Genomic DNA, 121,896 nt, shown 5'->3' with positions numbered 1-121,896 from the left:
CAAAATCTGGAATTGTGTTGCACAGGATAGCTTGGCTATCTTAAGACCCTGCAGTAAGAGGCTGTCTTTAAATTGAGTGAATGTACGGCAGAGGGCAGCCAAGAGAGTGAGGAACTGTGTTTTTGCTCATTGTCTCTGCCCCTGACCTGAGGCTAGCACTAAGGTTTTCATTGTGTGAATGAAGAAATCCCTTTTTATCTTAAACTACTTTTGGTTGCATTTGCTTTCACTTGAAGAAGAGTCAGAGGTGAGATAGTCACCAATGTTTTATGTATTTGATAGAAAGGCTAATATATGTGTTGCATTTTCTCCAGATAAATGTAATCTTTGCTTTTAAAAATTCTGTTAAATATATTTTTTATCGGCCGGGCGCGGTGGCTCAAGCCTGTAATCCCAGCACTTTGGGAGGCCGAGGCGGGTGGATCACGAGGTCAACAGATCGAGACCATCTTGGTCAACATGGTGAAACCCCGTCTCTACTAAAATTACAAAAAAATTAGCTGGGCACGGTGGTGCGTGCCTGTAATCCCAGCTGCTCGGGAGGCTGAGGCAGGAGAATTGCCTGAACCCAGGAGGCGGAGATTGCGGTGAGCCGAGATCGCGCCATTGCACTCCAGCCTGGGTAACAAGAGCGAAACACTGTCTCAAAAAAAAAAAAAAAAAAAATATATATTTTTAATCTATGCTATGTGGTTCTTAAAAATTTATTGTTTTGTTATATTTACTCTACACTGTATTTTTTTAAAAACAGGAACACATCTTTTTGTCCTGTTGGCTTATGTTATATTTACTCAACATTGTATTTTTTTAAAACAATTAGGAACACATCTTTTTGTCCTGTTGACCTATTTTCACCTCCATTGCTCCTCTGTTCCTGATATCCATCTTCCAGCTTCCTTTGAATTTTCCTGGTATCTTTGCTTCCCCTTATTTGACCTTCTCTATTTTATTTACCCCCATATCTCTGAGGTCTAGCATAATGCAGGAGGGGTGCTTACTAAGTATTTTTGGGATAATTACACAGGCTTTGTTTTGAAAGACAAACCAAGAGATAGAATAATTAGATATCATTTTCTTCAGTAGATTTTTGGTTGTTTTTTTTTGTTGTTGTTGTTACCTTTTTTTTTTCTCTTTTCTTCATAGAACTTTACATTTCTGCTTTTCTGTTTCGTCTCATTATTTGGAAGTCGTGAATGCTACATTTTTGGTCTTAATTTAAATTTTTTAAAGGATCATATTTTACTTCTTTGTTTCTCACAATACCATTATCTGACTGTAAGCTGACAGATTTATCGACTGGTTCTTATGGTATTGAGAAACTACTGGGAAAATTTTACAGTCTAATAACACTTAACCTGAGCCAGAATTTTTTTTTTTTTTTTTTTAGCATTGTAGTATTTCACGTATTTCTTAAGCAATTATTATTAATTTGGTTATATTTTTTGACATTTAAAACTGAGGGGTTAATCTGTTTGGATCTGCCAAACTTAACCTGCCTTGCTTGATTTTGGTTGCCTGCTCTTTGTTACTTTTTGTGTGTGTGTCACCCATAAAGCCACCAGCTATGCTGCTGAACACTGGAACTTAGCCTTCACTAGCTTCCTTGTAGAAAGCACCTTTACTGTATATGTCACCATCATAACAACTGCTTAAGTTGTTTTTCAGGAACTTGGAGCAGCTCTTGTCCAACTCAAAGCAGTTGAGACCACTGACCGTTTAACTGGGCCTATGCAAATATCTGAGAGGTAGCCTTTTGATGTCAGAGGGTCAAAACCTCTACCCTCAGATTGTGCTAACACTATCGTTTTCAAAACATGTGTCCTATGAACTGCCATGAACCCCAACTATGCTTGCGCAGATCACCAATTACTTCATTTTTGTTGCCAGTCACCTTTCCCAAGCCTTAGGCCATGCCATTTCTCTAACCTATAGACACCCTAAGCCTTATCTTTGGTAACGCAGATTTGAGAGCTGTTCTCCTGCCTCCTTGAGGGGCCGCCCTGTGAATAAATCTTTTCCCTTTTGCACAACCTATCAAGACAATGATTGGTTTACTGTGTGGACAGATCAAATATGGTGGGTAGCACATTCTTTGCTGGACTTTAGGATAGTGTGATGCTTAACTAGTAAGTATCTGTATAGATTTGAGTGCCTCTAAAAAGTTAAAATTTAGTTCTAAAACTAATTCCAGTTAAGAGATTAATAAGATTATTTTTTTAAGTAAGGTGAAAAATTAGATTCAAACATTGGGTCTCAGATGGAGGAAGGAAGTCTTTATTTTGGCCCACAGAGGTAGAGGTATAAGAAGATTTTAATGAAATCTCAAATATCTGTTTTTGTTAGTATTGTCTCTTTGGTTTGTAATGTCTCCAAGGCATCAAAAGATTTTTACTGTTTGGCAATACAGATCTACGCTTTTGCATTTTCCTCTTCCCTCATCTAAGCCTGGAAATCCTTTATCTTTATTACAGCCAGTTTTATACAGATACGGTATTTAGAGGGATTGTCACGTGTAATCTATACCTGGAGCAAATTCTAGGACACTTGTGTCAGTGATTGAAGATTTTTAAGAATACAAAGAAAGAAATGAATATAAAAACAAAGCATTGCACATGATCACAATTTTGTGCATAGTGTGCCCTGTATGCTTTGCCTGAGTGTTCTTCTAATTGGAAATCATATTAGTTTTCTGCAAAGCCCAGAGTATGGCCTCAGGGTGACCAGTGCATTGCGTCCATTATGATATACTTCAGTTATTCCAGCCCGTCTATGAATCTGTTGGTTGCAGGAAATAACTAAATTCTTCCAGACTTCGGTACCAGAGTTCAATGAGAAGTGATAATACCAGCAGACTGTTCTTACTTTCCTTCTCTCTCTTTGCCTGGGGCTTAGGAGCTGTCAGCCTGAATAGTAGTTGTATTCCTGGGGTGCCTAAGAAGGATGATAATGGACCTCTTACAGATAATTCAAAAAATAAAAGAGATGTGATTTTATTTGTTCCCAGAGGTAGTAAAATGATTGATAGTCATTCTAAGTATATTGCAATTCCTGGAATTATTTTGTTTATCATTTATTTTGAAGAAATTTGAAAATATTTTACTAGATAACAAGTAAATACTTGCTCTCATCAAAAAATTAAATAATATAAAATAAATGGAGCTCTATGTCCTTATTTTCCTTCCCTCACAGTTTAGCAGAAACTTTGAGGAACCTCTTTTTCACTTAGTGGCTGTGTGATCTTGAACAAGTTACTCAGTCTCTGTGCTTCGTTTTCTAAATCCGCAAAATAGTGATAAAAATAGCCACTTCCCTATGGGGCCTTTGTAAGGATTGAAGGAGAGAATTCATATAAAGTACTGAGAACTGCCCTGGCTAATCATAAACTCCTAAGTGCCAATTTTTATCATTATCAATGTTCTTGTCATTTACTTATCTTACATTTTTCATAAATGGGATCATCTATATAAAATATTGTTATTTATTTGTGTTTCACGATAATTTTTTTCTAAAGATATTTTTATTTCTAAAGGTATTTGCTTTTATTTCTAAAGATATTAGTTTCTTTGTAACAGTTGGGTAGTAGTCCACAGTGTGTGTACATCGTGTGATCCAAAGTATACTTTTATTTGTAGAGACTTTGATGGCTTCCAGGTTTCTGATGTTACAATTAATGCTGCAGTTATCATCTTTGTATATATATTCTTTATTTATTTATATATTTTTTAAGACGAGGTTTCACCATGTTGGTCAGGCTGGTCTTGAACTCCCGACCTCAGGTGATCCACCTGCCTTGGCCTCCAAAGTGCTTGGATTACAGGCGTGAGCCACCACGCCCGGCCTTGTACATATATTCCCACGTACTTACTTGTGCGAATACTTCATATTTCTAGATGTAGAACTGCCAGGTCAAAGGATATAAGCATTTTCAATTTTCATAGGTATTGCTAAATTTCCTTCCCCAAAGGTTATATCTACTTGTACTCAGCCAACCAGCTATGAATAACAATTCCTTTTCTTTTGCTTCATCATTGTTTAAATTTTCCTTTTCCTCAACATCACTGATCATTAGAGAAATGCAAACCAAAACCACAATGAGGTACCATCTCACACCAATCAGAATGGCAGTTATTAAAAAGTGAAGAAGCAACCGATGCTGGCGAGGCCATAGAGAAATAGGAATGCTTTTACACTGTTGGTGGGAATGTAACGTTCAACCATTGTGGAAGAGAGTATGGCAATTCCTCAAAGATCTAGGAACAGAAATATCATTTGACCCAGCGATCCTATTACTGCATATATACCCAAAGGAATATAAACCATTCTATTATAAAGATACATGCATGTGTATGTTTATTGCAGCACTGTTCACAATAGCAACGGCACGGAACTAACCCAAATGCCCATCAATGATAGACTGGATAAAGAAAATGTGGTACATATACACGATGAAATACTATACAGCCATAAAAAGGAATGAGATCATGTCCTTTGCAAGGACATAGATAGAGCTGGAAGTCATTATCCTCAGCAAACTAACACAGGAACAGAAAACCGAATACTCCATGTTCTCACTTGTAAGTGGGAGCTGAACAATGAGAGCACATGGACACAGGGAGGGGAACAATACATACTGGGGCCTGTTGTGGGGGGCATAAGGATAAATAGTTAATGCATGTGGGGCTTCATGCCTAGGTGATGGGTTGATGGGTGCAGCAAACTGCCACTGTACGTGTTTACCTATGTGACAAAGCTGCATGTCCTGCATATGTATCCCAGAACTTAAAATACAATAAAATTTTTAAAATCCCAATTGCAACCATTTGCAATAATAATCAAATGTCCTTTTCCTTTTTCCCTAGGGAAATTTCTCAGTCTTTCACTTTTTTTCTAACATCCCTAACAATTTTTTTTTTTTTTTTTTTGAGATGGAGTTTTGCTGTTGTTACCCAGACTGGAGAGCAATGGCACGATCTCGGCTCCCCGCAACCTCTGCCTCCTTGGTTCAAGCAATTCTCCTGCCTCAGCCTCCTGAGTAGCTGGGACTACAGGCACGCGCCACCATGCCCAGCTAATTTTTGTATTTTTTAGTAGAGACGGGGTTTCACCTTGTTGACCAGGATGGATCTCTTGACCTTGTGATCCACTTGCCTTGGCCTCCCAAAGTGCTGGGATTATAGGCATGAGCCACCACGCCCAGCCTAACAATTTTTAAGCAATGAATGAAATGTAAGTCAAATCTATTTTTTAAACTAGAGTGGAACTATTATATTACTGTCATTCGGAAATTTTCCTAAATAAAATATGGACAATTGCTTTCACAACTTTGCAGGAGGTGGGGGAGGTGGCTGATGTTTGGTTTTTTACTGTTGTCTTGTTTGTGTCTTGAGAAGCTTGTGGTTATAAGCAGAAACATAGAATATATAACTTGGGTATGAAATATTGGAATTAAAATCAAAATTGTCTTAAGTTTTATTATTAGAAGCATAACCTATTAAGAGATGTTGGTCTCTTCAGTTCGGCAAGAAGCTTCATGCAGAAGTAGAACACAAGACAAGTGGACTACAACCGAGGCCTGGGTGAGCCAGCTGCCTTTTGTTCACCCAGGATTTACTGAGTTAATGTTCCATTATCTCACAGGGATGATCTCTACCAGCTTGGCCTCCTTCTTGGACCATAGTCTTGGTGGACGAGACTTATGCACAGAACGCCAGTGATATCGCTGATGCGGAGGGTAGGAGAGTTAAGCTCAACACATGTGGCTCAAACTATAGTCACATATATAAAACAATTAAAAATAAAAAACTGGTGAGTTCCAAGACAAGATGATGGAATAAACCTAAATTAAGAAAACAACTCTCTTAACACTCAATAATAAAGCAAATGTAAATTCATTACAAATAGAATATTCACCAATATTCACCATTACAATTAGAAATCTCACTAAGCAGGGGAGAGAGAGAGAAAGATGGTCAATTTAAAGTCATGAATGTGCCAAAATGATAATCAAATAAAGGAATAAAAGACCCTTGTTTTTTTTTTTTTTTTTTTTTTTGAGACGGAGTTTTGCTCTCGTTACCCAGGCTGGAGTGCAATGGCGCGATCTCGGCTCACCGCAAACTCCGCCTCCTGGGTTCAAGCAATTCTCCTGCCTCAGCCTCCCGAGTAGCTGGGACTACAGGCGCGCACCACCATGCCCAGCTAATTTTTGTATTTTTAGTAGAGACGGGGTCTCACCATGTTGACCAGGATGGTCTCGATCTCTTGACCTTGTGATCCACTTGCCTCGACCTCCCAAAGTGCTGGGATTATAGGTGTGAGCCACTGTACCCGGCCAAAGGGCCAAAGATCCTTGTTTTGAGTTGCAGTGCAGGGTATCTCCTAATCCCATCTTCATCCTTTGAACAATGGTTGGAGCCATTTTATTTAAAATCGAGTATTTCAATTTTAGATGCTGTTGATTGAGTCCCTGCAATGAAAGATGTGGTCAGTAGCATTCTCACAGGCTCGCCAATCTCCTGGTCTTCCTCTTTCTATTTTGTTACATCACTGATTTTATCCATCTAACTGTATACATAGAAAGACTCTGACATGCTGCCTTTTAAACAGTATATATTTTTTTCTAAAATAATACACTCAAGAAGATCCTATTTCTTGGGGATATTTTGAGGCTTTGTGGACAGTGTGGTTCACTTTCCCGTGATGCAAGTTTAATACGTCTAAGGATCTTTCTCCAACTCCTAATGCAAGGATTTTGACTTAAATGATTTCTTATGCTCCCTGACTTCAGATAAAGATCTTAAACAATTCCTGAAGGAGTTCTTTGCATTAGAATGCTATAAAGCTTAGGCGAGGATGACAGCACCCTTATTATAGATTGAACTATACACACCGTTTATTGGAAGAGTTAATTAGAGCATACATTTTCAACAGACTACAAATAACGTAAAATACAGTTCTGGTATGAACTCTCAACACATTGTCCCCAGGGAGTCAGTAAATTTCTGATCCAGATGTGGCTGAGAGCAATGTTTTTGTTCTGGCCCAGATTAAGTCCTGTCCTTCTGCAGTCCTTTTAATTTAACATTATTTCTGGAATGCCTTTTTTTGCCCTAAAATTCATTTTTCTATTGTCATTGAAATGGTCACTTCTGGCATTTCAAAAGAAACAAGTAAACGAAAACCGACTTAGCTTCTCTGCTGTCAGTAGTCCAAGATTTATCCTCATGAAGCCCAGTCTTCACAAACTGTTTCTTGTTTCTAGGTATCCCAGTTTTTAGCCAGGAACTTGAATGATTTCTGCAAACCCTAGGGTTTGCTCTCCGCACACATCAAGGTAAACGCTAGGTACCTATTTAACATAGATAGGCATCCTCTACCTGGGCCGTGTCTCTGCTCTGATCTGCATGCTCTTTAATTCCTATTTTCTCTCCCTCTGAGCTGGGTTCTGATGGCAGCAGGGATTTTATGTGGCTATAAAACCACTCTGTCTTTTGTGAGAAGACAACAGATTCTGCGTAGAGTTCAGTGTGAAAAGCGATGCTCTGTGTGGAAGTTACTTATTTTATGATACCACCCGTGCCTCTCTCTTCCAAGCATTTCCCTGGGTTTATTTAGCACATCATGGTTTCGCTTTGCCTTTTTCTGTGAACCTTTCCCCATCAGCACTCTCAACGTCTGCCTGAATGCTTACAGAACCTGAAACAAAGACAGTTTGGGGTTGATCACGTCGCCTTAGGCCAAAGATATTTTACAATGCTATTCTGTAGGGAATTTTTGGCCACAGTTTCAGATCATTATTTATAATCCCCAAATGATGGCCCCATCACTTTCTAATCTTACCGGATATACTGGACACTCAGATGCTAAATTCAGGTCAGAGTCTGTGTGGGAGAAGAAAAGGAAACTCAGATTTATTGAATTCTCATGTGCCAAGGCAGACTTATTTCTTTCATTTAATTTTCTTAACAAACAAGCAGGTATTATTCTCATTCTTCTAGTAAAGAAACTGAGGCCAGAAGAATTCACATAACTTGTTTAAGGTCACCATCCAATAATTGATGGAATTGTCCAAGTCTGTCTGATTCCAAAGCCTATACGTTTCACACTAAACTCAATGCATTTACCAGCACTGTAAATGTGAAAGAGGCCGGGGGCCAATTGTTAAAAGTACTTCTAAGTGTTTATAACATTCTTTATTTCAGACAGTCCAAGATTGCTTTATAAGGCTGATACCCCTGCTACGTAGGTAGGGTGAGTTAAGACAAGTCAGAGTCTGAGCACCACAAGGAAATTCTTACCAAGATCCCAGAGGTATCCAAGAATCCACGTGGTGCTTATTAGGAAGGTTTTGCAAATGAATCGCTTTGAGGATTGTAGTGGAGGAAGTCAGTCTGGGAGACCCTCCTGCTCCATATGGGCTGCATTTCACTCAATGGGGTCTTTGTTGCAGCACAGCTCTGGAAGGAGGTCAGGCGGTGGTCAGCAGAGGAAACCACCGCTGAGAAGGCTGGGCCCTGAGCTGTCATTCCCCTACTTTGCTTTGGACAAGGTACAAGAAATCCTTTATGGGCTGGTGCAATGAAAACTGATGGAAGCCAGCTTTGTTCTATTTTTGTAATATATTTCTGGTTGAGTTAATTCTATGGAAAAAACTAGTCAGTGGGGTTGTGTGTTTATATAGGCCCTTCGTACTCCTGCTCTGTGCCAAGTTCCACGAGTCTGCAAGGAAGTGAAGCCAGACATGCTCAGCGTCCTGGGTCCTCACCCCAATGACCTCTTAATCTTTCCAAGTTTACCCAGCTCTCTCACAGCAGCATTTGCATGGAAATTGATCTCTCAGCTCCTGGCTTTTGGCAGGAGGATACTTCCTTCATATGGAAAAGTGTTTAATACCAATTTAATGGTCTGTCTAGCCACCGTACGCCCTTAGCCCACCCTCCCCCCTCGGTGCCCACTGGCACAGAGCATGGAAATCTAACTTTTAATCACCCTTTTAAAAACACCCTGAAACTTTCTTTTCAGTGTGTCCACTGCTTTTCTAATGAGGGTTCGCACCAACTTCCTTTTCATCCTGCAAAGGGTAACTGCTACTATAAATTAAAATCATGTCCTCAGTAATCCATATTATTTTTTAGCATCTCCTATTCTCATTAAATGTAATTGCAGACAGGGAGGAGGGAGGAGGTGGCTTTTTTTTTTTTTTTTTAATACACTGGAACCAAAGCAAGTGGAAATAATTTTGTTGGTGCCTCTGATAAAATGCCTCCTATTTGAGTTTAAATAATAAAATAAATAAAGGCCAACATGAGGAAAAACAGTATCGTAGTGAACATTTTCTGAACTTGAAGAATCAAATAGACACTACATTAAACAGTTGAGCAAGTCATGGTATTATTTTGTCAGAGTCTCCTTAAAAACACAGGTATACATAGTAGAAAATGATTAAGAATGATAAGAATGGGCCAGACACGGTTGCTCATGCCTGTAATCCCAGCACTTTGGGAGCCTGAGGTGGGCGGATCACGAGGTCAAAAGATTGAGACCATCCTGGCCAACATGGTGAAATCCGTCTCTACTAAAAAAAAAAAAAAAAATTAACTGGACGTGGTGGTGTGCACCTGTAGTCCCAGCTACTCGGGAGGCTGAGGCAGGAGAATTGCTTAAAACCGGGAGGTGGATCGCAGTGAGCCGAGATCGTGCCACTGCACTGTGGCCTGGCACCTGGCGACAGAGCGAAACTTTGTCTCAAAGAAAAAAAAAAAAAAAAAAAGAATGACAAGAATGAGGGAAGAGTCTTACCACAAATAAAATGTCAGTCATAATGTGGCTTATCCATTTTATGATTTGTCGCTGGCCAATTTTTGCTTTTGTTGAGTTGTTTTGTCTTTATTTTTCAGTATCATTATTGTTTAAACTGTTCAATTTTTAAATTCATTTAATTGTAGTCAAAATAGCTATGTTCTAGCCCGGACTGCCAAAAATCCACTAGAAAACTCTAGAAGAACCACTTACTATTTCTGGTTCTCCAAGGATTCTTTTATTCTCTAAGTCATTTGTGATTCTATTATCCCCAATATCCCCCCATTAAATTAAATGTCCTGAAAAGAACCACCTTATCCCTGATAAACTGAACTATTCATTCTTGCTTACCAGTTGAAGTCTTAGTTTTACATTTTCATGTACTGCGCAATACCATTTAAACAGCAATAAAAGAAGAGAAAAAAATTAAGAAAATTTCCCCTAAGCACTTATCATAATACCATCACCCTTTTGCACATCGGATAATTTCTTCACCATATTTTCACATATGTGCACATAAATTTTACATATAGTTTCAACAAACTTTATTTTTGCCTTTTACTTAGTATTCTCATCTAAACATTTTCTGCATTGTGGGAAAATGCATTCATTCAACATTATCTCTTATGCACACTTCTAAAACAGCCAACTTGCATGAAAAATCATAACAACCATCCTAAAGGCTACATATCCGTATAATATACCACTAAGAAACATCATTTATTGAAGCATATGCTTTATTTATTTATTATTATTTTTGAGACAGGGTTTCACTCTCTCACCGAGGCTGGAGTGCAGTGGTGCAGTCATGGCTCACTGTAGCCTCCACCTCCAGGGCTCAAGAAATCCCCTTGCCTAAGCCTCCTGAGTAGCTGGGACTACAGGCACACACCAACACGCCTGGCTAATTTTTTTATTTTTTTGTGGAGACCAGCTAGTTCCCCAGACTGGTCTCGAACTTGTGAGCTCAAGCAATCATCCTGCTGTGGCTTCCCAACGTGCTGAGATTAAAGGTGAGAGCCCTTGCGCCTGGCCAACATGTGCTTTTATTAGATGTTTAGGTTTTCAGTTTTCTGTATCATATATCAAGCAGTAATGCAGGTCTTCTAGCACCGAGCTCTTTTCTCATATTGACAGCTTCCCACTCGCACATTTTCCTTGGGATAAATGTTGATGAGTATCATTACTCTCTCTGAGGTATCTCTAGTTATAGCAGTACTTTCATCTGGTGAGAATTCCAGCTTACCTGTTTAGTAGTCTTCGACAGAACCTCTTGTGATGATCAAATGTGATTGAATATGAAAGTGTACAATCTAATAACTAGGATGTAGTAGACCCTGACTATAAATTTTGCTTTATTACAAAATTACATTTCAAAACTCACAGAAATTTGTACTGCTACTGGCAATATGTAAGAGTATGAAATGCCACCAAAATCTCACAATTGTTTTTATGTGTTTTGAAAATTGACAAGGCATCAATGGATGCTTTGTGATTTTTTTTGTATTTTTAATTGAAATATAATTAATACACAAAAATGCAAAAACCATAAGTTTACAGCCTGATGAATTTTATAAATCAACACACCCGTGAAATGATAGAATATCATCATATTGGCAGCGTCCCAGCAGTCTCTTTGTGCCCTTTGCTATCATTATCTCATACCTAAGGATCAACAATATTCTAACTTCTAGAACTACATACTAATTTTGTCAGTTTTTGAAATTTTTATGAATGACATCATACAGTATATATTTTTCCTGGATTCAATCTGATTATGTTTATAAAAACCCTGTGGCCTATAGCATCATTTATTGAAGCAGATGCTTTATTTATTTGTTTAATTTATTTATTTGTATTTGCATTTTGACATGGTCTCACTCTATCACCCAGGCTGGAGTGAAGTGGTCCAATCATGGCTCACATGATTGATTCCAGAGTATACATATATCACATCTTATTTATCCATTAGACTATCAATAAACATTAAGTCATTTTCAGTTTTTGGCTCTTACATGTAATGCTGCTCTGAACGTTTTCATACATGTCTTTGGATTTATACAGAACATAAATTTATGATGGGTGTATTCCTACGAGGGGAACTTCTGGGTCACACAGAAAGCAATTGTTCAGCCTTCATAGCTATTGCCAAACAGTTTTCCAATGGTTGCAATTTACATTCCCACCAGATGTATGAGAATTCTAGTTGTTCCACATCATCACCAACACTAAGGAGTTTCTGCCTTTTTCATTACAGACATTCTGGTGTTGTAGCCATTCTGACAAAGGTGCTGCGGTATCTCAGAGTGATTTTCATTTTAATTTCCCTGATGTCTAATAATAAGTATTTTGTTTTGTTTTGTTTTGTTTTGAAATGAAGTTTCGCTCTTGTTACCCAGGCTGGAGTGCAATGGCGCGATCTTGGCTCACCACAACCTCCACGTCCTGGGTTCAGGCAATTCTCCTGCCTCAGCCTCCTGAACAGCTGGGATTACAGGAATGCGCCACCATGCCCAGCTAATTTTTTGTATTTTTAGTAGAGATGGGGTTTCGCCATGTTACCCAGGATGGTCTCGATCTTTTGACCTCATGATCCACCCGCCTTGGCCTCCCAAAGTGCTGGGATTACAGGCGTGAGCCACCGTGCCCAGCTAATAATAAGTATTTTTTCCTGTGCTTATTGGCCATTGCAATATCTTCCTGTGTGAAGTGTCGGTTCAAGACTTTTACCCACATTTTTCTGTCTTTTTGTATTATTTTCCTTTTCTTTTTAATTTGTGCATGTCCATCACATTCTGGATGCAGGTCCTTTTCAAATATATGTACTACAAATGTCTTGTAGCAATCAAACTTGTCCTTTTACTTTCTTGATGTTTTATAATAAACAGAACTTCTTAATTTTGATGTAGTTTAATTTATCATTATTTTTCCTTCACAGATAGCTTTTTTGTGCCCTATTCAAGATATTCAAGAAATCTTTGCCTTTCAATGCCATCTGATTAAAATAACTATTGGTCTTTTTAGAATTCATCTGGATTTAATTATTGTGAAAAAAGCAGGGTCAAGTTCCAGTGCTTTTTCACATGGATGCCTGATCAAATAGGCACTCTTTACTGAGCACCAACTAAATAGTATTGTGTCACCTTTGTCATAAAGCAAGTGATCATAGATGTATTTTATCTGTTTCTGCACTTTCTAGTCTAGTTTGCTGGTCTGTTAATTATGTTTGTCTCAACTTTACACACTTACACACTACTGCTTGTAACTGTAATGAGTAAGTCCTCATAAATAGTAGTTAATATTTTCTAATTTTGCTGCTCTTTTTAAAGATTACTTTAATGATTCACAGTCATTTGCAATTCTATATACATTTTAATAATCCATTTGTAATTTCTACACAAAATTATTCCACTTCTAACATGGTGGGCATAGAGGCAAACTGGCTTCACTCCCCCAACAGAAAACACAAAACAAATATACAGCACTAGGATTATCACCAGCAATATCCCAGAACTCAAATATGAAGATCAGGCAGTTCCCGGGGATAAAGAGAAATGAAAAACTCTGAACAGATGGTAAGAGAATTAGACTTCAATATCTGCATTGCTGCTCCCCACAATTTGCCTACACCGAGCACATGGAAAATATACTCCATTTTCATGGTTTCCACCCTGAAAAAAGTGACATTTAGGTAGACTATCAGCATCCCCACTATCTTGGGTTCCCTAACAGAAGACCTGTCACTGCCTCAACCCACAGGAAGCGGTATCTGAAGGGAGAAATATCCCTAAGGACAGCCACAGACAAAGTGGGAAGGTAGTACTAACATCTCCAGGCCTGGAAACTGCTCTGTAACTTGGCCAACAGAGCTGTCATTTCAGAATAAGCTGTTCAGCAGCTCCAGGCTACAGGAGGTGTGTCCCACAGTTCCCTTGTGCATGAAGCCCTGGCCAGCTTTTCCATACTGCTGAGATATGCTCTTTGAAACCTCCCTCATTTGAGACAGGTAGTGTCATAAATTTTTACTAGAGCAGAGGCAAACCTGGGCATAAGTTACTATTTGGTGCCAAAAAGGAGGCGGTGATCTAGGAGGAATAAGGAAAAAAGAAATTTAACAGGTAAATTACAAAGAATAAGCAAATATGTTAAATAAAAAACAAAACAAGCTAGAAAGAGAAGACTGGAAATAAAAAACTATGCTTCAATGTGTAGACATAGATATACAACCACAAGAAAGAACAGCAAACAGAACCACGCCCTCCCTAAATGGACAAAATAAGGAACCCATGACTGACAATGGCAATGTATGAGAATTCTCTGGCCAAGAATTCAAAATACCAGTTTTAAGGAAACTCATTAATCTCTGGGATAATGCAGAAAAGCAATTCAGAAATGTAACAAAAAGTAACAAGAGATTGAAATAGTTTTTAAAGATTAGACAGAAATCATGCAACTCACAAATTCATTTGCTGAACTAAAACAGTTATTACAGGCTCTTAACTGAATGAATCAAGCAGAGAAAATAATTTGGGAGAAAGTAAGAGAAAAGAACAATGGTCTCTGCCTCATAATCCAGAGAATTCTTCTGGATCTTATCCAAGACCACCAAGGTGGTGCCTCTGTGTGTCTGCAAAAACCACACTGATACTGGGCTTGGGGCCCACATCCCTTTGAATACCTAGAAAGTCTTCCCAAGAAGGACAGGCGCAAAGAAGCCCAGACTGTGGAAACTACGATAAATACATAACCCTTCAATGCCTAGACACTGAAGAACATCCACAAGCATCAACATCATCCAGGAAAACATTAGCTCACCAAATGAAATAATAAGGCATCTGCAACCAATCCTGGAGAAGCAAAGATACAGGACCTTTCAGCAGAGAATGCAAAATTGCTATTTTGAGGAAAGTCAAAGAAATTCAAGATAACATAGAGGAGGAATTCTGAATTCTATCAGAAAAATTCAGCAAACAGATTGAAATAATTTAAAAGAATCAAAAAGAAATTCTGGAACTGAACACTGCAGTTGGCATACTTCAGAATGCATCATTCTTAAGAATGCAGTATTCTTTAAATAGAATCGAGCAGATGAAAGAATTAGTGAGGTTGAAGACAGGCTAGCTGAAAACACACAATCAGAAGAGACAGAAGAAAAAAGAATAAAACACAATGATGCATGTGTACAGGATCTAAAAAATGCCTCAAAAGGACAAATCTAAGAGTTTTTGACCTTATGGAGAAGGTAGAGAAAGAGATGGGGGTAGAAAGTGTATTCAAAAGGATAACAGAGAATTTCCCAAACCTAGAGAGAAAGAGATCAAGATTGAAGTACAAGAAGGGTATAGAACACCAAGCAGACTTAAGCCAACGAAGACTACCACAAGGTATTTAATAACGAACTCCCAAAAGTCAAGGATAAAGAAAGGATTCTAAAGGTAACAAGAGAAAAGATACAAATAACAAACAATGGAGCCCCAATACATCTGGCAACAGAACATGGCAAGGATGCCCAGTTTCACCACTGTTATTCAACTGAGTACTGGAGGTCCTAGCTAGAGCAATCAGAAAAGAGAAAGATCAGAAAAGGCATCCAAATTAGAAGGCAAAAAGTCAAATTATTCATGTTTGCAGATGATGTGAACTATGAACTTAAATTTGGAAAAACCTAAAAACTCCATTAAAACACTATTAGAACTGACAAATTCAGCAAAGTTGCAGCACAAAAAACAAACATACAGGAATCAGTAGCCTTTCCATATGTCAAACTGAACAACCTGAAGAAGAAATTTAAAAAGTAATCCCATTTACAATAGCCACAAATAAAATTAAACACCTAAGAATTAACCCAAAAAAGTGAAAGTTCTCTACAATGAAAAACTATAAATCACAGATGAAAGAAATTGAAGAGGAAACAAAAAATGGAAAGACATTCCATGTTCATGGATTGGAATAATCAGTATTGGTAAAAAGTCCATATTACCCAAAGCAATCTACAGATTCAATACAATCCTTATTAAAATATTAATGGCATTCTTCACTGAAACAGAAAAAACAATCCTTAAATTTATATGGAATCACAAAAAGACCCAGGATAGCCAAAGCTATCCTGAGCAAAAGGAATAAAACTGGAGAAATCACACTACCTGACTTCACATTATACTACAGCGCTATAGTACCAAAACAGCATGCTACTGGCATAAAAACAGACACACTGAATAGTATATAGAACCCAGAGATAAATCCATACATCTATAGTGAACTCATTTTTGACAAAGATGTTAAGAACATACATTGGAGAAATGACTGTCTCTTCAATAAATGGTTTTGGGAAAACTGGATATCCATATACCAAAAAATGAAACTAGGCCCCTATCTCTTGCCACATACAAAAATCAAATCAAAATGGATTAAGCACTTAAATCTAAGACCTCAAACTATAAAACTGCCACAAAAAAACATTGGGGAAAATCTTCAGGACATTAGTCTGGGCGAAAGTTTCTTAAGTAATACCCCACAACCACAGGCAACTGAAACAAAAATGGACAAATGGAATCACAGCAAGATAAAAAGCTTCCACACCACAAAGGAAACAAGAAAGTGAAGAGACAACCACAGAATGAGAGAAAATATTTGCAAACTACCCATCTGACAATGAATTAATAACCAGAATATATAAGGAGCTCAAACAACTCTATAGGAAATAAATCTTAACCTGATTTAAGAAATGGGAAAAATATTTTATTAGACATTTCTTTAAATAAGACATACAAATGCTAAACAGGCATATGAAAAGATGCTCAACATCACTGATCATTAGAGAACAGTGAAATATCACTTTACCCCAGTTAAAATGACTTATATTCAAAAGACAGGCAATTACAAATGCTGGTGAGGATGTGGAAAAAAGGGAACCCCATATGCTGTTGGTGGAAATATAAATTAGTACAACCACTATGGAGGACAGTTCGAAGTTTCCTCAGAAAACTAAAAATAGAGCTACCAAATCATCCAGCAATTCCACCATTGGTGTATAACCCCTAAAAGGGAAATCTGTATAATTAAAGAGACACCTGCATTCTCGTGTTTTTTGCAGCAGTGTTCATAAATGCCAAGATCTGGAAGCAACCGAAGTGTCCATCAACAAGCAAATGGATAAAGAAAACGTGGTACATATGCGCAATGGAGTTCTATTCAGCCATGAAAAAGAATAAGACTGTAATTTGCAACAACATGGATGGAACTGGAGGTCATTATGCTAGAGGAAATAAGCCAGGGACAGAATGAAAAACATTGCCTGTTCTTATATATTTGTGGGATCTAAAAATCAAAGCAATGGAAGTCATGGAAATAAAGATTTAAGATAGTTGTCAGAGGTTGGGAAGAGTAGTAGAGATGTTATGGGGAGGTGGACCTGGTAATGTGGCCAAAAAAATTCTTAGACGGAATGAATAAGACCTGCCATTTGATAGCACAACAGGGAGACTATAATAGATACTAATTTAATTGTACATTTTTAATAGCTAAAGAGTATAATTGGATTGTTTGCAGTACAAAGGATAAATGCTTGAGAGGCTGGACAGTCAATTTTTTGTGATGTGATTATTAAACATTGCATGCCTGACCGAAATATCTCGTGTACCCCATAATTATATACACCTACTATGTGCCCCATAATTATATACACCTACTATGTACCCCATAATTATATACACCTACTATGTACCCCATAATTATATACACCTACTATGTGCCCCATAATTATATACACCTACTATGTGCCCACAAAAATTAAACAAAAACAAAAACTTTTCAAAACTTGAGAAAGATAAATACACAGGCACAGAAAGGTTAGAGAAGACCAAACAGATTTGACCCTAGTAAGACTACACCAGGGCATATAAAAATCAAAGCTAAAAGGTCAAGGACAAAGAGAGGATCCTAAAGGTGGCAAGAGAAAAGAAGCAAATAACATATAAAGATGATCCAAGTCGTCTGGCAACCAACTATTCTGTGTCAACTGCATAGGCCAGAAGGGAGTGGGACAACATCTTTAAAGTGCTGAAAAAACAGAAAAAATTGTCATCCAATAATATTGTATCCACCAAAGCTCTTCTTCAAAGACAAAGAAGAGACAGTCTTTCCCAGACAAACAAAAGCTGAGAGAATTCACCACTGCTAGACTAATGTTACAAGAAATGCTGAAGGGAGTTTTTCAATCTGAAAGAAAAAACATTAACATGAAAATGTAAAAAACTGAAATTATGAGACCCACTGGTAAAATTGTGTACACAGACAAACCCTGAATACTTTAATACTGTAATCATCATACATAATCTGCTCACAACTCTAGTATGACAAATCTATCAAAATCAATAATACCTATAGCAACCTGTTAAGGTATAGGCAGTGTAAATACATGTAAGTTGAGACAACAAAATGTCAAATGTAGGAGGAGGTAAAGTGTAGAGTTGCTTTTATTTTTTATTTCCATTTTCTTTGTGATCTAAGATAAGTTCTCATCTCTTTATAATTACTTGTTATATCTATAAGAATTTTTATAAGCTTCATGCTAACCACAATGTAAAAACCTATTACAAATACAGTAAAAATAAAAAGCAATGAATTAAAACAGTCTCAGAGAAAAATTACTTAACCACAAAGGAAGATCATTGAAAAGGAATAAAGGAACAGGATTTTAAAAACAACCTGAAAATACACAACACAATGATGGTACTAAGTCCTTGCTTATAACACGGAATGTAAATAGGCTCAATTCTACAACTAAAAGACATGGTGCCTGAATGAATAAAGAAACAAGGCCCAACTATATGCTACCTGACACAAACTCAGTTCACCTATAAAGATACATGCAGACTGAAAGTAAAGGTATGGAAAAAGATATTCCATGAATAGAGCAGAAGTACATGTACTTATACCAGAAAAAAATGGACTACAGGTTAAAGAATGTAGAAGAAACAAAGAAGGTCACTATGTAATGATAAAAGGGTCAATTCAGCAACAGTACATAAAAATTGCCACTGTACACTCAATAACAGAACCCTGAAGAATATAAAGCAAACCTCGATGGATTAAAGGGACAGATAGACTGCAATAGAATAATAAAAGAGGACTCCAAGGCCCCACCTTCAGTAATTGAGAGATCAGACAGAAAATCAACAACAACAGAAAAATCTGAGTTAAATATAAAACACTAATGAAAAATTTGAAGAGGACACACGCATACAAAAGAAAGATATTTTGTGCTCATGGATTAGAAGAATTAACATTGTTAAAATGTCAATACGGCCCAAAGCATTGTACAGATTCAATGCAACCCTATCAAAATACCAATGACATCCTTTCTATAAATAGAAAAAGCAATCTGGAAATGTATATGGAGCCACAAAATACCCTAAATATCCAAAGCATCTTGAGCAGAAAGAAGAAAGTTGGAGGCATGAGAGCATCACACTAGCTGATTTCAAAATATACTACAAAGCTGCCAAATAGCATGATATTGGCATAAAAAATCAGACACTTTGACCAATCAAACAAGACAGATAACCAAGATAGAAATCCATAAATTTACAACTAACAAATGTTCCAAGGACATACAATGGGGATATGACAGTCTCTTCAATAAATGGTGCTGGGAAAACAATAATTCATATGCAGAAGAATGACACGAGACTCCTATCTCTCACCATATACAAAAACCAAATCAAAATGAATTAAAGCCTTCAATCTAAGACGTGAAACTATACAACTAAAACAGAAGAAAAAATTAGGGAAACTTTCTGGGACATTGGTTTGAGTAAAGATTTTTGTGTGTGTAAGAACTCAAAAGCACAGGAACAAAACTAGACAAATGGAGTTACGTCAAGCTAAATAGCTTCTGCATAGCAAATGGAGACAATCTACAAAAGGAAGAGACAACCTGCAGAATGGGAGGAAATACTTGTGCACTATTCATCTGATATTAACAAGCAGAACATGTAAGGAACTCAACTCAATTGCAAACGAAAAGGACCAAGTAAGCTGATTAAGCATGGGCAAAAAGTCTTAATAGAAGACCTATCAACAGGTATATGAAAAAATTCCCAGCATCACTATCAGAAATACAAATCAAAAGCACAATGATATATCATATCTCCCAGTTAAAATGACTTAAAATGACTGTTATCGGAAAGGCGGGGAATAACATATACTGGCAAGGATGTGCAGACAGGCAAATGCTTATACACTGTTGGTGGGAATGTGAATTAGCGTAGCAACTATGGAAAATGGTTTTTCAGGAAAACAGTTTCTCAAAAACTAAAAATATAACTATCATATAATCCAGCAATTCCACTGCTCGGTATACATCCAAAAGAAGGGAAATTAGTGTATCAAAGAAATCTGCACTCCCATGTTTACTGCACTATTCACAGTAGTCAAAACATGGAATCAACCTAAGTTCTCATCAGTGAATGAATGAAGAAAACGTGGTATGTACATACAATAGAATAGTATCCAGCCATTAAAAATCATGAAATCTTGTCATATGCAACAAGAAGGATGAACCTGGAGGTCATTATATTAAGTGAAATAAGCCAAGCACGGAAAGACAAATATCACATTTCCATTCACGTGGAACTAAAAAAGTAGATCTCATGAAGATAGAGAGTAGACTACTGATTCCCAGAGGCTGGTAAAGATGTGGGGGTGGGGAAATGAAGAATGAAGTGAGAGTGATTTATGGGTCCAAATATATAGTCGGATAAAAGAAATAGGACCTTGTGTTTGATAGATCAGGAAAGTGATTATCGTTAACAATAATCCATTGTATATTTCCAAATAGCTGGAACAGAATAATTCAAATGTTCCTAGCATAAAGGAAAGATAAATATTTAAGGGAATTGCTGTAGTTTGGAGATTTGTCCCTGCAAATATCATGTTGCAATTTGGTCCCCACTGTTGGAGATAAGACCCAACGGGAGGTGTTTGGCTTGTGGGGACAGATCTCTCGGGAAAAGCTTGGTGCCATTCTCGTAGAGTTCTCACGCTGTGAGTTTCCTGTGAAAGCAAGTTGTTTAAAAGAGCCTGGAATCTCTTCCCTCCCTCTCTGGCATCCTCTCTTACCATATGATTCTGGACAAGCCAGCTCTCCTTTACTTTCTGTCATAAGTTGAAACAGTCTGGGCCCTCACCAGAAGCTAATTTGATACCAGCACCAGCCTTCTTTTTTTTTTGAGACGGAGTTTCGCTCTTGTTACCCAGGCTGGAGTGCAATGGCCGGACCTTGGCTCACCAGTTTTATACAAGGCGTTCCTAGACTACGTGTTCTGATTGGATGAGAGCAAATCAGGATAACCAATCAGAGCATGAAAATAAGGACCAATTAGAGTAGACCTTGTAGTTTTTCACACATCCAATCAGAACATGTAGTACAGGAATGCCTTATACGAAGCATCCCAAAGGGGAGTCCCGCCATTTTAGGTTCTTCTGGGTCAGCTGGCCTACCAGCTGTGGCCGGGTTTAGAGGAGAAGACGGAGTACCCACCCACACTGGAAGCTGGAGTCTGAGCATCTTGCCTCGCTTCGGTGTTGCGGTTGGTGGCAGTGAGGAAGACTACAGCGCAGCCAGAAAGGTAAAATGATAGTGGGATAGGTTCGCCATCGCGGCCCTCACGGCCTGCGTCATGGAGGGCGGGTTGGGGGCACCATGCCCTGGGCAGTAGGTGCTATTCAGGGTGTCACTGCCCGTATTCAGGGTTTGGTTGGGTGTGTTACCTGGGGTGCCACTGCCCATGGAGGGGAGAGGATTGGGGACCCTATCTGGGGGTGCACTGACCTTGGATGGTGGTGGGTTGGGGCAGTATGGTTGGTGGCGAGAAGGGAGACTATAGCCCAGCAAGGAAGGGGAAAAGGGGGCCGGATAGGTTCACCATCCCCGGCGCAGTTCCTGCAGCATGCGGGGTTGGGTTGGTGGTGCCCGCCCTGCTGTGGGCAGTGGACACTGTCCGTGTGGACCTCACGGCCTGTGTTTCCGGCTGGTTTGGTGTGCTATCTGGGAGCATCGCTGCCCATGGAGGGGAGTAGGTTGGGGCCACTATCCGGGGTGCACTGCTCGTTGCTGGGGGTGGGTTGTGGCGCTATCCCAAGCTGTACAGCCAGCGGCAGTGGGGCGTTTTGGGAGCATTGTCTGGGGATGCACTGCCCGGGGTTGAACTGCCCGCATTGTGGGGCAAGTTGGGGGAGCTATAGGATGCTGCAATTCCTTTGTCAGGAATAGGTTGGGGTCGCTGTGGGGTGTTACATTGTCCATGGTGGGTGGGGAGTGTGATATCCAGGGCATCACTGCCTCCATCTGGGAACTGGTTGGGGCACTAGCCATGGCTGCTGCCTTCAGCAGGGGGTGGGTTGGGGACACTATCGGGCTGGAATCCCAGTGGCGGGGGATGAGTTATGGTCACTATAGGGTGCTATACTCCTGGTGGCGGGGAGGGGGTTTTGAAGGTGGTGTCAGGGGCTACACTGAGGCAGAGGTGGGGAGTGTTTCTTGGGAGCACTACTGGAGGCCAGACTGCATGAGGAGAGGAAGTGGGGGTTGGCTGGGGGCGCTGTTGGGGGCAGGATAGATTGCTCATGGCGAGGGAGCATGTTGGGTGCTACCAGGGGTCTGTGTTGCCTGGCAGGGAGCAGGTGGGTGTGCTATCCGAGGCATATTGGCTGTGGCAGGGGCAGGTTGGGTCCGCTATTGGGAGCTACCCTGCTCGTGGTGGGGGATGGATTGGGTGGACTATCAGTGGCTACGTTTCCAGAGGTGGGTAGCAAGTTTGGAGTGCTATCCCTGGCTGCAGTTCCTGAGGCCGGAAGTGGGTTGGAGGAGCTATGGGGGCCTGCACTGCACCCAGTAGTGAGGGGATTGGGGTGCTATCTGGGGTTGCATTGCCCACGATGGGGGTCGGTTTGGGTGGCATATCGGGGTGTCACTGACCATCATAAGATTCTGGTTGGGGATGCGTATGTGGAGAACTGCCCATGGAAGGGAGTAAATTGGGGGCGTTATCCTGGGGTGTGCTGCACAGAGTGGGGTCGGTGGGGGGGTGGATTGCAGGCACCATCGGGTGCTGCAGTGTCTGAGGCAGGGGCAGGTGGAGCCACCATTGGGTGTTACACTTCCTGCTGTGGGGTGCAGCGTGTTGGCCCTATCCCAGAGCTACACTGCCAGTGGCACGTCTGTCGGGAGCTGCACTGCTGGTGGCTGGCTGGCAGCGGAGGTGTCAGTGACTGCAGTGGTCTTTGAGAGAAGAGCAGTTCTCCCCTCCCTGGACTCTGGACTCTATAGGGCCATCTCTTCCTGCTCTAGCAAGGTGGGCACATAATGTTTCCTCGGGAATCCTGAGCATGGTGGGGTGCCGGGACCCGGTGGTTCCTAAGCCCATGACTTCTCATTCTGTGTGGTGGGGACCACCTGGGACCCCCAGGGCACAGTAGCAAACACCATGGGATGACAGGGCTCTGTGGGTATAGGTGTCAGGAAGGGGAATGAGCACTTTGATGGGGAGAGCTGGCTGGGACTGACTTTCTGCTGCTCCTGCTTCCTGAGCTCAGCCCAGGTGGGCCCAGCAATTCCTGTGGAATGAGAAGTCCAGGTACCGTGGTGTCTTCACTACCTCATCCCAGGCCCTTCTCATTCCTTCACTGCCCTTTCCCCCGGCCCTCACTAGCCCCACCCTCCTGCGGTGCCCATTGAATTCTTTTCTTTACTAGGAAAGAATCAGAACCTTTCCTAGGCCTGAGCCCTGCAACTCCAAATGACCCCGTGGACTGTGGGAGAGAGAGAAGACACTGTGCCTCAGTTTCCTCACCTGTAAAAGGAGACATCACCTTCCTTCAGGGTTGTCTAAATGTTAGGTTTGTAAACAATATCTGGCACATCAGAGGCACTTAGTGACAACTGGGTGTCATGATCGTCACTGGTGCTGATTCTGTGCTCACCTTTCTCATGGAGAGGGACTTAACCATGTCCTGTTTCCTCCTGCTGGCAGGGGCCAGTGGGTGTGGGATGAGATCCTGGAGCTCCTTATTCCTCTACAGCTTCCACACCAGCAAGGGGATCAGACCTATGCTGATGATGCCATCGGTCCTGCAGTAGAGGAAAGGGTGCTGAGGGAGGGCCGGCCACACACTTATGCATGCTTGTTTGTCTTCAGGTCTCATGGAGGGTTTTCAGAGCAGGTGGTGGCTTTGACAAGAGGACTCACAAGTGTCCCTTGGCTCCCCAGCCAGAGACCTGAGCAGCCAGCAGGAGGCTTCCAGTGACAGTCATGTCAGAGGCTGAGAAGCGAGAGGCAGGGGAGCTGGAAAGGACCAGCTTTTGGTCACCAGTGCCTCAGGAGTCATCTACCATAGCAGGTGTACAGTGGTCTGAGAGACAGTGGCCACCCCTGGGAAATTCAGGAACTCATTTTTGTGGGGCCCCAGGCACATGAGGACATTCTCCATTTGTCCCTACACTACCCCAGGGTGTGGGAGCTAGCCAAGCCTCATTCCCACCCAAAGTATTTCAAAGCCACTGGGCACCCCAGACTGGTCTGGCCAGCCGTGGGGAAGGGCTTGGAGTCAGCTCTGAGGTAGACCTAACGTGTAGGCTAGTGTCTTACACACCAAAAAGAGCTGTGTCACTAAAGGTAATGGGAAGCCATAGGCTGTGGCCAAGGGGTTTTGAAGGGACCTGGGGTCCCATGGGAAAGGGAAGCGCCACATGGCACAGCTCAGGTGCAGGTACTGGGAGAGGCACAGTGAGGCAAGTCTCCTTCATAAACAGGCCCCACCTTGTTCCTCCCAGCTGGAGCTGCAAGCCTGGATGGAATGAGGCCAGCCCAGCCTGCAGAGCCTGTGGGGCAGTAAAGGGCGAGATATTCCAGGAAATGTGGGAGTCCTGCAGGGGAGATAAGCCAGAGGGGTGAGGAGGAAGCTTATCCCCTATAGAGGCCTGGGTAGACACTGGCTTTAATTAAGGAGTTGATATTTTGCCCACCATGGATTTGATTTGAATTATTTTTATTTTCAATATCATATTAAAATAGTATTTATCTTGATTCCTGAGATTTCTGGCTCCCCTTAAATTAGGCACCAAGGTCAGTGCCTCACCTGCCTCTCCCTAGCGCTCCAGGTAGGACAGAAACTAAGGCAGGGACAGAAAGTCCCCAACGGGTGTTGGCTACTGTCCCTGCGGGGTTCCCAGGTCTTCTCCCTCTTTCTCTCCTTTTTCCTTCTCGCACTTATGTGTCACTGTTAAGCCCCCTGGGTCACTAAACCTTAGCCAGTTCCTCCAGGGAGCCCAAGCCCTCATAGAGTGCAGGTGCCTCTGAGGGAAAGGCCCGGGGAAGCATCTGTGGGGCACCATGGTGCAGCCCACCTCTCTGTGTGACCCCAGCCCTCACTCTCTGTGTGTGGCAGGAGGTCCCTGGATGAAGCATCGAACATCTGCGACAACTTGTGACCATCTGGGACCCAACAGCCCATGTATCACTGGTGCACTTTATATCCCACAGGTGGTAATCATTTTAGACACAGAATAGGCAGATTCTGCTGTGATCCCCATTGTGCAGATGACAATAGAGGCCAGGGAAAGGAGGCAGCCTGCCCAAGGTCACTCAGCTTATATTGCAGAATTGGCAGAGTTGATGAATGCCTTGGACAAATTGCACCAACTGCTACAAATCAAGACAACTAGATTGAGACATAATTGGCCAGACATAAAGGGAAGGTCATGCACCTCACCCCAAATGTCAACTGCACCGGGGACAAGGTAATTACAGTTTTGGCTTAGCAGCGCTAGTGGCTGAAAAAGCCATGGGGCTTTACTTAGTAGTCCAACTCCAGTATTTCCCTGTCCCTGACCCTGGAGCTGATGGAACTGACATGTGCACCTCTTGGTCCTCAGTTTCTTGTTCTGCAAACTGAATAGTCTTGAAAACTGAGGGGCCCTCCAAATTGAGGGCCTTTGCAGCCTGATGCCCACCTTTGCAGTGGTTGTGGTGAAGGCTCCTGCAGGAGAGGCTGACCTGTGCCACACCAGCAGCCCTGCCATGAAGGTGGGGAGACAGCACCCTTGGGTGCCATGATGGGACTGGGGTCTCAGTGTCCCGCAGGGACTTTCAGGCAAGGAGTACCCATCAGGGTCAGTATCTGTGCTGGGGCTGAGGTCGTGGAGGAACCAGACTTGCCCCAACTGAAGTCCACACGGAAAGGAAGCTGGGCAAGGTAACAGCCATATGGCAGGTGACACCTGAAGGACACCTGAGCAGAGGCCTCGCAGGCACAGAGGTTGAAACTCCCAGTTGTCAGCAGGGATGGGATGAGGGCATCCTGGGGCCAAGTTGTTCTGAGAAGAGGTTGAACAGGCACAAGGCCCAGACCCAGAGGACAGACTGAAGGCCCAGATTCTGGAGCTGTTTGCAGGGAATCAATAAGATTAGACGTGGATGGGTGAGCAGGGGTGGGAATCCAGAATGAGGAATACCCCAGGGAGGGTGTCGTGGTGACCCAGGCAGAGTTTGACAGATAGGGGCACAGATTTGGGAGGAGGGGGCCAACTGGAGAGGGAGGAGCAAAGATGAGCCCCGGGTTTACTGTGACCGAATCCATTTGTACTGCATTTTCAACAAAATGGCCAAGGGAAAGGGTGGTCTGCAAGGCATCCTGAGAAGGCAGCAAGGACTTGGTTTGGTCTTTTCCAAGGTCACCCACTCACCGACTTGCTCATAAAGGTCAACTGGAGGCCAGGCTCAGGGACACAGGGAAGGTGGACTGAACCAAGGGGAGCTGTCCAGTTGTGGGGACAGACTTATGGCCCATTTTAGGAGCAATAAAAGGAGAGCCCTGCTCCCTTTGTAGGGGGGATGGCCACACTGATTTCACAGATCCAGGGACAGTGACTGTGATGGGTACCCAACAAAGGCAGCATCACCAGCAGATGTCACATGGAATAGGTACAAGTTTATTTTTATTTATTTTTTTTATGGAGTTTCGCTCTTTATTGCCCAGATTGGAGTGCAGTGGTGCGATCTCGGCTCACAGCAACCTCCGCCTCCTGGGTTCAAGTGATTCTCCTGCCTCAGCCTCCCCGGTAGCTGGGACTACAGACACATGCCACCACGCCTGGCTAATTTTTATATTTTTAGTAGAGATGGGGTTCCGCTTACCTGGATGTGAGGCATGGAGTCAAAGGATGTTGTTTAGGAAATGCCCATAAGCAGAAATCTGGGATTGATATGGGGTTCACTTCTTGTCCTTTTCTGCCAAGGTCATATTCCTCCATTGGTTGTTACCCAGTGCCTACAAAGAGTCACTTAATATATTTTGTTTATTGTTTATGACAGAAGGTTAAATCCAATGCTAGCTAATTTCTAATGGCCAGAGACTTTGGACTTCTTGTTATGTGAAAAGAAGTAAACTCTTTTATTCAGCTGCTGAAGTCAGGTTTATGTTTTGTTGATGTTGTTTTTGAGACAGTCTTACTCTGTTGTCCAGGCTGGAGTGCAGTGGCACAATCCTGGCTCACTGCAATTTCTACCTTCCAGGTTCAGATGATTCTCCTGCCTCTGTCTCCAGAGTAGTTGGGATTACAGGTGTCTGCCATCACGCCTGGCTAATTGTATTTTTGCAGAGACAGGGTTTCACAAAGTTGGCCAGGCTGGTCTCAAACTCCTGACCTCAGGTGATCTGCCTGCCTTGGCCTACCGAAGTGCTAATATTACAGGCATGAGCCACTGTGCAGGGCCAGGTTTATGTTTAATTCAAGCTGCCTGTAGAAATTTGCATAAGTAATGAGGAGCTCCTACTAGGAATCTACAAGGCAGTGAAGGAGGGGGCCTAATTCAGTATGACCGATGTCCTTCTAAAGGAGAGAAAAGGCCAGGCACGGGAGCTCACACCTGTAACCCAGCACTTTAGGAGCCCAAAGTGGGTGCATCAGAAGGTCAGGAAATCGAGACCATAATGGACAACAGGGTGAAACCCTGTCTCTACCAAAAATACACAAGAATTATCTGGGCGTGGTGGCATGCACCTGTAGTCCCAGCTACTGAGGAGGCTGAGGCAGGACAATTGCTCGAACCTGGGAGGCAGAGGTTTCAGTGAGCTGAGATTGCACCACTGCACTCCAGCCTGGGTGATAGAGCAAGACCCTGTCTTAAAATAAAAATAAGCAAAACCAACAGATATTTATTCATTGTATACCTGCGCCAGACATAATTAGTATGAATACCGAAAGGCTCTTTGTCCCTAAAGAGTTTTCAGTCTGGTAACGTAGACAGGCAAAAAGAGAATGATAAAACCAAACAGAGGGAGATATATGTTCTCAGGGAGCTGAATTTGGACTATGTAAACTAGGGGGAAGCTCCGGGGAGGATTTGGCTTGAAACTCAGTGGAAATATTATAGCAAATAAAATTAGGGATTGCTAGGTTCAGTGGTTTGTGCCTGTAGTCCCAGCTACTCAAGAGGCTTCACAATGTTGGCCAGGTTGGTCTTAAACTCCTGACCTCAGGTGATCCATCCATCTCAGCCTCCTGTGCTTGGATTACAGGTGTGAGCCACTGTGCCTGGCCTCTCTGTGGTTATTTTCTTACTCTTGTTAGATCCAAATAGTTATTGTGAGGGTAACATTAAGACACTGTTTGGGAAATTCTTTGAGCATTGGATAACTGTATGGAAGTGCTGTATCTGTGGGAACCAGCCTGTTTTGTCCCTATTATATGCCAGATACACATTATTTGAGGGAGTAAAAGTCTGTCCAAAGCTAATTCCCAGAGACTGAGGGCTGCTCTGTACCTGGAAGCAGTGGGGTAGTAGAGTGCGCAGGGTATGGGGACAAAGGTACCTGAGCACCGGTCCACTCAGCTGCTCTGGAGCTTGGTGTTCCCATGTGAAACCATTAGTCATTCTAAGCTTCATTACAAAATAGAACTTCCTGTGTTGTGTCAATGGAGTAGCAATACCATCCTGATGGGGCTGTGAGGACCCAGTGTGAGAACAAACAGTGCATGAGTGTTTTTCTACTCGAAGTTGAATTGTTTTTCTACTGGAAGTTGAAGTCCCCCCCGTGTGACTGCATTATTCATCCTGGGCTGCCTGAGCTTTCCAGTCCTGAGAAAAGTGTGTGGAGGGGAGGGTGGTTGTTATTGGAAGTCACCCTGGGCGCTGAACTCAGTAGAAAACCCTGGTTAATAATGCCAGGTCCATTAGCATCTCTGGTTTTCTGAGTCTGGTAGCTTTCCTTTGCTCAACAAATGTAGTGATACACAAATATTTGACTGATTTTGTAACTAAATTCTCCTCTCCAGTCTTACAAGTATTAGTTTTTGTCTTCAATTTGACCATAGAAAAAAAATGAAATGTTTCCTCTCTCCTCCCCTTTCCTATCCTGTAGGAAGGGGAGCCATGAAAACAAACTCTTTTCCATAGGCAGGGTCTGGCCTTCTAACTCTATGGTCTTTACCTTACAAATTCAAGTCTAAAGTCATTTCATCTCTTCTGGAACCTGTAACCATGAGCTAGCTCTACCTGTCTTTCAGAACAAGGAGGTAAACAAAGCCCGTGAAGTTACTGGAGAAGAGCTGAAGAGACATTCATGTCAAAGTGGGAATTTTAAAGTAATCACAGCTCCTCGGCTAAACTTTTGGGTAAAACCAAAACAAAAACAACTTTTTTACAGCTCTGGCAGTAACATTTCATACCTTTTGCAGTCATTTTAAGCATGTCCCTCAATTTTTCCTTCTGTTTTCAAATTACAATTGGAAGAAATAAAGCTGCTTCTGTCAAGGTGACTTCAAACCATCTATTAAGAACACCCTATAATCTCTTCCATGGCAAACTATTTTAAATTTAAGAAGTCTCCAAATATTTGAGTCTGACTTATCCCAATTATTAGCTTCCTTATTGAATAGGAGAAAAGAAATGATTTGGCCTTTAAGCGGCTCCTTCACTGAGGTACCATAGTATCTGGATAGGTAAGGCTAGAGAATGGGATAGAGATTCCAAAACTGGAGTATCTGAATTTTCATCGGGGAAAGAAAGAGACTAGACCAAAAATGCCTCAAGCAAGAAGGCTCAACAACAAAGACAAGAGGCAGGACTAGCCTTTGTCCGAGGGAGCTGGAAGCTGAGGATGTCTCTTGGGTGAGGGGATGGGAAGTAGGTGGGGGACATGGTGGCCAGAGAGCAAATGGCACCCCTGGCTTCTTTACCTTTGCGCCGCTTTGACTTGATGGGCTGCACATGCTGGACCTGCGCCACTCTGGCATGTAACACGGCAGGCTCTGCAGTGGTGGATGCTGGTGCTGCAGCTGCCGCAGACTGAGTCTCACATTCACAAGACGGCGCCACTCCCTGCTGGCACGAGGTACAAGACCCAGGGTCTAGGCAGTTCCCCATGAGTGACCTACAAGGGGACTTTCAAAAAAAAGCAACAAACAAAATCAGAAAAAAGAACAATGAGAACACATGGACACAGGGAGGGGAGCACTACACACTGGGGTCTGTTGTGGGGAAATAGGGAGGGAGAGTGGGTAGGGGGGTGGGGAGTTGGGGAGAGATAGCATGGGGGAAAATGCCAGATATTGGTGATGGGGAGGAAGGCAGCAAATCACATTGCCACATGTGTACCTATGCAACAATCTTGAATGTTCTTCACATGTACCCCCAAACCTAAAATGCAATTAAAAAAAAGAAAAAAACAAAACAAAGCAACAGACACACAGACAAAAGAAAATAAAGACAAAGCAACATACAAAATAAATAAAAAAAAAAAGAAAAAGAAAAAGAAAAAGCAAAGCAACAGAGCAAGCGCCAAGGGCAAAAACACTTCTATGAGAGTAGTTGGAGCTCCTCCTCCTCCCACTACCAGCTTCCGACTGAAGGCTGCTGGCCCTGGCTGATGTCACAAAGCCTCCTATGTCACCTGGTTACCAGGAAACAACAAAGTCAGGCCAGTGGCTCACAGTGCCACTTCCCACAACCCCATCTAATGGCTCAAGATGCCCATCCCTGCTACTGGCCACCTGCGGCCACCCTGCCCCTCTTGGTGACTGCATTATTCATCCTGAGCTGCCTGAGATATTCCATTTTTCACTACAGGCCTCAAAAAACTCAGAAATGTCTCTTCATAGATTCTATATAGAGAGCGTGTCTAACTTGTGAATAAAAACAAAGCTTTCATTTTGCGTGATAAATCCACAAACACAAAGCATTTTCACAGAATCCTTTGGGGCCCACCTCTCACCTTTAGCTTCCTGTTCTTAGTTATTTGGGCTTCTGTCTTGTATGCTCTGTCAGGTTCTAGGTCTTGTAAGGGTGACTTCCATGTCTCCATTCATTTATATGGGCCCAGGACGGTTGGCTCTTGGGAGGGTCTTCATGGTGACTGAGGCCATGGATCCTTTACACTGTTCCTTGAAACCACTTGACACAAAATACTCATCCTGAAATGATGCTTTGAAAGTGATGTTTTCAGTCAATTAGTGGTCCACTGTATTATTATGGATCCCTAGTACCCAATACATGGCATATAAGAAATGAATGAAAAATGAGTGAATGCACTCAAGTGTGCCTACAAGGCGAGAGAAAAGTGGTCCTACTTACTAGGTGTGCTACAAAGGCATCTGGGACCATTGGCTTTGCTATTTGATAGTAGGCCTGGGGCTTTGAAGGCTGGTATTTCCTCATTCTAAACCTCAAATTCCAATAAATTACCACCCAGTGGACAAAGGTCCATGCGCCAGAGCTCTTGGTGTGAACAACATACCTTTTTTGGGTGTGATTAATGGATAGGGACTATACAAAACTAAAAACAATGTTTGTGTGCTGACTACCCTCAAGCCATGGTGATAAAACACTCTGTATACATGATCTTATTCAATGCTTGTTACAAATCCATGAAGTGGATTTTTAGACAAACTTTCCACTCTAGAGCTTTTTGGAACAAGAGGCTAGTGTGGTGAGCTTTCACCTACTCAGCAGCAGATTCAGATATTTGTTACCTGATGGCCAATCTCATTACATGTATACTCCTACATGCTTCTCCTCTTCCTCTCATGATTTTATAGCAAATCTCACACATCATGTAATTTCCTCCCCGACTTTCTTGGTATGTGTCTGTAAAAGATACAATTCTTGTTTGTTTTTTCAAGACAAGGTCTCTGTCAACCAGGCTGGAGTTCAGTGGCATGATCTTGGTTCACTGTGGCCTCTCCTGCCTCAGCTTCTCAGTAGCTGGGATTACAGGCATGTGCCACAATGCCCAGCTAATTTTCTATTTTTAGTGGAGATGGGATTTCACCATGTTGGTCTAGCTGGTCTCGAACTCCTGACCTCAGGTGATCCATCTAACTTAGCCTCCCAAAGTGCTGGGATTACAGGCATCAGCCACTGTGCCCAGCCATCAAAGCCCTTTAGAACAACTGGCAAATTTGTTTTTTTCTCTTAAGAACTATTTAAAAGAGTATCTTATTTACTATCAATTAACATTTTTGGTTCCTTGAACAGTATTATGGCATAGCCATCAGAGTTAAAAAGCAATGATTTGGATCCAGAATGAGTAAGCAGGAATCACTGCTTCTGGCTCTGCCTAGACTGTACAGCCTGGAAGACACTAAATTTCCTCACTTACTCAACAGTTGTTGTGAAGATAAAACTAGATTACACAAAGCTCCCAGGACACTGGCTTGCATGCGTGGTGGCCAATCATCAAAATATATTTCTTCCTCCCCTACCCCTACTCACCCAGAGTAGACATTTAGCAAAATGTTTGTGAACGAATGGGCCAGATTAAGTGGATCACACCTGCAATCCCAGCACTTTGGGAGGCCAAGGTGTGAGGAATTCCACTTGAGGCCAGAAGTTCAAGACCAACCTAGGCAACAAGCAGGTTGTGTATTTTCTTTTGCTTTTTTTTTTCAGATAGGGTCTTGCTCTGTTGACCAGGCTAGAGTGCAGTGGCACCATCATAGCTGGCTGTAACCTCAAACTCTTGGGCTCAAATGATTCTTCCACCTCAACCTCTAGAGTAGCTGGGACTAATTGTATCTAACAGTAGTAAGAAAATAACCTCAGAGCGGCCAGGCATGGTGGCTCATGCCTGTAATCCCATTATCCTAAGTGAACTAACTCACAAACAGAAAACCAAATACTGCTTGTTCTCACCTATAAGTGGGAACTAGACAATGGATACACATGGACATGAAGATGGAAATAATAGACACTTGGGACTCCACAAAGGGAGATGGGAAAGAGAAAGAGAGTTGAAATCTACAATGTTCAGATACAGATACAATGGTCTGCATCTCTATCTGTTCTAACAGATACAATGTTCACTATGTGAGTAATGGATACAATGGAAGCCTAATCCCCACCAGAACAGAATATAATGTAACAAACATGCCGGAGTACCACCTGAATCTAAAATTAAATTAAAATTTTTTTAAAAAAGAAGAGAATTAGTTTCCCTCATCCCTTGAGATTATGAAGAGAGGCTTCCTACAGTTTCTGAGGCAATAAATACAAAAATCTGAGAAGAGTGACATAATTCTTACCCTTCTGTCAATCTTCCTTAAGTGACTTGACCTGCAAAAGCAGACGACTGGAAAAGAAGGCAGCAGAGACTAAGGATACTGTGAGCAGCAACTTCCTAGCTCCTTAATCCCCCAAAAAAGCAAATAGGTCACTCCAGACATTCTGTAACTTATAGCACAACAATGGGAGGGAACTCCTTTAGAAACAAAGAAACCGCACATGCAGGAAATAAACTAATGCTACAGAATCTTTCAGTTGTCATGTCAGTTTTAAAATAAGAAGAAGGTTGGGGGAAGTGGCTCATGCCTTGGGAAGCCAAGGCAGGCAGATCATGAGGTCAAGAGTTCAAGACAAGCCTGACCAACATGGTGGAACACCATCTATACTAAAATACAAAAATTAGCTGGGCATGGGCACATGCCTGTAATCCCAGCTACTTAGGAGTTTCAGGCAAGAGAATCACTTGAACCCAGGAGGTGAAGGTTGCATTGAGCCAAGACCATGCCACTGCATTCTAGACTGGGTGACAGAGCAAGACTCCATCTCAAAAAACACAAAAATAAAAACAAACCAGAAGGAATGAACCACTGGCCAGGCACAATGGCTCATGCCTGTAATCCCAACATTTTGGGAGGTCAAATCGGGTGGATCACCTGAGATCAGGAGTTTGAGACCATCCTGGCCAACATGGCAAGACCCTGTCTCTATTAAAAATACAAAAATTAGCCAGGTGTGGTGGCCTAAACATGCACAGCTACTCAAGGCATGGTTAAGGCAGGAGAATCACTTAAACCTGGGAGGCAAAGATTACCGTGAGCTGAGATCGCATCACTGTACTCCAGCCTGGGTGAGGGTGAGACTCTGTCTTAAAAACAAAAACAAAACAATAACAGCAACAACAACAACAAAAATGGCGGGTGTGGTACCCACCCACCCCAGGTGGGCAGCAGCAGGGATGGGCATTGTGAGCCATTGGGTGGGGTTGTGGGGCAGGGCATTGTGAGCCAGTAGCCTGACTTGGTTGTTTCCTGGTAACTAGATGACATAGGCTTTTTGGGTGACAGGCAACAGCCAGGGCCAGCAGCCTTCAGTCTAAAATTCTTTAGGATTTTAGAAATAGTTGAATCTAGCAACAGATAATTCTGGGTGACCAGTTCCTTGAACAAAAACTAAGTCCACTGAAATAGAAAACATTATAAAGACAAAGGAATATGATCAGCTCATTTCTTTCATTTTAATGGCAGAGATTTTATTAGTATGGAGAAAATGTCTTACAGCTCTTGTGTTTAAACTTCAGTTTAGCTGTTACCTTCTTTCACAGAATAATTAAGCCTCACGGTGGATGTGCCTTTGTAACAAGGAAGTGCTGTACTCCCTTTTCAGAATATTGAAAAATTGTGAAAGAATGAACAAATAATTATGAGACTTAATAGATTGTACCTTATACACAAGCATGCAAGTACCTGTGGAAACTCCTTGCTTGGTGGTGTATGGCAAGCCTCTGTGTGATATTCTGTCCGATTTGGTAGATGAGGTAGTGAGAGAACAAAGTGAGCCTTTTCCTTATTCTTTAGGATGTAAAACATGTTTTCATGTACATCTTATTGGAACCTTCCAAATACAAATAAGGCCTGTGGATATTCTCCCTATGTTGCTGATGCAGAAAGGAAGGCTTAGAGATCTGAAGGGACTTTGTGAGACAGCTGCTGAACAGAACTGAGGTTCTAAGTCATCAAAGTAGACATTGGAGGTCGTAGTGATGCCAAACTCAGTTCTTAAAGAGCTTGACAAACTCCAGAATGTCTTCTATTTTAAGGTCTACCCATAACATAAACCTCTCTTAGAACTTACTTTCATCTCGATTAGTTCCTTTTGCATTTTATTTTATACAACATTTACCTCTTTTTTTCCTCCTAAAGAGATGGGTCCTCACTGTGTGGCACAGGCCGGCTTCTGACTCCTGGCCTGGGATCAAGCACTCCTGCTGCCTCAGCCTATAGGAGAGCTGACAATACAGGCATGTGCCATCTCTCCTGGCTCTGCCTTCTGTCTATACATTTATTGAAATAGATAAGGATATAAGTAGGGGTAACAAAGAGTTTCTTGTGCTAACTGATTGGAAGCTGAGAATGTCCTGGTCGGGAGAAGCTGGCAAGAGGGCAGGTAAGGCCCCACACATTAAGCACAGGCTGCGAGTAAGAAGTGTTAAGTCAGAACAGTTGAGGAAAAAATAGTTTGGGAGTGCAGAATTTACCATTTTATGTGTATGTGCATGATAGTAAGTTTCAAATGTATTTTTGTGGTATTCAGTAAAGGGATAACAGAAACCTCAATTTCAGTGTGTATTCTTTGGCCAGCCATGGTGGCTCATGCCTGTGATCCCAGCATTTTGGGAGGCTGAGGTGGGTGGATTACCTGAGGTCAGGAGTTTGGGACCAGCCTGGCCAACATGATGAAACCCCTTCTCTACTAAGTATACAAAAAAGTAGCCAGGCGTGGTGGCACATACCTGTAATCCCAGCTACCTGGGAGGCTGAGGCAGGAGAATCACTTGAATCCGGGAATTGCAGGTTGCAGTGAGCCGAGATCACGCCAATACACTCCAGCCTGGCTGGGCAAATAAAACAAGAAAGCAACATGTTCAGAACACCCAATATAAAGTATAGACGCAAAGTTTGTTGTTAATATCTTCACTTCAGAAAATTGTGTATCACTTTTCTTGGAAAGTGACAAATTCCTACTTAGATGTGAAACATTTTAACCTTTCTATAAAGACAAATTGAATTCTTTTGGTGCCTTAGACAAATATCACAGTAACCAGTGCTCCAACCATTCTGTGACACACTAAACAGTCATTTAAAGTCATCAGGTAGAGCAGGGTGCACTGCTGTGGAAAGACATCCTGGAGTGCTCTCTAGGTGCCAAGTCCTGTTTCAGGAACTTATGCCATAAATGATGCTCTGCTTCATTGTTCTCTTCTGAAATATTTCAAAAGAACATTGTGTCTTGAAGCCATTTCAAAGAAAAGTTCTAAGAACCCAGTTTAGATCTCAGACTCAAACATATTTTGTCCTATCATGCATTTATTTAGCATTATATGTAATATGACTGGGGGTAATATAAGTAACACAGATTAAGACAGTAGGAGCTCATTATCTAATTTTATCACTACCCATCAACTTTTCATGCAGCCTTTTGTGTTCTTACCATAGGAACGCTGCTCGTTTGCTGGCTCTCTCAAGTGAGGGGTCAGGGAAGGGAAAGAATGGGCATATGATGTTGAGACTTCTGAGCAGCAGGTCTTTTAGCATTCTAGTAATTATTTTGAACCCTCCTTTTAAAATAACCATCAGTATGTTTCATGTAAAAGATGTAGGAAACAAAGAAAAGTTACTTATTATACCCAGAATACCCAGAGCTCACTTGTGTTACTGTTTGAGTACTGGTTCTTCTGGAAATTTTTGGTATGCACTTGAATATTTTCACAAACTTTTTTATAAAATAAAACTTTTTGATTATTTTATATGTGCTGCCTTATAGCTTTTACTTAAAGCAGTGAAATAACGGTGTAAGTTTCTTAAACAGTACTTGACACCTAGAGAGCACGCCAGGGTGTCTTTGCATGCCAGGGCACCCTGCTGTACCTGATGACTTTGAATAACTGCTTAGTGTACTATGGACCGGTTAAAGCACTATGTATTTACCTACCCTTTGCGATTGGCCGTCTTTTTTCATAACGTCAGACACAATCCTGTCATGTTTGATTCTAAGAACACACGTAAAGCACATTTTGATGACAGATGCGATATCTCATGATAAAATTTAAATAATTTGTCTAGTGACATAATTAACCTGATGAAATGAGTCACTTTGTATTTAAGGTATTTTAGTATTAAATGTACTTGTGTCAAACTACAGTTACCGTTGACTTTTAAATAGACATTAACATTCTTCATTTATATTTTTGTGGATCTTGATAGCTTGTGTCTTTAATTCTAAATAGCTACCAGTTTAAAAAATCTGACGCTGTCTTAGATGATAAATCAAAAGACAACTTTAGCAGATCTGGGAAAATTGGGAGAAACTTAACTAGTTTGGGGTAAAATGAAATATATGTATTGAGCACTTTTAAATGGCCTGGAAGTGTTGCAGATGCAGGGCAAACAGTGGAACAAACAGAGAGCCCCATTCTAAGTCTGACCCTTACATTCAATAGGGAAGTAAGGGCAGCTAGCACATGAATAGTCAAGAATGGCGGGTGGTGACGTGCTGGGAAGATAGTAAAGCAGGGTGATGGATTAAAGAGGAGGGCAGTTTTATGGAGGGTTGGTGCTAAGGGCTGGAGGTTCTCTTTAAGTGACATGTGAACAGTCTTAAAAGTGAAATGGGCTGGGTACAGTGGTTCCCACCTTTAATCCCAGCACTTTGGAAAGCCGGATGAGGGGATTCCTTGAGGTTGGAAGTTTAAGACCAGCCTGGCCAACACAGAGACACCCCATCTTGTTTATTTTAAAAAATATAAAAAGTGAGGGGAACCTTGTGAGGATGATGGGAGAGGGCTTCCAGAGAGGGATATCTGCTTTGGAATTCCTGAAATCGAAACAAACTTGTTTTAGGCAAAGGACAGGCACAAGGGTGGCTGCAGCAGAGTGAAAGGATGCTGGGATGAATAAGGTGGGTGAAGGCCTTGTACATGTAGTGAGCACTCACAGAGAAGATGGACTTCAGTTGAGATGGAAAACCACTGGAGGATTGCAGCCCAAGATTACTGTTAATTCTCTAAAAAAAAAAAAATGACTGAGCAGCAGTTCTGTGTGAATATACTGTAATACAGGCAAGGGTGGAAGCAGGAAGAGCAGCTAGGAGGCTGGTGGAGTAGTTCAGGTGAGAGCCAACAGTGAAGAGAAAAACTAAAGGACCTGAAAAAGGCCAACTTCAGAAAAATCAAGTGACACTAAAAGTGGATAATAAAGTGGTAAATAGACAAGTCACAGAAAAAGAAATGCAGGTGACTGTTAAACACATCTTCACTCATAAAAGAAAGGCAAAGGACAGCTCTACTGCAGTGTCTCTCCTATTGAGGGAGATCCCAAAAACATGGCAAAACGTTATTTGGTGTGGCTGTAAGGAAAGGTGCATTCATATATTGCTGGTGGAAGTGCAAAAAGGCCCAACTCCATGAAGGGGAATTTGGCACAATCTCACAACCGTGAAAATGGATTTGAACCAGACATCCTACCTTGAGGAATTTTATCCTGAAGGTGTGCTCCATAAATATAAAACAAACTATGTGCAAAGTTCTTGTAGCATTATTTTCAATAGTTAAATATCAGAAATAACTGACATGCCTAGTAAGGGACTAGTAAAATAAGCTGGTACTTCTACATGAAGGAGAAGTATGGAGCTGTGAAAAAGAGTAAGACGTCTTTTTATTGCTATGGAGTGATTTTTCAAGATAGGGTAAGCAGAAAAGCCAAAAGGAGAACATGCAGTAATATACATGAAAGAAAGCAGGGGAAATAATGTGTATTTCATTATTTAAAAATAAAAGACAACATTGGGGAAGTCTTGATGATGACCTGTGACAGTTTTCTCCTAACTTCCCTGGGTAGCCAAAGTGCATATTTTCTCAAATTATCTTTCTGCTATGGGTTCTGCAAAGTCTGTAAACTGTGCACTTCTCGCCTTTGAGTTAGAGAAAGCTTTGCTTTGTAATCTATTGTGCCTTGTGTAATATACAGACTGCTCTTTGATTTTATTCTATCCTCTCTGTTTTGAGTTAGGTGTAATATGGGAATTATACTTGTGTTACGTATGAGGAGGCTGGTTCCAAGAAGACTGAGTAGATCAAGAATGTAAATTCTAGATATGGCATATAAAACTAGAATTTATAAAAAGGCGTGCATATGGCCTGCTTTAAATACTACCTTTTCGAAAAAACCCTTTTTAGCTTACTAAAGCAATTAAGCCTCATGATGAAAACAGCAATATTAGATAATGAGAAATAAGATGGAGATACTTGTGACATAGTAATGCTTTTTATTTTGAAGAGACAGGGTCTTGGTTTGTCACCCAGGCTGGAGTGCAGTGGCATGATCATAGCTCACCGCAGCCTCAATCTCCTAGGCTCAAATGATCTTCTCACAACAGTCTTCCATGTAGCTAGGGATACAAGGGCTCACCACCACATCTGGTGATGTTTAGAAGATTTTTTTGTAGAGACGAGGTCTCACTGTGTTGCCCAGGTTGGTCTTAAACTTCTGACCTTAAGCAATCCTCCTGCCTTAGCCTCTAAAAATGTCAGCATTACAGCCGTGGGCCAGCACACCTAGCCCAGAAATGTTCCTAAAAGTCTGAAAAAAATAAGTTAAATGTTATTAAGAAATATATAAAAAGATAAACATATACTATGGTATATGAAATGTCACAGTTCAGTCATGGTCGCTACAACAGTTGAGGCAAGTCTGAGAACTGAGAGGGACGTACAGGATTGATTTGGAAGCCAGAATTAGGATTGTCAGAGCTGGGAAAGCAGAAGCAAGGCAAGAGTGTGCCCAGGAGTGGGGTACGCAGCGGCTCCGTGGTATGCTGCATGCACAGGAGTGGGCATACTCCATAGTATGCCGTCTGTCCTCTTTTATGTCAGGCCAGCTCCAGCCCAGCAGATGAGAATCACCTGATGGGTAGAAAGAGTGGACTCAGGTAAAATCTCTGATCGTGCATCATAACTGAGAGACTGAAAATGTTTGCCTTATGGGTCATAAAACTAATACAAGTGACAACATAGGGATAATAGAGTAGGTCAGTAAATGCAGTAAGCCACCTGCCACCTCTTCAGAACTTCAACCATCCCACAGAAATGTTGGAGCAGCAGGATTTGACAAAGCTTGTGAGAAGAGCTCTCAGTCCAGGGTCCAGGGCATGATCTAGAGGACTCAGGTGTTCTAGGAGCTCTATCCCCGGGGAACCAACTACATTATTACCTCAGATCTGTCACTCCTCACTGTGGTGACTCTGGGCAAGTCACTCAAAACGCCTGAGTTTTAATTCACTGAATTGGAAAATATGGGTTGTAGCCCCTTCCCTGCCTGTCCTTTGGGGCTTATGTGGGGATCAGGGAAATCACAGATCTCTGTCATGAGCTGGAAATCATGTGGCCATGGAAACTGTGAAGTCACTTTCCATCCTACCCTGCACAGGAGACATGCAAGCTCCCACTCTATATTCAACCACTACCAAGTATCTGGATTTTCCTTCTCGACACTGAATGATTGAACATTTTAGGGTATTTACAAAAAAAAATAAGTCTTTTTAAGTCTTTATCTGCATTTCATCCTTTTAGGCGCTATAGACCTTAGTAGGTCTATAGCATAGATCTACCAATGTTTCTACATCTCAGAATAGGGAAGAGAGGCACAGATGGGTTCATATTCGTCTCCCAGGTATGTGCAGATTCTAAGTAGGATTTGAACCCAGCCTATTCTTGGTAACTTGGATTTTCTGCTTTTCTATATTGTCTCTGAATAAAGGTATCTGCCTGGACAAACAAATCTTCCTAGAACCCAGATGTAATTTAGGTAGCATTGAAAAGCAGTCAGTGAAAACTAAGATCAAAAGTTTAAACTGAATAAGTTTTTACTAATTTCTCTGTGGTCTTCTGCCAGCAAGATGTCAAGCACTGTCTTTATTATAATACATTTCTACCTTGCAGGTTTGGCTGGCTGCGCCAGGAGCTGGGTACAAAAAAAAATGGAAGTGTAAGAAAATTTGCCCCATTGAAAATGAAAGTAGGGTGGAAATTATATCATTGTTTATTGAAGCAAATAATTCCAGTTTACTCATCCAGTATCCCAGAGAAACTCAGTAAATGCTATGTCATGTTCTTCATTTATTTGTGCCCATTTAATGCATCAAATCAATGGATGATGCAACTACACAAGTAAAGTTATATTGACAACTTAGAGTTTGGTTCTTTTTGTTTGTTTGTTTTTGTGAAAAAGTCTCATTGTGTCACCCAGGAGTGGATTGGTGCAATCACAGCTCATTGCAATCTTGACCTCCCCATGTTCAGGTGATCCTTCTTCCTCAGCTTCCCAAGCAGATGGCTGTAATGCACATGCTTTATACCAAGTTTTTTTTTTTTTTAAATTTAAATTTTTTTTGTAGAGATGGGGTTTCATAGTGTTGCCCAGGCTTGGTTCATTTTTGATAGTAAAGGACATCTCAAATGTTTAGACATTTGCTTTCAGTTTGGACACTTATGAATACAGCAATTGTAAACCTTCTTGTGTCTTGTTTGGAAACATAATTTTTTAAATGTAACTAAGGAAATACTAAAATTATGATTACTTGCTCGTACGGTAAGACTGTGTTTCTTTGTAAGAATTTTGGTAGAATTTACTGGTGAAATCATCTGAAGGTAGTGTTTTGTTCTTTTGAGAAGATACTAATTATTGATTCAATTTCTAATATAAATATAGGCCTATTCAGATGATTCATTTATCATGAGAAGACTTTTAATCTTCTGAAACAGATAAAAAAATTAGCTCATTTCATATAATGTTTCCAAGTGTGAGCACAGATGTGTTCACAATATTCCTTTATTACTATTTGTTGATTTCACTCCTCTTGAACTGATATTATTAGTATATTGTGACTTCCTTCTTTTCCTTTGAGGTTAGACAAGGTAGAGGTTTATCAGTGTTATTGATCTTTTCGAAGAACTGGTTTTTGGTTTTGTTGATTTTCTCTGATGATTTTCTGTTTTTTATTCCATTAATTTCTGCATTATTTTTCCTCTATTCGACATTATACTGCTGTTTTTCTTTCATTGCCCAAGGTGGAAGCTAGATTATGAATTTAGATTTTTCTCATTATTGCCACAGCATCATGAATGTTACTCACTAAATATGATATCATTGAAATGCACACTTAATAACTAAAATAATAAACATGTAAGCTTTTAAAATTTTCAAAATACAACAGGATAGATGATTAATGTAGTAGCAGGATATGTAGATCCACAGAAGTTAAATAATCCTGTAACGTTTCATAAAATGTTGGGATTTGCCTAGACCTTAATGTGGGCAGCAGGTGTGATGACATGCTCTCACTGAGCCATACAGTGCCTTTCTGTATTAACCGGTTCTCAGACTTTTTCACACTGATGAGGTTGCCCTACCTAGAAAGCCAAGGTTCTTTCATGTCTTTCTTCCCCTCTCCTTTGCCTTCCTTCAGCACCAAGGAGAGTGGTCCAGCAGCAGCTCAGTCCATGCTTGTCAACAGCCCACCTCCAAACACTGCAGCTTTGGTCCACATTTCCCAAGCCTCCTTGTGGGATTCCTTAGCATCACCAGTGCACTGACTGTCTCTCTGTGTTCTCCTAGCTCCTGTTGAAGACCCAAAGGGGTGCACAAGTCAAAAGCTTCAGGAGGAGATGTCACCTGACTTAGTAAGATGCATTTCTTTGTCTTGAAGAGAAATGTCTTTTTCTGGGGCTTCTAGAATATCAAGTGAATATTATTCTTGACTGCCATTGTGAATCAGGACTCAGCTGTCATGAACTCTAGCTACCAGTCACTGGAATGTGTGACCAACTGAGGCCCGATTGATATGTTAGTCAAAAGATGGTATCACTTACAAACTAGTAGTGAGCATATTTCTCAGTAGCAACATTTGCTTCTTGAAAAATAATTTTGTATTTAGCTGCCAACATGGACTTGCTAAATATTCCATGAAAACCTACTGCCGTGGTGGCTCACACATGGAATCCAGCACTTTGGGACGCTGAGGCAGACAGGGCCAATATAATGAAACCCCATCTCTACTATAAAAACAAACATTAGCTGGGCATGGTGGCTGGCACCTGTGGTCACAGCTAGTTGGAAGGCTGAGGCAGGAGAATTGCTTGAACCCAGGAAGCTGAGGTTACAGTGAGCTGAGATCATGCCACTGCACTCCAGCCTGGGTGACAGAGCAAGAATCTGTCCAAAACCAAAGACAGAAGCCCACTGCTTTTTCTCCAAGCATCCTCTCTGCTTTATTTGGGGGTCAGTGGTTTTCTAACACCCACCAAGTGAATAAAAGACCTGTGCAGTCAGGACCCAGTATGATCTGATCCTCATGATGGTTTTTCTTTCTTCTTACTGCAGGAAAACGCTACAAGTGAATATCACCACAGTACGTATTCTTTTTTTAACATAGCTTCATTGTGATGTTGTTGACATGCAATCCAATTCACCCATTTAAAGTGGGTGATACAGTGTTTTTACCATATTTATAGCTATGCACTTACGTTACAATCTAATTTTAAAACCTCTTCATTCCTCCTCAAACAAACCTCATTAGTAGACACCCCTCTGTTTTGCCCAACCTTGTACCCCTGGTTCTAAGCAGCTCTAATGTACTTCTCGTTTCTATACAGTGCCTTTCTGTATTAACCGGTTCTTAAGGTGACTGTTTCACATTGATGAAGTTGCCCTAGCTTGAAAGCCAAGGCTCTTTCATTTCTTTCTGCCCCTCTCCTTTTCCTTTTCAACACCAGGAGAATGGTCCAGCAGCAGCTCAGTCCATGCTTGTGAACCACCCAGCTCCATCATTCCAGCCCCTCCATACACATATCCCCCAAACCTCTTGTGAGATTTCTCAGCAGCACCAATGAACTGACTGTCACTCTGTGTTCTCCTAGCTCCTGTTGACAACCCAGAGGAGTATACACGTGGCAGTGAGGAGGAGGAGGTGGCCTCTGACACGGTAACATATTTGTTTGTCTGGAAATTTTTTTTTCTGGGGCTTCTAGACTATAAAGTGAATATGATTTTTGACTGCCATCACAAATTAGGCCTCGGGGGTCTTGGATTCTAGCGACTGGTCACTGGAGATTATGACCAACTGAGGCCTGATGGATGATGTCTGTCAAAAGGGGATATCACCTACAAACTGTTCGTGAGCACATTTCTCAGTAGCAGCGTTTTCTTCTTAAAATAATTTTGTATTGCCTAGAGAACATACACACCTGCTAAATTTTGCAAACACATTGCATTTTCTGCAAGCATCCTGTATGCGTCACCTGGGGCCAGTGACTTGATCACTGTCCTACATCTGGTTTTCTTGCTGTTGTTGTTTTGAAACAGAAACTTTCTCTGTCACCTGGCTACAGTGCAGTGGTGTGATCTTAGATCACCTGCAGGTACTGGGTTCAAGCAATTCTCCTGCCTCAGTCTCCTGAGTAGCTGGAACTACAGTCTCACGCCACCACTATGCTGGGTTTCTTGTAGTATTTAGTAGAGTCAGGGTTTCACCATGTTAGCCAGGATGGTCTCAATGTCTTGACCTCATGATCTGCCCATATTGGCCTCCCAACATTCTGGGATTACATGTGTGAGCCACCACGCCCGGCCTGCCATCTGGTTTTCTAATGTCACCAAGAGAATACAAGACCTGTGCCAACAGGACCCAGCATGATGTAATCCTCAAGGTGTTTCTTTTTCTCTTATTGCAGGAGAAGCCTGCGGCCCAGTATCACCACCGTACGTATTCTGTTTCTTTTAAACAGTTACTGAGACGTAGTTGACATGCAAACCAATTCACCCATTTAAAGTAGGTGCCTTTCTGTGTTAACTGGTCCTTCAAATGACGATTTCGCATTGATGAGGTTGCCCTAGCTAGGAAGCCAAGGCTCTTTCATTTCTTTCTGCCCCTCTCCTTTTCCTTCCTTCAGCACCAAGGAGAATGGTCCAGCAGCAGCTCGGTCCATGCGTGTCAAATGCCCGGCTCCATACACTCCGGCTCCGTCCTCATTTCCCAGTGCTCCTTGTGAGATTCCGCAGCAGCACCAGTGCACTGACTGTCACTCTGTGTTCTCTTAGGTCCTGTTGAGGTCCTACAGGACCTCATCATAGAAGACATTGAAGACGATGAGATTCCCCGTGATGTGGTAAGATGCATTTCTTTGTCTCGAAGAGAAATTTTTATTCCTGGGGCCTCTGGAATATCAAGTGAATATCAGACCTCAGTTGTCATGGACTCTAGCGAGCAGTCAGTGGAGTTTCTGACCAACTGAGGCCTGATTGACGACGTCAGTCAAAAGATGGCATAACTTACAATCTGGTCGTGGGCATATTTCTCAGTAGCAACATTTTCTTCTTGAAAAATAATTTTGTATTTTTCATCCAGCATAGATACTTGCTAAATATTCCAAACCCGCTGCATTTTCTGCAGGCATCCCCTGTGCTCCATTAGGGGCCTGTGACTTCATCACTGTTTGACATCTGGTATTTTTTGTTTAGCTTAGTTTTGTTTTTGAGACAGAGTCTCTCTGTCACCAGGGTACAGTGCAGTGGTGTGATCTCAGATCACTGCAGCGTCCTCCTACTGCATTCAAGCAATTCTCCTGCCTCAACCTCTTGAGTAGCTGGACTGAAGTCTCTCACCACAACCACACCCACCTTTTTTGTAGTTTTTAGTATGGCCGGGTTTCACCATGTTGGCCAGGATGGTCTCCATCTCTTGCCCTCATGATCTGCCCGCCTCAGCCTCCCAACGTGCTGGGAATACATGCGTGAGCCACCGTTCCCAACCTGCCATCTGGTTTTCTAATGTCACCAAGTGAATACAAGACCTGTGCCAACAGGACCCAGCATGATGTAATCCTCATGGTGTTTCTTTTTCTCTTATTGCAGGAGAAGCCTGCGGCCCAGTATCACCACCGTACGTATTCTGTTTCTTTTAAACAGTTACTGAGACGCAGTTGACATGCAAACCAATTCACCCATTTAAAGTAGGTGCCTTTCTGAAACTGGTCCTTCAAATGACGATTTCACATTGATGAGGTTGCCCTAGCTAGGAAGCCAAGGCTCTTTCATTTCTTTCTGCCCCTCTCCTTTTCCTTCCTTCAGCACCAAGGAGGATGGTCCAGCAGCAGCTCGGTCCATGCGTGTCAAATGCCCGGCTCCATACACTCCGGCCCCGTCCACATTTCCCAGTGCTCCTTGTGAGATTCCGCAGCAGCACCAGTGCACTGACTGTCACTCTGTGTTCTCTTAGGTCCTGTTGAGGTCCTACAGGACCTCATCATAGAAGACATAGAGGACGATGAGATTCCCCGTGATGTGGTAAGATGCATTTCTTTGCCTCGAAGAGAAATTTTTATTCCGGGGGCCTCTGGAATATCAAGTGAATATCAGACCTCAGTTGTCATGGACTCTAGCGAGCAGTCAGTGGAGTTTCTGACCAACTGAGGCCTGATTGACGATGTCAGTCAAAAGATGGCATAACTCACAATCTGGTCGTGGGTATATTTCTCAGTAGCAACATTTTCTTCTTGAAAAATAATTTTGTATTTTTCATCCAGCATAGATACTTGCTAAATATTCCAAACCCGCTGCATTTTCTGCAGGCATCCCCTGTGCTCCATTAGGGGCCTGTGACTTCATCACTGTTTGACATCTGGTATTTTTTGTTTAGCTTAGTTTTGTTTCTGAGACAGAGTCTCTCTGTCACCAGGGTACAGTGCAGTGGTGTGATCTCAGATCACTGCAGCGTCGTCCTACTGCATTCAAGCAATTCTCCTGCCTCAAACTCTTGAGTAGCTGGACTGAAGTCTCTCACCACAACCACACCCACCTTTTTTGTAGCTCTTATTAGGGCCGGGTTTCACCATGTTGGCCAGGATGGTCTCCATCTCTTGCCCTCATGATCTGCCCGCCTCAGCCTCCCAACGTGCTGGGATTACATGCGTGAGCCACCGTGCCCAGCCTGCCCTCTGGTTTTCTAATGTCACCAAGTGAATACAAGACCTGTGCCAACAGGACCCAGCATGATGTAATCCTCATGGTGTTTCTTTTTGTCTTATTGCAGGAGAAGCCTGCGGCCAAGTATCACCACCGTACGTATTCTGTTTCTTTTAAACAGTTACTGAGACGTAGTTGACATGCAAACCAATTCACCCATTTAAAGTAGGTGCCTTTCTGTATTAACTGGTCCTTCAAATGACGATTTCGCATTGATGAGGTTGCCCTAGCTAGGAAGCCAAGGCTCTTTCATTTCTTTCTGCCCCTCTCCTTTTCCTTCCTTCAGCACCAAGGAGGATGGTCCAGCAGCAGCTCGGTCCATGCGTGTCAAATGCCCGGTTCCATACACTCCGGCCCTGTCCACATTTCCCAGTGCTCCTTGTGAGATTCCGCAGCAGCACCAGTGCACTGACTGTCACTCTGTGTTCTCTTAGGTCCTGTTGAGGTACTACAGGACCTCATTATAGAAGACATTGAAGACGATGAGATTCCCCGTGATGTGGTAAGATGCATTTCTTTGTCTCGAAGAGAAATTTTTATTCCTGGGGCCTCTGGAATATCAAGTGAATATCAGACCTCAGTTGTCATGGACTCTAGCGACCAGTCAGTGGAGTTTCTGACCAACTGAGGCCTGATTGACGATGTCAGTCAAAAGATTGCATAACTCACAATCTGGTCGTGGGTATATTTCTCAGTAGCAACATTTTCTTCTTGAAAAATAATTTTGTATTTTTCATCCAGCATAGATACTTGCTAAATATTCCAAACCCGCTGCATTTTCTGCAGGCATCCCCTGTGCTCCATTAGGGGCCTGTGACTTCATCACTGTTTGACATCTGTTTTTTATTGTTTAGCTTAGTTTTGTTTTTGAGACAGAGTCTCTCTGTCACCAGGGTACAGTGCAGTGATGTGATCTCAGATCACTGCAGCGTCCTCCTACTGCATTCAAGCAATTCTCCTGCCTCAACCTCTTGAGTAGCTGGACTGAAGTCTCTCACCACAACCACACCCACCTTTTTTGTAGTTTTTAGTATGGCCGGGTTTCACCATGTTGGCCAGGATGGTCTCCATCTCTTGCCCTCATGATCTGCCCGCCTCAGCCTCCCAATGTGCTGGGATTACATGCGTGAGCCACCGTGCCCAGCCTGCCCTCTGGTTATCTAATGTCACCAAGTGAATACAAGACCTGTGCCAACAGGACCCAGCATGATGTAATCCTCAAGGTGTTTCTTTTTCTCTTATTGCAGGAGAAGCCTGCGGCCCAGTATCACCACCGTACGTATTCTGTTTCTTTTAAACAGTTACTGAGATGTAGTTGACATGCAAACCAATTCACCCATTTAAAGTAGGTGCCTTTCTGTATTAACTGGTCCTTCAAATGACGATTTCGCATTGATGAGGTTGCCCTAGCTAGGAAGCCAAGGCTCTTTCATTTCTTTCTGCCCCTCTCCTTTTCCTTCCTTCAGCACCAAGGAGGATGGTCCAGCAGCAGCTCGGTCCATGCGTGTCAAATGCCCGGCTCCATACACTCCGGCCCCGTCCACATTTCCCAGTGCTCCTTGTGAGATTCCGCAGCAGCACCAGTGCACTGACTGTCACTCTGTGTTCTCTTAGGTCCTGTTGAGGTCCTACAGGACCTCATCATAGAAGACATTGAAGACGATGAGATTCCCCGTGATGTGGTAAGATGCATTTCTTTGTCTCGAAGAGAAATTTTTATTCCTGGGGCCTCTGGAATATCAAGTGAATATCAGACCTCAGTTGTCATGGACTCTAGCGACCAGTCAGTGGAGTTTCTGACCAACTGGGGCCTGATTGACGATGTCAGTCTAAAGATGGCATAACTCACAATCTGGTGGTGGGCATATTTCTCAGTAGCAACATTTTCTTCTTGAAAAATAATTTTGTATTTGCCAGCTGACATGGCCGCTGGCCAAATTTCCTGTATTTTCTAGAAGCATTTTCTATGCTTCATTTAGGGACCAATGATGTGGTTTTCTAATTTCACCATGTGAGAAGACCTGCACCCACAGCACCCAGCATGATATGATGCTTACCATGTTTTGTGTGTTCTTCTCTTGTTGCAGGACCCCGTGACAGCCCCAAAAGACATCTGTAAGTATTCTTTTTTTCTTAAACTGCCTTATTGTCACACAGTTTACATGCAAAACAATTCACTTATTTAAAGTGGGTGATGTAGTGTTTTCACTATATTTACAGGGTTGTGCAGCCATTGTCACAATCTAAGTTTAGAATCTATTCTCTCCCCCTCATAGAAACCCTATAACCATTAGTAGTCACTTCTCTTTTTTTTCTAGGCCTACACCGCTGGCCCTAGGCAGCCACTAAGCTACTTTCTGTTTCTCTAGATTTGCCTTCTCTGGCAATTTCTTTTTTAGTTTAAATTTGATTTGAATTTTTCGGATACATGTGCAGGATGTCCAGCTTTGTTACATAGCTAAAAGTGTGGCATGGTTTGCTGCACCTGTCAACCCATCACCTAGGTATTAATCTTCACATACATTAGCTCTTTATTCTGATGCTCTCCTCTCCACTTTTCTCACAGTGTGTGTTGTTCCCCTCTCCAACATTGTACATATTCTAGTATCACTTTCTTCCTAATGGCAAATGTAATTGATGAGTTTGGGGGGATTTTCTTGCTTGCTTTTGTCTGGAGAACCTCCCTAGCTTCGGGTTCCTGATAGGTTTGAGGATCTGGGGTGTGCTGTGAGAAACAGATGTCTCCGTGAAGAGCTCGGCTCTGAGACAGGAGAATCTCCATCATACCCTATTGATGCTACTGTTGAAATAGGTTTTTGTTTCCTTCTGAAAACCTTCACACACAGAGAGCCAAGGTAGCTGCTTTAAGTCATAATGAAGGTCACGTGGACCACATGATGGTTTGAGAGGTTTTTTTGGAGCATTCATTCTGTGGAAATGAATTGCTTTTCAGTAAAATTTGATTGTCCTGTGTGTGTCAGTATTTCCCCAGTGGAACAAAAGAATGAAACTGTTTGATTGTGCAGTGTCACTTGTTCACCCCAGAAGTGATTTTCTCATGACCAGATTGTCCTAGACATCTTTAATCTCTGGACGAAGCTTTCCATTGGTGCTGCAGGGGCGCTGCTGTGTGTGAGTCAAGGAAATTATCAGTGTTACCAACATTGAGGTTCTCAGAATTCATGGACAGCTGCTTAGTGGGCTCAATGGGAGAGAGCAAGGGAGAGCCTCGTGCTATACCTGAAAGGGAACATGATTTAGAGGATCAGAGGGAAAGAAAATGAGAATATTTGGGACATTGTTAAAAGAATGTCAAGATTGCAATGTTAGGGGCATCAGTTCAGCATCATCATCAGGGCCCAGGCAGGATATGAGACCCCTTCTGGGGAGGAGTGAGTAGGACTTGGCCTTGCTCTCCGTCAAAAGCTTGATGTGAACATCACCGTAAATGCCTTGAGAAAGGAGCTTCCTTCCTGACTCATGTCTTCTCCATCTATTTGTGCGATGCTGGCAGTGATACCAGCAGAGTGTCATTGCAGAGAGGGGCAAAACAGGAATCAGGTCCCCATTTTTCTGACACAGGACAGGACACGAGTCAATAGGAATGGACCTCAGGGTCAGACCAGACACAGAGAGGTCCCAGGACTGATATTCCTGAGGCTGAGACAGACAAGTTTTTATTTTTCACCTCTTCTGGAAACCTCCTGAGGAATGATTCTTCAGTAGAAGAATCTGTTGGCCAAGGGTCTTCTGGCCCAGAAATGCTTTTCAACTGGACAGAGTCTTCCAGCTCTTGGCCTGGGCAGCTGCAGCACTCCAAAGTAGCAGGGCAGGTGGGGAGGGACATGAGTTCCATTGCAGGGTGATCTCAGCAAAGGGCTGGGGACTGATCCCAGACTCCAGGTCATCCTTGCAACTCTTCTGTACAATCCATAACATCTCAATTTCCACTTATTTTGGAGATGGTTTAAAATCTTCTATCTCAAAGTCTGAGTCTTTCCACAGGTGAATAGAGGAACCCTGGCTATGGGTATTTACTAGCAGGGCAGTGACTGTGTCTTCCTCATTTGTCCTTACCCCAGAGCTCAGTCCAGGGACCGACACATTAGGCTCCATGGATGTTTTAATGAACACATTCCTGGGATGAGCTCTGTCACCCCTGAGCTGGGATCTAGTGCAAGTGTGGAAAGGTTTTTTTTCTCAACCTGTCCAGCCTGTTGAGCCACACTCATCCTGGAGCCTGCCCAGCTTCTGAGTCAGGGTCTCTGGAGAGAGGGTGAGCTCCTGAGGACAGTGAGACGCCCCCACCCCTCTGCTCCTGCTGCTCTGATCTAGTCTAGACAGGGTGCATAGGGCCACGCTCTTCCACTGGGTGCAAGTGCATTTCTACTGGAATCCCTCTGGACCTGGATGTTGTCCTCACTGTCCTATCCCCAGCCCCACACAGTGATGGGCCCTTGTGCAGATGCCCAGGAAGTAACCGTAAATGGTGGTGGGATCAGAGCAGCAAAGGATTCTGCAAAAAACACCAGGAGAGGGGAGTCAGGTCTTCCTCATGTCTGGATCTCTGGAGCTGTCCCGTCTAGTGTGCTTCTCAGTCATATACATGCCTCTTTTTAGTTAAATAAACAAATATATACAATGAAATATTCAAAACCTCATCACAACAGCCACCATGCAATGGCCCAGCAGCCATACATCAGAGAGCATTTCCGTCCCCCACAGAATGCTGTCTTGCATGTCTGCTGTGAGCCCAGGGTTTGATTGTTGGACTCATGTCACTCAAAGCGTGCACATCAAAGTTGGGATCTCAGGGTTGTGGGATTGGAGGTGAGACCTATCATGGGACAGTGGAAGAAAAAATGGAAAGGTGATTCCTTCAGCTTCTCTTTCTTACTTGAAGGCTGGAAAGTGTAAGCAATGCCTTGTTGAAGATCTCTGGCTCCACAGAGCCTGGAGGGAGTCTGAGAACACGGAGGAAAGCTCAGGGTGATCTCGTGTAATCCAGTGTGACCTCACCTGGAGTAGGAGGGTGGGTGAGTCACTCTCTGAAATAACTTCTTGCTGAGATTTGTGTCTCTAAAGATTGGCCAGTGGATACCATCCATGAGGGAAGCTGCAATAGGATAATTTCTGCAGGTAGAAAATGATACCCTAGGCCGGGCGCAGTGCAGAAGATGGCGTTACACTATTTCCTGTCTTCAAAAACTAGGCTTCCGTTGTTCTCTAAGTTGATATTTATAAGTTAAGTTCTGGACCTTTTATTTACAGATTGCTAAGAGTTGTGCAGGAAACTCCATAGGATAAAATGTGCTGATAGCACATAATTCTGTCCATGCTATGCTATGGATGACGTTTTTATCTTTGGAGGATCCTCATTCTACATAATAAGATGCAAAACTAAGTGGGCACTTTCTATCCAGTCTGGGGCACTTCATTAAAGAACTGAGTTTCCTGCTGTCTGTAATTTGCTTTTCTTCGTGAGACCTTTGAACCACCTAAATATTGCCAGCACCCTCTTTTGGGACCCTGACATCTGAGAGGGTGAGATGGCACAAGTGCAGACATCCCTGGTACCTCCCTGAAGTTTCCCTCCTCGTTTAATCATCTTCTTCCTTAAGGGAAGATGCTGATGACTGCTCTGACTGCTAATGACTTGTTTAGATCTCTCCAGGTTTGGACTGTCATACATAGAATAAGTCAATATGTGATTCTCGGTGTCTGGCTTTTTTGCTCACATTATGATTTGAAATTCACTCATGTTCGTAAGTGTAACTGGCTTTGGAATAATACTGGCACTCATTTCTGTGAAGTAGATTGTTAGAAGGGAACAAATGTTTTATTGTCATGAATAGTGCCAAATATTTTTCAAAATGGTGATGCTAATTCATGTTCCTGTAGCAGCATATGTGAGGAGACATTTCTCCAAATCCTTGTTCACTTTTAGTTTTATCTCTCCCTAAAAATTCCATCACTGTGGTTAGCCTTTCAATTGTATAGCATCTTACTTAAAATTTTTAACCAAAAATTTTGTTTTAATCTAATGATGCAGGCCAGTAGGTTTGTGTATGCCCGTCTGACCCCAGCCATGTAAGTAATCATTGATCAAAATGTCACTGTGCCACATGACTGTACTTGATAACAGCTGCTTAAGTTATTAAAATGGAAAGGATAACTGATAGACATTTGAGTCATGGATACTATGTGGTCACTTCTCTATGTTGCCTCTTTGAAGCATCACAATCACTTTGAGGCATAATTAGTTTGGTTCTATTCATTATACAGATGAGGAATGTGAGTCTCAGTTAAGTAAATTATCACGAGACATGCACACAGCTGGATCTCTCTAACACCAAAGGCTAATCTCTAAACGAACATGCTGCACTGCCTGTAGTGGCGAAGTAGACTTGCCGTAAAGTGAAGTTTCCTTCCACAGCTGGGCGTGTGAGCTTAGCAGGGTTGCTGTGACCCATTGCTTTATGGGTTTGAGATTGGTGTTGCAGAAACCCAGATGGAGAAGCTTTTGGCTGAGGGAGTGAAAAATGACTGAAAGGATAGATGAGTGCGTTTGAAGGATCATGCTTCCATAGAGCATGTTGTTGAGCCTCTTGGAATAAAAACACATACAATCAAACAGAATCACCCAGTCCTCAGTTGTACCATTCGGTAAGCATCAGCACGCCATGAAGTGTGCTCACTGCTGTGTTGTGGGGACATAAAATCTATCCCAGGCTTCTGTGGCCACCCATTCTGTCCTGTCCGATGAACCTCTTTTCTGTTCCGTTGGTCTCCATCTCTGTTTCAGTACCAGTACCATGCTGTTTTGATTACTGTAGCAGCTGACTAAGTTTGTGATCAGGTTTTCAGTATTCATTGAGAGAAACAACCTTTTGCAAACAATCCACAGCACAATCTGCCCCTCATAAAGCTTTGTTTCTGTGTTGCAGGTAGTGCCGGTGTTCCATCTGAAGTGTGACTCTGGTAAGTATTCTGGAATTATTGTCAAGAAAAAAAGCTGGCTTCAATGTGCAGTGCCACCCTGATTCTGGGATTGTGATAGGAATAAGCATAGTGAAAGTGTTTCTTAGAAACCTGAGTTCCCCGGGGAAAAATCATGGCCAAATTTTGAGGCAGCAGCTGTGCTCCCTTTTGACTGGTACTGAGTTGGGTGCTTGAGGATTGGTGGTGTGTTGTGTGAGGCTGCATCATGTGATGTGAATGTGTGTGCTTCTGTGCAGGTGAGGCCGTGTGTTTTCTCAGGAGAGATTTCCCATTTACACAGCCCATTCTCCAGTGTCCACTTTTAAAGAATAAAATCCAGCCCCACTCTACTCTGTCTGTACAGTGACTCCTCCACCCTCACCAGAGCCATCCCTGGGTCTGGTTTATTATCCTCACAGCTCAGGTGGAGAACCTGAAGGGCCAGGGGGTGGCCCCAGCTCCTGAGTTCCTGAATGAAAAAGTGAAAACAAATCCAGGAATGTGGGCCAGTGCTGACACTGGCAACTACTGGCATGCTCTCAGTCATGGGGTGTTCGCCACCATGCAGGGAGTACAGCATTCGTGTATAAGCCCTAAGGAAGTCCCAGACACTGCCCGTCGTTATAAAGTGGCCTCCATGGTCACACAACCCAGGGCAGTTACAGGTACATCTCCCCTGTAATCATCAGTGTGAAAAGCACAAAGATCCCCAGGTGTTTGGGTCGGCTCACAGATCCTTTTTTGTTTCGTTTTTACGTTCAGGGGAACCTGTGCAGGATGAGCAGGTTTGGTACATAACATAAACGTGTGTCAGGAGGGTTTGTTGTACAGGTTATTTTATCATCCACATATTAAGCCTAATATCAGTTATTTTCCTGACCTTTTCCCTCCTCCCACCGTCCACCCTCCAGCAGGCCCCAAGCTCACAAATTCTAAGAGGAGTGGGGGACCACACTGGCCAATGCAGCCCACTTCAGTTGTGAAGTTAATTTGCTCAGCAATTGGCCAAAGCATATAAGGATCGGTGATGTCTTTTAGTAGATTTAGTAATACCTTCCCAAGCTCTAAAATGCTCAAACCCTGCCAGCTGAAAATGATGAGAGGGACAGGTACAAACTCTGTGCAGCACTTGGTTGGTAGCCTGGTTTCCATCCCCTTGTGGCAACTCTTTTGCATGCATGTTAAAGATCCTCAGCCTCAACCCAAGCTTCCTCCATGAGAAGCCCTCTCACTCTTGGCTGGCTACTGCAGCATATGGACACCAGCCAAAGTGAAACAAAACGTTGCTTCAAAACGTTATGTATTCATAATGTCCACTCATTGTTTTATAGTCTCTGCTCTCTCTGTGGTTATGTCTTCCTATTAATTTCTGATACTAATTTTGTGATTTTCCTTTTTTCTTGATAAATGTCACTAATGTCTTGTGCACTAGTTTTTTCTTGAAAACAACTGTTGGCTTTGATCCACAGCTGAATCATCATCCATGGCTGGGACATGAGGGACATCATCCACAGATGGGCATCATCCACAGCTGGGGCATCATCCACGCCTGGGGCATCATCCACTGCTGGGGCATCATCCACAGATGGGCATCATCCACTGCTGGGGCATCATCCACGCCTCTGGTAGCTCTGCAGGAAGGTTGCCCACCTCACACTTGCTTTCTCCAGGTTCCAGAGGCTCTCATTTAAAGGAGCATCTCTCCCCACTCTGCCTCACCCAACGCCAGCTCTCCTGTACCTACTGCTAAATGCTTTCTTCCACCTTCACCTCATTGGATTCATGACTCTGGAAAATAGTCAAAAATTATAAAAAGGTGGGAGTGGGGGTGATCTGGAAATCCCTGCTATAATATTTTTAAAGGAATCTACTGGAAACTTTATGTTTTAAATAAAGCCATCCCTTACTTGGCACTAGAATATCAAGCCATTCATGTTTTTAACAGACTTTGAGATATAATTCAAATGTTTTTTATATGAACATATGTGTGTATGTGTATATATACAACTATATACATGTGTGTATGTATATATACACAGTTGTATATATATGCACATATACATGTATATATGTATATAGTTGTATATATACAGACATGCATATATGTATAGTTGTTTTAGGACACAAAAATACTGATCCTGAGAAAAAAGCATTGGTCTACATAAATATTGAAACTATCTGGCATAGCAAAAGTCCCCTTTAAGAACATGACTTAGCACAGAGCGACAGAAAATACAGCGTGTACATGTGAAGAGTGTGTCGTATTGGCCTTGGCTGTCAACATTGCCAGTGTTGCTGCTGTCCTCAGTGCAGACAGCTGTGGCATTTGTTCAGAACCTTCGGATGCTGAGGGTGGCTGAGTCGGCCCTGTCTGGACCACAGACCCTAAATTGGACTGAAGGGAGGGACTGTGGTTCAGAATCAGCATAGTGAGGAGGGCGGGTGTGTGGAGCAGAGCTGAGTGTGGATCCCTGTCCCAGGTAAGGTGCCCCCTCTTCTGTGCAGTGAGTGAGGGTAAAGACAGGAGCCCTGGGTATGGTTGAGATGCAATTCTGCTTCGTGACACTGCTGTGGAGCCTGAGCTTTCCGAAGCCACCTTACATCTTCCAAAACCTTCACGGGAGCAGAGCCACTGCATTTAAATAAGAGCTGCGACCCGCCTGTTCTGGGCCCCTCTGCCCTGAGTTCTCACAGCTGACCTGGTGGGGTTAAGGTATGTCCTAGCAGGTCAGTGTTGCCACCCAAATCTACCCAGTGGGCTCCCTGATGACCAAACTCCCATGGAGACTCTGAGTCATTTTCTAGCTGGGAGAGGCCATCTCTGGAGTGTCCTTCACTGTCCCACAGTGCCCTCAGACCCCAAAGCCTTTCTGCCTCTGACACACCAGGGCATCTCAGGTGGAGAGCCTTGGCTGTCCTGATCCTCCTCCTAAAGCTGCTCACGATGTCAGAGAGGGGCCAGGGCAGCAGGGAATCCTAAATAAAGGGGACGTGGGTTGAAGGGAGGTCACTTGTTCCTGCCAGCTGTGCCAGCAGGGCATGGGTGGCACTTTCTATCTGTCGGTGTTTCCTGGGACCCAGAATCACAGAGTTTACTCACACTATTAACACACTCATCAGCCACCTAAAGGCCTCTCTTTCATATTTTTCCTTATCACCATTTCAACTCATGTTTTCCTCCATCTCTCAGTCACCAACTCAAGTGTAAATCATGTGGTTCCACTTCAACTTCCAAATCATCTCTACAGATACTTAAAGAATTCATAGTGTGTTTCCATTTCTTAAGCAAGTAAGTTTTTCTCTAGATTTCATCTGGTTTATTTTTTATTTTTCTGAGATTCTGCGTCTCAAAAGTAAAAAAAAGCCTATATCTACTTTGCCATCTTCCAGTGGCCCCAAAGTATTCCAAGGTGGTACTTCTCCCACTATCTCCTCTTTAAATAAGGGGTGATTATAACAATGTTGAAGGAAGAGACTGAATATTCTCATTCATTGTTTTTCCTTCCTCATCTGTAATAGATTATTCCTTAAATTTGCCAGATTTGTAGACCAAAATTTCAGAAATATTTCTTTTATTAAAAACTTCCTGGCTGGGATTGGTGGCTCACACCTGTAATTCCAGCACTTTGGGAGACTGCCGCAGGCGAATCACGAGGTCGGGAGTTCAAGACCAGCCTGAATAACAAGGTGAAACCCCGTCTTTACTAAAAATACACATATTAGCCGGGTGTGGGGGTGCGTGCCTGTAATCTCAGCTACTCAAGGCTGAGGCAGGAGAATCCCTTAAACCTGGGAGGCAGAGCTTGCACCACTGCCATTTAGCCCGGGCAACAGAGTGACCCTATCTCAAAAAAAAAAACCTCCTCCCTGACTCATTATGATTCACCCATGTTTTTTGCTGTCTACTATAGGTGAAAATATGAAGAACAAGAAAATAAATGGCCAAAAAGTAGCAGCAGGCCAGGCACAGTGGCTCATGTCTGTATTCACAGCACCTTGGGAGGTGGAGGTGGGCAAATGACTTAAGGTCGGGAGTTAAACACCAGCTTGGTCAACATGGTAAAACCCTATCTCTGGCCGGGCGTGGTGGCTCACTCCGGTAATCCAAGCACACAACCATCGTCGCCATCTGTCTCCATGGTTCTTTTCTTTCTTTCTTTTCTTCTTTTTGAGACGGAGTTTCACTCTTGTTACCCAGGCTGGAGTGCAATGGCGCGATCTCGGCTCACCGCAACCTCTGCCTCCTGGGTTCAAGCAATTCTATTGCCTCAGCCTCCCGAGTAGCTGGGACTACAGGCACACGCTACCATGCCCAGCTAATTTTTGTACTTTTTTTTGAGATGGAGTTCTCGGTTCTTACCCAGGCTGGAGTGCAATGACGTGATCTCAGCTCACCGCAACCTCCGCCTCCTGGGTTCAAGCAATTCTTCTGCCTCAGCGTCCCGAGTAGCTGGGACTACAGGCGCCTGCCACCATGCCCAGCTAATTTTGTACTATTTTTTTTTTTTTTTTTTTTTGAGACGGAGTTTCGCTCTTGTTACCCAGGCTGCAGTGCAATGGCGCGATCTCGGCTCATCGCAACCTCTGCCACCAGGGTTCAAGCAATTCTCTTGCCTCAGCCTCTGGAGTAGCTGGGAATACAGGTGAGCGCCAGCATGTCCAGATAATTTTTGAATTTTTATTTTTGGGACGGATTTTCGCTCTTGTTACCCAGGCTGTAGTGCAATGGCGTGATCTCGGCTCACCACAACCTCTGCCTCCTGGGTTCAAGCAATTCTTCTGCCTCAGCCTCCCGAGTAGCTGGGACTACAGGGGAGCGCCACCATGCCCAGCTGATTTTTGCCCCCCTTTTAAAATTTTTTTTGAGACGGAGTTTCGCTCTTGTTACCCAGGCTGGAGTGCAATGACACAATCTCGGCTCACCGCAACCTCCGCCTCCTGGGTTCAAGCAATTCTTCTTCTTCACCGTCCTGAGTAGCTGGGACTACAGGCGCCTGCCACCATGCCCAGCTAATTTTTGTACTATTTTTTTTTTTTTTTTTTTTTTTGAGACGGAGTTTCGCTCTTGTTACCCAGTCTGGCATGCAATGGCGTGATCTCGACTCATCGCAACCTCTGCCTTCTGGGTTCAAGCAATTCTCTTGCCTCAGCCTCCCGAGTAGCTGGGACTACAGGTGCATGCCAGCATGCCCAGCTAATTTTTGTATTTTTGGTAGAGACGGGCTTTCACCATGTTGACCAGGATGGTCTCGATCTCTTGACCTCGTGATCCACCCGCCTCAGGCTCCCAAAGTGCTGGGATTACAGGCGTGAGCCACCGCGCCCGGCCCATCCTTGTAGAACATGCAGAACCATGAGCCAAATAAGCCTCTTTACTTTATAAATTACCCACCCCCAGGTGTTCCTTTTAACAATACTAAATAAATTAAAACAATGATGAATATCATTGTAAAACATCAATAAAACAATTCAATGATGAATATCCCAGTTACCCTCATTTGAACTTTACATTATATGATATTGTATTAAACATACAGGCCAATTTGGGCAAATTGAAATCTTAATGATATTTACTTTTATATGATATGGTATATCCTCTTTATTAAAAATCAGTAATATATTGTAGTTTTTAGAGTAGACATTGTGTATATTTCGTAGTAAATTAGCACATGCTTCATCTGTACCTTTCGATAGTCACGATTTATATTTTATTTTTTATGCAATGAATTTTATTACCTGACTTTCAGATGCTAAATCACACTTGTAGTTTTAGAATTACTTTCACTTGATTGTGATGTATTATCAACTCAACATAATGTTGGATTCAGTGTGCTAATATTTCTCTCTGTTCATGAAAGATATTGCCCTGTAATTTTTGATAATGCAATTATTTAATAAGTTCCATTAACAATTACAAAACAAATACACATTTGTCTCTTTCTGCAATTATGTTTAATAAAAATAAATATATTTAAAACAACATAGGTGTATGAGTTATCATTTTCATTCATAATAAAAAGGAAAGCCTTGACAAACCAGAAGTGGAAAGAACTTCTTTATATGCTAGAGTATCTCACAAAAAGATCGCACCCAATAACATAGTAAACGATCAAATATTGAGATCTTTCCAAATGAGATCAAGAAAGAAATAGAGGTGCTTACTAACAGTACCTTTATTTGATATTATATGTAACTTCTTCCAGTACAATAAGACAACAGCAGCAGCAAAATAAAAGTCGTAAATATTTGGGAGGACCCATAAAACTATTATGTATCAGACAGACAACATGATTGCTGTAATTCCTGTAAAGAAAATCCAAGGTAATCTACAGACAAGAATTAACAAGTAAATTTAACAAGTTTGTTGTTAAGAAGGTTAACATAAAATCAATGATACTCCTACATAGCAGTGGCAAATAAGTGGCAAATTCAATTTAAAGACACATTTTGCAATAATGTAAATAGTTACAAAATACTTAAATGCGGCACTGTGTACCTATGCAACAATCCTGCATGATCTGCACATGTAGCTCAGAACCTAAATTACAATAAAAATAAATAAATAAATAATAAAAACAACGTGAAAAAAACGTTATAACATGGAAATTCAGATCTTTGGGAAGAAATAAATAGTATTGAGCATGGTAAATATTAGGATAATTTTAAGAATGTTTTAAAAATCCTCTAAAAGTCAATTGACTATTTAAATAAAATATAAAAACAGCTGGGCGCGGTGGCTCACGCCTATAATCCCAGCACTTTGGGAGGCCGAGACGGGTGGATCACAAGGTCAAGAGATCGAGACCGTCCTGGTCAACATGGTAAAACCCTGTCTCTACTAAAAATACAAAAATTAGTTGGGCATGGTGGCGGATGCCTGTAGTCCCAGCTACTCGGGAGGCTGAGGCAGGAGAATTGCTTGAACCCCAGGAGACGGAGGTTGCGGTGAGCTGAGATCGCACCATTGCACTCCAGCAACTGGGTAAAAAGAGCGAAACTCCATTTCAAAACAAACAAACAAACAAATAAATAATAATAAAAACAATGAACTTTGCTTAATAATACATGGAACTAAAATACTTGATAATATAAAGGACAAGATAAAATTTAAATGGAATTATGTTTTTATGGGTTTTTACAGATTACAGAAAATACACAATATTAATTCAAGGTAAACTGAAAAGTTAAGGATACTCATAATGATCCTGACTAAAACCTACTAAAAAATAATATCAAGAAGTTAACCAATAGAAAAGATAGACAAATAGTAAAAATATTTTTGTGAAATAAAGACTACAGAATAAAAATAAATAAATAAATAATAAATATGATAGGCTGAAGTTCAACTGTATTGATAATTACATTAAATGTAAATCAACTTAACACTCCTATTTAAAAATAAGAGAGTTTCAGATTGGATGAGAAATAAGATCCAACCCCACATTGTTTGCAAAGAGACATACTTTACTTTTTTTTTTAATGGAATTTCACTCTTCTTGACCAGGCTGGGGTGCAATGGTGCAATCTTGGCTCATTGCAACCTCTGCCTCCTGGGTTCAAGTGATTCTCCTGCCTCAGCCTCCCGAGCAGCTGGGGTTACAGGCATACACCACCGTGCTCAGCTAATTTTGTATTTTTCGTAGAGATGGAGTTTCTCCATGTTGGCCAGGCTGGTCTCGAACTTCTGACCTCAGGTGATCTGCCCACCTTGGCCTCCCAAAGTGCTGAGATTACAGCCGTGAGCTACTGCGCCCGGCAAAGAGACCTACTTTCAAACTAAAGTTGAAAGTCAAAGGGTAGGAAAAGACACTATGCAGAGAATAAACATAAAAAAGTTCATGTAGCTATATTAACAGTATAAAAATAGATTTTAAGACAATGAATGCTATCATAATCGTAAGAGGATTAATGTGAGGAAGAAACAATCCTAGAGGTGTGTTCTCTAATAACAGACCTTCGAACTATGTGAAGCATCATCAAGGGAATGCAACATGAACTCCTAACCCCTAAAATATGGATGAATCTCACAACAAATAACACAAAGTGAAAGAAGCCAGATATGCTGTATTACATACTAATGATTTCATTCACATGAAGTCTGTAACAGGCAACTTTAAGTCATGGTAGTAGAAATCAGATCAATGGTTGCCTGGGGCAGTGCAGGTTGGTTGGGATTGACAGGGAAGCTTCCCTGAATGATGAAAGTGTTCTGTATATTCAGTGTGATGAAAATTACAGTTGTATACATGTGGCCAAACTCACTGAATGCACATTTAATGGCTATGCATATTCTTATGCAATTTATGCCTCGATAAAATTGACTTTTGGAAAAGTGACACAACAGCAGAAAAAGCCCTGCTCACCTCAGTGTTTCCCTTTTCCTTGTCACCTTGACCCCTCAACTCCTATGTTTTAGTTGTTTTCAAAATGCCCTTGTGCAGCTATTTGTTGTGTTTCTTTGTTTTTTTATTATACAGCATCTGAAATTTATGTTTGTTCCCAGTGAGAGGTTTGACCTCATGTAAGATCTTCCATCATAGCTGGAAGCAAAAGTCCTGTTTCCATATTTTCTCATTGCTAGAAAATGTACACTTTCTAGATTTGGAGAATGAGGTAAGGAGAAAATGAGCAACTTATCTGAAAGTCACACAACTTCTAAGTTGAGAGTGAGGATGAGAACTCAGCTAGCTGTTTTCTAGAGTCCACCGTTTTAATGACGTTGGAGAGTGTTTAAAGAGAAGGTGAGTTTTGATATATGAACATGGGTAGATGGAGAGCTTGCTGATTCAAACTCATGGAATGCACATTTAACAGCTATGCATGTTCTTGTACAGCAGAGGGACAGGATGGTCCATATACAGATGTTTTCTCTGCTATATGAATTATGACAGCGAGTTATGCCAGGATTTTCAGAAGGTAAGACCATTTCTCCTGTTGCTGCCGCTAAAAAATGTTTGTTTTTCAATGACCTTATAGTATCTAAAGAGGGTTGTGGAAGGAACATCTTGGCACTACCACTATCTTCTGCTGTAAACGAATTAAAACCTTATTCAAAGCCAAGCATAATTCTGAAAGAAAATCTGCAGCCAAAAATGAAAAAAAATGCATTCCATATAAATGATTTGGGGGTTATCTGAGAATAGATAATGGCATGTAGAATGTATTATGTCATGTTTGTTCTAAAATTCGATTCAGTTTAGAGAACTTAACCTTATATATAACTGCCAGACAGTTTTTCATTACATAAAAAATGTTCAGGTTTAACGAGTAGTCGGGATGCTTCTACACCAGGGAGTTTTTCATCTTAGCTCTGGTTTGACTAAGACAGTTCCATCACGTTGGCATGAGTTTGTAGTGAACTTTTAGATTTATGTTCCTACACCGAACATGGCTCTCAAAGAAATGCTGGCAAAATTCTCTTTTTTTTTTTTTTTTGAGATGGAGTTTAGCTCTTGTTACTCAGGCTGGAGTGCAATGGCGTGGCGTGATCTCGGCTCACCACAACCTCCGCCTCCTGGGTTCAGGCAATTCTCCTGCCTCAGCCTCCCGAGTAGCTGAGATTACAGGCACATGCCACCATGCCCAGCTAATTTTTTGTATTTTTAGTAGAGACGGGGTTTCACCATGTTGACCAGGATGGTCTTGATCTCTTGACCTCGTGATCCACCTGCCTCGGCCTCCCAAAGTGCTGGGATTACAGGTGTGAGCCACCGCGCCCGGCCTAAAATTCTCTACTTTTAAAGGAAATCTAGATTCTATCATAGAAATATACAGAAAAACATGACAATATAGAGGAGAGAAATCCTATCCAAAGATTGATTCCCATTTACTCAGTTTTCCCTACTGTTAACATCTTACATTATTCTGGTGCCTTTGTCACCACTAATGAACTAATATTGTTACATAATTTTTAACTGAACTTCATACTTTCAATTCCATTCAGTTTCACCTAGTGTCCTCTTTCTGTCTCAGGATCTCATCTAAGATCCCACATTACATTTAGTCATCATTTCCCCTTGGGCTGTTCTTGGAGGTGACAGACAGCTTCTCAGATTTTTTTTTGTTGGTGACCTTCACAGTTTTGAGAAATATTAGTCAGGTATTTTTGTAGAATATTCCTCACTTGGGCTTTGTATAATGTTTGTTTCATGATCAGACTGATAGTACGGGTTTTTGGAGAAGCACTGCAGAGGTAAAGTGCCATTTTCATCATATCCTGTCAAGAATACATACTATCCACGTGATTTGTCATTGATGATCTTAACCTTGATCTTGTGTTTATCAGGCTTCTCTGTAAGTTACTCTTTTTTCCTTTTTTCATACTATTCCTTTAGAAGGAAGTCTCTATTTGCATCCCACACTTAAGGAGAAGGGAGTTATGATTTGTCTCCTTAAGAGCAGAGTATCTACCTGAATTATTTGAAATATTCTGTATGGGAAATGTGTCTATTCTCTCCAATTATTAAGAATTTATTCAAGCATGTGTTAGTGTTAGAACACAGATGCATGAACATTGATTTGGAAATGTGGGTTATATTGTGATATTACATTGTTTATTTTGTCACTGAAACCAACTTGCTTTGGCATCTCTCTTCAACACCAAACTTGAATTTTTAGTTTTATACACTTACTTCTTTCTAGAACCTTCTTTGTTTCCCTCAATGAAATCATCACAATCTGCTATTGCTTGGTTTAGCTACTTAATCCGTTTATTGTCTGCCTCTCCCACTAGACCGAATGCTGCTCAAAGGCAGGGATGCTGTGGCCTTGCTGACCACTTTATCTTTAGAATACAGTATAGTGCCTGGCACTCACAGGTGATAAAGTGCTTACAGGGAGTGCCCCATAGACATACAAAACCTACAGCGTCACAAATGAAACTCCTTTCCGAATTGCTGTTATTTTTTATTTCTCCACATTAGAAAATGACCTCTTGCCCCATCTCCCACATGCAGTCGATTTCCAAATCTCATAACATGCACCTGAAAAATGGTTCCTTAGTCTAACTCCAACTCCTAACTTGTACTTTTTCTGCTTGGGTCTTGGTTCTCATCTCTCTCACCAACCTCCCAATCAGTCTAATTGCCTCTAATCTTCCTACTCCAGTGGTTTGAAAACTCTGATACTAGTTAAAAAAAAAAAAAAAGGAAAAAAATTCTAATTCCCATGGATTTAAAACTGTTTGGAATTTGGGTCCCACTCATTTTTCCAGCCCATTCTCTGTTGCCCACTGTAACCCTCTTCCAGGCACTGTAGTCTCAAACATCATGCTGTCTCCAACCTTGAGAGAACCCCGCTCCTATCATCTCCAACTTTGCCTCCCTCCTAAATTACCCTTATTCTTCTTGACTCAAATAAAAACCTGTCCTGCTTTTCCTAATTCCCTCAGGTGGAGTAATTTTCTACTGGTTGAGAAAGTTTCTTGCTGCCATTGAGGCTGCCTGCTCAATGTGTCAAATGGAAAAGATGGGTATGTCCAGAGCTCAGTCACGTGTATTTGACAGAGAAGAAGCAAGCTCGACTTCTTGTAATTCTATTACATCTCTATTTTGCAAAACTCAGTCTTAGCTATCAACTAGAATAGGGCTTTCCAGAATTGTCCAGTCCTGTTTTCCCATTTTACAGATGTAGTAACTGAAGTTCCAGGGTACTAAACACATCAGATACTATTTTAAGTGTTTTTCATGTTTACTCAACCTGGGCAAAGTTTCAATGTACATGGTATTTTGTCTTTATTTCATCAATGAAGAAAATGAAGCACCCAGAGGAATCCGTGCTCTGATCCCCTGCACTGCACTTCCTCGACCTCACGGGAAGTGAGGCTTGCCGCCATGCAGTGACTTGGTGGTGGTGAATTCAAGACCTGAACCTGGTTTCTGACTGCCCAGTCCATGTCTCTGCAGCCCTTCAGAGAGAATGAGCTGATTTCTAGGGAATCGGAATATTCATTCAAGAACACGAAGCTGTAAAGAGAAACCAGAATGGAAATGATGAGAGAGACCAACTGTTTGGCCTGTGGCTTCCACTATGTCAGGCTGAGCTGGGTGCTGAGCTTTTATGCTTCAAAGACCTGAGAGAAAAGCACATGGATGTTCAGGCCAGAAGAACATGTGGAAACCATGCACTTGCTATTACAAGGAATCCTTTTGGAGGGTGGAGTCTTTCCATCAGGATTGGGTTTTATCATCTGTAGTTACTCAGCTGCACACATTTCACCCTTGGACCTGAGCCATTTAGGTTTCAAAATGAAAAGAGCTCGCTCAGACCAGAATGCTTCTCACAGCCCTTCCCTGATGCCGTGAGATAGGTTTCCTATTGTAAAGGAGTAAGAATGAGAGGGGAGGAGGATTCTACTCTCAGGATAGCTATAAAATATGGGCAGGTCTGGTATGGCTCAGTTTAGCTCGTCAGCCTGTGCACAGGACTACAGATGCATATGGCTCATTTGGCTGGTAAGAGGAATGGCTACTCCTGCTTGGAAAATGAAAATAATAAAATATATTGCTTCACCTGGAACATTTTAATGTTAATCATATCGTTAATAGTATGGGGCTCTATAGTTTACAAAAATGTTCATGTATACTATCTTGTTTGATTCTTTACGCTAGCCCTGGGCAACAGGGTGATAGCCCAAAGCACATGTGTGTCCGTGTGTGTGTTTTCTGTGTATTTTCCTCTCTCTCGACCTTTTCCCCCACCACCATCCAAAAGAAAACGAGGGGCAAAGGTCTATTCACAGATACAATTTTCTTAAAACTGGATAAGTCTAGAGATAAGAGGGAAGAGGAAAAAGCTAGAAGGTAACTTGGATAAGAGAGAATGAGTACAAAGAAGAGGTCTTTGAATTACGGTGATGGATCCTCTTTCCAGGAAATCCAAGAAGTAGGGTAGAAAGGACTTCATTTTGAGCTGACTTAAGGGCAAACCTTCTTGCCGCCCAGTTGCCTGTGGATGCCTCATCAGCAGATAGTCATAGGTATTTTTCAGGTCATTTAACATTGGATGGGAAACTTGGACAACTTGAGTGGAAACGAGCTGAGAATCCTCCAACTTCACGCAAGTTGGAAGTGAGCAAAGCAATTGGAATTTTACTGGGAACTAGGGTAATGGGGAACACACTTAAACATGTGGGGCACATGTTTACATCTGTAAATTAGGATAACAGGTATTGTCAATTATTCTTAGTAAATGATGACTCTGAAGCCAAAACATATGAGAACTCACCAAATGTGTAGAAGCAGGAAGTGGCAAACCTGCACTTATACTCGAATCTTCTATTACACCAGTGCATTTTTTTTAAAATTTTTTATTGGATTTTAGGTTTTGGGGTACATGAGCAGAGCATGCAAGACAGTTGCGTAGGAACACACATGGCAGTGTGCTTTTCTTTCCTTCTCCCCTTCACCCACACTTGGCATTTCTCCCCAGGCTATCCCTCCCCACCTCCCCCTCCCACTGGCTCTCCCCTTTTCCCCCCAATAGACCCCAGTGTTTAGTACTCCCCTTTCTGTGTCCATGTGTTCTCATTTTTCATCACCCGCCTATGAGTGAGAATATGCGGTGTTTCATTTTCTGTTCTTGTGTCAGTTTGCTGAGGATGACGTTCTCCAGATTCATCCATGTCCCTACAAAGGACACAAACTCATCATTTCTGATTGCTGCATAATATTCCATGGTGTATATGTGCCACATTTTTCCAATCCAGTCTATTATCAATGGGCATTTTGGTTGATTCCAGTGCATTTTCTACTGCAAAAGGCAGCCGCTGGCGAAGTGGCCAAGAAAGGACAGATTGGAATTCAATAGCTGTGCGTCTTTCCCTGCTGTGCTATGAACAGCCAAATAAAAGTTACTAACAAAAGTTCTTATTCATTTTCTGTGTTCACAGCATCTGGGCCAGACAGGTTTGTGATACCAACTGGGGTAACAGGAGTTAAGACGGTTAGGGCAGATTGAGAGGTGAGGTGGGAGAGATGCGAAGTCTGAAAGAAAAAATTTAGATGCAACCTCACTGGTAATCAAGGGAAATCAACAGCAGTGAAATACTTCCAATAGACCGAGGCTGGCAAATAAAACAGTCAGCTTAATAATTTTAAGTGCGGGGAAATAGATAGGTACTCTTTTAACACTGCTACTGAGAGGACTCATGGGAAGGCATTAGAGGGCAATATCTTTTAAATTAAAAATACACATGCCTTATATTTCATTAATTTTCAATATCTCCACAGAGAACCATTTAAAATATGTATAGGAAACATGTTCATTGCTAGATTGTTTTTGTAGCAAAGAAAGGATATCAATTATACAATGCCTAAAGTTAAGACTAATTATTTTTCTTTCTGTCTCTATTTTTTTTTGAGAAAAGGTCTGGCTCCATCACCCAGGTTGGAGTGCAGTGGCACAGTTTTGGCTCACTGTTGCCTTGACCTCCTGGGCTTAAGCAATCTTCTCACCTCAGCCTCCCAAGTAGCTGGGACTACAGGTGTGTGTCACCCCACCTGGCTACTTTTTATATTATCTGTAGAGACAGGGTTTCACTCTATTGCTCAGGCTTGTCTTGAACTCCTCAACTCAAGCAATTCTGTCTCCTTGACCTCCTAAAGTACTGGATTACAGACATGAGCCAACATGACCAGCCCATTTTTCTTAATTAAGAAACAAATTATTGCTCACATCCTTGCTACTCACACCAAGTAAAAATATAGAGTTACATGGATGGCCGGAGAAAGCTCTCCATGAGATATTACTAAGAAGGCAATGCAAATGTGAAAATAGCAGTTATACAAACACATGAACAGAAATCAATATTGTCAAATTCTACATAAATAGATATGTGTATAATTGCAGGTATAAAGGTCCGAATGAGTTACAATTTTACTGTGGCAAACTCACATCCATAAACTATAATAATCAAACAAATGTCTGGATTGGAGACAAGAATTGGGGCTGAAAATCAAGAGAGACTTTCAGCTTTATCTGTAATGTCTGTATGTTTGCAGTGATATTATATTTGTGTACTCTTAATGTAAATATATATATATACACCAACACACACAGGCATACATATATAAAAGTGATCTCAGGAGCAGCAGGAGGGGCCTGTGGCTATCACAGCGAGTGGACAATTAGGGCGGAAGTTTACCAGAAATTTCTTGAGAGCTTCTCTTAGCTTCAAACCTGAAACAGTTCTCTTCGCCCTACTCATCTCTGCCATGATGGTCCAGGCCTCCTAGATTTGTTTTGTTTTATTGTTGTTTTATTATCCACTATAAAAATATCATGTGCTCATCATAGAACGTTTGGGAAATACAAGAAAAAGTAGGAGGAGATTAAAACAATCCCCCACGGTGCTGCAATCCAGAAGTAACCATTGTAAAGCTATTGTATTTACCGTCACAGTTATTTTTAGTACATTGTTGACAAAGTTCTAGTCATATGGAATATATATGATTGCATATATTGATTTTAATGTCATTTTTATGACCACCAATATAGAATGAGTTCACTGTAATATGTGTCAGTGTAGGGAAAAACATTGTAGGGGGGAATGGAAATTATAAAAGGGAAAATAGCAAATCTCCAGTGTCTCATCTTCCACAGTAAATATTTTATTAGATTTTCTTATGTTTATTTTCATATAATTTATGTAGTTGAAAGCAAAATGCACCTACTAATGTTTAAGTATACTTACAGGGGATATCAATAAGTACTAGGTAAAATGACATAAAGAGAGGCATGATTTAGGTTAATAGCTGCCACTAATTTTATTAGTTTCTAGTTCTGTCGAAATGACACAGGGTATTTAATATGGGTTTTATATGCACAGAATACCAAGATTCCAATAGCTCTGTGCAGCATTGTTCTTCATTGTTAAAAATAACTTTCCTAGAATAGAATTAATCCAACATTTGCTATATTAGCTATTGGTTAAGAATTAATTACTTTAAAAATTAGTCTTCTATCTTTTATCATATATAAAAATAAGCAAGATGGATTAAAAATTTAAATATAAGACCCCAAACTATATAACAGAAAGGAGAAAATGTAGGGGAAATGCTTAGGCAAAGATTTTATGGCTAGGACTTAAAAAGCACAGATAACAACAACAGAAATGATGAGTGTGGTGTGGCAAACTTAGGAGCTTCTGCACAGCAAAGAAACAACGGAATATGTTCTCCCTGTAGAATGGGAGAACATATTCACAAACTGTTCATCCAACAAATGACCAATTTCCAGAATATACTAGAAACTCAAGCAACACAACTGCAAAACCCAAATAATGCAACTTAAAAATAAGAAAGTACGCTGGTGTCCAATCTGGATTTTAGAGTGTAAGACGCCAAAATAATAATAACAACAAGCAAATAATCTGAATAGTCATTTTCAGAAAGAATATATACAAACAGCCAACAGGCATATGAAAAAATGCCCAACACTACTAATCATCAGGGAAGTGCCAATCAAAACCACAAGGAGGTGTCATCTCACCCCAGTTAAAATGGCTCTTACCAAAAAGACAATTGCTGGCGTCGATGTGGAGAAAAGGGAACTCATATACACTGTTGACGGGAATTTCTCACAAGAATTTTGTGAAGTGGATAGACCAAGATCACCCCCATTTTACAGATGAAACAATTGAGGCTGAGTACTGAACTAGCTTGCTTACAGAGTTAGCAAGGCGCAGAATAAGGATTTCAACCCAGACTGTCAGCTTCATTGCCACATTCTTAACCACATACTCCACTGCCTCTAAGTAAAATGAGATGAGGAGGGTCCTCAGTCCTGGAAAAGATTGAGCTTCTTTCTCATCAACTGTGTGGATGACCAGACCATTGGTATTCAGAATAGAGAGCTACAGTGACACATCAGACAAACCAGTAATTGAAGCCTGGGGTCACATGGTCACATGAGGTACATTTTGGTATCTTTTTTTTTTTTTTCTGGTCATTTCTACCAGCTCTCCCTATTTCTTTCCCCTTCTGAATGCTAAGGAAGAATGATCCTCTCAGGATGCAAGAAACTCCTGCGAATTCTTTCTGTCCTCCTTGCCTAGGTGTTTTCTGGAAACTGCTGTCTCTGAATGAATATAGAAGAGAACTACTGACAGGGGTGAGCGTGTAGAACAGCACATCACTCAAAAATATGACAGCAGTTATAGTCACAGTGTAGAGAACCACCTGCCTCCTGTTTTCCTTGTGGATTTGTGGTCCTTCCGTCTCAGAGACAGTGGTGGGGAAGAAGGAACAGTGATGGAGGCAAACAGCATTCTAATTACTTTTTTTGAGACGGAGTCTCGCTCTGTCGCCCAGGCTGGAGTGCAGTGGCATGACCTCGGCTCACTGCAAACTCCACTCAGCCTCCTGTGTTCAAGTGATTCTCCTGTCTCAGCGAGTAGCTGGGATTATAGGCATGTGCCCCCACACTTGGCTAATTTTTGTAGTTTTAGTACAGACGGGGTTTCACCATGTTGGCCAGGTTTTTCTCGAACTCCTGACCTCAAGTGATCCACCCACCTAGCCTCCCAAAGTGCTGGGATTACAGGCGTGAGCCACTGTGCCTGGCCCCGTTCTAATTACTTTTGAAGTTAAACAGGTTCATCCTGTTTCCAGTGAAATAGTTGAAGAATACGGAACAAATGGAAGTGAATGCAGTGATCCAATAAGGCTGCATAGTATGCCACCACGTATCTCAGCTAATTATTTTTTTCTATGGTGGCTGACTCTTTCCCTCTGTCCATGAAAACTCCACACCAAAATTCTCCCTGACTCTTCCTGCCTCTATTCCTGTCCCTATTCTTTGTATTGTCCTCAGTGCTGTGTGTGCATGCATGTGAGCTCCTCATATAAAAATGGCAAATCACGGAGAAACCACAATTTATTTACTGATTATTCATCCCCCCTACTGTTTCTAGCAGAATATTTAATATACACATTTTTTTCTTTTGAGTTGAAGTTTCGCTCTTGTCACCCAGACTGGAGTTTAATGGTGCAATCTCAGCTCACTGCAACCTCCGCCTCCTGGATTCAAGTGATTCTCTTGCCTCAACCTCCCGAGTAGCTGGGACTACAGGTGCCGAGCATCACACCTGGCTACTTTTGTATTTTTAGTAAGATGGAGTTTCACCATGTTGGCCAGGCTGGTCTCGAACTCCTGACCTCAGGTGATCCATCTACCTTGGCTTCCCAAAGTGCTGGGATTACAGGTGTGAACCACTGCACCCAGATGACATATTTGTTTATTTGTTTGTTTATTTATCTATTTTTCATAGTAGGAATGTAGTCTTGCTATGTTTTCTAGACTGGTCTCAAACTCCCGGACTCAAGCGATCCTCCCACCTTAGCTTCCCCAAGTGATGGGATTACTGGTATGAGCCACCATGCCTGGCTTTGAACACATACTTAAACTATGTATGTTACTGAGTGCCCTCCAGGGGTCAAGACCTTCCACAAAATGCTCTATAAGCTTCACTATATTTAATTTCACTACAGCCCAGTAGGTAGGTATTTATATCCCAATTTAACAAAAGAGGAAAATGAGGTGTCAAAGCATTCAATAATTTACCCAAACTGAGATTTTACCTCAGTCTGCCAAACTCTAACAGTCACATTCTAAACGCCATCTCATGAAGGTACTTTCACCCAAAAGTACAATGATATAGTTGAGGTATGAGAAAAGATATGAAGTTATGTGTGTTTCAAACTTTTCCTAACAGAAAAACCTGTTAAAAAAAATTCTGCTAAAGACAACTTTGGTTTTAGTGATGTGACCTTTTCCATTTCTAAAGAATAATATGAGTCTTCTGGCTCTGATGCTATGCTTTGGTGAAACAGAGTTTGGGAAATGGATAGACAGAGCTGAGTAATTGCCAGGAAAGAGACTGGTTTATTCTGTTTCCATTTAAAAATAGCAAAGAGCTATTTGCACAAAGAGGAAAAATGGAGAAAGAGTGGAAGGAGTAAGTTGATTACTTAGTTTGGTTTGAGAGAATCTTGTTTTGGGGTCAGATTTGAGAATGAAGAGTTGAGAGAGATTTGCAAACAGCTACAGTACATGGAACATGAAACTGATGAGGTGGGAAGAGGACATTAAGTCCTGCATGGATAGGTGCTTCCATATGATTCTGCAAACCAGAATAGTGCCTTCAAAGTGAATTGTCTGCTTCCATGGAGAAACTGGCTCTGGGAGCATTTTCATAAGAAAGAGGCAGGATAAAGATAGTCACCCCACCAACATTTGAAGCCAGGCTGTGTAAAAACACAATGACATCTCTTGGGGAGACACTTTACAAGGGAGAGAATGTAAAACCAAAGGCAGTAGATGAGATTCAGGTACGATTTAGTTCAATTCCTAAAACAACTCTTAGTATGGACAAAGCAGCAATATGCATTCAACTCGTTCTATACTCTGCATTATTTTTATTATGAAATACAGTGTACATCAAAGCCTATGTGTAGGTGTATATGTATAGATATGCATAAGGTTTAAAGTCTATTTTGTCTGAAATAAGAATAGCCACCCCTGCCAGGCATGGTGGTTCATGCCTGTAAGCCTAGCACTTTGGGAGGCTGAGGCAGGTGGATTGCCTGAGGTCAGGAGTTTGAGACCAGCCTAACCAATATGGTGAAACCCTGTCTTTACTAAAAATGCAAAAAAATAGCCAGGCATGGTACCAGGTGCTTGTAGTTCCAGCTATTCGGGAGGCTGAGACAGGAGAATTGCTTGAATGCAGGAGGCAGAGGTTGCAATAAGCTGAGATCACACCACTGCACTCCGGCTGGGCAGTAGAGAAAGACTCTGTCTCAACAAAAAAGAAAAAAAAATAGCAACCCCTACTACCTTTTGTTTTTCATTGGATTGATAGACAGATCTTTGTCCTCCCCTTTACTTTGATTCCGTAAGTGTCATAGCTTGTGAGATGGGTCTCTCAAAGACATCATACAGTTGGGTCTTGCCTCTTTATCCACTTGACACTCTGTGCCTTTTAAATGGGGCAGCTAGCTCATTTACATTAAAGGATAATATTGATAGGTGTGAATTTTATTTAGTCATCATGTTATTAGCTGGTTGTTATGTAGATTTGATTACAAAGCTGCTTTATAGTGTCAGTGGGCTATGTACTTAAGTGTGTTTTTCTGGTGGTAGGTCTTTTGTTTCCATGTTCAGCACTCCCTGAAGGATCTAGTGATAACAAATTCCTTTAGCATTTGCTTGTCTGAAAAAAAATCTTGTTTCTCCTCTGCTTATGAAGCTTGGTTTGGCTGGATATAAAATCCTTGGTTTAAATTTCTTGTCTTTAAGGATGTAAATATAGACCCCCAGTCTCTTATGGTGTGCAGGATTGCTGCTGAAAGATCTGCTGTTAGCCTGATGGGGTTCCCATTGTGTGATGCCTGACCTTTCTCTCTAGCCTTCTTTAATATTTTTTCTTTCATGTTGACTTTGGAGAATCTGATGACTATGTGTCTTGGAGATGGTCATCTTACATGATATCTTGCTAGGGTTCTCTGAATCTCCTGATTTTACATTTTGACCTCTCGAGTGAGACTGAGGAAATTTCCATAGAAGATATCCCCAAGTATGTTTTCCAAAAAGCTTGTTCTCTTTCCCTCTCTTTCTGGAATGGCATTGAGTCATGTATTTGTTTGTTTGTTTGTTTTTAACATAATCCCATATTTCTCTGAAGTTTTGTTCCTTTTTTAAATTCTTTTTTCTTTTCCTTTTTTTTTCTGAGTTGATTTAAAGAACTGGTCTTCAAGCTCTAAAATTCTTTCCTCAGCTTGGTTCATTCTGCTGTTAATACTTCTGATCATATTGTAAAATTTTTGTAGACAGTTTTTCAGCGCTAGAAGATCACTGCACTTGTTAAAAATGGCTATTTTGTCTTTCAGCTCTGGTGTTATTATATTGGATTTCTCAGATTCCTTGGATGGGGTTTCAGCTTTCTCCTGAATCTCAGTGATCTTGGTCATCCTGATTCTGAATTCATGTCTACCATTTAAGCCGTTTCCGTCTGGGTAAGAACCATTGCCGGGGAGCTAGTGCAATCATTTGAAGGTACGAAGACATTGTGGCTTTGGAGTTGACAGAATTCTTGCTCTGGCCTTTTCTCATCTTTCTGGGATGATATTCCTTTAATCTTTGAAGCTGTTGTCATTTGGATAAGGCTTTTGCTTTTTACAGTCTTTGATACCCTTGAGGGTTTGACTGTGATGTAAGTTGTGTTTAGTTGACTGGCTTCATTTCTAGATGATTTCAGGGGTCAAGGCTCAGCTCAGTACTTCTAACCTGTGTGCTCTAACCCTGACGGGGTTGGAGCTAGGCCTGCAGCTTTTTTTTTTTTTTTTTTTTTTTTTTGAGACAGAGTCTCACTCTATTGCCAGGCTGGAGTGCAGCGGGGGGCGATCCCGACTCACTGCAACTTCCGTTTTTCGGTTTCAACCAATTCTCCTGCCTCAGCCTCCCGAGTAGATGGTACTACAGGCACACGCACCACCACACCCGGCTCGTTTTTTGTATTTTTAGTAGAGACAGGGTTTCACCCTGTTGACCAGGATGGTCTCGATCTCTTGACCTCGTGATCCACCAGCCTTGGCCTCCCAAAGTGCTGAGATTACAGGCGTGAGCCACTGTGCCCGGCACGGCTTGCAGCTTTTTACTCTGGCTCCTCGAGGTTAGGAACCTACTATGCTGGAGGTGCCAAGGTGTGTCCAATTCACTGGCATCCAGAATCAGATGAGCGGTGCGGGCAAAACACTTCAGCAGGAAAGCAGTGTCCCGGCACATGCACCAGCGGAGGTCAGCAGCAGCAGGTTCTGCACGTGCACACACCTGGCTGAAGCAGCACTGGGAGGCTGCAGGTGGAGCCTGGAGTTCTATGGGTGGGTGCTTGCAGCAGGGGCCTGCCTGCAAAAGCTCTTCAACTGTTAGGCAGGGTCTGATGGTGAAAGAGCTATTGTGAGGGCTACTGGCAAATGCCTTGACTTGGCAGCTGAAGCCACTCAGCATGCAGGTGCGGCCAAGCAGTGACCCTGGGATAGGCTGACAGACTGGGGGGTACTCAGATCAGACTGTCCCCATCCCACAGGCGAGATAGACCTGCTCTGTTTAGGTATGGCAGTCGACAAAGATGAAAGCCACATAGAGGAGCATGCAGAGCCTTGTGGGATGGACACCTATGGCTGTGCTTCATTGCAACTCTTCCTGCGCCAAACCCTGGGGGCTCCGTGCAGGCTGGAGGTCTGTCTCCACCAGCTCTCCAGGCAGTTACCCCTGCCAGCTCAAATGTCTGTGTCAGTCATGGAGTTTCCTGCAGCTAGGATTTCAAAGGTCCATGGTGAGTGTAGGCCACTCCACATTTATTTAACTCATCCTTTCACCAGGAGCTGCTTAGGGCCAGGAACAGCGAGTCCTGGTGCTCAGCAACCCTGTGCAGGGTTCCCAGATTCCTCCTCTTTTAGCCCAGGGTTTGCATCCTCCCTCTGCCCACTCTCAATGCCTTCTTTCCAAAGATCTGTTTGGAGTGTGCCAGCCTACCTGATGGTCTGGTCTCTTTCAGTGGGAAAAGCTCTTCCTGGCTGCATCTAGTTGGCAATCTTGGCTTTTATTGATTTATTATTTTATTCTGAACTTTAATCATTTCTCTGTCATGTTTTGTGAGCATATTCTCTTTGTAATGTTATTCATTTATCTAATGGTGTCTCTGATCAGTAGAAGTTCTTTATTTTAACATAGTCAAATTTTAAAATATTTTTTTAATGAGACATAACCTAAAGATTCCAAAAGGCTTTATGTAGAAACAAATTTAATAATAACTGTTCTTATTTGTTAATAACGATGATTGTTTTTTCTTTTAATCTTTGTATTCTTCATTTCTTTTTCTTATTATGTGGTCAGCATATTTTTGAGGAGAGATGATAGGTGTTTTACTTTCTTTTGATTTTAAAGACAATGTTTTTAAGTTTTCTTGTTACTGATGTCGTTCACTATCAAGATTTGTTTTGTTTTCTGTACATACTGTGTGTCAAAGTTTAAAAATTACCTTGTATTCCTAAACTGCTAAGAGTGTTTCTTTGTGGTTATTTTATTTTTCGCTTTTTTCTCTCTCTTTAAACCAGGACATAATGTCTAATTTTATTGAATGCTTTCTTTCTCTGCATAAGTTGAAATGGCTATTTTTTTTCATCTAAAGAGTGAATTAACAGCGAATCACATTATTTTACTAAGATATATTTTTTTGTTGTTGTTAATCCAATCTTGTATGCCTGGAATAAATGCAGCATAGCAATGCTCTATTGATGTTTAATACACTGGTGGGCCCAGTTTGTTAGGAGCGTGTTTAGAATTTTTGTATCTGTGTTTGTGACTTAGGCAGGCATACAGCTTTCCTTTTTCATGCTATTCTTCTTGGGTTGTGGTTATGCTAGCCTCAAAAACTAGTAGGGGATCTTTCTTTTTTTATTTTTTTTGAAATAGTTTATGTAAGTTTGAAAATAACTTCAGTAGAAGTTGGTTGCCAATAAAATTATCTAGGCCTAGTTTTCTCTGTAGAATTATTCCTTTTAAATATTTCCTTTTGCTTTTTATACTTTCTTTTTTGTTTAAAACTATTAAATATATTTATCTTCTATTCTATCCTGGCAAGCCTGATATCTGAGGACACTATAATTTTTCTCTAAATTGTGTTTTGTACCAAGAGAATTCTTCACATCTCTAATCCTTGATATTGTAAAAATGACACATATCTTTCAATATAATTTCATCAAATGTCTCTCTTAAATATCTCTGAGATCTGGTAAGTATTCTTAAATGAATTTTTTTTTTTTTTTTTGAGACAGAGTCTTGCTCTGTCACCAGGCTGGAGTGCAGTGGTGCAATCTCGGCTCACTGCAGCCTCCGCCTCCTGGGTTCAAGTGATTCTTCTGCCTCAGCCTCCTGAGTAGCTGGGACCACAGGTGCGTGTCCACACGCCCAGCTAATTTTTGTATTTTTAGTACAGACAGGGTTTCACCGTGTTAGCCAGGATGGTCTCCATCTCTTGACCTCGTGATCCGCCCGCCTCAGTAAATGAAAGTTTTAACTATAATGAATGCTTTATAAGTAGAGGGCACTGTTACTTTTCTTTTGGCTGACAACAAGCAAGAAACCTGGGGCCTAGAATAATGAAGTGAAATTTTCTCCTCATCTGATAGGTTTTCCACTCATACATGACTGGGTCTAGCTCTTTGATTTAACAAAGTAAAAACTTTGTTAAATCGCATCAAGCTGAAAATGACTTTTTACTTGCCCCAAGAAAATGACAAGACTGGACTAAAAACAAAAACTAAAAAGTCAACGAAGAACTAAAACAACAGTTGAAATTCTGCCCTGTGTGTCAATGGTAACGGGATAAACATTTCTTCTTAAAAAAGGAGATCACCGGGCCAGGCGCGGTGGCTCATGCCTGTAATCCCAGCCCTTTGGGAGGCCAAGGCGGGTGGATCACAAGGTCAAGAGATCAAGACCATCCTGGTCAACATGGTGAAACCCCGTCTCTACTAAAGATACAAAAAATTAGCTGGGCATGGTGGCGCGTGCCTGTAATCCCAGCTACTCAGGAGGCTGAGGCAGGAGAATTGCCTGAACCCAGGAGGCTGAGGTTGCGGTGAGCCGAGATCGCGCAATTGCACTCCAGCCTGGGTAACAAGAGTGAAACTCCGTCTCAAAAAAAAAAAAAAAAAGGAGATCCCACACAGCGGCACACACACCAGCTGTTTCAGTTACTTGGGAGTCTGAGGTGGGAGACCGCTTGAGTCCAGGAGTTCAAGACCAGCCTAGGCAGCATAGCAAGGCCTCATCTCAAAACAAACAAACAAAAAACCCAGAGGTATGCCAAGATCTAAGGTCACTGTGTCTTTCATTTGAGTTTGGTTTTATTGGAGATCTCTAACTTTGTGGTTATTCTTCACAAGCATTTTTTTAAGCTCATTATACCAATGTTTTACTTTTTTGGCATTTTATAATTTTTCATGCAGTGTTAGAATTTCATTAATGATGAAGTAGAAGCTCAAAGAAGAAAGGAAACTAACAGATTGGGTTAGAAGTGTGTGCTTCGTGTATGTATGCATCAATCATATAATCCTCCCAGCAATCTTGCAAGTTATGCACTGTTGTTTCTATTTTACCGATGAGGAGACTAAAGTCACACATCTGTAAGTCATGGAACCCAAATTCAAATCCAAGTATTTTGTCTCCTGTCCACCCCTCTCTGCACTATTTTACACAACTCTTCTATAATTTTCCAGGGTCATACACTAAATAAAAAGAGTTAGATGACTATTAAGAAAAAGATTAGTTGGTGGCCCCTAACATCTGTTGACCCTTCTCCCAACTTTTAGCTGGGTCATGACCACCTTGAATAAAGTCTAAACTTTCCTAGCCTTCTTGACAGCCTTGTAGGGCCACGTGAATGAGTTCTGCCAATGGGATATACATGCACATGGTGTGGCTGGCTGTGGGAAGCCTTCTTAAATGGAGCATGTGCATTATCCTTCTGTTCCCTCCTCCTTTGGGCTAGAATAGGATATGACTGCTGGAATTGCAGCAGGCATTTTGGATCACAAGGAGACCCTGGGAATGGAGACTGTGGCTAGCCAGTCAGGAAGGCAGGAGCCTGGGATCTTGTACCAAGAAGCGTTGTGGCAGCCCTGAACTCTCTCTCCTTTACTTTATATAAGAAAGAAGTGAGTTGTTACCTTATCTAAGATGTTTTGGTTTGGCTTATTTTTTTACCTTGTCATAACCAAATGTGATCCTAACAAACAGTACTCTTAAAAGGAAGAATCTGAAGTAGTTATTCCAAATCCTTTTTTTTCCCTGGTGGGAAAAAACAAATGTTTGTTAGAACTGAAGCTCATTCCTCATTATTATTTCTCTTTGGGAGTAGGGAAGCTGGAATGGAGCCTAGAAATTGTGTCTTGGGGTTTTAACATTCCCACATGGTTGATGTAATAGAAAGCAAAGCTTCTGGATGGCTTTTTAGAAGTTCAAGATGAATGGACTGCAAAACCAAAATGTGATGTAATATCCAAAGTATAAAAGGCCTACACTTTGTATCTTACCTCAATGAAGAGTCAGGCATTTATCCTTTGTTCAAAACTCACTAGCTAAAGCTACTGCAGTAATTTCCTGTGACAGTCAAACTGACTAGCAACTTATATCATTTCACACGGAAGATAAGAGGCTTTAAAATTATTTTTGCCTTTTTTCCTAATGACTTTAAAGGTTATTAGATACACTCAGCCTTGTTGAGCCGAGCAGTATTTATGCACTGCTGACAAAAAGTAAAATTCTGTAATATTGCACAGAGATTTGATAAACTCAGCCTCATGTGAGTACTTTTATGAAACATAAAGTTAACAAGTTTCAATAACTTAGCTTTTCTACAAAGACAATTAACCATTTCCCATAACTTAGCTTTCTTACAAAGACCAATGAAAATATGTCAGTATTTCAATTGTATCATTCAGCATTTTCAACACAGATGCATGACATTTCATTCTTTAAAAATGGAAGATATTATTATCAATAATTTATATTAAGGCAAAAATATATATGGTTAATAGGGACAAAGCAAGAAGGAGGAAATGAAATGTTACAGTCATCTCTTTACCTAGAAGAGTGGGTCTCAAATGTAAGCAGACGTTGGAATCATCAGTCTTGTTAAAACAGATTGCTGGGCCTTACCCTTAGTGTTTCTGATTCAGTAGATGCGAGTGTACCTTGCAAATTTGAATGTCTAACAAGGTGCCTGGTGAGGCAGACGCTGCCAGTCCTGGGATCACACTTTGAGAACCATGGACTTAAGGGAATTGCTTTTACCCTAATGGTGTTGATCTTTTCTGTCTTCTGATTAGCAACATCTAAACATTCTTACAAAAGCTACCAACGACTTGCACATTGCTAAATTCTAGTGTCACTTCTTGGCCTTTCTCTTTATGACTTTTCAGCAGAATAAGACACAATTAACCATTCCCTCTTCTTGATATGTTGTCCTCATTTGATTTCCGATGTCTTCTCTTCCTTTCTCATTTCTTGAGCACTCATTCCTCATATCTTGGCCTCAGATGTGGGCGTGCTCCAAGGCTCCGTTCTTAGCCTTCGATTTTTCTTCATTTACACTCCCTCTTGTGATGGTCTCTTCCAGTTGCATGGGTTTGAATACCATCCCTGTGCAGAACGTTCTCAAATTTACATCTCCAGGCTGGTCACACTCCCTGCTTGTGTAGACAGACCGACAGAGCTAACTTCCCATTCAGTGTCTCCTCTTAAATGTCCAACAGATGTCTCAAACTTAACACATTCAATACTGAACACCTGACTCTGCTCCATGCTCCTGGTTTACTCTTTTATTCCCCAGGCCCTGGAAAGCTCTGTGAATGTATGAATGAATGACTTTTACTAAATACAAACCTTGTACCACATACAATTTGGCCACCTAAAAATGCTGCTGCTGCTGCTGCTGATAATAATGTTATTAAAACAAATAATATAAAGTTTCTTGAATCCTTGCAGTGCATTTACATATGGTAGTCATTTAATCTTTATAATCTTTTAACCCAGATACTATGTTACACATTTTACAGATAAAGAAAGGGAAGTTTAGAGAGATTGAATAGCATAACTAAGGATCCTGAAGCCAAAGTCTTCATTCTTAATCATGTTGATGTACAGCCTCAAGGAGAAGTCCTTGTGTACATTCTGTGGAGTCTTCTCCTCATTTCTTATGTACATTTATTGTGTACAGGCTTGTGTACATTTATGTACATTCGCAGATTTTCATAACATTTTTATAACTAGTATATCAAGAGTTATGCAAACTTTAATGAATTTTAAATCAACACTTATAATAATTATATCTTTCCATATAAGAACATTAAGAAATTAATTTGCCTAAACCTACACCAGTTGTGAATAATTGTCAGGTTTTTTTGGTGGAAAATAATATCTTATTGTTGTATTGATTTGCATATTTTAGCAGGTTAGGTTGAATATTTTCCCAGATATATATTTGCCAATGCTGATTTTCTCCTCATCCTAATTTCCTGTTTACAACTTCTCAAAGGGATGTTGACATTTTCAGTGATTTTAAATATTCTCTTACACATTTAAGATGTTAATTATTTATTACATATGTATTTAGTGTTTCTCTCAATTTCTGTTTGGCTTCAAATTGTTTATATTGAAGCTTTAAATGTATGGAAGATTTTGGTTTTCACATGATCAAATCGATCAGTGTTTCTGAAATGCTTTCTGATATTCATGTCAGAAAGTCTTTCACATATAAACATAGGCTTATCATTTCTCATTTGTTTATGATTCCGTTTTACATTTATCTCTTGAAACTATTTGTGATTTGTTTTAGTGGGTGAGTTGAACTCCAGATCTAACTTGTGTATATATATGGTTATGTGGTTACCCAGCTGTCTTTTAACTATTTATTTAAAAATTCAGTTGATAAGTACATTCCATGATATGACAGAGAAAGGGAGAGAGAGGGTCTTGAGTGAGCATCAATGCCAGATGAACTTTGTCCTTTTCTTTATGGAACTGATTCAGTTCATTTTTTAGGGTACTTTTAAATTTTAGTTGGATGATTAACATCTTCACAAGTTCCAAATTTCAATTGACAATCATGTAGTTTCTCCTCATTTATTCAAATTTATCTCCCTCTGTAAAAAATTGGAAAGTTTACTTCGTATAGACCAATCACATTCCTAGATGGTTACCAGTTATATCAAGAATAGAGTGGTTTTTCTTAATCTTTTCTCAAGGGGCATTGCTAGTATCAAGGAAAGTGATTGGCTTAAAATATCTATTGTGTAACTGACCACCTTTCTGAACTCTCTTATAGGAATGTTTGAATGTTTTTTAATTGACCATTTGGGTTTTTTCAGGTATAAGTTAATACTCATGGTCATATTAATAATAACATATCTTATTTTTTCTTATTTGTTACCATGGCTAGCACCTTCTGTTAAATGATGAGTGTTTGTGGTCATAGCAGAGAGTGTGCAAAGAGAAAGTCGCCAGTAGCTTTCATTACAGGAATGCAAAGTTAATTCAATATCATAAAATGTGTTAATATAGTCAGTAATCACATCAGCAAATCATAGAAAATATCAGTCGACAAAAAATATTTAATAAAATTTAGTGTTTTCTTAAATTTAAAACTAAGATTAGAAATACATTGCTACTATATTTCATGTTTTAAATGTCATACCAAATAATGTATCTATTTAAAGATGTATGTTAAAATGTAAATCATTGTTATTTTTAAGATGTATCTATTTAAAGATACATCTTCCTGCTCAAGACAGGAAGAAGGTGAGCATGGTTGCTTTCTAATGTGTTTGTCTTCATAACATTTTGTTGATCAATTTCTGTATTTTTCTTCTTTTTATATTTGAAAATTATAAATTTTATTCTTATTTTAAAGTAGCAACCACTAGTAAATAAATGTAAAAAATCCTATTTTAAAATTCATGTTTAAAATGAATTTGTGTCTATTCTTCCCCCTTTGAAAGTGAGGAATTAAGTGGAATTTTACCCTTTTTCCTAATCTTCTTCTTTTCAGAGGATTTTTCATGGTTACACCAGGTAAAGCTCCATCTCTATGATTAATATCAACTTCATTTTGGCGTCTGCACCTTTCATGTCAAGACTCTCATGATCTGGTTTCTAACTCACCTCCTGCAGCTCCACCTGCTGCTGTTCTCCCTTAGTGCTCAGACTCCAGCCACAGAAACAAACCAACCACCAGTTCTGCAGAGATTCCATGATCTTTCCCATCTCCAAGTCTTGCATAAGCAACAATTCCTTCTGCTTGGAATAGTCTTCCCTTTCATCCCCTTTTCCTAATGAATTTCCACTCATCTTTTATATTTCCAGTCAAGCATCACTTCTACAGCATACTCTGATAGTGCTGCGTCTTTTTCAGTTATGGCCATCAATAAAATTCATTACTACACATTTATTTGTTTATTTTGTGTCTGTGATTACATGCTGTCTCTTTCCTCCACTAGTCACTAAGTTTCATGTGGGCAGGGACTGTCTTGATGACCACTTTATCTCCCAGACTTTTTATTGAATAACTGAATATTTATACCTTAAATATTAACGTGTGTAATCATCCTAACAGCGATTTGAACGTACATCTGTATGGTATCAATTTTATTGTTCATAAGCTGGAGGAACTTCTTTTAAATGGGTTTCTGTATGAATGATGAAGCCAAGAGGGACAATAAGGCCGCAAGTAATTATATGTCACCTTTTCTCTCAGTCATGCAGAATGCCTCCATGGGATTTCAGGTGCATTTCTATGAGGCACAAAGGTTTTTATCCTAATATTAGAGGCAAAATAATACCCCAAGACAAGGAAGCTCAGCAATATCAATTTACTTACAGAGTATGGGTCAGATCAGAGAATTTGTATCAGATTTCCCAAGCACTGGGTCATTTCTTGATTCCTGTCAGCAATTTTCAAATTAGTTCCCAAGAGATTTCTATTGACTTCCAGAGAAAAATTATTTTCTGCATTTTTCAATTATTTTATAATGAGCATGTGATTACTTTTATGCTTAAAAATAAAATGTTAACCAAAACAGAATTACCCTTGAAAAACTTTGGACCTTTTGTGGACTCCTGTTCTAAGAAAGATAATTTAAGTTTCGGAATTAAACTCCAGCTCTAAGAGGATGTTTATTTTTTATTGCATTTGGTTTCTTTTGTCTGCAATTAGAATATCCTGTCATTAATTCAGCAATAATTTGCAAACCGATTTGCAGTGTACGTGTATTGAAGCTAACTCACCAGTTTGAATGTCGAATTTTCTGAAATTTTGCAAGCCATTTGTTAAACCTTCAGTAGCTTGGGATCAGCTATGGTGGAAGTTTTACACCATGGAAATTGGCAAATGCTACAAATCATGGGGCTTTTTCCCCCTTGAGAGCTGACTGTTAAATATTGACCAGCATACCACTGAAGCAGGCTTGAATTATGCAGTATTCCTTTGGGCAGTTTAAAGGCATAGCCTTAAACTCTTGGTAGCCTAATCCTTCACATATGTGGTTAACCAAGAGAGATTTTGGAATGACGCCCTACTTAATGAATGCTTTATTATATGTGGTACTTGACAAAATCAGAGACCTCTCTCTGTAGGCTAGACACATTTGAATATTTTAATCAGCAATGAGGCAAAATTTCTAGATGCCAAGAAGCTTAGAGACCAGTCAAATGATGTCTACAACTGCTCATGTATTTTCTGCACACAGGCGTGCACGTGCATGCACACACACACACACACACACACATACACACACCTTACAGAATAATCAGATACTCTCTGCCTAGGTATTCACCTCTCTGCTTCTGAAATTAATTCTTATTTCCTATACCTAAACAGAGCTCAAATGTCCTCTTTTTGTATGTATCAGATACCAAGGACTACAAGCCATCTGAACTCAGATGAGAAAGGGGATCTTTTCCTCTTAATAAGGCTTCTAATGCAAAAATGATTGGCAGTGATGCCATTCAATCAGAACATTATTCTCTCAAGATGAGATGAATGGGCAGGTCCTTTGTTCTTCTTTAGTTGCTGTAGTAAATAACAAGCTGGTACTTTTTTTTTTTAACAGTTTCTTCCAGAAATTTTGTCAGTTGCCTTATGTACATTTGTTCCTAAAATGTAAAAGTGATCTTTTTTACAACAATGCCCACAGATGATATGAAACTTAAGTTGAAATGAATAGTTAATGTAATTTGTTTTTTTTTCTCTCTTCCCATGAGAAAAAAAACAAAATATGGGGTATACACTGAATATCAACGGGGGTCCAGGTGTATAAAGAGGAATTTGACCACAGGTGTTTTGGAATTTCACACAGCACAAACATTGCTCTATTTTGCACGATATTAGTCATGGGAATGGCCGGGCACAGCACACATGCCGTCGGTCTAATGCTTTAATACTCTCACCTACACGGCTGCTCAATTCTCACCTGGAATTCTGTTCCATATTCTTCAGAGCCTCTTCCACTAGGCTCATGTCCCAGATTTTCCTCCCCACTTTTTTTTCTAAATAAAGGATCTCTCGTTCCATTAAGATATCCTATCCTATCTATTTTAGAGTACCTTCTTATCCATCTAAAATTCTTTATCTGTGCTCCCAACTCTATACCAAACTGCCCGCTAGAGATCCGCCTTCCTCGTGATACCTTATTTATAACACGTCCCCAGTTGAAACTTTCTCATCATGCTACCTCCAGCCTTCTTTCCCTGCCTTCTCCAAAATAACTCTCTTTTCTTTCTATTTTTCTCATGTTTAGTAAATAGCATCTCTAGCTCTCTGGCTGCTCAAGACAGAAATCTGGGAGTCATTCTTCATAACACCTCTTCTATGTCATCACTAACATTCAATTTGTCACTAAATCCTTTTTGTTCTACTGCCTCAAAATGCCTAGAGTCGTTCCACCTCCCTCTGTATCAGTACAAGTCACCACCATTGTCAGCTCAGCTGCCGCAGTGAGAGTAGAGGGTCTTCCTACTTAGACCCATGCTCCTCCTGCAACCCATTCTTCAGATGACAGCCAGATAGACCTTTCTGAAATAATGTCACTCTCTTGCTAAAAATAGTTTGAATTTGATTTCCATTGCACTTCACATAAATCTAGTTTATTGGTGGTTTAAAAACCTTTCAGTACAGGCTCACCTCCTTATCCTCACCCCCTCTTTCATTACACTTTAGGCAGATTGACCATTTGGTGCTTCCCTAATATAACCAAGTTTTGCTCTGGTTCAGTCTTCAAACAAGGCATTCGCTTTACCTGGATTAGTTCTTGCCTTTACTCTTGACCTTTAGCCATCATCTATCTCTCAGGTCCAACTATATTTTCACTGAAAGACCTTCCTTGACTCTGTTTTTCTTAGGTAGAACCACGCCATCATCTTTCACTGCATCTTGATCTTTTTCTTCATGGAGTTTAGTAACTGGCACTATTGCATTGATCTGCATGTAATTGTTTAATGCAGTTTCTGCCTCTAGACAGTAGATTCCATGGGAGGAGCAAGCATTTTTGCTTGGTTCGCCATTGAGTATTGTCTAACACAGTGTCTGGCACATAGTAAATGTTCAGCGATTGTTGACTGAATGACTGAGTATATTTCCCGAACTTTTCCCTATTTTCAGATAATGGGTTTTCCTTTATCCTTTCTAAGAAGATCCCTCAGCCTGTATTTTGGGCACACTTTCTCATAACTCTTTGAGGATTTAATTCCCTAATGATTCTCTTTCAGGCAGCTCCAGTACCTCACTTTCACTGACTTCTTATGCTTTATATTCAAAGGCTCAGAGAACACTTCTTTTGCCCTTTCACTCAGCTCTGCTGTCTTCTCTCATCAAGCTAACCATCATTCCCTTAAAAAATCCATGAAGGAGAAGGTAAGGAAAGTCATCCAATTGCAAGTTTGGGAATGTAAAAGACAGGAGAAATGGGGAAGGGTTAGGTAAGAAGTGTTTCTATTTAAAGCAAATTTCTAAGAAAATTGCAGTCAGGCTGATAGGAGCCCTGGAGGTAAAGTCACCTCTAAGAAGAGTATCATATCTCTAACAGATGACTTTTCTCATTCAATATGTCAATGCAGCAAATGACAGATTTCTCAAATATCAAGCCCCTGTTTTGGGGACAGATGCCATTTCATTATTGTATATTATTATTTTTTCCTTATTGTTTGTTAAGTCTGCTATTATTTTGTTGGGGACTTTAACACATTTTACATTAATGAGTGAAATGGGTCTTTTACATTCCTTTCTCGTGTTGTCCTTTTAGTTTTGAAATCAAAGTTATGCTGGTCTCATCGTGTAAGTTCGGATATATTCCTTTTTTTCTTCCCTTCTGGAAGATTCTCTAAGATTGGCACAATCCGTTTCTTTTAAGTTTGTTACAACTTGCAGATAAAACCAACTGAAGCTAGTGTGTTTGTCCGTGTGTGTGTGTAAAAATACTAAATTACTACTTCAATGTATTTGATAGTTTTTTAAGTTATTCCGTCTTTCTACTTATTTTGGCCACAGATTTGGTACGTTGTATTTCTATTCATCTAGAGTTTTGAGATTTGTTGACCTGTCTTTGATATTAAGCTCTTTTTATTTTTTCTGCTTCATCTGTACCTATGCATTCCTTGGCATTTGTCGTATTACTCGTGCCTTTCCTTTCTTTTCCTTCTTCAACTTGCAGGGCTTTATCTTAGTTTTTTTTCCCCAAAAGAATCAGGCTTTAGCTTTGATCATCTTCTCTACTGTATCTTTGTTTTTATTTCATACGTTTTCACCTTTATTTTTATTATCATCACTTCTTTCATCTTCTTTTGGATTTCCGGTCTGTTGCCCTTTCTCATGTTTTAGCTTGGTGATGTAGCTCATTAATTTTCAGCCTTTTATTTCTAGTACAACCCTTCTGTCTTTGAGCAACTGATAGATACAGAACTGACTACAGCAAAAATATCTCCATTTAATTGACAAGCTCCACCACTGCCATAACCAAACTCATCCTGGAAGAGGAACAACTACAAACCTAATCAAATATTTTAGCCCTAATTGCAGCAGCTGTGCAAGATGGGCAGTCTTGGCTAGAGCAGTGTTAGGGTAATTGTCCATCCCTTTCAGAAAGAAAGATCAGAAACAGTTCATATTCACTTGGGACAGAAGACAGCATACATCGACCTTCTTCCTCCATGCTTATTTTATCTCACTCTGTCAGTGTAGTTTCAAAGCACCTAGACTGTCTGAACATTACACAGAATATCATATGGGTCTACTCTAGTAATCAATGACTCATGTTAAAAGGAGCTGCTAAACAAGATGTAGCAAATACTCTCAAGTGTTAGTAGGACACATGTACTCTAGAGAGAGAGAGTGAACCCTGTGTAGATTCAGAAGCTGCCACAGCAGGGAAGGATTTAAGGGTCTGGTGGTGTGGAGCAGGCTTCATGTGCTGACACCTTGGTGATACAATAATTTATCCTGTACTCCAAGCTCTCACCACATAAAGGAAGTACAACATCTGCCAGACCTCTTCAAAACTGGAAGTGCTCTAATCCCTTTACCACATCTCAAGAACTATTCATCAGTTGTAGGCTAGCTGCTTGACCATGAAACCTTGCAGATTCAGTATTCTAAGAATCTGAAATGGGAAAAGAAGCCATGCGGAGTTTATGCATCAGGAGAATAACAATGGAGATTCTTAAAGTTCTGGAGCAAGGTCATGCTCTCTGCTGCAAATCACACACCATTTGCAGAAAACTCCCCGTCTATACTTACTATCTACACTTACTAATTTATACTTATGCATTATTTTGCATTTATAATATTATTTATTTGCACCTTACTTTTCTTTCCCTTTTCATACTTGCCAGAGCTTTATCTTAGTTTTTTCTTTGAATTTTCCAGCAAAGCAGCCTTTCTGAGCCCTGGAAGGGTGGAGTACCCAGCCATGGGTCATCAGGAACTGTGCAACTAACCTGCCTATCAGAGTCTGGGTTCCAGCAAAACCAGGGGGCACGAGTAAGGTAACCCAGAATCTTCTGCCACTGTTCATTAGTGCCTCTCAGTTCAGACCTGTAGCCCATGTGGCATTGCTCCCTTATAATTAGCTGATAAAGGAAGAAAAAGACCAAGTATGGTTCCTGGATGAATGGCTTTGTATGTGGGTATAAAGTAAAAGTGAACTGCCATTGCAGGGCAGCCCTCTGCAGGGGTGGTCCTGGAAGTGTCCAGGAGTGGGAAATTGTTCCTACAGCCAGAGCTTCAGGGAGGGCACTTGGTGACCCCTTTGGAGGCCTCAGGTAAGGATAGATGGGTAGTGGCAAGTGACTTCACTGGCTGGTCAGGGACCTGGAAGGAAAAAGATGGAAAGATCAGGGACAGGGAGACTGAAACTGGAGAGGGTTCAGAAACTGGACAAGTGACCATGAATTTTAAAAATCCACTTTACTAAGGTATAATTTCCATACAATAAAATCACCAATTTTGAGTGTAAAATTTGATGAGCTGTGAGAAATGTGTATGGAGCCACGTCACCCTTACCATAATCATGACCCAGAGTGTTTCTGTCACCCTAAAAGCTTTCTCTGTGCTTCTTTATGATCAGCCTCCTCTCCAGCCCTTGGCCTCTGACAGCGGCTTATCTACTTTCTTTGATGATACTTCTGCTTGTTGGAGAATTTCACATAAATGGAATTAAGCAATTAGATAATTGATAAAAGCATGAAAGGAAAGCGATTTGCCCAGATTCACAGTAGGCCTGACCTGGACTCACACTTAAATCTCCTAATTCCTAAGGCTGAACTTTTTCACTCCAGTCCACAATGTTCCTGTGTTGAAAGCTGTGAAATTCCCTGAACCTGTCCTTCAATTAACTAGCAGTAGACTTTGCGGGGAAAAGACAAACACTAAGGAATTTAGTGGCAGTGCTAGGAGGGCTCGAGCTTTAAAGCAGCGTTTTCCTGAACCAATGATCCAAAATGCAAAATGCAAGATTTGCTGACTTCCTTCAGCCCTCTGTGGACATAAGGAAGCTGAGGCTCCAGTGTTGGCACACATTGGCTACTTTTATTAATGTGGATGCTGTCTAATGTAAAAGCCAGAAAAGTCCAATCGACACAAGAATGCTGTCTTCCTTAGAAAAGAGGGAAAACCCGTTAATCTGTAAGCCTCAATATCAAGATTATGATGTTCATTTCTTTTTGGCCCTTTAATTCTATGTCCCTATTTCATATTTTTTGAAAAATTTTATAATTGAAAAATTGTGATTAGTGGGGAAATTGCTTAGAAGTTGTAATAACATAGCTTCCTTTGCTCAGCTGACATTAGAGCCAGTATAGATCCTATTTTAAGACTTTTTTTTTTAAGTGTTTTTTAGAACCCTCAACTTTGATATGTTTCCGGCATGCTTTCTATATATGGAGCCTCACATTCATTTATAGCATGGTATACATGTCTGGGGCAATCTGTCCCCATGCAAAGGTTGTGTCATTGTTATTTCCTAGATCCATTCCCAAGCACTTCTTGCACTGGCTTCCCGCCAAAGCACAGTATCTCCAAGGAAACCTGGGGCTGGTTGCCATGGACACTCCCTTTGCTGATAAGTCACATCACACCTCTTCACTTCTAAACACGCCCACGAGGCCAGTCCTTTGGGTGATCAGACAATTCTATTCATTGACATTTCTAAGCCCTACAAGCTCACATTCATTCCGTGCTCAAGGAAGAGACATGCAAAGAGCTTTTCAAATATTTATACCTGTCCAAACCAGCATGGAGTGAAGCCATCTTTCTGTAATTTGGTTTCATGCCATGGGGAATAAGTAAGCTTCAGCAAATATCAAGCCTGAATTGGAGCGATTGCAGCGATGCAATCAGAGCAGCAGGAGTGAGGACTGCATGTGAAATCCGGTCTTTGTAACATTAGATTTGGTTTCACTTGATTCCGGGTCATGCCTCTCTCTCTTTCCCTTGGAGCTTTGCAAGGAGGCGGAGGTCTCCTGCAAGGGTCGTTCTTATCAGTGGTGTAAATGTTCAACATGTGGCCATTTTTTAACAGAATATTTTGATTATGATTTAATACTGACCATAGCACCTTATTAGTATCACATGCAAAGCTCTTCTCTTAGTATCCTTAGCATCTTAGTAAGCCTTAGTATTTTATAGGAGTTTTTTTCTGAGATCTGTCAGTAGTGGAAAGCAGGCTTTACTAAACTCTTCTGACAGGGTCTGTCTCCTAACACAAAACATTTTGAGCCTTGAGTTTAGTTAATAATTCTCAATTACTGGAAATTGGATATGAAAATTGAGGTGGGATGGGCTCCTTGGGACATAGTCCTATGGATTAGTTGGTAATATGGTCACACCGGCTGTACTCACTACTCTACATCAAAATTTACTGTGAAACAAAGGCACTTCAGATAGGAAGCTGTGGTTTTCTGTCAATCCACATACATGAGGATATATATATATATATATATAATTTTTTTTTTTTTGAGACGGAGTCTTGCTCTGTCACCAGGCTGGAGTGCAGTGGTACAGTCCTGGCTCACTGCAACCTCCACCTCCCGGGTTCAAGTGACCCTTCCACCTCAGCCTCCCAAGTAGCTGGGACTACAGGTGGGTACCACCACACCCAGCTAATTTTTTTTTGTATTTTCAGTAGAGATGGAGTTTCACCATGTTGGCCAGGATGGTCTCGATCTCTTGACCTCATGATCCGCCCACCTCGGCCACCCAAAGTGCTGGGATTACAGGTGTGAGCCACCGCACCCAGCCAGGACTTATATTTTTAAATGATTACTATAAACCAGTAGTATATATGAAAAGTCAGAAAGAAAACTATGGAAACATACTTCAGATTCTTAAAATTTGCTGCCTTATGGTAGAGGGGGTAAAATAGGAATGTAGATGGAAGAAACTACTAGCTTTTTGTTCTAAACATCTCTGTATCATTGATTTTTTACAATGACAATGTAGCATTTTTGCAGTTAAATAGGCAGATTCTTATTTTTACTTTTAAATCAATGAGAATTTTTTTTAGCATTGGACATCTGCTATGAATATGCAAAATAAAAGGTGCAAATAAGCTGTAGGAAGATGCAGGTTTTGGCTTGCCCAGGGGCACATGTTGAAGGATGCTTTACCTGATAGGAAGAAGGTGACTCTACTTGAGGCATCTAATTTCCCTTGCCCCCTGCAAATGATGGAAGTCACCAAATATGGTATCAATGGAGGAAAACCTGTGCCGCTACTTAAAACTATGTAATGGTCGTCAAGGGAGTTTGGGATACTGCCTACAGGACCAGATGGAGGGCCAACTCCACATACCTCTCCCTAAGAAAGTGGGACTCTATCACAAGGAGTGAGCAAAGAATGCCCTGGCACCATTACCATCCAATCAGGTTGAGAGGCTGTGTCAATGGGCGTGTGTCATGGGGTTCAGTCTGCACTGAAACAATGAGATGAGTCCAAAGGGAGAGGGACAAACAAAGCCACAAGCAGAAAACTAGATGTGGTGGAGCTGTCTTCACCCAGGAGTAGTAGCCCAGGGCACTAGCAGCAGAGACTTCAAGGAAGAGCTGATGCTGGATAGAAGACTCAGCATGCTGTGTGTGTTCAGCTCATGAGTCCAACGAACCAGAGAAATCATCTATGAGTAGGAGCTGATTGCCCATCCCCATATGTCCAACCCGTCATAATGCCCTTCCTGCAGCCAAAGTACTGAACAGAAATAAAACCTTCCACCCCTGAGGCTTCCTGCTTAAGATGTGAGAAAGGACTCCACATCTCTAGCTGGATGGTTCGGACAAGTATTTTCTCTTCATGTTATTACTGGCTGACTCTGCCAGGGATTTGTCTGCTATTTTCTTTTCTTTAATTTTCAAAGAACCAGTTCTTTTTCTGTTTTCTGATGCTTTAATATTGAATTTGTCAGCATATATTTTTTCCTTCTACTTTCCTTGGGTTTTTTTTGATGTTCTTTTACTAATATTTTGAGGTGAATGACTAGATCATATTTTTATATTCTTTTTTTGTTTAATAATAAAAGAAGTAGCATTCTTATGAATTTCCCATTGAGTAAAACTTTGAACACATCTAATAAGTTTTGGTGAAAATTGCCTCTGTCCTTATTGCCTATGTAGTCTGGGATTGCTTTCACTTTTCTTTCTCGTTTATGATCCAAAAACTGCTTCAAAGTGCCTTTGAATTTAAAAGCAAATGATATTTCTATTTAACCTATTTTAACGCTTTTTTAATGTACCTAAATATGGTTTTTATAAATTCTAATTTTTGAAAGGTATTTTTCTTCCTGATATAATACATCATTAGTTTTTATAATTAGTGTTTCATGAGCACTTTAAAACTCACACCTGTAATCCCAGCACTTTGGGAGGTCAAGGCAGGCAGATCACAAGGTCAAGAGATAGAGACCATCCTGGCCAACATGGTGAAACCCCATCTCTACGTGGCGGCGTGCGCCTGTAGTGCCAGCTACTAGAGGGGCTGAGGCAGGAGAATTGCTTGAACCCAGGAGGTGGAGATTGCAGTGAGCTGAGATTGCCCCACTGTACTCCAGCCTGGAGCCTGGTGACAAAGCAAGACTCTATCTCAAAAAAAAAAAAAAAAAAAAAAAATTAAAATATACATTGGTTATTTGTTGGTTTAATCTCAGTATTGAGGAGTCAAAATAGTATGATTTCTTCATTCATTACACATTATCATTATTAGTACAAGGCAGGCTCCATTCTTCCTTAAGTTAATTTGCTTTAAATCTTTGAATTTTTCCCACACACCCATTTATTCCTCTCTTCCTCCAGAGACATGGTATTCAAATGTGTTTGCTAATATCCTTTGAAAAGATACATTCCTGTAAATTATGATGTTGCTTTGTGTATGTATATTTTAAATTTGTATAAACCATACTGAGCTGTAGACTTAATTTTATTTCTCACCTTTTTTCATTTAACACCATCTTTTAAGGTCTATGCCTATTGTTTGTTTTGTTTTTTTTAGGTTAACTCAATTTGGTTTTTAAATCACACCTGAGGGATTTAAATTTTTTTACATTTTGGATTTTTTTTAAAATCGCCTCTTTAATTCAATCTTATCAATTTCGTTATTCAAATCCTCAATAAATTTATTTTTAAAACATTCTGCTTGGTCCAACAGTTTCTAAGTTGACTATCTGAGACATCTGATTATAATTTCTGATATTTTATGTATCTGTATGTGTCTGTAGTTGTTACATACATTTTGTGACTATATTGTCAGGTGAATATATGTTCATGCTTACTGCATCATCAGGGTATATTGTTTCTTTTCACAGTATTAAATGTCCCTTGTGTCCCTTATGATAATCTGGAATCCAATCATTTTTGTTTCCTATTAAACCTGTTACCCTGTCTTTCTTTTTTTACCCTGTCATATTTGCATAAGATATTCCTTTTATCTTATCATTTTCCAATCTTTTTATATATTTTTTTCAGTTTGCTTATTGAAAAAAACATAAAGTTGAATTCTTTTTTTTTCCATTTTGAGAGTCTCTCTTCTGAAATGTGAGTTTAGGCTATTGATATTTACAGTAATTAGTGGTAAATTAAACTGCTTTCTGTTACCCAATATTTTCTATCATCATGATTTCTAGTTTTTATTTAATATTCAATATCTGCTTTATATTGGTTTAAGACTATATATTTCTGTATTCCTGGTACTTTCTCATATCTTATTAAAATTTATACTTTTTCTATCTATTTCTAAGGCTTATTAATATATAAATAATTTTCAAACAGAAAAAATGCTTTAGGAAGTTCTCATTCCCTTTGGTTTCTATCCTTTTTACTTATTGCCCTGGTCCAAGTCCCAAATCACACTGCTATTTTAATTTTATTGATTAACTGTTGTCATTATCTTGGAGGGAAGGGATATTTATTTAAACAAGAGTAAACGTACTCTTTCTTTACAAATATCTCATGAGAGCTCCAATTTATTTTTCTTTCTTTTTTTTTTTGAGATGGAGTTTCGCTCTTGTTACCGAGGCTGGAGGGCAATGGCGCGATCTCGGCTCACCGCAACCTCAGTCTCCTGGGTTCAGGCAATTCTCCTGCCTCAGCCTCCCGAGTAGCTGGGATTACAGGCACGTGCCATCATGCCCAGCTAACTTTTTGTATTTTTAGTAGAGATGGGGTTTCACCATGTTGACCAGGATGGTCTCGATCTGTTGACCTCATGATCCACCCGCCTCGGCCTCCCAAACTGCTGGGATTACAGGCGTGTGCCACCGCTCCTGGCCTTTATTTTTCTTTTTAAAACTATGTTTCTCCTATGAGTTTTCAAAGAGGGTCTCTGGGAAACTTTCTAAAGGTTTTTTTTTTTTTTTGGATTGAAAATATGTTTATTTTGTCCTTACATTTAAAAGATAATTTAACTTGCTATATGATTCTAAGCTCTAAGTTCTTGTCATTTCACAATTTGAAAATACTACTGCATTGTCTTCTGAGATTTGGTGTTGCTGTTGATAACTCTGAGTTCGATCTAATTGTTTTCCTTTCTAGGTTATCTACTTTTTCTCTCTGAATTCTTTTAGTGATTGTAGTTTTACTAAACTTCTTAAAATTCACTGTAATGTGGAGACTTCCACCAAGATGGTGGAATAGGAACAGCTCCCACGGAGAGAGACGCAGAAGACAAGTGAACTCCGCATTTCCAACCAAGGTACCAGGTTCATTTCAATGGGACTGGTTGGACAGTGGGTGTTGCCCAAGGACGGCAAGCTGAGGCAGGATGGGGTGCTGCCCCACCCAGGAAGTGCAACCCACTGGAGGATTGGGGACTTTACCCACTCGGCACTCCAGTTCAGATACTGCACTTCTCCCATGCCCTCTGCAACCAACAGTCTGGCAGAACACTGCTGGGCTGAGAAGCACTGCAAGTTTCCAGCTGAGATCTGAGTGACAGCTCCGGCTGCTCCTCAAGTTGTTAGCACAGAACTGGGCAGAGGTTTTGGCTAGCACCAAGAGCACCTGTAGGAAGGCTCTACCCACCCCCAAGAAAGAGGGAGAGCTAAAATCATGGAGACAGGTGATAGGGCTTGGCAGGTCCCATCCCCACAAAGACCAGCAAAATGAAGCCCTCTCACTTGAGAGTCTCACAGCCAGCACATCAGTTCAAGCTTTACCCACGACACTCAAGTTTGGTGGGGTGAAGGGTATCCACCATTGCAAAGGCGGGTCTAATATCACCTGCATAAACAAAAGCCAGAGGAAGCCTACACAGTGAGTCCGAGGCAGCCCAGCAATGCCTCTGCAGGCAAACAAGGAAGAGATCCTCCTCAAGCAGCTCCCTGACCCCTGTATAGAAAAAAAAAAGCCTCATACAGCAGAGGGGCCTGTTAGAGGAAGACTAAAAAACAAAAAGAAATAGCTTCAACATCAACAGAAAGGACGTCCTCTCAGAGACCCCATCCCAAATCACCAACTTCAAAGATCCAAGGTAGATAAACCCATGAAGATGGGAGGAAACCAGCAAAAAAAGGATGACAATCATCAAAGACCAGAAGGACTTGCCTCCTCCAAGGGATCACAACTCCTCACAAGCAAGGGAACAAAACGGGATGGAGAATGAATGAGTTTGATGAATTGACCGAAGCAGGCTTCAGAAGGTGGGTAATAACAAACTTCTCTGAGTTAAAGGAACATGTTCTAACCCAATTCAAAGAAACTAAGAACCTTGAAAAAAGGTTAGATGAAATGCTAACTACAATAACCAGCTTAAATAAGAACATACCCCTACCTGTCAGACACCTTCCATCTCTTTTGCACTTTCCTAGACTTTGAAATTCTCTAATGTTTGTCTCCATTTGTTGTGGCCCTTTAGCCTTATGGAATATGAGCAATGTCCTACTGTTATTCTTCCTTCCAGTGGCAAATAATCCAGTCAATAATAACAGAAATTCATTTTATCAAAAACTGAAACACAATTTTAGCTACCAAATTGGTAAATATCTTTAAACATAGTATGATTTATTACAGGCAAGGTTGTGCTAAAACAAGGACTCCTGTAAACTTCTTTTGAGATTACAAATTGATATACATTTTCTGGAGTTCTGTCTTGTATCAAAAGACCAAAAATTGTCTGTGTTCTCTGATCCAGTGTTTCTATGACTAAGATTTTATCACAAAGAAATAAAATACACACAGACACACACCCCTGTATACACATATACACTTCTGTATTTGCATATATATGCCTGTGTAAAGATGTTTAACAGAATATAATGTGTTTAAGTCACTCTAGACACTTCCATTCATAGGACTGAGTCATCAACAAATTAAAATTATGTTTCTGATGATTTAAAAACAGAACAATCTTACATAATTTAGAGAAGAAGGATAAAGCTATACAACTATATTTGCAATCCATGAGAATATTGTGAAAACTTATAATGTATGTGCTATATTTATGCTTTAGAAAGTACAAATGCAGAGTTTTATGTATACAGCAAAAAAGTATCAAATGGAAACACATCAGACTGTTAATAGGGGTCAACTAAAGATGGTGCAGCTAAGGATGACTTCTCTTTCCTTCTTAATGCTTTATTTTTACATAGTCTGCTGTGGACATAGTCTACTCTAATAAATATTACAAAATGCTATTTTTAACAGTGAGTCATCTGGTCTGATAGCATCTCTGACAGATGGTATGCCAGCCTGAACACGTCCAGGGTGTAGGGGTCTCAACATTCCACAGATTATCCACTCCATTGTGTGACGGTTATGATTAGAAAATGTCCCTTCTGTTGAGCCAAAATCTGTCTCCCTTTTAATTCTATCCATTGATCAGAAATCCTTCTTCTCTTCCATATGGCAAGTCCTCGGGTATTTGAAGACAGCTGTCTTGTCAGCTCTGAGTTTTCCCTTAGCTTCTTTAACCATCCCTGGTATGGACAATATCCAATTCTTTGGCTCTCAAGTTGCAGAACTACATGTTAGATAAGTAAAACTTGATTATCAGAATTCTTTCTGCTTTCTCATAAAGGAAAACTCCAAGTCTGCCTAGGGCCATTTCTCGAAGCCCCCCATCTGGTTTTTATTCTATGCATATCTACTCATATCTAACCATATCTCAGAGCACACCAGGAAGTAGCAGGGCTCATGCCCTGGCTTCATCCATTCCCTTTTACCTTGACAAATCTCCGTTTCCTTCCCACTATTAGAATGAAAGGTTATCCCTTCCTCTTGTTCACAGCTGAATGCAAAGTACCTACTCCTGCTCTGCTATTCTCTTTATACTGCTTCTTTAATTTTCTCTCCCCAAATCTTATTTTTTTACCTTATTAACCAATTTCATCTGCCCCTTCACCCAGTATCTCTTTACCTAAACATCTGGAAGTCCATGAAGGTAACCTATGAACAGAACCAACCATTTCTTTCCATATTCATTGCATTTAATTGTATGGTAGCAATTTTTAAAAATTTCTTCTTACCTTAAAATTTTAATTACATTTTAATAATTTACTTACATAAAGTAGGAAACAGTACTAAGAGAAACTACTGGATTATGATAGTAATATTATGTTATAATATGAAACTTCTAAGCAGAATTTTGATGGATTCCATAAGCCTCAAAAAGTCACTTCTCTATGTACAAAAGAATAATCAATCTTGGCTACCAAATTGGCGAATACATTTTACCTTAAGCATCATCCTGTGATGTTTCTCATCAAGAAAGAGAAAAGCAGTTCTCAAATTCTCAAGTGCAGCAAATAGGATTCTACTGGCTTTCTAAAGAGTTTACTTCTAGGAATTACCTATGTATTAGGATTTTCCAGAGAACCAGAAACAATAGGATATGTACACGTAGAAAGACATTTTTTATAAGTAGTTGGTTCATGTGATGATGAGGACTGGCAAGTCCAAAGTCTGCAGGGGGTGTTGAGAGGCTGGAGACCAGGGAAGAGCTGATGTTACAGTTGAAGCTTAAAGCCCGTCTGCTGCAGAATTCCCTCTTGCTCAGGAAAGGTCAGTCTTTCATTCCAGTTAAGCCTTTGACTGACTGAATGAGGCCCAGCCACATTGTGGAGGACAAACTGCTTTACTCAAATTCCCCCCAATTTAAATATAAATTTCATCTGAAAACACAATTGCAGAAACATCCAGTATAATGTTTGACCAAATATTGGCACTGTGGCCCAGACAAGTTGACATATATAAAATTAATCATCACAGCCTAATTATTGAAAGTAATCTAAATACTCAAGAATGGTATTAGCTGGGCAAATAATAATACCTGGTAGAATATTATGTAGCTACTAAAAGTCACAAATAAATGTTTCTGAAAACTGCCTATGAAATAAGGTTTTAAAAAGAAAAGCAGCATAGAAATGTGCATATCTAGAAAGATAGTCCATAGCCTGGCAAAAGTAAATGTGCATGCCAACAACGAGTAGAAGAAAGTGTAGGAAAAAAATTGGGAGTGGTGTCGATGAGGGTCTACAGTTTCTAAAATTCATAATAAAATATTTCTGCAAATATTATACGTACAAACTGATGGTTCAACCCTATGTTTATAATTTCTTTTATGCCCTATAAAATTATCATTAATCAGTCCCTTGAAAAATATGAACAGGCTCCAAGAATTAGGTTGAAATCAATGCAATTTCCATAACTAAATTGGCGAAGGATGTTTCAAACTTCCTTATTTCTCTTTAAAAATAAATACCAAATCAAAGAGATTAGATGGATTTATTTGAATATGTTCTTTTTGATAAGGGTCTTAGTGATCCCGGGGATAAAAGAACAAAGGGAAGGCATGCACACAGCTGGCTATCTGCTTTTAGAGAAATCCCAAGCCTGATAATTACATAAGACTCAAAAAGAAATCTTCTGAAGTTCTCCTCTCGCCTCATCTTTCCATTCTTTCGTAAAACCTTCCAGTTAGAGAAAGTGGCAAGTATTCACTTCTGAGTACAAGAAGTAACAGATTCCAAACAAAACTTATACGCAAGAGTAAAAACTCGATTTTAAGAGAGCAGGGTATTGTCAATTATTTTCCCCATTGACAGGTATTGTGGTCTGAATATGCACGTCCCCTACCCAGCCAAACTCATGTTGAAATTGTTATTCTCAATGTGATGGTATTAGGAGGTGGGGCCTTTGAGAGGTGATTATGTCATGAGGGTGAAGCCCCCATGCATGTGATTAGTGCCCTTGTAAAAGAGGCCCCAGAGAGCTCCTTCTCCCCTTCCACCATGTGGGGATGCAGCAAGAAGACAGCCATCTATCAGCCAGAAAAAGAGCCCTCACCAAACCCCAAATCTGTCAGTGCCTTCATCTTGGACTTGCCAGTCTCTAGAACTGTGAGAAATAAACGTTTACTGTTGAAGCCACTCAGTGCACAATATTTTTGCTATAGCAGCCCAAACAGACTAAGATTGCAGAGATAGAGGTTTGTACGAGTCAGGGTGGCCATAGGACCGGACAGCTGGACTTTAATAAAGACAGAATGTGGGGAGAGAACCAACAGGGAATGTTGGGGCACCCAGAAACTAACAAGAGCATGAAGCTGTTACTGTCGAGGCCTAAAGGAGCACAAGGTTAGCCTGGCGTCTGGGTCACGGTGTCAAAGCCCACTGAGAGCTAGAGTTGAGGAAAAGGAGCTCAGGCAAAAGCTGTAGTCCCTGAAAGACACAACTGCTCTTAACATTTCTGTGCCTAAGTAGGGATCAAGTGGAGAAGATATACCTGACTCGTCTCTGCCCTAGCTCTGCACTCCATCTCTTGATGGTGCCACCCATCAGTTGATCTCATGAGAAGCTGGTGAATACGGGTACCTAGATGATGCCGGCCATTGGGGGAGTCTCTTAAGTGCCAGAGTAAGGCAGAGAATGGTAGAGGAAGGGAGAGAAGAGCTCTCGGCTCATGTGGGTATGGGTAGGAGGCCAAATAGAAAATAATCAGCACAGTGTGTTCTTTGCTGAGATGGGTGGAAGAGGTGAAAAGTCTCTCCAGGGCTTTGCTTGACTTTTGTTAGAAAATGATAGTTCTCTCCACAATATAATTTGAGCACCAACCAAGAGGCTTTTATCCTCAATTGTGTGAAGGTCAGCCCGAGTTTAATGAGGAGCTTGGGTCCTCATCATCCCCCACTGAAACACCTACAGGGTATGCTGACCTGGAAGTGATAATTGTATTTGAGAGCCTGGTACTTAACACCCATCAGGGTCAAAACAGAATCAGCAGCATCTCACCCAGATGGAGAAGAGTGAAGGTCCCCAGGGCAGTGTATCATGGTCAGCATTTGTAATGGGTCACATTTTTCAAAGAAGTAAAGCTCTGTAAGATTTTATTACGCCCAAGCACAGCTTCTATGTTTTATCTTTGCCACCTCCATGAGAAAAGGGAGAAACTAATATTCCTTAGGTTAATCTCATGGTGAGGGTAGATGCTTATGGTTTGGGAGCTCCACCTGTGTCACAGATAATGCTTACAACCAAGGGAGGGAGGACGCTACTTCCACTTGTGATGTGTACAACCCCAAAGATGACACAGGCACTGATATTTAAATAAATTTCTGATGCTCGGTGTCTTTATATGTTTATAGCCATAATCATGGTTCAGTTCATGCTGTGGTCTAAGAGAATGCCGTATTATCTCTGAATAGAGACAGATCTGCAGTGGAACATGATATTCATATCTCTCTTGGTTAGATGCATGGCTCGTCTACTGCAGAGCTCTCCCAGAAAGAACTGTGTCTGAGGGCTATCAAATCCTTACTAGTATGAAATAAAAATCCAGGAGTCTTCTGGCCAGCAACTGTTTGTCAGGAGATGTTCTCAATGCTCATAACCCGCCATCCCTGCCAATCCCTTCCCACTCTCCTTCATAAGGCATTTCTTATTGTGCATTCTGCTGCTGTACTATCTTTTGGCACAAGTATTGTGATTAGAAATTTTCTTTGAGGCCAGGTATGGCGGCTCATGCCTGTAATCCCAGCACTTTGGGAGGCTGAGGCAGACAAGTCATCTGAGGTCAAGAGTTTGAGACCAGCCTGACCAATAGGGTGAAACCCTGTCTCTACTAAAAACATAAAAATTAGCCAGGCATGGTGGTAGGTGCCTGTAATCCCGGCTACTCGGGAGGCTGAGGCAGACTGGGTTCACTTGAACCCAGTTCAGTTCACTTGAGCTGAGATCATGGCATTGCACTCCAGCATGGGAGACAAGAGTGGATTCTGTTTCAAAAAAAAAGAAATTCTATTTGGAATCTGTCATCATTCAAGTCTGCAGATTGGACCTCTGCTTGTTCACCAATCCTATGCTTCATATTCTGTTTAATTCACTTCCAATTGTAACCAACTTTTTTTTAGCCTATCACCCTGAGCTTTGTATCCAATATCTGCCCAATAACCTTCCTTCCTCCCCTTCTTTCTTTCTCTCCCTCTCTTTCTTTCTTTCTCTTTCTCCCTTCCTTCCTTCCTTCCTTCCTTCCTTCCTTCCTTCCTTCCTTCCTTCCTTCCTTCCTTTCTTGCTTTCTTCCTTTCTTTCCTTTTCTTTTCCCTTCAGAGCCTTATTTAATTTTTTTGTAAAACTAGTGTTAGGTTTACTGCTGGTCCCTCCACGGCTTGATGTCACTACTGTGTCTTACTTCCCTGCCCATTCTTACTCTATTTTCATTTCTTGAGAAAAGTTTCACCAGTATTTTCTGTCTAATTAACTGCTCGAGCTCTAAGTATCCACTGCATCTCTCTCTCTCATTTTTTATTTTTTTGAGACAGGGTGTCACTCTGTCACACAGGCTGGAGTGCAGTGGACTGATCATGGCTCACTGCTTCCTTGACCTCCTGGACTCAAGTAATCCTCCCACCTCAGTCTCCTGAGTAGCTGGAACCACAGGCATGTGCCACCTCACCCAGTTAATTTTTGTACTTTTTATAGAGATGGGGTTTCACCAGGTTGCCCAAGCTGGTCTCGAACTCCTGAGCTCAAGCCATCTGCTCCCCTTGGCCCCTCACAGTGCTAAGATTACAGGTGAGCCACCACGCCTGGCCTTTCGCTCCCTTTTAATCTCTCTTCTCTTGTACCCATCTCTCAACTATAGATCTGTAGCTTTTCCTGATGATTATATTTGTCTAACAAGCCATGTTCCACCACTTGGCTATATTGCCCCCAGCCTGCAGCCTGTCACTCCCTCCAATTCCAGCCATTATTCCAGTCATTCCGGAGCATGAGATTTATTTGCCATTGCTAACATTTCCCGTACCTAGAGGGCACGTACCGTAGAGTAAAATTCTAGAAAAAGGTGACTTCTTTAGCCAAGAATGAAACCTAGCCTTGCATTTAGCACTGTCCCTGAACGACACCTGTAGCTCCCTGATCCTGGCTTTGCTCTCAGGGGTGCAGCCACTTCGTGTGGGTTTTCCATGGAGAGAAAATCCCTGGAGCTTGCACATCATTTTTCATCTCATTAAGAGCATGTTACTGAGCCTTTCTTGCCTTGTTCTTTGACACTCTCTCTGAGTTTTCTAAATTCTTCCTTCTGTTTTCCAATCTGTCAGTATTAAAATGAATTTCCTTATTTTTTTTGATTTTCAGATATGAGAACAAACAACCCATGCATAGTGACTTCTGCTTTTCAAAGACTGAAGCCCACCTGCCTGTCCTGGCCTAGATAGATCTAATCTAAAGATCTTTCTGTTGTCCAAAGATCTGTCCCCTGAAGCTGTCTTTTTCTGTGTGCATTTGGGATGAGCACAGATATCAAGATAGTAAGACCATGGCCCTGGTATATTACCATCCTGTCTCCAGGGAAATGTAGAAGGAAATAGGTTTCAATTCACTGCTTTCCAGTCTGCCACGTGCAGCCTTATCCCTCAGAGGAGCATCTCTCAATATCCGGGTCACTGCCCTGTATTTTTTTGTCTCTGTGCTGACTGGCCACGAGACATCTCTAGACGTCAGCCTTGTTTGGTATGCAAATTTAGGTAGTCCTCTTGTGAGGTTTACTGTGCCCTTTGTGCATTAGAATGGCATGTTCAATGAAAAAGGAGTGAATTCACCCTTACAGGTGAGGAAGGTGCCAGCAGGGAGGTGTGTCTCACCTGACAGATGCATCTTCATAAATGGTGTTTGCTGGGATACGCCCTGTGCATTTTTCTGAGAATTCTTTTCTAAGATCAAACTTTTAGATGTAACTTGATAGCACGCATGGTAGGTTTGAATGTGCGTAGTGACAAAACCCAGACATACAATATTCTTTATTTCTCTCTGTAACTGAACTCCATTCAGTTATTTCAGCTGTCACATCCTCAGTATTGCTGATGCCAGAAAAGTTCGCCAACTCAAGTTCTAAGATTTAGTCTCTTGGGTCACTACTAAAAATGCAAAAAAAAATTAGCCAGGTGTGGTGGTGCATGCCTTTAATCCCAGCCGAAATCATGCTATTGCACTCCAGCCTGGGCAACAAGAGCAAAACTGCATCTCGAAACAAAACAAAAATACAAAACAAACGTATGCCAAAACAGTTTGTCAGAGATACCTCCAAAGAGTAACACTTCCTACAGTCCAATCTGAAAAGAGAAGGACTGTAGACTGGACACCCCATTTACTTTGGTGTCAAGATTCCTCTTCCTTCCTCGCCCTCAACCCCAGAACTTAGGCCAACCTCAGGGAGAAAGGAAGATGAGAGAGGAGCTGAATTTTGAGAAGGATTTTTCAAATGACTGAATGTCATTTGTCAATTTTTGTTTTAATTTGCAATTTCCGGCTGAGCACGGTGGCTCAAGCCCGTAATCCCAGCACTTTGGGAGGCCGAGGTGGGTGGATCACGAGGTCAAGAGATGGAGACAATCCGGTCAACATGGTGAAACCCCGTCTCTACTAAAAATCAAAAAATTAGCTGGGCACGGTGGTGCGTGCCTGTAATCCCTGCTACTCGGGAGGCTGAGGCAGAAGAATTGCTTGAAACCAGAAAACGGAAGTTGCAGTGAGCCGGGATCCCGCCACTGCGCTCCAGCCTGGTGATAGAGTAAGACTCTGTCTCAAAAAAAAGACAAAAAACTTGGACAAGTCACCAAAGAAGACATGTAGATGGTAAATAAACTATGAAAACATGCTCAACGTCATATGTCATTAGGAAATTGCAAATTTTTTTTTTTTTTTTTTTTTTTGAGACGGAGTTTTGATCTTGTTACCCAGGCTGAAGTGCAATGACGCGATCTCGGCTCACCGCAACCTCTGCCTCCTGGGTTCAGGCAATTCTCCTGACTCAGCCTCCCGAGTAGCTGGGATTACAGGCACGCACCACCGTGCCCAGCTAATTTTTTGATTTTTAGTAGAGACGGGGTTTCACCATGTTGACCGGATTGTCTCCATCTCTTGACCTCGTGATCCATCCACCTCGGCCTCCCAAAGTGCTGGGATTACGGGCTTGAGCCACCGCGCCCGGCCGGAAATTGCAAATTAAAACAAAAATTGACAAATGACATTCAGTCATTTGAAAAATCCTTCTCAAAATTCAGCTCCTCTCTCATCTTCCTTTCTCCCTGAGGTTGGCCTAAGTTCTGGGGTTGAGAGCGAGGAAGGAAGAGGAATCTTGACACCAAAGTAAACGGGGTGTCCAGTCTACAGTCCCTCTCTTTTCAGATTGGACTGTAGGAAGTGTTACTCTTTGGAGGTATCTCTGACAAACTGTTTTGGCATACATTATTTTGTATTTTTGTTTTGTTTCAAGATGCAGTTTTGCTCTTGTTGCCCAGGCTGGAGTGCAATAGCATGATTTCAGCTCACTGCAACCTCCGCCTCCTGGGTTCAAGTGACACTCCTGCCTCAGCCTCCCACATAGCTGGGATTATAGATGCCCGCCACCATGCCCAGCTAATTTTTGTATTTTTAGTAAAGACGGGGTTTCGTCATGTTGGCCAGGGTGATTTTGAACTCCTGACCTCAGGTGATTGGCCCGCCTCGGCCTCCCAAAGTGCTGGGATTATGGGCATGCCCAGACACTTTTTTAAAAAATAGATTTTATTTCTTAGAGCCATTTTAGGCTTACAGCAAAATTACGCAGAAAGTTCAGGGAGTTCCTGTATCATCACTTCCCCACTCACACGCACAGCCCCCCACTATCAATATCTGACGCCAAAATGGTACATTTGTTACAAACGACAAACCTACATTGACACATCCTCATCACCAAACATACACAGGTTATATTAGGGTTCACGCTTGGTATTACACATTCTATGGATTTTGACAAATGTGTAATGACGTGCATCCACCTAGTATCATACAGAGTAGTCTCATTGTCATAAAACTCCCTTCTGTTCCACTTATTTATTCCTCCTCCCCACAAATTCTGGGAAACCAGTGGTGTTTTTTATGGTCTCTATAATGTTGCGTTTTCCAAATGTCGTAGACTTGGAATCATACAATACGTAGCTTTCAGATTGGCTTTTTTCACTTAGTAATAGGCATTTAAGTTTCCTCTGTTTTTTATCATGGATTGATAGTTCATTTATTTATAGCACTGAATAATAATTTATTGTGTGGATGTACCACAGTTTATTCATTCACCTACTGAACCACATATTTTTGGCTTCCAGGTTTTGGCAGATATAAATCAAGCTACTATCAACATCCGTGTGCAGCTTTTTGTGTGAACATAAGTCTTTAGCTCCTTTGGGTAAATACCAAGGGGCATGATTGCTGGATCATATGGCAATGTTTAGTTTTGTAAGAAACCACCAAACTGTCTTCCAAAGGGACTGTACAATTTTGCTTTACCATCAGCAGTAAAGGAGGGTTCCTGTTGCTCTCAGTCCTCAACTTCTGGTTATCTGTGCTCTATGTGGGCCACTCTAACAGCCATGTAATGGGATCTCATTTTTGTTTCCATTTGCAATTTCCTAATGACATATGATGTTGAGCACGTTTTCATAGTTTATTTACCATCTACATGTCTTCTTTGGTGACTTGTCTAAGTTTTTTGTATTTTTTTGAGACAGAGTCTCACTCTATCACCAGGCTGGAGTGCAGTGGCGCGATCCCGGCTCACTGTAACTTCCATTTTCTGGTTTCAAGCAATTCTCCTACCTCAGCCTCCCAAGTAGCTGGGATTAAAGGCATGCACCACCACACCTGGCTAATTTTTTTTGTATTTTTAGTAGTGATAGGGTTTCACCATGTTGGTCAGGATGGTCTTGATCTCTTGACCTCGTGATCTGCCTGCCTCAGCCTCCCAAAGTGCTGGGATTACAGGTGTGAGCCACCATGCCCAGCCTCCCATTTTAAATTGGTTATTTATCTTCTTATTGCTGAGTTTTAAGCATACTTTGTATATTTTGAGTAATAGTATACTATTACTCAAATAGTAGTAGTATGGGTCCCAAAATATGTAGGGTCCAGCCCTACAGGGTCCCTCCCTGCTGGCGCGGAGATGAGACTGTGGAAATAAAAGACACAAGACATCAAGAAAGAGAAAACAGAGTTTGGGCCCAGGGGTCCACTGCCAGCCAAAGTACGGAGTCCAGCAGTGGCCCCAAGTGCCTGGACACTGACTTTTATTGAGCACAAAGCAGGGGGAAGGGCAGGTAAGGAGGAGGTAAATGTGGTCAGTGATAGGGTCACGTAAATCACACGTTTTGGAGACAGGGGCCCTAGACTTTGAAGAAGCCAAGCGAGGAGAAAACCTAAAGGCATCAGCACTTTTTCCATACTTGTCAAGAAATAATAAGTCACTAAGATTTGTGTTACTATTACTAATTCTTATTTTCTAGGAAAAAGAGGATCCAAGTGGAACTTGAAAGTAGAGACGGAACGTGACTGCTGAAGCATAGCACCACAGAGAGACAATTCCCCGGATGTCTGTGGGCCTCCCTGACAGCTGCCAGGCCTACCCTAAGAGTTTGGGAGGGCGGGGTTTTCTCCTCACTCCCCTGAAGAAGGAGACATCTCAGCCACCTTGGACATCTCCTTCCCTAGCTGGCTAAATAGCAGACACTTTCACAGTGCTGACACTGTCGCACAGCCAAGGAGCTCTCCAGTAGCCCTTATGCAGGTGTGACAGAGGGCTTTGAGCATCTTGCCTTAGGGTCACCTCTTTTCCAATGCCACTTCAGGCCCATACTTCTTAACCTGAGACTTATTAGTAAGATTAAGGGTTATATGATTATGTATACGTACATATTTGTTGATTACATATGAATACCTATGTGATTATTTATGATTATATATAAGAATAACTATATAACTATATCTCTAATTCGTTTCTAATTCTTTTGTTATATGAGAACATGGTGAGGCTTCAGACCCTTGCCTCAGCTCTTGCGGGGTTTCCCCCCAACATTTCAGGTCATGTATTTTGTAAATATTCTATCCCAATCTGTGGCTTATCTTCTCATTCCCTTGACATTGTCTTTTGCAGAGCAGAAGTTTTAAAAATGTTAATGAAGTCCGGCTTATTATTTGTTTCTTTTATGGATTGTGCCTTTGGTGTCCTATCTAAAATATCATCACCAGACCCAGAGTTACCTAGATTTCCTCTTCTGTTGTTTTCTAGAAGCTTTATAGTTTTGTGTTTTACATTCAGGTCTGTGATCCATCTTGAGTTAATTTTTATGAGGGGTATAAGGTCAGTGTGTTTGCAAGTGGGTGTCTAGTAGTTCCAGCACCATTTGTTGGAAACACTCTTTCCTTCATTGTGTTGCCTTTGTTCCTCTGTCAAAGATAAACTGACTATATTCATATGGGTCTAATTGCTGATCTCCCTCCTGTTCCCTTGAACTATTTGTCTGTAACATTCATTTCTGATGTGCACCATTCTTCTGTGGGCTCTGACAGCCAGCTGCATACACGATGTCTCCTTGCCTTAAGTCTTATCTCCATGGGTGCTATGATTCAGTCCTGAGTGTTTAGGACTCTGCAAGTGCTCCACTGCTCTAAGCAACTCATCTAGTTATTGCTACTGTTCTCCTCTGGCTTTACAAAGGATGTGGGCCTTTAAGAAAGGTTCACAGATGCCACCCCAAGAAGCAAAGCATAAATCACTTTTGCTCTCAGGTTCTCCTTACAGCTCTCTTAAATTCTGCCAAACTTCTCTGTGAGGCAGCATGTCCTTCTCCTGCCAGAATGTTGAATTTTTATTTCCTTTTGGGTAGAAATTAAATCTTTTAACAGCATGCATTCTCTCTCTAAGCTATTCAGATTTTTTAATAGAAAATTTATGCCTCCCTTCTTTAGAGTTCTTGGTTTGTTTAGTCTCAAAAGACTTTCTCTCTCAAAAACAAATAATCAAACAAAACAAAAGACTTATATTCTTCAATTGAAAACATTGGCTTTAAAGTCTATTACTTAAACAAGTCTAACAAACTCAGCTCTCCATTTATGTCTGTTGTTGTGATTCTAGGTCTGGGCTTTATTCTTCTACCCTGAGATTAGTTCATCTAGTAAGTTATCTTGGCTCCTTGACTAGTGAGGAAAATAAAATGGTATTAAAATGCATAAGAAGAAAACCTTTAAAATATCATGTGTACACACATAAACACACATGTATATTTCAAACAGAAAATTAGATAACCTTATGGATTAAAATAAATAAAGCATTATAGACACATTGGTACATGTCTCACTAACCTAATTTAGAGGCATAAATTAGTTTTGCATAGTGAAGACAATACTGTACTAGAAGGTTCTACCTTTGCTTATACCACTAGCCAGTAGTATAACTGTAAGCCAATTCTTATTTCAGTTTCTTTATCAATCAAATACAATATATAGCTAAATATTTAATGGCTGTTAATGAATGGTAGGGCCACCGGTTATGTATTGTTTCCCTTCTTGTCTGCATTTTCCAAAGTTCTCAGTGGATGCAAAATATTTAATCAGCTATTTCCCTAGTTTCTAAAAATGTAAAATTCAGCAGTTGCTATAAGATCCCATTGTTCTCACCTATCACAGTGACAAATATCCAACTCTTCCAGTTCCCCCAAAGCACCGGGCAAAAGCAAACACAAGTTCTCTCCAAATGAAGATCACATCACTCTAGACATCAAACTATTGACATCAAACTATCATCACATCAAAATATTTCTAAATGTAGTTTTATAAACGCAATATCCAGTATCAAATTCAAGATAACCAGGGAATCCAAGAAAACCATAAAATATAATGAGGCCTATAGAGAAACATAAGACTAGAACAGCTCTGAATGTACTCCACATATCAGAGTTATCAGACACATCCTGTAACATAACCATGTTTACCATGATAAAGGATATTTTCTTTTAATTAAGCCAAGCTTAAAATTTTCTGCAGGGAATAGCAAACTGTAAAAAACAGCAACACAGAAAATTTTGAAAAGAGCAATGAGAAAATTCTGGAACAGAAAAACACAATAAGTAAAACATATACACAGGTTGAGGAACATATGAGACATATGAGCATATGGTGAAAAAGAGAATTAGTGAACTGGAAGAGAGGCAAAGGAACTATCCAGAATAAAGCACAGAAACACAAAGGATAAAACAGATACACAAAAAAGAGTAAGAAGTGAAAAAAATGAAAAGTTCTAAAAGCATTTAAGTGGAGTCACAGAGGCAACAAGAAATGAGTAAGAAGCATCATTTGAAGACTAATAGCTGAGAAGTTTTCTGAAGTAATAAAAAAATTAATTCATAGATTCAAGAAGCTCAACAAGTCAGAAGGAGAGCAGTAAAAATAAATGTAGGCCAGGCACAGTGGCTCACACCTGTAATCCCAGCACTTTGGGAGGCTGAGATGGGAAGCTCACAAGGTCAGGAGTTCGAGACTAGCCTGGCCAATATGGTGAAACCCTGTCTCTACTAAAAATATCAAAATTAGCCAGGTGTGGTGGCAGGCGCCTGTAGTCCCAGCTATTCAGTACTGAAGCAGGAGAATTGCTTAAACTCAGGAGGTGGAGGTTGTAGTAAGCCAAGATCACACCATTGCACTCCAGCCTAGGCAACAGAGTGAGACTCTGTCTCAAAAAAAAAAAAAAGAAAAGAAAAAGAAATGTAAACCTTAGCACCAAACAGAAAAGAAAACACAAAGACAGAATACCCTCAAAATTTCAGAAATTAGACTGACAGCTGACTTCTGAACTACAACAATGGAAGCCAGAAATAATGGAAGGATACATTTAGTGGACAGAAGAAAAAATAACTGCCAATTCTATGACTATCCAGTGAACACACCCTTCAAGAATAAGAGCAAAATGAATAAATTTTGAAACAATTAAAGCTGAGACAATTTTCCACCAAGAGATCTACATTATGCAAAAGCCCAAACAGAACAAATGTGATAAAAGGAAGACACTCCCAAATGGGAGGAATGTTGGAGATTAAAAAAGAAGAAGAAGGTCCATGAAACTAACAACTAAAACCGAATCTAAATGATGGATGTTTCACTATGTAAAGCAAGAATAGTTTTGTCTTGCGAAGGTTAAAGTATGTGAACAATGAAACTATACACCATCATATAAGTTAGAGCATGGAAAATGGAATTAAGCTATTCTAAGGTACATGCATTATTAGTGGAAAGAATACAAAAATATCAGTTAACATTGAGTTGTAACAGGTTAAAATCATATTGTAATTTCTAGACTGACCACCAAAAGAATTATAAAAGAGAACATAGCTTCCAAACTAATAAAGGAAGAATATTAAAAGAATAAAACATATTCAATCCAAAAAAAAGACAACCAATGATCTTAAAGGAAACGTAAAACAAGAAGTACAAATGCTATGCACTTAGTAAGATGGTAGTTTTAATCCAAATATATCAGACAGTAAGAAAGAATAGCCCACTATAACCCACTTTACTGAGAAATCTAAAACATAAGTCTTCAAAGAGGTGGAACTAAACTGAAATTATGGAAAAATATTTAGTCATTGCTAGTGTAAATGACTTCCAGGAATACACCACCTGTTGCTGCTGCTTTACTCAGCATCCTAACACAAGGGGGCAGGTCAGAGAATGTATTGTGCTGTGAAAATGTCATGTGGTGCCCAGAACTAAAAAATGTGTGTGATACGGGTAAGCAAGGTGTTTGATGTACAGAACCAAAGTTAACCTTAGAAAAAAGTTCCCAATTACTAGAGATGAGGTTTCAGTTCTCACCGATACCTATTCGAAACAGATTTTTGATTAGATAAGTTAGCGTAAACAATTGCAAACACACCATAACATATTATTGTTTTTCTTTGATGGATATCACTTGAAGCAAAATTATCAACGTTCTTATTTGTAGGGAATAAACATATAACATACTATAAGCAGTTAGTAATCTTTTGTATGTCATGTTGTATTTATCCCGTCTTATCAGAGGTTGTTAGGTTTCTGACACTTCTCACCCTAATGGAGTTGAGTGGTTCCATGAAACAGTACTCAAAATTAGCATCTACGTGGTGAAATGACCTCAAGAAACATGTTGCTGTAATAAAATGCTTATACATATTCATTCATAAATCAATGCATATTGTATTAGAGTAATTTAAATATGTTTGTTTGTCTCAGTCCAATGTAGCAGTCATTTTAAAGTGCACTGAAGTCATTCTTGTGCATCTTCAATTTTAATTATTTTTGGTGTATTTAATGATTACACCAAAATTCAAATATAATGAAAAGAAAGTACCTTATTGGAAGACAATGCTCTAAACTTAAAAAAAAAAGAAGATTTACAAAAGCTTTAAAATGTCAAAAATTTATTTCATTATATTGCAATGAAAAATAAAATTGTAAGCCTGATGGTCAAACTCATGTTGTTCTAACATATTGTTATGACACTGTTATATCATAACAATACCTAAAAGAATTTTGATAGCTAAGTAAACACTGATAATGAAATCAACAAGAGAGGAGATCCTGAATATTAGAAGAACATTCTGAAACAAAATGGAAAAGCAGAAGGAAGATAAAAATAATAATAAATAAAAGTGTAATTCATATGTTCAGTAGAGTACACATGAAAGTCAGCAGCAAGTTCATTTGGATTAATATTTGACTTCAGTGAGTACTGTGATCTTTCATTATTATTTCATACAATAAACAGTTATCCTATTTAATTCCATTTAGAGGTTAAAAAATAATCTAATAATAATAATAATCTGTTAATAATAATAGAGAATCAGCCAAAATATATAAAGCATATAATTTAATCTATACATTATATGTTTCTAAATATTTGAAAAGGAAAATTAATGGTCTTATTGTTACCCAGTCTGGTTAAAGTTTGCCTACATTGTTTTATTTCTAATCAGTTTTTAACATGACAGACATTGCAATAATCAGATAGACTTTCAGGCTATTAAAATACATCGAAACCTTTGAGAGTCATGATAAAGCATATAGTATAAGAAGGCAATGTTTATTTGGATTATATAGATCAAATAAAAGTGAAATTGATCAATATCTTTAAGAATATACAGATACTAAAAAAATATATATGTATATACAGATACTATTTTGAAGGGATAAAAATAGTGTCTGGTGTCGGTATTCAACTTTTATATGAAGGTGGCCAGCTGAAGTGGCTCACATCTGTAATCTCAGTGCTGTGGGAGGCCATGGCAGGAGGGTCACTTGAGGCCAGGAGTTCAAGACCAGCCTGGGCAACATAGCCAGACCCCTGCCTCTACAAAAAATAAAATGAGTCAGGCATGACAGTGCACACCTGTAGTTCCAGTTACTCAGAAGGCTTAGGCAGGAGGATCACTTGAACTTCGGAGTTTGAGGTAGCAGTGAGCTATGACTGTGCCACTGCACTCCAGGGTGGGCAGCAGAGCAAAACTCTGCCTCAAAAGATATATATAAATTAAATTTTGTACATGAAAGAGGCTTTCCTTTTGAGTATCACGATACAAGTTGTGTTCTTCAGATAATGGCTATTTAATAAGCATCACCAAAATAAGTCCTATATTAGCACTCAGAGAAATGTAAAAATGAAAAAAGCCTTATTCATAATAATTTATGAAAAATTAAGTGAAATAATTATTAATTGAAATAATGACCAATGAAACTAAGAGTCAAAGAAATTAACCAGACACTAAAAACGACTCCATAGTTGAAGAATTTATACCAGATGTGACAAACTGTGACTAGAGTACCATTATTTTACACTCCCGTTAAAGCGGAAAACTCTATGCACAATTTTTAATTTTTTTTTACTAACTACAAACATCTATTTGAGAATTGATTCAACAAAACAGAAACAAGTTCTATGAATGATTCTAACACACCGTTTCTTCTTTTCTTCTTCTTCTTATCCTTTTTTTTTTTTTTGAGAGGGAGTCTCTCTGTTGCCCAGGCTGGATTGCAGTGGCTTGATCTCGGTTCATAGCAACCTCTGCCTCCTGGGCTCAAATGATTCTCCTGCCTCAGATTCTGAGTAGCTGGGATTACAGGCACATGCCATCACACCCAGCTAATTTTTATATTTTCAGTAAAGATGGGGTTTCACCGTGTTGATCAAGCTGCTCTCAAACTCCTGACCTCAAGTGATCCGCCTGCCTCGGCCTCCAAAAGTGCTGGGATTACAGGAGTGAGCCACGGTGCCTGGCCGAGTCTACCTGTTTCTAAACAAAATTCGCAGCAGGTCACACCCAAGGCTGCTGTTTTTGAAAAGTGAGTGGAGGGAAAGCTACAAGCATTCTTGAAATGTTGCTAAGTATGCAGAGTCTGCACAGGGCATTGGTTCAGTGGGACCTAGATTGCTATTTCACTATTTTGCAACAGTTAACGCATTTTCTTTTCAGATTCTCCTTAACTTGGAGTATTTTGCCAACTTAAAACTTTTTCTATAAAAGACCAAAGGTAACAAGAAAGCCTACTCATTTTAAAGCTGTTCAAACCTTGCAGGATAGTATAATGACATTTTTAGGAATTTAGAGTAAAATTTTGAAGACCCATAAGAGAAGCCAATCACAAGTGCAGTGGAAAATGTTTTCTTTAAAAAGTTGATACCTTTCAGACGTGCCTCACCTAGCAACAGTCCTCCATTCATTATCCTGCTTCAAAAAAAGAGGCTCCTGCCCTTGGTTTTCTTCGTGCTTGACTGAATTTCATACTCCTTCTCTTCTTCAGTTATCTTTTGCATAGCCTGTCTCTGGCTGTAGGCTCATCTTTCACTCTCTTATCTTCTCGCCTTACGCCTTTTCTTTCGAAAACCTCATTTAACCACAACTCCAAATATAATCTTGATTTTATCTGCACCCTGATTTCTGTCCTGACTGCTGAAGAGCTATTGCTCTTCCTGTATTTCTACTGCCTGCTGAACCTCCCTACGGCAGCACACTGTCTCTATTCCAAATACAAATACTGAAAACTAACCTCACTGTGAGTCATCCCGTCCTATACCCGCTTGTTTGAACATCTACTACGTGGTGGGCTCCTTCATTCTGGGGATACAAACATCAGGTGGCTTAGTCCCTGCCCTCAAAAAACTCCAAGTCTGGAGAGAAAGGAAGACCTGTGAACGATTGCTAGAATATGCCCAGTGTGCTCCCGGGGAATGCACTGTGGTTCCCTGTCCTTAGTTTAGGGTGTCTCCCTCCTCCCAGCTCGTTGGCACAGTTCTCTTTGGCTTCTTCTTTTCCTGCCACCTCCTATGGAAGCAAACCAAGGCTTGTTAATTGCAACCCTTTTCAGTCTCATGGCCGCCACTGCCCTTGTTTTCACACTAATTATGGGTTTGTATCAACAATTGAAAAGGGTTTTTTCTAGGCCGGGTGCGGTGGCTCTCTCCTGTAATCCCAGCACTTTGGGAGGCCGAGGCGGGTGGATCACGTACAAAAAATTAGCTGGGCATGGTGGCGCGTGCCTGTAATCCCAGCTACTCAGGAGGCTGAGGCAGGAGAATTGCCTGAACCCAGGAGGCGGAGGTTGCGGTGAGCCGAGATCGCGCCATTGCACTCCAGCCTGGGTAACAAGAGTGAACCTCCGTCTCAAAAAAAAAAAAAAAAAAAAGAAAAGGTTTTTTTTCTGATGCATGCAAAAACACATCTCCAGGGCCATCCCCCAGGCCAAAACAGCTCAATGGCTCCCACTGTCCAGAGAATCAAGGAACCAAATCCAAATTCTCACTTGATACCCAAAGATGGCGCCTTCCCATTGGGTTCCCACTGATCTACACACACGCACACGCACACGCACACACACACACACACACACTCCTTTTCCCATGTAATCTTGGAGTCAGGCACACTGGGTGGACACAGACCATCCTTGACTGAAATGTGGGCCTGTCTGCCTCACCTCCTGGAGCATGCATCTGGGTACTGCAGGTGCACGATGCCAGCTCTGCTGTATGCTCCGCCTCCATCCCCTGCCACACACACACTGTGCAAAGCGGAGTCCAGAAGACATGTGGTGTCCAGCAAATGCTTTCGAATTGACGGGCATGTTTTACAAGTTTCACTGGCTCAAAGCAGTGAAGGGAAATTAACACACTCAATAGAGAGAGGCAGAGTAGGGTGACGATAAATGCTCTATATTCTGCAAAGGCCGGGGCAATGTGCGATGTTGGCCAACACGTCAGAGCAAGGGATGCTGGAGCAGTCTCCCATGAAGAGCAAGGAAACCGAGGCTTGGAGAGGTTGGGAAAGGAGCAAGTCCCAGGTAACAGCCTGCAGCTGGGCAGGATTGGGGCTCTGGTCTCTGGTGCCCCAGCCTCATTGTCTTTCCAACACAACATGATGCCTGCAAGATTTCTTGTTACACTGACAGCCCATTTAGTGAGTGTGTCAATTTGATTCTATTTTGGTTTGGCATGCACCTCCAGGAAAACAGACAAACAAACTTAGGCCTCATTTTGTAAAGTTTCCATAAAATCCCAGAAGCATTGTCCAAAAGACAATCAGATGTTCTGGAAAACTCCATGAAGAATTTAGGTTGGCAGAAATGTGAGAAGGGCCTTCACTGATGCCCTCACCCACCCACCATGGGAAAGGAATCCTGATGGGGGTTCACCTATTTCTGCTTGAAGGACCTTTAGGGTTGGAGACTGACGGTCTCAATTGTAGTAGCACAGACTGTTGCTGTGTGAGCTACAGTGCTTAACCTCTCTGAGCCTCAGTTTTCTCATCCACAAAATGGGAGTGGAGGAACTAAATGTTCTACAAATTTTCATATTTTCCCACCCTTAGCTTTGAAATTCCAGCAGCCTAATGCTTCTGTGACAGAGACACCTCTGGGGCCCAGCTCATTGCTGAGTAGTTCCTAATTGTTAGGTCGGCTGGAGAGCATGTCTGCCCCTTGGACAGGAAGCTGCCTTCACATAATGTGAGCAGAATCAATGGGCAACAGAAGGGCTGTCCTCTCTCCCTCCAGTGGCTGACCTGGCTGGCAGCCCCACGCACAATGTGGAGTCTCTTCACCCTTGGCTGCCCTTGAGGAAATGAAGTTTTCCCCCGAGTCTTTCCAGTTTTCCTACCAAGGCTGGCGAGCTCTTTCATTACACCCTGTCACAAGCACTGACCCGGTCAGAGGAACAATGCCACCAGGTGACTCAGGCCCTGGTGGCAGCAAAGAGGAGATGCCCTTCAGACCTTATTTCTTGCCTGGTGAGGGCCTCCCCTCCACTCCAACAAAGCTGAATTGATAGGCCCTTCACGAGCGAGTGATGATGCCGGCTGCTAGGACAGCCATGTGGAGAGGGCACAGGGGGCAGGGCCTCTGAACTTTGATCTTCATAGGGCAGGTTTCTAAAAGCCTTCCTGCCTGATCGCATTCCTTGATGCCCATGATAAGGGTTCACAAAAAAGACTGTGACCTCAGCATGGCCTCAGGCGCACTGCTCTGCTGGATCATGGCACCTCCAAGCAGCATCACAACCTTCAATGAGAAACAGATAATGGAAGTATGTCATCTAAATTTAATCCCAAAATGAAAGTCAGCTTTCAGGCCACGTTACCTAATAATCAGAGGACTGCCTCTTGGAAAGGACCATTTTCCTTGGGAAATTAAACTGTATCAGTGATGAAAGGGCCTCTAGAAATCACCAAGTCCATATACTACCTTTCCTCCTCTTTCTTTGTATCAACCTCGTCATCAGAACTAGCACTTACTGAGAACTGACTGCATACTAAGCACTCTGCTAGGAGTTTTACATGTATTATTTCACTTAATCCTCACAACAATTTTGTGAGATAGGGCCTGTAATTGTCTTCATTTGACAGTTGAGGAAACTCAGGTCTGGAGAGATGGAACCATTTGGTTTTGGTCACGCAAGTAAGAAAATTGTGGAACTAGAAAGTGGTAGGGCCTGGATTTGAAATTAAATCCCAATGAGAAGAAATGACATGCAGGCAATGATTCAAACACGCAACACAACCCGGGTCTTCTGGTCCCTACTGCCCCTCTCTAAGAGCTCGGGGACCTGAGCTTTGGAGGGATTGAGGATATAAGGCTTAAAATAAGACAAAACTAAGATATTTAATTCTACTAATTATATAACCTTGAATAAGTTAGTTCATATCTCTGAGTCCCAGTATTTTACTTCTATACAACAGAGATAGTGACACCAACTTGTAGGGTAATGATGTGTATTTGATAAAATTATTTGAAGGCTTTTTAGAATTGGAAAAATTGGCCAAGTTGACGAGGAGTAGCCAGGACTAAGCAGCAATAGGATAAATTGGTGGGTGTTTCAGAAAGGAGAAAGTGGCTGAGGAAGCCCAGGACTACTGCAAGGTGTGCTGAGAGGAAGAACAGAAAAAATACCCTGGATTAGTCAATAGAGGATAATAAGGACCTTAGCAAGAACAATTTTAAGAATTTTCTTTCTTTCTTTCTTTCTTTCTTTCTTTCTCTCTCTCTTTGTCTCTCTTAATAATTTATTTCCTTCTTTTTCCTGCCTTCCTTCTTTCCCTTCTTCTCTTTCTCTCTCTTTTTCTCTTTCTTCTTTCTGTTTTGCTCTATCTCTTTCTTTTTTCTTTCTCTCCTTCTCTCTCTCCTCTCTCTCTCTCTTTCTGTCATGGAATACAGATGCAGAAAAACCTCTCCGAGTGGACTGAGGAGTGATTGAGCAACTAAGCAATGGATAATCTGTCTGTGAAAGGAGAAAGACAGGATAGCAACCAAGGAGGAAATGAAGTCTGGGATGGGAATGGATTGCTTTTTAAAGACGGAGAAACTCGATCATGTTTGGATGTTGATGGAAAGATAAGTTTCCTGGGGAGGTAGGAAGAGATGTGAATCAGAGCACAGGTGAAAGGAGGTCAGCCTTTCCATAAAAGGAGAGACATTTCCTCAAAATTCATCATAGAGGAAAGAGACCGTAAACATCCTCTCCCTGGGAATGTTCACTGATAAGGGAGCTGAAATGTCCTTGAAATGCATCTGTGGTCCTATTCCAATTTTAAAGGGAACTGCTTCTCAGAATAGCAAATCAGGTATGGGCTGCCCTTGTGAACAGAGAATCTCTCAGCATTAACATGGGAATATCCACCAACAGGCAGGCAGCCTGGTGTTAGGGAAAAACGAGGACTATGAGAAACACAGGTTTGGGTCTTACCCCTGCCATTTACTCCACTCTAATTAACTTTGGGCCAATCTTCTTAATCTGTCTGAGCCTCAGTTTCTCATTGTAAAAGTGAGGAGAATAATCACCCATATGTATTACGTTGCTCTGAAGATTAGATATAATGTATCTCACATGTAGTGGGCATTCCATAAATTTCAGGTTTCATTTTGGAAAGTTTCATCTTTCAAACATCAGTATTTGACCCTTAGCATGAAAAATTGGAATGAACACACAGCTGATAATAATGCAACACACCTGGGTGTCATGATCCTGGGGCTGGCAATTTCTGTGTTAAATATTAGTCTAGTGGTTCCACTTTTCCTTGAAAGCTCATCTCAGTTTGCCATTACATTTTGATCAGTGCGTAAAGTGGATATTTATTGAAACTGAGGGTGCCGATGATCACAGAGAAATCTTTTAGAGAGAAGATGAAACTAAATGGGTTGAACAAAAGCTAGTTCTCCTGCTGAGTATAAGAAGTAGTTCCTGGGGGGAATAATTATATTCTTTTCCCTTTCTGCAGCTTGGTTTCCATTGAAAAACAGGATATGGAAGTCAGGAAGTCAGAGGTAAAATGACCAGTTTTATGAGTGTGGAGTAAGATTGGAGAACTGGGACTTGCCTTCGCCTTGCCATCGAGCTTGAAGATGCTGTCCCACGGTTTCAGGGTTTCATCCCATCACCTTTTCTTAGGGACAACACCTGCCATAGTTAGCTAATGTCACAGAGAGGCAGAAAACTGCTGCATGCTGCAGACGTCTGATCCAAAGTGACAGATAGCTAACGGGGCTGTGCAGCACACACACTCAGAAGCAGAGGCTTCTCAGGGAGGACCGGCATGAAGGAGGTAGAAAGGAGGATGTACGTCAGTGTTGCTTCAAATTGCTTCATCCGGGGAGGCCAAATTTCCTCTTGGAGACATGAAGATGGGGAATAAAAACTCTCATCGCCACCTCAATAGGGTATCCAGTGAAACAAAATGCTGCACCCAATGGGCTGATAGATGGGTGTGGCCCAGGTGGTGAACGATTCTGTACAAATGTGACATGGTGCAAAACACCAGTCTGAGGAACTGAAATGTACTGTGGACCTTTTTAGAGATATCATGATACACAGTTACACTGTGGTAGTTAATAATGACTGCTGAGAAGAAAGAACGAGATCATGTCCTTTTCAGTGACATGGATGAAGCTGGAGGCCATTATCCTTAGCAAACTAATGCAGGATCAGAAAACCAAATACCGCATGTTCTCACTTCTAAATAGGAGCTAAATCATGAGGACACTTGGACACATAGAGGGGAACAACACACATTCGTCCTACTGGAGGGTGGAGGGTGGGAGGAGGAAGAAGATCAGAAAATAACTAATGGGTACTGGGCTTAATACCACGGTGGTGAAATAATCTGTACAACAAACCCCCATGACGCAAGTTTGCCTATGTGACAAACACGCATGTACCCCTGAACTTAAAAGTGAAATAAAAATTACAGTAATACTTTCTGCTAAGTCCTGTGGTGTGGCTCTAATTTTTCAGCCACCCATCAGCGCCATTGAAAACTTTTGATTGTTTTACAGTTGAGGAAATTCAGAAAAGACCAGAGAGATGAAGAGTTAGGATTCAAGTCTGGGTCTCGTCATACCCGGGAGTTTTCTGGAAGAGAGGTAAAT

At 41.1% G+C, this 121,896-nt stretch overlaps 2 protein-coding genes across 24 annotated transcripts; one reads left to right on the top strand and one right to left on the bottom strand.

The window, feature by feature from the left end:
* Positions 1-824: 824 nt before the first annotated feature.
* Positions 825-34,328, bottom strand: LOC118154493 (uncharacterized). Of its 19 annotated transcripts, none has more exons than XR_013519289.1 (8): positions 34,171-34,328; positions 33,380-33,426; positions 31,829-31,943; positions 30,456-31,281; positions 8,298-30,242; positions 7,840-7,880; positions 6,235-6,466; positions 825-5,765 (listed from the first exon to the last, which is right to left on the bottom strand). XR_013519289.1 is itself a non-coding variant. In XM_078329058.1 (6 exons), exons 4-6 carry the CDS (start codon positions 31,159-31,161, stop codon positions 28,735-28,737), a joined length of 363 nt encoding a protein of 120 aa, XP_078185184.1. In that variant the 5' UTR covers positions 31,162-31,281; positions 31,829-31,943; positions 33,380-33,426; positions 34,171-34,316; the 3' UTR covers positions 21,413-28,734. The 19 variants fall into 19 exon arrangements, 1 of the variants encoding a protein (XP_078185184.1); XR_013519284.1 differs by having other exon boundaries at positions 6,235-7,695; positions 34,171-34,327; XR_013519291.1 differs by having other exon boundaries at positions 20,920-30,242; positions 34,171-34,326.
* Positions 21,240-56,042, top strand: LOC144576781 (uncharacterized). 5 transcript variants are annotated; one of them, XR_013519273.1, is made up of 16 exons: positions 21,240-21,428; positions 42,746-42,810; positions 43,511-43,538; positions 44,047-44,111; positions 44,860-44,887; positions 45,227-45,294; positions 46,040-46,067; positions 46,404-46,471; positions 47,217-47,244; positions 47,584-47,651; positions 48,397-48,424; positions 48,764-48,831; positions 49,237-49,264; positions 53,202-53,239; positions 54,097-54,130; positions 55,600-56,042. XR_013519273.1 is itself a non-coding variant. In XM_078329055.1 (15 exons), the coding sequence occupies exons 2-14, from the start codon at positions 42,796-42,798 to the stop codon at positions 54,123-54,125; spliced, it is 549 nt and encodes a 182-aa protein (XP_078185181.1). In that variant the 5' UTR covers positions 21,240-21,428; positions 42,746-42,795; the 3' UTR covers positions 54,126-54,130; positions 55,600-56,042. The 5 variants fall into 5 exon arrangements, 3 of the variants coding, with proteins under 3 accessions (XP_078185181.1, XP_078185182.1, XP_078185183.1); XR_013519274.1 differs by having other exon boundaries at positions 54,097-54,134; XM_078329055.1 differs by lacking the exon at positions 53,202-53,239.
* Positions 56,043-121,896: the final 65,854 nt, after the last annotated feature.

This window comes from Callithrix jacchus, chromosome 6 (genome assembly GCF_049354715.1).
Source record: "Callithrix jacchus isolate 240 chromosome 6, calJac240_pri, whole genome shotgun sequence".
Taxonomy (NCBI): Eukaryota; Metazoa; Chordata; class Mammalia; order Primates; family Cebidae; genus Callithrix; species Callithrix jacchus.
This window is presented reverse-complemented; position numbering and strand designations above follow the sequence as displayed.

What these genes read in the sequence shown, in the direction of transcription:
- LOC144576781 (XM_078329055.1), top strand. An exon ending in TGCGGCCAAGTATCACCACC is followed by an intron (nt 47,245 to 47,583) that starts GTACGTATTCTG and finishes GTGTTCTCTTAG; the next exon opens with GTCCTGTTGAGGTACTACAG. An exon ending in TGCGGCCCAGTATCACCACC is followed by an intron (nt 48,425 to 48,763) that starts GTACGTATTCTG and finishes GTGTTCTCTTAG; the next exon opens with GTCCTGTTGAGGTCCTACAG.
- LOC118154493 (XM_078329058.1), bottom strand. Translation starts at nt 31,161, where the DNA reads ATGGAGACATGGAAGTCACCCTTACAAGACCTAGAACCTGACAGAGCA. An exon ending in CTAAGAACAGGAAGCTAAAG is followed by an intron (nt 30,243 to 31,071) that starts GTGAGAGGTGGG and finishes TTTTTTTGAAAG; the next exon opens with TCCCCTTGTAGGTCACTCAT. An exon ending in CAAGTCAAAGCGGCGCAAAG is followed by an intron (nt 28,803 to 30,037) that starts GTAAAGAAGCCA and finishes GGGTCCTCACAG; the next exon opens with CCCCATCAGGATGGTATTGC.